This window comes from Podarcis pityusensis, assembly GCF_964106645.2.
Source record: "Podarcis pityusensis genome assembly, chromosome: 1".
Taxonomy (NCBI): Eukaryota; Metazoa; Chordata; class Lepidosauria; order Squamata; family Lacertidae; genus Podarcis; species Podarcis pityusensis.
Genome location: NC_138028.1, coordinates 42,846,017 through 42,972,347, shown reverse-complemented (window position 1 = coordinate 42,972,347; position 126,331 = coordinate 42,846,017). Strand labels below are relative to the sequence as shown.

Genomic DNA, 126,331 nt, shown 5'->3' with positions numbered 1-126,331 from the left:
CTTCTCATGAGGTGACCAAAGTATCAGCTTCACGATCTGTCCTTCCAGTGAGCACTCAGGGCTGATTTCCTTACACTATATAAAAAGCATTTGCTGAATTAAGAATAAGTCAAGCGCTATTCACAGTTCCCCCTTGAATTCATTTCACTACATTACATTTAAAAATGAAACAAAACCCACTGCCATTGTTTTACAAAGTGAATATAAGAACATGAGAGCATCCCTCCTGGGGCAAACCAAGGTCCATCTGCTTCAGCATTTTGTTCTTCCAGCGGTCAACCACATCCCTGTGGGGAGTCTACACACAGAAGATGAAACCACAACAGCAGTCTCCCCACTTCTGCTCCCCAGCCATGGGTATTCCAAGGCATACAGTGGTACCTCGGGTTACAGACGCTTCAGGTTACAGACACTTCAGGTTACAGACGCTTCAGGTTACAGACTCTGCTAACCCAGAACTAGTACCTCGGGTTAAGAACTTTGCTTCAGGATGAGAACAGAAGTCACGCAGCAGCAGCAGGGGTGTCTCAGGTTAAGAACAGTTTCAGGTTAAGAACGGACCTCCGGAACGAATTAAGTTCTTAACCCAAAGTACCACTATACTGCTTCCAGTGGTGGAGCGTCATGCTCCGGTACCGGGAGGCAGAGAGCAGGCGGGGGTGGGACATGCATCCCGGGGGCAGGGCACGCCACTTGCAGGGGCATGGCACCCAGCGCAGGCAGGGTGGCAGCCACGATGGCACCCCACTGGGATTGCGCTGCCGGGGGCGGTGCGCTCCCCCCGCACTCCTCTTCCTCCGCCAGAGACTGCTTCCAACCCTGAAGGTGGTAAGTACACAGCTGCCTTGGCTAGAAGCCACTGATAGCCTTCATAAATGCCTAACCCTTTTTTTTAAAGCCATCCAAGTTGGTGCCAACGCCCATTACTATAGCTAGCTATAGTGGATTCCATATTTTGGCTATGCAAAGTTTGAAGAAGTATTTTCTTCTTTGTGGCCTGAATCTCCCAACATTCAGCTTCATTGGGTTATCCTGGGTTCTCGTATTACGATGGGGAAGAAAAACAAAATTTCTCGCATAATTTTGTACATTTCGATCATGTTTCCCCTTGCTCATCTTTTTTTTCTTTAAAGAAGAAAGAACCCCAAATGTTCTGACCTTTCTGTTGCCCTTTTTTGACTCTTTTTCAGCTCCACAACATCCTTTTTGAAGTGTGGCAGGCAGAAGGGAACACAGTATTCCTGCCGTGATTAAGTGCAATTTCACTTAAGGAAAACAGCTATGTTAACTTTTCCAACAAGAATGTAAAGTCTCAAATGCAGCTCTCTCTACTTCCAGGGTTGCTCTCTCTTGGTGTAAAACCCTCAGAAACTCTTTCCCACTCCTTAGTTTTGCGTCTGCATGCCAAAGCATGCCACTCATTCTGGTGGTCTCAGCTTCATCAACCCTCCTTGTCTCCTTAAATTTCCAGCTCATCCCATTGGGCGTTTGTGCAATTGCCGTTAAGTTCAGCAAGATGCTTCCACACCTTAGATTTAATTCCAGAATAATGTTGCTGGCTGGGATTCCGTAGGAATGTTGTTTGTTGCTAGTTATGAGAGCAGGAAGGAGGGCACTTTCTAGCCTGCCACTGCTACTGTCTGCTTATCAAGTAAAGGGTTCAAATTAGAAACCCAACAACTCTTATACATATGAACACAAAGCATTGGATATTTTCAAAGCAGTGCAATTTATAAGCTGGCAAGCTACAAGAAAAGTTCCATCCCTTTCTCACCCAGTCCTTGATTCCTCTCTTCATCAAGACAGTCCACTTAACCCAAGTCCCACTGGCCCACCAGCTGTTCTGATCCTTTAATCCTCCCCATGTTCGAAGATTTAAACGCTACTCTTGAAAAGTGGGAGTAATGCTGCTGGGGTGGCTTCCAGATTCTTGCTATCTTCAAGTGGGATTCAATTGCATACTAGCAAATTCAGGTTGTGCCACTGAAGTTGATCTGGAGGTTTTGCACAACAAACCTGCTTACCCCATTCCAGCACCCCAAATCACACTTTCTGCAATAAAGGAAGTGACAGGAAAAGGCATTGTAAAGTGTGGGATAATGCTTGCTTGCCTTAACAGAGTTCAGCTTTCCTGCAAACACAATCAGGACAAATATTCAGCAAACAGGTTGGAGGGGAGTAAACTAATGAATGCTGTGTGAATAAAGGCCAGTGCAACTTCTGATTCACCAAACCAGATTCAGCCCATCAACCATGTACTGGTACCTGCTGGCAGCTGGATTACATACCAACACACCCTGCTGCTTTTGTAGCTCCAAGCAAGCAGCAAAATAGGTTTCTCTTGCTCCTTGTGGACTTCACTAAATGGCTGGTTTTTAAGGGAGGGGGCTGGGTTTTGCTCTCCTCCCCAGTGCCCCATTCGTCCAGTTTGGTCCTCCAACACAAAGATGAACAACGGGTGGCAACACCTAGTTGGCAACTCAAATGGAAACTGCTGCTCTAAGAGCAGCTACAAGCCCAAATTCATGCTGAGCCGACCCAAAGCCCTGAATCAACGCAGGAGTGGAGGACATTCCTGCTGGATCACTTGTGGTGCACTGTCTGAGTCCAGAATAGTGAAAGTGAAGGATGGAGAGGGATAAAGATAGCTTATAAGCAAGCTGTCAGGCTCAAGGCTCCGAAGTCCTGCAGTCTGTTGCCAAGTCTGTTGCTTCCCTCTGTTGCCAAGTGCGCAGTCTTTTAATAAGTTCCCTCAATCATCAACTTGTTCTCAAGAAGCCTTTGCATAAACAAACCTAACACTACTGTCCTCCAGTCACTGAAAGCAAGGAGGCTTGAGAAAGAAAAGAGAGCAGCTACTCACAGCTAGGGGTGCAAGCCAAGCTCAGCCATCCTAACGTGAGCCCCTCCAAGGGACCAGTCTGTTGAGCAATCATCCAGATTTGCTTGTGCAGAGATTAGATTATATCCAGTATTTAATGAGCATTTGTTCTGATTTGCATGTGGTGGTGTGTGTGTTATGGAACATTTACCCTGCATTCACCCTTATTTCTTGCAGTGTGTTTATACCTCTTCCCATTCATCAGCCATTCATCCCGCACTTTTCAATGCATTCCCCTATCATTTTCCAAACCAATGGCAGAAAACTCCAATTCATTTTTAAAATTGGATTTGCAACACAGCCTTTTAATTCACTTTCATGGACCTACATTGGCTCCCTCTACATTTCTGAGCTCAATTCAGTGTTGGTGCTGACCTTTAAAGCCCTAAACGGCTTTGGCTCTGAATATTGGAAGCATCTCCACCCCCATCATTCAGCCTGAAAACTGAGGTCCAGCTTCTAGGGCCTTCTGGTGATTCCCTCGCTGCAAAAGGTGAGGTTACAGGGAGCCAGGCAGAGGGCCTTATCGGTAGTGGCACCCACCCTGTGGAACACCCTCCCATCAGATGTCAAGGAAATAAACAACACAATGACTTTTAGAAGGCATCTGAAGGCAGCCCTGTACAGGGAAGATTTTAACGCAGGCTTCCTCAACCTCGGCCCTCCAGATGTTTTGAGACTACAATTCCCACCATCCCTGAGCACTAATCCTGCTAGCTAGGGATCATGGGAGTTGTAGGCCAAAAACATCTGGAGGGCCGAGGTTGAGGAAGCCTGTTTTAATGCTTGATGTCTCACTGTGTTGGAAGTCACCCAGAGTGGCTGGGGCAACACAGTCACATGGGTGGGGCACAAAAGTTGCTGTTGTTGCAAACCTTAAGTTCTGATGTGCCCTTGAATCCTTCCCACAAAACAGTGATAGTCTGGGGCACCTATAGCCTGCCCTCAACTTCTGAGCTATAAGCAGAGAGGAGAAAGAGCATCATAGGTTGGGTGGGAAAACCAGGGATCTAAGAGGGGCAGGGCTTGTCAGTCCAACCCCTGCACAGTCTCATCAGAAGAAGAAGAAGTGTTTGGATTTGATATCCCGCTTTATCACTACCTGAAGGAGTCTCAAAGCGGCTAACATTCTGCTTTCCCTTCCTCCCCCACAACAAACACTCTGTGAGGTGAGTGGGGCTGAGAGACTTCAGAGAAGTGTGACTAGCCCAAGGTCACCCAGCAGCTGCATGTGGAGGAGCGGAGACGCGAACCCGGTTCACCAGATTACGAGTCCACCGCTCTTAACCACTACACCACACTGGCTCTCAGGGATGGCCTTAAGGCAATTGGAGCAATTTGGCCAAATTGGGCCCCGTGGGCCACTCCTAAGGAGCCCCCTGCACCAGGGCTATCTAGATGGAGTTTATTTATATCCCTGAGATTCTGCAGACTGGCTGTGAACTTGGGCCCCACAAAGAAGTTCAAGTTGGGCCCCAGAGTTTCAAATTGGGCCCCACTGGCTGGCCCTGAGTCTTATAGTTGCTGGGCCCGAGTTGTCCTGCCCTCGCATGAAGTCTTGGGTTTGCAATTTTGGGAGAAGGGAGACTGCCCGCTGGGGGGTTGGGCGGGCTAGGGAGGCCCCCTAGATTTAGAGGCCCTAGGCTTCAGCCTACTTAAGGCAAAAGTAAAGGGACCCCTGACCATTAGGTCCAGTTGTGGCCGACTCTGGGGTTGCGGTGCTCATTTCGCTTTATTTGCTGAGGGAGCCGGCGTACAGCTTCCAGGTCATGTGGACAGCATGACTAAGCCGCTTCTGGCAAACCAGAGCAGCGCGCAGAAATGCCATTTACCTTCCCACCAGAGTGGTGCCTATTTATCTACTTGCACTTTGACATGCTTTCGAACTGCTAGGTTAGCAGGAGCAGGGACCGAGCAACGGGAGCTCACCCCGTCGCAAGGTTTCGAACTGCCGACCTTCTGATTGGCAAGCCCTAGGCTCTGTGGTTTAACCCACAGCGCCACCCGCGTCCCTTTCAGGCCTACTTAGCCTATACATAAATCCAGAACTGGAAAAGGCGCAGGTGCTGTTTTGCATCTGGTTGCTCATGGGGAATTACTGCTTCTGCCAAGGAAGGAAGGAAGTGGCTAAGGGCACCTACAAGCAAAGAATCAACATATTCAAAGCAAGCAGCATTTCTCTTGGTGGTGGTGGGGCTTACACTGGAACTACATGGCATCTTGGTAAACAGGCATTTGCTGCGCAACACTTATGTAGAGGGGGAGATGGCAGAGGAGAATCAGTGGATGAAAGGGGAAGGTACTTAACCCCTTCCCAAATCCATTGTTTTCCCTCTGCCTTTGCTCTCCAGAGCATTCTCCCCACTCCAAATCAGGGGGGTCTTGCAGCTTGGCTACAGATAAAAACCTTTTGAAAGTGGAATGCTAGGGAGGGGGCTGTGTGTGTTGTGGGGGAAGCAATGGGTAGGGAAAGGGCATTCCTCAGCTACTGATTATCTCCTGCAAATACCTCCCCCTCATATACCTACATTAGCATTACCAGTTTACCATTAGCATTACCATTACCTCGTGATTGTTTTCTTCACATAGTCCCAGTCCCAGTCTTAGAGACAAAATACTTCATTTACTCTCATCTTCAGCTTTGTTCTGGCGCTTTTGTAATGAAAGGCAGCATAGAATTCAGAGTGGGATTCAGCAACAATTCACTTGCCTCCAGAGTCAGTGCTAGAAGCAGGACCGAGGCTTGTGTGGGTGTTTATCCTGCGAACACCTGAGAATAGATATCTCCAGGGTTGTAAACCTGGGTGCTTCTCCAGTGCTGAGCTTTAAAACACAGTAATAATTATTCTCTCTTTTTTTAAAGAATATTTATTCCAGTTTTAAAGTTACAAAAAATATAGAAAAAACAAACCACACACATCTTACAAAAAACAGACAGTAAAAAAGAAATAAGAAAAGACAAAAAATCACAGTAAAAAATAACAAAAATCAAATTAGACCATTACAACCTTTTTCCCTTTTACTTGTTTCCATGACTTCCTCTCACCTCCCTGCTTTGTATTCTAGTTTAAATCGTATCTCCAGCAAATCCTTCTAACCTTCTTTTCTTTTACTTATTTTAACATTCGAAAGTATTTAATTCTCCTCTATCCTCATTTTACACTTCATATTTACTTATTCCATTATACCATGTCTGCCAATACGGTCTAATATTCTTCTCCAACCTTTTTCTAACATTCTTTTATATTACAGTGTTTCTGAAGATATATTTTAAATTTTTTTCAGTCTTCTTCCATCAACCCTTCTTCCTGATCTCGAATTCTGCCGGTCATCTCAGCCAGTTCCATATAGTCCATCACTTTCCTCTGCCATTCTTCTCGGGTAGGCAATTCTTGTGTCTTCCAATATTTCCCAATAAGTATTCTTGCCGCTGCTGTCGCATACATAAAAAAATTCCTATCTTCCCTTCGCACCAATTGGCCGACCATGCCCAAGAGGAAGGCCTCTGGTTTCTTCACAAAAGTGTATTTCAATACCTTTTTTAGTTCATTATATATCATTTCCCAGAAGGCCTTGATCTTTGGGCACGTCCACCAAAGGTGGAAAAAGGTTCCTTCATTTTCTTTGCATTTCCAACATTTATTATCGGGCAAATGATAAATTTTGGCTAGCTTGACTGGGGTTAAGTACCACCTATAAATCATTTTCATTATATTTTCTCTTAATACATTGCAAGCCGTAAACTTCATACCTGTGGTCCATAACCGTTCCCAGTCAGCAAACATAATATTATGCCCAACATCTTGTGCCCATTTAATCATAGCAGACTTAACCATTTCATCCTGTGTATTCCATTTCAACAGCAGGTTATACATTCTTGACAGATTTTTAGTTTTAGGTTCTAACAATTCCGTTTCCAGTTTAGATTTTTCCTCCTGGAAACCAATCTTTTTATCTAGGTTAAAAACCTCCCTTATTTGATAATAGTGAAGCCAATCTCGGACTTTAGTTTTTAATTTGTCAAAACTCTGCAGTTTTAGTTTATCTCCAACTTGTTCTAAAATTTCACAATATTTTGGCCAGTTTGTCTCCATATTAGTTTTTTTCAATGCCTTTGCCTCCATTGGTGACAGCCACCTTGGTGTTTTACTTTCCAACAAATCCTTATATCTCACCCAAACATTAAACAATGCTTTCCTGACAATATGATTCTTAAAGGCCTTATGCACTTTAACTTTGTCATACCATAAATATGCATGCCATCCAAACACGTTATCAAAACCTTCTAGATCCAAAATGTCCACATTTTCAAGAAGTAGCCAATCTTTCAGCCAGCAAAAAGCGGCTGATTCATAGTAAAGTTTAAGATCTGGCAGGGCAAATCCCCCTCTTTCCTTCGCATCTGTTAATATCTTAAATTTTATTCTAGGCTTTTTGCCCTGCCAGATAAATTTGGAAATATCTCTTTGCCACCTCTTGAAACAGTCCATTTTATCCACAATTTGCAATGTTTGAAACAAAAACAACATTCTAGGCAATACATTCATCTTTATCGCAGCAATTCGGCCCAACAATGATAACTTCAATTTTGACCATATTTCTAAATCCTTCTTCACTTCTGACCAACATTTTTCATAATTATCTTTAAACAAATTCACATTTTTAGCAGTCATATTCACCCCTAGATATTTCACTTTGTTAACTATTGTTAATCCTGTCTCTTTCTGAAACCTCTCTTTCTCAATGAAACACAGTAATAATTATTCTCAACTAAATCAATGCTAAATTTCTAAGCGCTGGGTCATGACCAGGGCCTGGAAAGAGGTATTCAAGATGCACTCTTTTCCAGCACAGATGGCTTTAATTTACTTGTGTAAGGCCTGCATTGTCTCACAAAACCCCCAGACAAGAGCCAGTTTCAAGAGAGCTAAAATGTTTTATAATGGCAGCAAAATTCTGGCCTGCGTTTATTTCCCTCATAGAAACTCTCACAGCTATTTCCTCAGAGACCTGCACAAATTCGGTTGCTTAGTGCATGTAAAAGGAAAAAGTCAGTTTGAGGTAATGCGTAACTGTGAGGGCAAGTGAGGTACTTGAAGCTCATGCTTCAGGAGACACCTGGCTCTCCTTATAGGCATTTCAGGAGAGGGGGAATCAAGGAATGTGGATGTGATCTCAAGTGCCTTTTTGCCCCTGCAACCTTAATTTATCAATTCATAAAGCCAAGTCAGCGTGGGGAACATTGTTAAATTTTCTTTTCATCTCAGGAAGAGATATTGAGTTGTTTCCAGCAAAGTTCATGAAGGACCTATGGAAAGTAACGGGCCTAAGTTGGTCATGCTGATTAATTTTAGTGGGTCTATCTTGTGTATGTTTCACACAGGATACAATTAACCCGTGGAAGACAGGAGTGCCTGGCGTGCTCTGGTTCATGGGGTCACGAAGAGTCGGACACGACTAAACAACAACAATTAACCCATATTATTTATTCTAAATGGGAACCTGCGCAATGGTGAACAATGTTACCACAGCAGCAATAAACTCATTTGCCCCAGATCTGCAACGATACAGAAGCAAAAAATTCATATGAACACAGCTAGCATGATGAATGGAAAAGAAACACAGATTTGCTATAAGCAATAAGACACATAAACAGACACATTCTTCTTCAAGGGGGGGGGGGAGAATACTTTTAGACATGTTCCCGTGTGTGCAAGTAATAAAACAATGTGGTTATAACTGGCTATGAATCTACATGTTGAATCAGCCAGGAACAAGCATATGGTGAGTAAACTGAAAGTACGCCAGACAGCATTTTCTCAGTTCTGAACGTATGGCTCCTATAATGCTCAATTATTAGAAGTCTTTTACAATAGCTCATGCCATGTGTAATATTAAATACACAACATGTGAGTTCGGCGCAGAAAGAACATACCATCCAGTACAAGTTATTGTGGCCAAATGGCGTCAGGTTGACATTCTCCACCATCCTGGTAAACTAAAGTTTGGGACTGAATAATTTGGGATAATAAAGAATTTTCTGCTGTGGTTCAAATATGGGTTGTTTCATTACATGTGTATAACTTAATTCAGTAAGCAGAATGCTGGTTGGGGCTGGATGGAGATCCCTAGCTTCCAAAATCCCGTTCAGGGATAAGCAACATGTTGCACAGCAACTGTTAACCCAGCAACTCTTTCTCCATTGTGAAGTGCCCACATGAAGGGTGTTTGGTATCAGAAAAGGGCTTCCTGTCAACCCCACATATGGTTGCACCTCATCGACCCATGTTTGTGAGGTAAATATTGGTCCACAACACTTGAGGGTTGAGGAGAAGCCCCTGGGTGACGGTAGGAGCAGTGTTTTGGGGGCAGGACTTTCCATGACACACACATGCATGCACACACACAACAGAATGAGGAGGGGGGCTCCCAAATGCAGCAAGGGCCAGCTCACCACATTTTGAAGTGAGTGAAGTAAAACACAAGGACGGTTCTCCCTTCCCCTCCATAATACCATTAAGTCCAGAGTCTAAGCTTGGCTAACTGCACCATCCAATGGGAGGGAGCTGGGGGGGGATGGCTGGCAGAAGAAGGGTTAAGCACTCCCTCCTCTTCTCTGCCTCAGTTTTACCATGAAGGCCCATTTTATATGTAAATGTGCCTAGTCCAAGGGATGCTTTTATGTTTTAAAGTGGGTCTGAGGGAGGAACCGTTTGACCCTTTTGCTATCTAACTGTCCTCCCTCCTCGAAGCTGCTATTTGTCAAACTGAGGGTGAGGGAATGTATAGAAGCACTATGCCAGGGGACTCCAACTCCCATCAGCCTCAGCCAGCATTGTCAATGGTCAGGGATGATGGGTGTTGTAGTCTGACAATATCTGGAGGATATTCCACCTTGGCTACCTCTGCACTACGAAGTGTCTGTGGTTTTCTTCAGCAAGAGCTAGTAGCCTTAACAGCTTTAAGGAGGACTAGTTTAGAGCACATAAACAAATCCTTCAGTGCATCTACTTCAATCAAAATCAGAGGCCCTGCAGTGCATCTGTTTTAAAGGTTTTTGTTTATAAAGGGTTGGGTAATCCAGCCCTGGAACTCCCACATCCCATCTATTTTGTTACATATAAATTACTCCAGAGTTAGGAGGATTGTCGCCTCTCTTCCATACACTGTATAGAAGATACACAGAAATACTTCATCGTTTTGCAAGTGCTGAGTGATTCGGGAATCTGTGGCTGAATCAGGACAGATGAAAACAAAAACATTTCAACAAGACTAGAAGGAAAAACAAAGTTAGCTGACAGTGTAAATATGTATTTGTGTCTGTTATATAAACTTAAGAGGCAATATTCAGTGCTTCCAGCACACAGGGGAAATGGAAGCTATATTTCACGCTTTCCAATTTTTCTTTAGACCTTGCCCAAACTGCAAACAAGAACCCATTAAAACTTTGGTGAAATTAATGTCATATGAGCCCTGCAGCAGAAACGAAAGCAGACAGAGGGTGTGATCTAGATCCAAGTTTGCTGTGAAATGCCTCTCAATACCAGTTGCTGGGAATCGCAGGTGGACAGAGTGCTCTCGAGCTCATGCCCAGCTTGCAGGCTTCCCACAGGCATGTGACCGGCCACTGTGAAAACAGGATGCTGGACTAGATGGGCCATTGGCCTGATCCAGAAGCCTCTTCTTATGTAAACGTGACTCTTTAAAGAGGAGCTAGTTTGACGTGGTAAAATTCAGAAACTGGAAATGCAAAGAAAGCAGACATAGAAAACGGCCCTATATTGAGAGTCAGGCCTTTTATTAATTGAGCCCAAGACTAGCTAACCCCACCAGCATAACCCCACCAGAGCACCAGGGAGAAGTATTTTTCTCCTCATCTGGCTGCGATTCTTTTAAATGGAAATAGCACTCCAGTGGGCAAAGCACAGAGGACCACATTGTGTAACTTTCACCCCATGGTCCTTTTTACACCTACAGCCACTTCAGCTGAAAGTGACTATGAACAAACAAGGAACAGTGTGCATGTGTGCGCACTTAACCCTTTCCCATCTGCTGTTTGCTGCGTCCAATCCCCTCCCCAAGCTATTTCATGCAACTCAGAAGTTTGCCTAATTAACAAACATCCCCAATGTTCTTTGTACCATATTGCTTCCAACCAGGCCATCTTTCATGTTTCTATGGAGCCAGACCACTGACAAAGATGCTCACTCAAATTTTGGCCAAAGTGGTCTTTGACATGATGTCACTGCATCTGAAAAGAGCTCTCTTCCTCTGGCCTCTTGACACAGGGCCCCTGGAAGCCACTGCACCAGCTTTGAGCCGCAGGTTGTTGAGCGCTGAAAACAGCTGGATTTCCCTTTACGAAACTGAATCCAAGAAGCTTCAGGAATCAGGACTTTGATGTTGGCCACCCTGTAGAGTATGTTTCCTGGGGTTTTAGAGAGAAGGACAGGAAGAGGGAATGCGGATGGGAGGGTTTCCTTTGAGAGCACAGGCAGTTTTAAATGAATTACTTTAAATGGGCCATTGTGGGGGACCCCCTGAGAATTCTTATTTATGCTCTTTTGCTGCCCTAGCTTAGCAGACACACACACACACACAGTGGGATCCTTTGGTAGTTGGGGACAGGATAATAAATACTCAAACAGCCTCACTTCTGTAGTGATCTTAAGAAGACTTAAGATGTTTTGTTAAGTATGCTTGACTCAAACTGTTATAAAAACTCTGTGTATATGTGCCTATGTATATTTACTTACATTTACTAACTACTATTTCTGCTAAAGTGTCAAGCTCCTTTTCAGCAGGAATAGCTGAGTGTGTGTTTCACTCTCGGCTTCTTGTTCTCTGTCCCAAACATGTCCCCTGTTGCACGCAGTTCTGTCATACAGCCAGGATCATAAATGAACTGTGTAATTGGATGGATACGATTTCATGATTATTTCATCCCCACCATGTACAGATTTTCCACTCCATCAACAACCCAAAGAGCAGCTGACATTTAACAACTAAAGAACACTCTAGGTTCAGGTAACATTTGGAGGAATTTCTTGACCTTTTTGCTGTCAATGCAGCAGGGTGAATGAGGCAGCAGTTCTCCTGGGTAAACTCTGGCCAGTGTGGAGAGATTCCTCTCTGCAGATGCTTCCAGTTATAATTTTTCCATTCTTGGTAGCTATATAGTGTCTCCAAGCCTTATGGGAGTTTCTAGGTTTTAGCCATAACTTACTTCACCTTTACTTTTTGTATTTTCAAAATAAGCTGAGCCAAAGTAATTTATTGCTAAAACTTTTCATACTGTTTAAAGTCCAGGTGACCTCAGTGGCCAGGAGTGCCTTCTATCAGCTTCTCTGGTAAAATTGCCACAACAGTTTCTGGACTGGAACAGCCTGACCACTGTTGTTCATCCTCTGGTGGCTTCCAGACTGGACTACTACAATGTGCTCTATGTAGGACCGCCCTTGATGTTGACCTGGGAGCTGCAGCTAATGCAAAATGCGGTGGTTTGACTGCTCAGTAGGGCAGAAAATTGCTATCATGTTATACCGCTGCTGAAATAATTGCACTGGCTGATAATTAACTGTTGGGTGAAGGTCTTGGTACTAGTATACAAAGCTTTATACAGCCAAGGACCACAATGCTTAAAATATAATTTTGTGCTTTGTATACTGAATTGAAAGTCTTTTCCATTCAATGTTTAAGTATGGCAGCACCTATGTTTTGGAAATCCCTTACATTACATATCTGAATTAAGTCCTGTTAATTTCTTATTATCCTGTCTGGCACTTTAGCCAGGCATTTAGTGCAAAATAAAGTCCCACTGAGTTCGGTGAAACTTAATTCCACACAAAATTGCCATGATTCGGTGACAATGGTTTCATTGTCTCCTGGTGTTTTCAGTAGAGTGAAAGGAGCAATTGGTGGATGTGTGTGAGTAGAATGGGTTGCACAGCAAGTTATGGTATGATTTGTGCAGATACAGGATGGATTTTGAGTGTGAGATGTATTGGGATGTGTGTGTTGCATATTGTGAGTCAGGATGTGCCTTAACTAGATTTGTTGTGGGGATTAAGTGAGGAGGAAGTTGGCTACCATGAGTTCCATGGAGAAAAAGGGGAGATGTAAATGTAAAATGCAAGCAGCTACCATTTTACAAGTCAGAAGGGAACTGAATGAATAACTGTACTCTGTGTTACCTTGCATTTTCCTGTAGCTGATTCAGTGCCTTTTCCATTCTCTAATTTTTCCTCTGGTGAACTGCTTCTGCTCTACTAACTAAACCTGAACTCCTTACCTGTCTTCCCCTACTCCCCCATCCTCACCACTGAACTTTTTCTTACCCATGACCTCAGCAGCTCGTAAAAGATCCATTAGCATGATGTGTATGGCTTTCTTGTTGCTTGGCACAGTGTGGGGCTCATCTCAAATTATGAAAGAGAAAACATAGAATTTTGTCCATCACAAACCTCTTTGTGCTCAAGGTTGTACCGAGTGCAATAATAAAGGATTAGGAATGCACCATATGAGAAGCTGGCAAGAAAAGAATTTTTTTGGGCGGGAGGGGGAATCAAAACAATCCAACTTTTTGAAATGTAAGATATCATCATTATCAACAAAAATCTGAATGGATACCTGCCCCTCACCCTAGTGTCCCAGGGTGGGTCACAAAAATTGAAAGCATAACATTGAACACAGTTTAAAACAAATCAGAGTCACAAAGTGAGTCCTGAAAATACGCATCTCAGGTCAAAGGGACTTAATGCATCTTCAGCATTCACCAAAAACTGTACAGTGAAGGTGTTAGAGATACTTCTGTGGGGAGGGAGTTCCACAACTTACTGGTCACCACAGAGTGCTCTCACCTGGGACCTTCCCCCCCCCCAAAAAAAAACTTCTGAGTGGGTTAGAAGTATCAAGAGGACCCAACTCCTGAGAAGATCTGTAGGGAAGGAGGCAGGTTTTTGGAGCCTAAGTCATTTAGGGTTTTAAAGACTAACATGAACCCAGAATTTGGGCCCAGAAACAAACTGGCAACCAATGCAGCTGTTTTAAATCAGAGCTTACATGAGATCTAAATGGAACCCCAGCCACTGCATTTTGGACCGATTTAAGTTTCCAAGTCATCCTCCAGGGCAGCCCCACACAGAACGTACTGGAATAATCCAACCTGGAAGTACAAGTCAATTCTGTCCAAAAGAGACTGTGGTTGGCAAAGTAGACAGAACTGGAAAAAGGGACTCCTAGCAATTCTAGCCACTGAGCCTCCAGTGACAATGTTGAATGCAGGAATACTCCCAAGTTGTGGGTCTGCTGCTTCAAGGGGAGTGCAGCCTCATCCAAGACAGATTGTCTCCCCACCTCCCAGACTTGAGAACTCAGGACACATAATGCCTCGGTTATTTCAGAATTCAGTTTATTGTCCCACATCCAGCCCTTCACTCCCTCTGAGCATCAGTCTATTGAAATTTAACCTCAATTTAAATTTAAAATATCAACAGCGGCGTAGCGTGAGTTGTCAGCACCCGGGGCAAGGCAAGTAATTTGCGCCCCCTAACCCGGGGCAAGGCAAGTAATTTGCGCCCCCCCCCAACCCCTAACCTGCCGATCTGAGTCGAGTTGCTGCTGGCGCTGCCGCCCAAACCACGCCGCTTGCCCGGAGGAGGAGGGGGGCAGAGAGGCGAGGAAAATGCAACATGGCCCAGCAGCTGCAGCAGCAGCAGCGGAGGCGGGGCTGTGAGGAGGGGCTGCCTGGCACGTCCTCCGCGGCCCTGACGCGCGGGGCTGAGAGCCGCTGCCTGCCGGACGCCTTCAGCCCGGGCGCGCGCACAGCTCGTCGGTTCCACGAGACATGGGGCTCTGCTACAGCCTGCGCCCGAGGCTCTTCGGCGACTCCGGAGGCAGCGAGCGCGCCCCCCCAGATGTTGCGCCCGGTGCGGCCGGCCCCCCTGGCACCCCCCACGCTACGCCACTGAATATCAAATACCAATGCTATCAACAGTAACTTACTGTTGGTTTTCTGCCAATAGTTGTCCAATAGCAAATATCACCATACATCAGAACTCTCTCACACAGTCAGACATTAAATACCATTGTGTATCATTATTGAATAATAAGCAATATGAAACCTCAAATATTGTTAGATGCCAAATATTCATATGATTTTAAATACACCATTCAAGCGGGAAACATGACATTCATGCCAGCAAGGGAATAAGCAACCAGGCCAATCCTTCTTAAAGTGAATGTCGTATTTGCACCGGGCTTCCACTGTAGTGTTTGCAGAGCCATATTCCAAACAGATCTTCCAAATCCACATGCAGTGTGGGAGACCTAGTAACATTTTGCAGCAAACCTACTCCAGCCAAGATTCAAGAAGAGTTCCTTCTGCCCCGTTACTTTCTGTCAAATATTTCAGAAGCACAAGTGCCTCTGTATACATTCCAGGTTAAACCAACAGGCAAAGGTTATCCAAGTGCTTTGCTCAAACACTGTTCTCCTCCCATTCTAGCTTACATTTAAAGTCCAAAGAATGGCAGAGAGTAGGTTTTTTGGGGGTTTTTTTCTGCCCGACCCTGAACACCTGCACCTAAGTCTGATGGAAGAAGGCTTCTGCCTGGAATATAATAATGGGCCTTCCGTTCCTCTAATGAATTCCCCTCAGTATGTTTGTGTGCTTAGTGGAGGGAGGGGGGCGGTGAGAGGGAGGGAGGGAGGGCTAGCTGTCAGGATATCTTGCCAATGAAAAGGAGGAATTGAAATGAAAAAGTTCCTTCTGGCGTGCAAAATCGAGACATAATCACCGCTCTCCCTAACTAGCTGTTATTTCAGGACGGGTGCGAGCCAGAGGAGTGGAGGCTTCTTGGCCGAAGAACAGACTCTCTCTCAACTCGGCCCCCCTCCCCGTCTCACCCTTGGGAGGGAAGTGTGTGTGAGGGGAAGATTAATCCACTGTCGGGGTGGATTAATGCTGACAGGAGGGCCTGGACCGTGACAAGATAGATGACAGGGTTACACGGCAATGCGTGAGAACCCTGCCCCCTTTGAGCAAGCGCTGTTTTCATTGCGTGACTGCCTCCCTTCTCCCTTCCAGCCGCTTTCACCTTGTGACAGCCTCCCCTTAACTCTTCATTTCCCATCCACAAGATTGTGGAGGGAGGGCGGAGGGTTGAAGGGAAAAGCTGCCTGCCGTCAGCCCCAGAAAGCCCACCAGGCCCCCCCTGATCATGGGCACGGAGCGACTCTCCTAGGAGGAAAGGTTGCAGCATTGGGGATTTTTCAGTTTAGAGGAAAGGCAAGTAAGACACGATGGGAGTTTATAAAATGAGGCACAAAAGCTGAAAATTAAGCTGAATGTTGGGAGACTCAGGGCAGATAAAAGCAAAAGTACTTTTTCCCCTAGCATATAAACTCGCTCCCACAAGAGGCAGAGGCGGCCGTCAACCTAGATGGCTTTAAAAGAGGATTAGACAAATTCATGGAGGATGAGGCTACCAAAGGCCACGATAACCATGTTCCACTTTCCCTCGCCAGAGGCCACATACCTCTGAATGCATTTCTGGGAATGGCAGGTGGGCAGAGGGCCATTACACTCAGGTTCTGCTTGTCTGCTTCCCACAAGCATCTGGCTGGCCACTGTGAGAATAGGATGCTGGATAAAATGGGCCATTGGCCTAATCCAGCAGACCCTCTGTATGTTCTTATGTAATATGGAACCTCCAAGGACCACAAACTCTTGAGAGAATGGGTGATAGTCAACTGAGTTGTACTCGAGTAGATCCACTGGAATGGGCCATGTTTATTGAATTCGACACATTTAATCTGAGTAAAACTTAGCTGAATACCACCCTAAGTATTTGCAGTGTAGAACTCTCTCAGAGCATAACTCCCACCCTATGCTAGGTGCAGATCATATGCTGTGCAAATAATATGTGCATGCATGGATAACTATATGTTTTCCTTTGTACAGGTATGATATCCATATGTGCATTTATAGATACTGACTATACTGGAAGATTACAGTTAACTTTACAATGTGAAACCAACTCACTTTTCCTGAGACACAAGATAGGTGCTACATAACACTTGTTCAGCATTTGTAAGATGTCAACTCCCTACTTAATGACATCCGGCAGGCACCTTCACTACTCATTTTGGTACCTGCCAAAAACATTTTTGTTTTTTTTTTTAAAGCAATTTATTAAGTTTTACAATAAAAATAAACATAATAAGCAATGTAACATTGATCTTGACATATTTTCACATTTTCTTTAGACTTCCTCACATCTCCCGCTCCCATTTTCATCGTTATAACGTTTTGTCAGCAATTTATCATCTTATTTAAAATTCTTATATCCCTTATATTTCATAATCTTATAGTTCTCAAAAGGAGCTAAGTTTCACAATCTTACTTATTTTCTTAAAAACTTCTAAATTTAGTGGTGCTCAGTTATTTTGATCTAGCGTCTTGTTTAGCATTCACTCAAATTACAATACTTTTGTAAATAGTTCTTAAATTTCTTCCAGTCCTCCTCAATCCTCTCTTCTCCCAGGTCACGGATTCTGCCGGTCATTTCAGCCAGTTCCATGTAGTCTATCAGTTGTATCTGCCATTCTTCCAGTGTGGGTAGATCTTGAGTTTTCCAATGTTTTGCGAGAAGTATCCTTGCTGCTGTTGTTGCATACATAAAAAATGTCTGGTCCTTCTTTGCCACCCCTTGGCCGACAATACCCAAAAGGAAGGCCTCTGGTTTCTTAGTGAAGGTATATTTAAATACCTTTTTCAGTTCATTATAGATCATTTCCCAGAACGCCTTCACTTTAGGGCAAGTCCACCAGAGGTGGAAGAACGTTCCCTCACACTCTTTGCATTTCCAACACTTATTATCAGACAGGTGGTAAATTTTGGCAAGTTTGACTGGGGTCATATACCATCTATAAATCATTTTCATTACATTTTCTTTCAGAGCGTTACATGCAGTAAATTTCAATCCATTGTTCCACAACCTCTCCCAGTCCTCAAACATGATATTATGCCCAATGTCCTGTGCCCACCTTATCATAGCCGATTTAACCGTTTCATCTTGTGTATTCCATTTCAACAGCAAGTTATACATCCTTGAAAGTACCTTAATCTTTGGTTCTAACAATTCTGTTTCTAATTTCGATTTCTCCACCTGGAACCCTAGTTTTTTATCATTTTTAAAAACTTCTTTAATCTGAGCGTAATGTAACCAATCTCGCACTTTGTCTTTCATTTTCTCCAAACTCTGCAATTTCCAATTGTCTCCATCCTTTTCTAGTATTTCCCAATATTTTGGCCATTTAGCCTCCATATTGGGTCTTTTTCGGGCCTTGGCTTCCAAAGGTGAAAGCCACCTTGGTGTCTTATTTTCCAGCAAGTCTTTATATTTTATCCAGACATTAAACAATGATTTTCTGACAATATGGTTCTTAAAGGCCTTATTTGCTTTAACCTTGTCATACCATAAATATGCATGCCATCCAAAAGCATTGTTAAACCCTTCCAGATCCAGCACATCAGTGTCCTCAAGAAGTAGCCAGTCTTTTAGCCAGCAGAACGCTGCGGCTTCATAATACAACTTTAAGTCTGGCAGGGCAAAGCCCCCTCTTTGTTTTGCGTCAGTTAATATCTTAAACTTAATTCTGGGCTTTTTGCCCTGCCAGACAAACTTAGAAATGTCTCTCTGCCACTTCTGAAAGCACCCCGTTTTGTCCAAGACCTGAAGTCTTTGAAATAAAAACAACATCCTTGGCAATACATTCATCTTGATAGCAGCAATTCGGCCTAACAAAGAAAGTTTCAATTTTGACCAACTATCTAAGTCTCTCTTAATTTCTGTCCAGCATTTTTCATAATTGTCCTTAAATAGACTTAGATTTTTTGCTGTTATGTTTACCCCTAGGTATTTTACTTTTTTAACCACATTAAGTTCCGTCTCATTCTGAAACCGTTCTGACTCTGTATCAGTCAAGTTTTTCCCCAAAACCTTAGTTTTCTGTTTATTTAGTTTAAATCCAGCCACCCGACCAAAGTCATTAATCAGTTGTAATACTCTTTTCGTACTGGGCTCTGGCTTCTGCAAGGTCAAAACCAGGTCATCTGCAAAAGCTTTTAATTTATATTGTTTCTGACCGACCTGAATTCCTTCCACCAACCGATCCTCTCTAATCATGTTCAATAGCACTTCCAGAACCGAAATAAATAACAAAGGGGAAATGGGGCAACCTTGTCGTGTCCCTTTTTCAATTTTAAACTCTTCTGTAACCACATTATTAACTATCAGTTTAGCTTTCTGTTCTGAGTATATCGCCCCGATCCCATTCTCAAAACCCCGTCCCACTCCCATCTCTTTTAAATTTCCCATCATAAATTTCCAGGAGATATTGTCAAAGGCCTTCTCCGCGTCTATAAAGATTAAAACTGCTTTTGTATTTATGTCTGTTTGCAAAAGTTCCAGAATGTCAATAATGTTCCTTGTATTGCCAAAAACATTTTTGTTTAGGCAAACCTAACCAGACATGTAGAATGTTAACATGTGTTTCAGTCTGGTTTTTAGCTTATTGCTGATTTTTAACTTGTTTTTATTGATAATTTTGTAGTTTTATTCTTTTCACAAACCACTTTGAAGTTTTCTTACAATCAAGTGGTGTATAAATCTTGTGAAATAAATAAAGACACATTTCCATTAAAAAGCGAATGAAATCTATAGTTCTTGGACAATGATCCTTCCAGAGCAACTGTTGTATTTTATTTAGTACTACAAAGCAGTTGTGGGGGCATGGGGTGTTAGGGGAGGGGTAGTACCTCTGCTGGGGAACATGTCATGCTCCTTCTGGGTAGTTTGTCCACCCCTCCCCGTACCCAGCTCTCACCTGTGGCCCCCAGAAGCTGTCAGCATCCAACAGCAGCCACACCCCTGGAAACAGCTTCAGCTGGCTAGCTAAACCAGGTGAGGGTAACCAATGGGTCTCAACCCTCAGTAAGTTAAGGACTTCTTCTGCATGTGAATACAGGCAGATTGAATGGATGAGACCAATAGTGAGTCCAATGGCAGGTAGGGTTCGTCAACCTGAGAAGGTAGCCCATCTAGGAAAAGGAAAACTGATCCTAAGGCTCTGCTGCCTTGTGGGATATATTTGGGAGAAGGAGTAAACTACACAGAGTGGAGTCCCTAAGATGGTTGGATGGCACCTTGTAAGCCTCCTTCCAGCAACTCCTGCAGCCACGCCAGTGCCGAATGTATTGCTCTGCTTTCCTTTGGACCACATCAGTGAGGCTGAGAGTGGGAGTCTTGTCGACTGGGCAGCCCAGGACCTCCATACACACTGCCCAGGCTTGTGTCCTGGGAGGTTACTTTGGAGCTGCACTCCATTGTCTCTCGAGACAGACGAATGCCAACAACAAAGCAGGTTCAGTTATGACAAGGAAGACAATAGAGAAAGGATTGTCCTGTTAGTGACAGCTGAACCCAACAGCACAATATTGAAGTTCTCAGTTTGTCCACAGGAAAGAAAAGTTTTGCAAACTATCATAATATAGACTACTGCACAAAGCTATTTCATTTAGCAGGACCCCTGCCAACATCAAGTTGTATAAATTCTTACCATGCCAGAGGCTGTTCACCTTGGAGACTTGCTGTGGCTATGGGTATGAGATTTAGACCCTCTCCCTCAGATTTTCAAGGGCCACTGAGATCTTGCCGGACATTGCTGTAACCAGAACGCTTTCCAAGGCTCGGGCCTCTCTCTCAGGGCGAACCCATTCCAGGGCAACCCTGACCTTCACAAAGAAAACTCTCCCAGGGGCTCCTGCTGGCTTCTCTGGGATTGGTTGTTACTGAAATGGAATTTCTCAGCACCTACCTCCATCACTTCAGACACTGAGATTTGAACCCAACTCCCTTTCAATCAACTGAGGGTTGTGGAAAGGGTTGCTTCAGGTAGGCACCAATCGTACTTTCACAGGGAGAAACATGTGCAGACTATAGAAGGAAAGGATGCAGGATTATCCCCTTCAGCCTGCATTTCCCCCCACGTAGATTAACAGAAGTTGCCACCACTTCCCTTGTGTTATTTAACAGGATACTTCTATCACCCACACTACATTTCAAAGATACATCTGTGCCCTGAAAATCAATATTCATAGTGGGTGTAGCATGCAACTACTGTATAATGCATGGGTGATATCTCACATGGTAAGTCACACTCAGGACTAGACCAATTGAAGTCAATGAGCTTAAGTAACTAAGCCCATTGATTTCATTGGGTCTTCTCTGAGTATGCCTAATACTGGGTACTGCTTATATTAAAATGTTTGCAAAAATTAAGAGATTTCTAATTCATGCCATCAATCTCCCTATTTTTAGGCCAATTAAGCCAACATATGGAAAAAATTATCATATGCTTCTGAAAAGCTGGGCAAAGAACTAGACTTCTCTGACCACACACAGTGTCAAATTCAGCCAGCTCTCTGCCCGCAAACTTGTTACAAGATGTGGATTTTCTTTCCAGAAATTATAGAACAGATTTCTCAACGCTAACTCCCTATTTCTTCATCCAACTGAGATGCTGGCTCAGTTCCTCTGGCTCTGTGGTTCCTCGACATCTCACATATATTAGGCAGCAGTTTAATTTGTGTACAACATGCTAATTGTATACCCCATGGTGTTGCCAGTTTTCTTGGATATGTAGAGCAGATGTGTTAGACCTCCAAAGAGTGGCAGCAGGATGTTCGTGACTGGTAACTAAACCAGTGTACTCAAACAATTTGGGTCAGTTTAGGCAGCAGGATGCCTAGCCTCTTCTCCAGCTGTCAAACCATCCTCGGGAGAAAAACACAAAACCAGAAACTCATGTTCAACACATGGAGTTTTGATTAGTCAAATTTCTTTAAAACCCGTGCAGTCCTTAAGAACTGGTACAATACATTTAGGGTCTCAGACTATTTGTATATCGGCTAATTTCTGATTTTTAAAGTAAGTTACATCTAAACATCCGTTTAGGTTCTAGTGAAATATTTGAGTTGCCATTAAAAAGCAAAACCTGCACATTGTGTAGCCTTTGCCCATAATCAGGCACAGGGGGCAGAAAAATAGTGAGCAATTCAACTGCTGATCACCTTGCCATGTGATAGGAGACTTGGCACTAAACTGGAAGCATAGGAAATAAGTTTTCCAAAAGACAAAAACAATGTGGTGCAGAGGAACATAATGTAAGAAGAGGATTAAGACCAAAGACCCATCTAGTTTAGCTTCCGGTTCTCACTGAATAGTGAACCGGATGCCTCTAGGAGGCACACAAGGGAAGCTTCTGTTGTCTTTGTGATTGCCTTCATCTACAGTGCAGGCACATGGCTGTACAACCCAGTGATAAGCAGAGATAAAATGCACATTATGTAGTATTTAGATAGCTGGCATCAGACGAACTGCAAACATATTTGATGCCTGAAAACATGGCCCACTGAAATATATGAAACTTGAATGTAACTTAAAACTTAAATATTCAAAACAGGCCCCATTTTAGGAAATAAAAAATGTCATTCCCTTTCCATTCTACATGCTTTCTGTACCTGAAAATTCCAGCAAAGCTTTAATTTACTGCTGCATTTATCATTTGTTTACATTGCCACAGTATTTCAGCTAGACCTTATAAGACTGCAGATAGTGTTGTACGAATTGTGTAAACCTTTGAATTCAGTTTTTTAAAAGAAAGTCAGTTGTTTCAACAAACTCTTTACTGCTGCAATTAGTTATGATAGGGTTAGTGTTCACTAGGTGTAGTAATGCAGTTCACATGAGATTCTAAAAGTTAGTGTTATGAATGAGTCATAGTCTCTCTTTTACACTACTCTGTGAATGCCTGCATGCTTAAAACAGGTGTAGGGTATTGGCTGGAACAATTAGATGTGTAGTTGTTATTGCACAGATAGTAGAGAAGCTCAGGAAGAACTTTGTGTGCTGTTTTACTAAGGCTCTCATTAACACCTGTGGTTGTTCTCCTCTGTTTTTAATATGAAAGTAAGGGGGGGAAACCAATGTGAGAAGCAATCACAAAAATGCAAGTCTTATGTGCTATGCATATTGCAGTATTGACATTTTGCTTACCCATTATGTAACAGCATTTTTAATGATACAAGCACCTCAGCAAAAGTGTCATTCTTGTAGGGAGGAGGTCTGAATCTTAAGTGCTTGTTTAAAGCTCTGGTAAGTAATGCTAAATGGGCTTTTGTTTGTCCTCTGGGCAGCTCATGTCTACCTTGCTTGCTTTTCACCCACTAGACCTTTGTGAAAATCCACTGAATTTGTAGAAGTTAAAACAATGCAACTCAGTGCTCCAGGGAAAGATGAGAGCTCTGGAGCAGAGCATTTGTTTTGCATGCAGATGCGCCTGGGTTCAACCCCTGCCATCTAAGAGAGACTCTATGTCCAAAGCTCTAGCTCAGTATTGTGCAGACATTACTGAGCTAGAGGGATCAATGGTTTGACTCAGTATAAAGTAGCTTCCAACATTTCTAATCCAAAGCATACAAATGAAATGTCTGCATTAGAATCATTTTGATTTTTCTGTTGCAAAGCATAACAAACTCTGCCTAGATTATTCTTTCATTGGGATCCACATGTAATCTATGTCTGAGGTTGCCAACATGGTGCTCTCCAGATACTTATTGTTAGGTCTTATTATCTGGGGCTTACAGGAGTTTAAATATGATTTCCTGTACATTTGTGTTTGCCACAGAGCAATGAATAAGAGTAAGAACACAACAGGCACCCATTGCTAAAGCCAAACTGCTAGATGTGTATGATTAACTTTAATTAAATCAAATTGTCTAGAAAGTATTTACAGGCAGAAGATAAAGATGCAGAGCACATCTCAGCAACGCTGTTACATAGAAAGATGCCAAGCTTCTCTGGGTTGATGCAAATAACATCTCAATTTACAGCAGTGCAAACAGAGTAATAAAAAAAGTTAATTTCAGTTTCTGTTCTAAAGATGTAGAGCTATCAGTTCAAACAGGTTCTCTGCTAATGCCTTTATTAAAAAGCCTCTAATCTGAACTGGCAGCTGCCTGAATTTTAGGATAAGCAAATCTCCTTTACTGAACATACTTGTTCCATTCTGCTTTGGCATCAGTCACTATAACCAGGAAATGTTCAGTATTTCATACTTTCTGTATCCATAAGCTTTGCACACATTTTGTAAATGTTTAAGTTGTTTCTCACCACATTACTGTATTAAACAATGGAAGGATCCACCACGCCGACAAACATCAGATGTGGGTCAGCAGGACAAACAGTCCTTGAGGTTTGTTTTGCAACTAGTTGCAGCAACACCAGCAGGAGTAGTCAGTCCAAGTATAGTGTATGGAAGCTTTCTCTGGCAGTCTGAAGCCTAAAGCTATGGTGGAAGAATCATCTTGAAGGATCATATGGAAAGGAGAGCCTTTTTTGACCACTCTCTTCTTGCAAATTGAAATATGGTATTCTTCAGTCTTTAGCATCTCCTATTCCATCAGGATTAATAGCAAACATGGCTTCTGCTTCAGGGAGGCAAGGCGAATCATAGATTTTGCATATTCTAGTTTCACCCCGACCTTTTCTCAAGTACAGCCTGACAGGAAGAAATTAATGCATTTATTCAATTGCAACTGTTTATCTATTTAAAGTAAAAATACTTAGCAGCCATGCGACTCCAGATCAATTATCTACAAGTTAATTCTCCCCACCTGTGATAAATTATTGTGAATTAAGGGGGTGAGAATGGGTAAGTGAGGCAAAGAGCTTATTCTCACAGCAGGTTGAAAATGGTTGCAGCATTCCTTTCTGAGTGGGAAGGCAGGCAGGCAGGCAGGCAGGCAGGCAGGCAGGCAGGCAGGCAGGCAAACAAACAGGTACGACTATTAATATAACAACTCACCTGCTGAGTTGTGAGGATTCCTTGTTCTCTACTTCCTTCCTCCTCTCCCCCCCCGCCCCCCCCAACTGAGCAGAGGAACAACAGGAATTGAGGTCTATAGACTCAGGTCTATTTATTTCCTCTTTGAGGGGGTGAAGCAACCTGATGTCTTCTAGAACTTAAGGCTAGAAAAGAGAACGGGGGACAATTCTTTCTTTCTACAGGCAGTTAGGTGAGGGGCAATTTGCAGGCATGTACAAATGCTGAGTTACATTCAACATGCAAATTTTATCTTTCAAGTAGAGATTGATATATGACGCAACATCCAACTGTGCAGTCCTATCATATTCAATAATCCACAGCAGTTTGTGTCTCACTGCTCCCTGGTCAGCCAGCCTGCTTCATAATAACTTAATCAGAAGTTATTTTGGAACAGGACAGTTAAGGAGACCATGAAAGGTAGCTCCTCCCAACCCCAGACAAGCAAATGGGGATTCACAGTAGAATGTCACAGCACATCTCCAGCCACTTACAGGAGAACTCCTTCAGCCTGGAACCTCATAGTGCTTTAGGGTAGTGGGTTGGGGGCTTTCATGATGTGTAAAAGGAAAAAGGACACTTTTTTTTCTCCTCCACTTTTCTGAAACCTTCTCTTGTTGCGCTATAATGTGCTGAAGAACACTAGTTCAAGGCTAGCAGCCAGCATGAAACCAGTGTTTTATTGCTGAGGGGTTCTGGGGAATGAGATTGGTGGGGTGGGGTGTAGATGCTCTTTTGCCTTGCTTCCCTTTTTAGTGCAAGAATGACATGACATACATTCTCCTCCTGCAGTCCTAAGGGCTGAAGCAGCCCAATTCCTTCCCTCCATTTTTCTTTTACTTGTATCTATTTCAATGGTCACTTTCAGAATTCAATTGCCCTTAACATTCTATAGGCCCTGAAAACTGTTCATTGGTTTATGTTTACAAATATTTCTTTTAGTTGGCAAACTAATATACTTCTGCATACCTAGGGAGTTGCCTCAAGAATGCAAAAACCACTACCTTCATTTTGGGTGGCCCTGTTTGCTTCCAAATCATAGGACCACCCTAGCTTGCATCAGGTGGCATGGTGGAGCAACTTCCTAGTGATAATTGCATTTATGTTTATATTAATTTCTCATAAACGCCTTCATCAATACCACCTGGCAAGTCAACTGTGAGGCCTTTCTATCACATTCACACTCAGCAACTGCTTTTCTGTCTTCATAACGTTGAGGCTATATCTGCAAAGTGCTCTCTGAAAGCTGTTTTAGAGACATAGTGAGAAAAGACTAACACAGGCCACCTACTGATGAGAAAGGGTTACTGGAAGCACACGACTCCCAGTGCTTCTAGTTTGCACTGCATCTCTACTACTATTCACAATCCCTACCATCAAGTTTCACCATAAATCAATTTAACAGACCCAACACTGTTTGAAGAGTGTGCCCCTCCCTTATTTTCCTATCATAACTGTCCATCAACCAGTTCTCAGCTGATGTCCTCTATAAACCTATTGAGATGGCTGGTTGGCACAAAGTCACTCAATTCTGGCTATCCTTGAGCTCGGGAATTTTTTTTTTTTTGTTCTTTTAAGGTACACTTGATACAAATCTGGCCATTTTTAGGAATAAGTTTGTGGCTTTATACCTTTAAGCCATCATGTTTCAATGTATCTTACGTTTTGTTAAAGCTGTCAGCTGCTTTGAGCTAGGGCACAAACTGAAAATGATGATGATATCAACCTTCGAATTCTGTCTGAAGAACAAAATCTGTTCTTGCTCCAAGAATGAAACTACTAAGCTCCACATATAGACCTCCAACCATATAAACATTTCACACTTGGTCAAAGGATAACCTGAAAAAGTAATGCAGACAAGAGACTAATAATTTGACATTTTACCTAGTTGTTGAAGCATGTGCAATGATATTTCCTCCAATAGGTTTCTTGGGATCTGCAGCAAACATTGCAGCTCCATCTACTTGTGCTACCACCTGGTTCGTGATGACTACTGCCACACCAAACTGCCATAGGAAAAAAACATGTGATCATTTTTAATTTCTTTGATGTAAAAATATTTTCCAGTCGTCTGTTCCTATTCACCAGTATAAGCGAGTCCAGAAACACTTGCCCTGAACTTTGCAACTGGAACAAAAATGACATGTAGGTCAGATTATTAATTTACCTCATCTGCAATTCGAAGCAACATACGTAGAAATCTGGCCAAATGCATCTGTCTGGCTGACAGTTCACCACGGCCAGAGTAATCTGTCCGGTAAAGGGCTGTAGCACTGTCCACTATCAGCAAAGCATACCTGAAAGAATGCAACAGATGGGCATTACTATGAATAGATTTCCACTCCTGGCTTGAAGAGATTAATCTTACTTTTGTGTGCAGCTTGGCCTGTCCTTAAGCAAATTCAATGGAACAACTAATTATCTGTCAGAGAAAAGATGTATCTGTAACCAACCAATCTTTACCTAAAATCATATTTGGTTGAAACAAACTCAAGCTCAAATGCCATCCTGTTTTCTCTCTTTGTATTCACTAAATTCTAAAACCTTACTGTTTAGCAGAAATTCTTACTGATGATAATCCATCATCTTCCCTTATGGTAATACTACTTTAAAACTATAAAAGATGAAACAAGTTCTTGTAATTGGCTAAGCAATATCAGGATCAATACCTGTAGTTTTCTTTCTGTAAAACAGGTATCATTGTTCCATGAAATATTTGGGAGAGAAGGAAACGGCCAACTTGGAATTCATCTTGTCAGTGGTAGTAAGGGGTGTTATCTATTTTGCTGCTTAGAACGTGGCTTACTGACAAATCAGCTGGCAACGTTCTAAAGAACTATTTTAACTAAATACAGTAAGTTCTGTGAGATCCAGTGCCACACTAATGGATGTTTTGGGACTTCCTCTTCCTCCCCCAGCAATTTGCTTCTGAGTCCCCCAACCCTCTGGAAAAGGTGAGGTGGTGATTGGGGGGTGGGTAAGGGGAATCGCATTTGCATGAGAAGAGGTTTTTTGCGCAAGTGAGCCATTTAGTTAAAATAGTTATTTAGAAAGCAAATGTAAGTGTTATTAAATATTCCCCCCATAAAAACAGCTTTCTAACTTTGTATTTACCCTTATTTGATGCAAACTCAGCTCTTCTATTTATAACTAAAGCATCTTACAACAAAAATACAATAAAACCAGAGTAAAAATCATTTAGTTAAAAACGGAAACAATAATAATAAATCAGAGCAATAAAAATAGAACAAATACACTAAGTTTAAGAAGAACTGCAGATCAGATCTTAAAAGCCAGCTTAAAAAATAGATGCAGTTATATATGTCAAAGAAAAATGGGGGCAGAGCAGGAGAACACCGGTGAAACTCCATTTTAGGGAGAGGGAGTTCAATAACCGTGTGTCTCCACCAAGGTATACCTTCAATAATCTTATTTACTAGAAACTGCTTTGGTTCTTAAAGGTAAAGGGACCCCTGACCATTACGTCCAGTCATGGCCGACTCTGGGGTTGCGGCGTTCATCTCGCTTTATTGCCCGAGGGAGCCGGCATACAGCTTCTGGGTCATGTGGCCAGCATGACTGAGCTGCTTCTGGCGAACCAGAGCAGTGCACGGAAACACCGTTTACCTTCCCGCCGGAGCGGTACCTATTTATCTACTTGCACTTTGACGTGTTCTCGAACTGCTAGGTTGGCAGGAGCAGGGACCAAGCAACGGGAGCTCACCCCATTGCGGGGATTCGAACTGCCGACCTTCTGATTGGCAAGTCCTAGGCTCTGTGGTTTAACCCACAGCGCCACCCGCGTCCCATGCTTTGATTCTTAGTTATTCTAAAAGTTTTGTTTGCCAGTTAACCTTGTTTTTGGATAATACACATTCTTTCATTTGTGAAGAAAATTGGTTATCCACCTGGATTTTGCCAATTCTCCCCCTTTCCTCATGCAGCCCCCAGTACTACTTTCTATGCTGTTCCAGAGTGTCCTCAACTGATTTCTTAGACCAGTGGTTTTCAACCAGTGTGCCACTGCACCTTGGGATGCCTTGAATGATGGTCAGGGGTGCTGTGGGTAACAATGGCCTCAGTCCCTCTTTCCTTCCCTCTGATGCCCTATCGCGTCTCTGCCTCCCAAAGGCTTGCACAACTGTTTGTTGAAGCAGCCCTGGCTACAAGCTCCCCAGGTGAATGGTGCCTCTGGGGCTGGTCGGGGTGCTGGTTGCCAGGAGCTGAGTTGGCCTCGGAGTAAGCAAGCAAGCAAGCAGACTAGGGAGCCCAGCCAGCCAGTCCGCCAGCCCTTGCTGTTGGGAATGGACAGACAAGTCCCAAGCCTCTGTGGGGCAGTGATGAGGAAGCACCTCTCTTTGGGGTGGGGGGGGGCAGCAGTGACTGCCCGGAGGACTCCCAAGGAGAGGGGACAAGAGAGGAGGCTGAGGCAACACTCCACAAGAGAGGGTGTTTGAAAAGCGGTGAGGGTCTGCTAGCTCTGCAGGCAAGGGTTGATATAAGTGGGCTCCTGAGCCCCACAGGGGTGACACAGAACAAATGTAGTTGGTCAAGGGAGCCATGGACTCAAAAAGGTTGAAAACCTCTGCCTTAGACCCATTCTAATCCGGACCCTACCCTGTTTTAAAATAGAAACACAACCTTGAGTGCCTCTGGTACATGACTAAGGTCTGCATCTGGAGGGTGAGAGTGCAATTCTATTAGTTCTACTCAACACTATTAGTTCAGCCCCAATCAGCAGCTTCTGATACTACAGGCAATGGTGAATTTGAATGGGGGTTACATTCCTGAGCCCTGTGTGTGTTGGCAGGTCACATAAGCCCACCCCACCCCCTCTTCTGCCCATATCCAGGTTGCCACGATGTGTGCAGTTGCAAGTCAATTGGTCATTGCCTTTACCATGGTATTCGTCTGCTCTGTCAGTTGGAGTTGGGCTTAGTAGATACACTTTCTTAAAGAATAAAGTCCCCTCTATTAAGGTTACCTTGATTCAGTCATCATAGCAGATGCTTGGTAAAGAAGCTGGGTCTGATGGTCTGTGTTAAATCCTCGTGCATATGCCACATTATCAAGCACATCACTGCCGGATAAGCCATACCTAGAAAATAAACCAAACAAAAGAGAATGTGATTCTGTCTAACAAAGTGGGAGGCATTATAAGACACCTTTAAATAAATCTAATCAAAGCTTGCTTGACAATGGGTATCTATTGCTACTTCTCCCCCACACCATTTCCACCATATTGTACTTTGGATAAAAAGAACTCTTAATAAAGCAAACTTTGCTTTTAAAAAAGGTACTTCCATGTTATATGTTGCATTTACAGTGGTACCTCAGGTTAAGTACTTAATTTGTTCCGGAGGTCCATTCTTAACCTGAAACTGTTCTTAACCTGAAGCACCACTTTAGCTAATGGGGCCTCCTGCTGCTGCTGCGTCGCCAGAGCCCAATTTCTGTTCTCATCCTGAAGCAAAGTTCTTAACCTGAAGCACTATTTCTGGGTTAGCCGAGTCTGTAACCTGAAGCATATGTAACCTGAGGTACCACTGTATATTGAACAGCTTTTCTTTATTACCCTTCCTGCTGCTCTCTGCAAGTGACGTACCAGAGATAATTTTGTCAGATTTCTCTGCTTTGTTGCATTCAAGCTTACAAATGTGCACTTTTATTCAATCCCCTTTAAAGAAAACTCAAGCTTTTCAAGTTTGCCCAGGAAGCAATGTAACTATCATGTTAATTAATATAACTATCACTTCTCCAAGTCCATTTTTGTAGAAGCATGTAGCCAAATCTGTGTGACTTTTCAAATAGTTTTCTTTTTCAAATAGCATATTCTCACATTTAATCTAATTAATTCTGTTTCTATGACTGTGCTGGGTAGACTGTGGTTTTAATGTAGTGGCTATTTGTAATGTTCTGAGGTGTTATAAAAGTTTTAAATTGTGCTTTTGTATTGTTAGTGTTATGCTTGTCCCTTTGTGAGGAGATTCATCTAAAAAATGGAATAAAAATCTATTAAACAGGTTTGACCCGAGCAAATGATATGTCACTTTCAGTGGGAAATGTTTAACAATAAATCAAGATCACTATGGACTTGATACTGAGTACCATGCATTTATTTCATCAACTGTCAGTAGATGGCAGTATTGTTATACAATCTTCTACAGAACTCTGGATGCAACACCAATTATTCCAACAACAGACCTCTCAGCCACAGCAAGCAATCGCTCTGGACGAAATGTGCCCTCTGTGTCAATGTACATGGCCTTCCCTTCAGCACCGCCTCGATCAACAGGGAGCTAACAAAAAAAGGGTGGGAATCCAATTAGTCACAAAAACGTTTTGATCTCTGGGAAACTTAAACCTAAGAGCATCTTTCTATAATGTGCATACAGCTTCATATGTTTAATTAAAGTATTATCTCAGGATCATGCAGGAACAGGGAAAAAACATGTTTGCAATTCTAGAACATCTGGGAGACAAAAGTAAACACTGGTGATTTTGCCAGCAATGCTCAGATTTTTTTATTTTTTTTATTTTTTTACAAGGTCAGTGAGAAAGATAGTGAGGAAAAAGGTATATTAGAAGATGAACGCATATGAGAGGCAAGTCTAAGGGAAACATTAGAGGACGGCAAAGCTGCAAATAAAAAATATACCCAACATATGAACAGTCAATTTTCAACCTTAAATAAGTTATTTAACAAATCTTATGGGACAGACTTAACCAGGTAAACTCACACATTGATTAAAATTGGTTAAGAAGCCCTGCTCCACAACCCTTATTTGAGAAGTATCATCTCCAGGGGATAGGAATAGTGTTAGGGTGTGCTTATCCTGGAAGTTGAAAGCTGAACTATCCATTTGAAGAAAGATCAAGACCTGGAAGTTTCTGTGATTAGGAAACACTGCAAGGAAGTGAGGGAAGGGTATGTTTTGCACCCTGGAACCCCCCCCCCTATAATCCTCATTCCTATTAGCTACTTTATCTAAAAGTGTGCTGGATGCATTTGCCACATCACAGTGAACAGACGTTTTAAGAAGAGTTAATCAAGCATTCTCTTTCTGCAGACTGCACTTCCTCCCATCTCTTTGCAGGGGTGCCTTAGCTCAGGGGTGCCTAAAGTTTCAAATCTAGGTCTGCTAAATGTCCAGCTCAGCCTTCAGTATCACAAGAGCTCATGCATTCTAATCGTGCAAATTATACTTCAATTCCTTAAAAAATGCATGAAACAAGGGGGGATAGTTTAATTTTTTTGTCCAGTACTTATGTAAGCCACTTACCTGGCAGGTTACTGCCAGTGTGAGACACAACTGAGTCTTTCCCGTGCGGAATTCCCCAAACATCTCTGTAATAGACCCAGTTTCTATTCCTCCTTTACAAGAAAGAAATGCAACATACTTCAGATTCTTATCAATAATCATATAAACAGCAGATATCAGAGTATCACAGAACTCTTGAGGACAGAATTTAGATTAAAGTTCTTAAATGACAAGTAAATTATATAACAGCCACTTTTTAATAATAAAATGGGAAGAAAAAGTATTTAGTACTATTCAACAACTAGATGTAGATTTCTTTGTGAAGTTACTGTTGAAATTATTTTTGAACTGGTTTCCCAGCTATGGAATGTGATGTATGATGAACAAATTAAAAATGTTTTGTGAAGCAGGGATACAGATAGCCCTAGTATTTAAGGAGGCATGTTTACTCAGAAGCTCAATTGATTTCAACAGGACATACTCTCAGGTGAAGTGTCTATAAGGATCCAGCCTACATAGCACTTTGAAGCTATGTAAGTGAGCTATGTGCATATCTTACTTTATAAGCTGCTGCCTGAGTGTTTGTTATGATCTTTATAATGTACCTTTATATATATTAGCTAGCTCTCTACACCAACTTATGAAGGCTGTGCCCTGAAAGGCAGCCCATGAACACTTAAATATGCATTTTATATGTATGCCTATAGCAACTAATCCACATTTGGTTTTGTATTTATAATGTGTGATAAAATTATGTTAAAAAAATCAAGATATATACCTTGAAGCAGCTTATCAAGTTCTTTGGACCCAGTTGTGATTTGAATGATCTCTGACCTCTGCTGGTGAAACTCTGTAGCTGTGGTGAATCCCATTGGTACCAATTTTGCTGCTTCTGCCTGAGAAACACGATAAGATCAAAAGACTGAGTAATAAACACCTGCATCCCTATGTTAAAACTCCCACTCTTTTTGTTGCTAAGACTGTTTACTCCAAACTATACTATAATATAACATAGAAAAAGTATCATTCATCTCTTACTTGAAAAACTTTCAAAGAGCATTGTATTCCCATAGCCTCTTGAAAACAATATATATATATATATATAATAACAGCATTAAGTATAATTACCAGGATTTTATCTGCTTTAGCTTCACTTATGCCTTTAATATTGAGCAATTCCTTCTTTGGTGCATAGGCGACAGCTTCAACTGTGTGAAATCCAGCTTCTTCTAACTTCTTCACATCATTTGCATTAATACCACATTGCTATACAAGACAATATATATTATTCAGTATGAAACATTAGATTCTTGAATAAATCACTTCAGTTGCAGCTTATCACATTTTAACATAATTTTGTACTTCTCTGGCAGTAAGTAGCATTGAACTCAATAGGTGCGGTAGACACACATGGGGTTCTGCTTTAAGTGTTAACGATCTCACTTCATGCAAATATTGCTTCTAAAAACATTACATTTTAGAGTTGGATACAATTGATTTTAAAATTGCTATATTTTCATTCCTTCATAGACTGATCAGATAAACAACTTTCAGTAAAGTTTTAATAAAGCTGTCACTGGCAAAAAGCAGGTCTCTGAGGTACATATTGCTGTGTATATCTGTGCCTGTGTATATTTTATTAAAAATGATATGAGCAATTGCAATGAATATTATACTTTAACATTTTAAAGATTCAGTTACAGAAAGTTTGGGCCACTTTAGACATTTAATCACAAGCGTGCATTTTATAACCTTAAGTTCCCCATTGGTCACATACCTCTAGCCGCGAAATGGGCTGAGGACCAAAGCGTCCCTCCTCTGTTGATGTTTCCAGACTTTCATCTTCCTCACGTTGCAATTGCATGGCCATGGCGCACATCAGTCAATGCTCCTATCAAAACAGGAAGTACCTAATGCAGGAGTTATGCAACTTCAGTGATGTAATTTTTTTGTAAACAACGATTTCATCTTACTGCTACAACCTTACGGTCACACAGGACGCTACCACCACTACTGTAACACCAGAGAGGTTCGCCCACTCGCTTTGGAGTGGGCTTGCGCTTAACCCACCTCCCCCCATTTTGTATTCACATTTTATTGGCGAACTGCCACGTAACAGTTTTCAACTGTATCTGCTTTCGCGTGTTTGTTTTTAACCCTGCCTCTGTTTTTAGAGCGCCTAAATCGTTTCAGCGTGTTTTTGCTTTGTTAACTGCGCTTTCCCTGGGCTGCTCGGGGAAGAAAGGCGGCGTATAAACCGCAATAAGCAAACAGCAGAGGCAAAAGCATACGGAGGCCGCCAGAACAGGAGGCCTCGCGAGCAGCTCCTTATTCCTTAGTCTCTCCCTCTCTCTCAGGTAGGCCGGGAAGCCCCAGCCCAACTCTCAACCCGCTCCCTGGGCCTTTCAGTGACCCAACAACGACGGACGCCATTCGGAGGGGGGATGGCGGAGAAAGGCCGTTTCCACGTCCCGCGAGGGCGAACGGGATGAGGACGAGAGGAGCGGCCCACGGACTGACCTCCGCTCGCACACTCCGGTCCCTCCGTCCCCGTTCCGGATTCAGACGAGCCCGCCACTGCGTGACGCAACCGACGCGCACGCGCGCAGCGACGTCTCGGAAGGGCGGAGGCCTCCAGCGCGCATGCTCCCTTTCCCTTTCCGTCGGCTGAGGCTCGTTAGCGGATTGTAGCGGGGCGGGGCCTACGCGTGCCTTCCTCTTAAGCCACGCCCCGCTCCCTTCAAAAGTTCTGAGGCAGCCTTTCTCAACCTGTGGGTCGCCAGATGTTCTTGAACTACTACTGCCATCACCCCTAGCTAGCAAGGCCAGAGCTCAGGGATGATGGGAGTTGTAGTCCAACAACCTCTGGGGCGTTGGTAGATTTCGAGGGACGGGGCTGCGGTCCACTCAGGGTAGTAGTTTAGACCTTGTATTCACAGCAGGCTGAAGAGGTTTGGACTCGGTGGCAGCATCTGCGGAACACATATTGGGGAAGAGAGGAACTTGAAACCCAAATGCTACCCCTGGTCGTTTCTCCTCACACAATTCACTCTTGGAATGTTGACGCACAGGCGCATGCGCGCACATGTGGCTTTAAAATATAGTATATGGGGTGTTCTGGGGTAATTTGTCCAGGAGTGCCAACTTGAACAAAATATGGGGGGTGGGAGGTAAGCCCTGCCCTACATAATAACACGATGCTGTGCATGCACACCATTTGAATCATAGCTGTCAACTTTTCCCCTTTCTTGCGAGGAATCCTATTCGGAATAAGGGAATTTCCCTTTAAAAAAGGGAAACGTTAACAGCTATGATTTGAATGGCAATGCCCGTCAACGTTGGGAGGCCCAGCTCCCTCTGATATTTTTTATTGTGGGGCAAAGACCCCTCGGCCCCTAGGAGTTGGCTCCTATGAGTCTGTCCACCTTTGGTCCCCACCCTGCATTCATCTAGATGCAGATGTGTGTCCTAAATGCTGTCAGCATGGGATAGATAGCACCCACACCTCAGAATGGCTTCGGCTGGCCAGCTAAACCAGGTGAGAGTAGCCAATGGGTATCAAAACCTCAGTTAGACTTCCCTGCATGTCAAGACAGGCTGAGAATGGGGGTCTTGCATGAGCAGCCCAGGACCTCCATATGCACTGCCCAGGCTTGCACCCTGGGGAAGTCACTTTGGTGCTGCTAATACAGCAGCTTGACTTCACCCCCAGAGGCACACTCCATTGTCTTTCCAGACAGATGGATGCCAGCATTCATCTTGATCGCCTCTTGCCAGCTGAACACAACAATGGTGGCTGGATTGCTGTGAGATCCAAATTTTGCTGTGAGGGTATATATAGAGAGATATTAATGGGAAACTTGGTTTACATTGGATTTTTTTAAACTGCCAATTTAAAACCAATCCACCCTGCTATTATCTGGAACAGATGGCCAAGCACATGCAATGGGCTACTCTAATAAACAAATATACACTACAGTTCCAACCAGCAACTTTCCATTTTAATTAGCCAGTAAAACAAATGGGGATCTGAAAGCTGTCAAAAACTTGCAGCAGGAGTGCCCTCTGACGGTGAAGCACAGCCATAACATCAAAACAGTAGGTTTCCTAGTCCCATGTAACCCCCATAAGGTAAAGGTACCCCTGCCCGTATGGGCCAGTCATGTCCGACTCTGGGGTTGCGCACCCATCTCGCTTAAAAGGCCGGGGGCCAGCGCTGTCCGAAGACACTTCCGGGTCACGTGGCCAGAGTGACAAGCTGCATCTGGCAAGCCAGCGCAGCACACGGAAACGCCGTTTACCTTCCCGCTAGTAAGCGGTCCCTATTTATCTACTTGCACCCGGGGGTGCTTTCGAACTGCTAGGTTGGCAGGCGCTGGGACCGAGCAACGGGAGCGCACCCCGCCGCGGGGATTTGAACCACCGACCTGACGATCGGCAAGTCCTAGGTGCTGAGGTTTTACCCACAGTGCCACCCGCGTCCCATGTAACCCCCATAGGAACCCTTTATGTCTTACCCGGGTGCACAAGAAGCCTCTAAGGCCCTCCCAATGACATTTGCTTTCCTAAGGGATCTGTGCAAAAGTGTGTGCATGTACTCTCTACCTTCCGAGTAGGGGGCTGATCCATGGGAGTGACACAAGGAACCAGAGGAGGTGGTACCAAGAGCACTCACTCAAAAATCCCAGTGAACCCATGGGCCTAAGGTGGTTGGTGTTTGCTTTATTCAATTCTACATGGCTCTTCTACCAATAGTAATTGTTTCGTCAGAAAATGCTAACTATGTAGAACAGCCACTACAGCACTGAAAAAGCAGCTACAGGTTGGGGAACTTTTAAAACAGCATAGTGCTAACTTGAGGCAATTATTAATCAACTGCAAACTTCTTTAAAAATGAACTGAAGCAATGAGATAACTGTTCTACTTTCATTAATCAACGTTATCAAGTGATTACTGATTGGTACTGATAAGAGTAAATTTGATAGATGGAGAAATTAATGAGGCGGACCCAGGAACCCTTCATTTGCTCAGCCCAGTGCAACCCCAGCAAGGCTCAGTAGTCAAGAAAGCAGAGGACCAGAAGGTGCAGTTGCTCTGGCTTGTCTCTGGGAGGCAAGCAGTGTAATATTCCACTGATCCCTAGCTGGTTACAGAGGCTGGTCTGCTTCTCTTTGGTTTTGCAGCCTCAGTTGATTGTCAGCTGGAACAGTCATGACTTGGACTCCACAATTAATGCCTTTGTGCTAGTAGAGGTGTACAGAGCAACAACAGGGCAACTTTCAGTTGCTGAGGACCAAGGATGTGGACAAGGTGCTTGGCAAACACCAGCTGACTGTTGGTTTCTGCTTCCTCACTGAGCAGCGAATGCATGTCACAAGACATTGTTTTGCATTCCACAGTCCAAGTTACTGCTGGGTTCCCACGGGAATGGGAGACTGGATGTGACGTACACTGGTTTCCTGCTTTTCAGTGTTCTGTTGTTTCTTTGTTAGAGATGGGAGTTGCTTCTCTGCTCTCAGAGGCAAGATGTATGTTTGTATGCTCTCAGCATAGCTTGTAAATAGACTTCAGCATGTAGCACATTTACCTGCTTATCCTTTCGTAGCGGGACTACGCTCTGCTTGGGCTCAAGATAAGACGAGCCTGTACCAGCTCCAGATGGGCCGGAGCTGGTCAAATCTCACACTGACCACCTGTCAAAAACCAGCCCTTTGCAGCTTATTTCATCTAATAAGAAGGGGATGTCTGGCCAAGAGTTGTAGGCACCTCCTTCAGAGAAGTGGTGTTAACCTCCTTAAACAAAATGGTAATTAAGCACTCCTAAAAAAACCTAAGCTGGACCCAGAAAATATAAATGATAGCTGGTTGCTAACATCTCCTTTCTGAGCAAGGAGCTTGAGCAAGTGGTTGCTAGTCTGGTTTATGGTGTTCAGATACCTAATTGTTAATGGGCAGTATAAAATGGTGTATGCTGTTCTTTTAAGCATACACTTTGGGCCTCATCTTGTCTGTGAATAACGTTTATTTATCTTCTTATTTTGTGAGGTTATTAAATTGAAAGGAAGAGTAGAATGTATCCTTTCATCCAAAATATTCAGAATTTTTCTGAAACAGTTCTAGAAAGTTAAACAAGGAATAGGTTGTCAAAAGAAGTTATTTTACCACAACCACTACATTATAGAAAGGAAAAGCAGGGAGAAATGAGCACAATACCATGATTAATATAACTTACAATCTTCTTAGAACTGAATGTGTAATATTTTGCATTTATTCCATTGATGTTTTCTAATGAGTAATTTGTTTTTTCAGTCTTTTGATATGAAACCATTTTTGAAGGAAAGACAAACAGCAAAAACAAAATCGTCCAAACAGTTTAAAGGATTTAAAACAAACAAACAAACAAACAAACAAACAAACACACACACACACCAAAGTAAATAGTGGATTTAGAGGAAGTGTTGGCAGCATTGAAGGAATGGGTTTCTGTGCAGTCAGTTTAAAACTGACTCAAAAACCCCCCTTTTCTTCTTAGCATGCATAAACTTGAGCTGTTGAGCAAATGCATAACAAGAACACAGCTGTATAAACACACTCTCTCCTTTATCAGTCACGGCAAGGGATGACCTTGGCTGTTCCAGTGGAGTAGGGATGACATGTCTAGGTCTTATCTTACGTCCTGACACACAGACCTAGTCCAGGAACAGCGCCAGTGTGTGTTCTTTGAGTTGGTGACCTCTTGCTCCAAGATAAGAGTAGGAACAGGAATACCCTTTTATGGTCAGAAGTACAGGAAGGAATACCCTTTTATGGTCAGAAGTACAGGAAGGAATACCCTTTTATGGTTAAGAATACCGGAGCAGGAATATACGTGATGTCAACCTGCGTGTATAGGCTGACGTGGTTGGATTCCTGGGGAAGGAGGGAGAGGGTGCCTGGATATATATATACTGCATGAAATTTCTCATTTCTTTGGACTTGCTGTGGACTGACCACGCAGGTGCCTTTCTGCTGTTCCGGAGAGCAGAAATAAAGAACTCTTTCTCTGAACCAACCCTCGGTGTCATTTGACTTCCTTCCTCCTGTCCGGGAGCAACGCAGACCCAATCGGTGAACTCCAATAAGGCTACAGCATTACTTTAACTTACAAATCAACACTAAGACAATTTTTTTTAGTGTAGGTGGGTTTATTATACTTCCCTCATTAACAAAAAGTAACAAAATTTAAAAAACCTAAACAATTCAAAAAGCATTAAAAATGCTATACTTTACACATATACATACATTGTCCAGCAACTAGAGATCACACTGGAGAAAATATGGATGCCTTATTATAATAATATAAGCTTTGTAGATATGAGATGCAACCACATCTATCTGAATAATTTAAAAGTCTTAACAGTCAGACTGGATTAGTGACCAGTGACGATGGCAGACATCTCTAAAGCCAAATAATTCAGTCAACAGAAGCATGAATGCACCAATACTCACTTCATTACAAGTCCAAAACATTGGATGGCACACCTACTTTTCTATGTGCAGTGTTTTAATTTTTATAGTTGTAATTAATCAATCTTGGGGCAACTTTCTAAAAATAGAACTTCTTTATTTTTGTAGGGGTCAAAAGCTACTGCTAGCCATTAATACACATGTAGGCCTTGGAAGATACACATCACTGCAGTACTTGACCTATGAAATTGCACTAACGACTGCAGCAGAATTGCAACATCAGTTTTGCAGTAAAATTAATTTATCAGAAATTAAGAGTAGCCTTAAGAAGTGCTAGAAAACAACAGAACTATGCAATATCCCTTAGCTATATACTTTTCAGTAGGCAGAAAGGACTAAGTGGTGATCCTTACTAAGAAAATAAGCAAAGATTCGACTACTGAATGATTGCTCATGCCCCCCCCGCCCACTGCTCTGCTATCTTTGGATTGAAGGACCCTGGAGCAGATTACGATGAATCTGATTGACCATTCTCTTCAAGTAGTTGGCTCCCACTGGAACACTGGATAAAACAACAGAAATTTCCTCTTGGCTGTGAAGAGAAAATGCACACATATGAGGATCAAATAAATGAAAACCTTCCCACAAAACTATAGTAAAAATTATTGCTCTCACACTGTTTTATTTTACTTACTTAAGGTTGCCGGTGCATTTTGGAATGGTGAAAGCTATTGGGGACGCAGGATAGCTGGCAGATAAAGACAGTTCAACTTCAAACTTTGCAAATGATACAGAACTGGAGAATAAGAGCTTCACTCTATGTAGAAAACAAAATATAGATACAGTCATACCTCATGTTGCATCCGCTTCAGGTTACGTGTTTTTGTGTTGCGTCCTGCAGCAACCCAGAAGTACCGGAACGGGTTACTTCCAGGTTTTGCCACTCGCGCATGCGCGGAAGCACTAAATCGCACTGTGCACGTGCGCCGACGTGGCACTTCGGCTTGCGTCAGTTCCGTGTTACGGACGGGCCTCCAGAATGGATTCCGTCCGTAACACGAGGTTCCACTGTCCAAAGAATTATTTGTGTTGTGCCTCAGTAACTGTTGAATGTTAAAATAAATAAATAAATTGTCCAGTAGAACCTTAGAGACCAACTAAGTTTGTTCTGGGTATAAGCTTTCGTGTGCATGCACACTTAAGTATTCTACATGGAACAGTTGGGAGAGGTAATCAGTTTGCATGATATTCATGATCTATTTTTCCCTTTCATCAAATCTAGGTGATGCACTGATATTTAAACAGTTATCTAAAAGGCACAGTGAGCTAATAAACTGACACTGAAAGCAGACAGGTTTGAGGTACTGTGGGTAGATGGAATGGACCATGGTGGAGGCATTCAGCTTGTACTGGACGAATTGCACCCCCCTTAATGATCAGGTTGGCAACTCAGGGATACACAGTACAGTGGTGCCCCGCAAGACGAATGCCTCGCAAGACGGAAAACCCGCTAGACGAAAGGGTTTTCCGTTTTGGAGGTGCTTCGCAAAACGAATTTCCTATGGGCTTGCTTCGCAAGACGAAAATGTCTTGCGAGTTCCTGCGGGGTTTCCCCCCCCCCTTTTCCCCAAGCCGCTAAGCCGCTTATCAGCTGATCCGCTAAACAGCTGATCGCTAAGCCGCTTATCAGCTGATCCGCTAAGCCCGCTAATCCGCTAATGGGCTTGCTTCGCAAGACGAAAAAACCGCAAGATGAAGAGACTTGCGGAACGGATTCTTTTCGTCTTGCGAGGCACCACTGTATTTTAGTCCAGCTTTGCTGTTGGGATCACAATGTGATAGTTTTGCCTTTGACTTCCTTTTTCCAATTCCAGATTATGACTGTGCCTCCTCCAGGAATAAAATGGCCTTACTATCTACCTATGCTTCAATAAAAATCCAGTCTTGATTAGTAACAATTCAGGCTGACTTTGAAAAGTCTTCAGAACTTTAAGTGGTCCAGAATACAGCGGCTAGATTGTTAACAGGGACCTTCCATTGCAAACATTACATCAGCTCTTAAAGACCATCATAGAGCCCCTGCTTGCTGCCAAGGACAACTGAAGCAGCTGGGTTTTAACTTATAAAGGCCTAAAACACCTAGTCCAAGCCACCTGGATGACTGTTTGCTCCCTCAGTGAATCTACCTTCATTAAAGGCCATTTTCTGGGTACCCTTGCCCTCTGATATTAGGTGGCTAGCTACTACAAAGAGGATCCTTTTATGATTGCAGCCAGCCTGCAGGAGCCCCTGTCAGGGAGATCCACTCAGTGCTCTTTCTTGTTATCTTTTAGATGCCAGACAGTCCGTCTTGTTTTGACAAGGCTCTTTTTTGTTTAGAAGTTGCTTTAACTTGGTTTTGTTTCATCTTTCGCTCTGAAAGTACAATGCTTTAATTTGGTTCTGCTCTTTTATTTATCATGTTTTAGCTGAACTGCTGTTCATGCATTTTTAATAGTCATACCTTACGTTTGCTTCATGATACGTTTTTTCAGGTTGCGTCTCACGGCGACCCGGAGGTACTGGAAAGGGGTACTTCCGGGTTTTGCCGCTCGCACATACGCAGCGAATTGAAACCTGCGCGTGCGCAGATGTGCCGCTGCCGGTTGCGTTCTGCTCATGTTGCGAACAGGCCTCCGAAACAGATCCCGTTCACAACCAGAGGTACCACTGTACTGTATATTTTAAGATATTTCATTCCTTGCTTGCTATCTAGAGTACTATATAGGGGGAAACGTCTTTTAAAAATCCTGCTGAGGTGAAACACACCAGAATTTTGTGCTATAAATATTAAATTCTGGCCAGAAAGATTTAGGAAGGATTGTAACACACCCTCTACCAATCCTAACTTTTACCCCAATCCTAACTTGCACACCAAACAAATACATTTAGAGGACTAGAATAGACTTTGTTAAGCATTTACTTTGTATCGTTCACATCTGTCTTCAGCAGATTGAATTTTCCACCCCATCTGTTTAGATACTCGATCTCTTCTCCTAGAAGTTCACAACGACTCACCACAAGAGAAATGTCACGCAGCACCTGATTCGAGAATTAAAGCAAGTAATGATGACAACTTAGGTCCCAGATTTCCTGAGATAGGATGGGAAGAAAGGTACGCCACACCTCTTCTACATTTTCTTCACAGCAAGTAGGAGGATGTGTGCAAACCTTCTCCGGACACAAAGCAACATTAACTAGACCAGGGGTCAGCAACCTTTTCCAGCCGTGGGCCAGTCCACCGTCCCTCAGACCATGTGGTGGGCCAGACTATTTTTTTTGGGGGGGGGGGAATGAACAAATTCCTATGCCCCACAAATAACCCAGAGATGCATTTTAAATAAAAGGACACATTCTACTCATGTAAAAACACACTGATTCCTGGACCATACGCAGGCCGGATTGAGAAGGTGATTGGGCTGCATATGGCCCCCAGGCCTTAGGTTGCCTACCCCTGAACTAGACCATTGACTTTTACCTATTCTATAATTTTGTCATTTATTTGCATTCCTATACTTTTAAAGTTACACTCAATGTAATCACTTTATAAATTGCTTTTCTACCATAGAAAAGGGCCATCAAATGCAGAAAAACAATAATGCAAATCACAGCACAAATTCTTTGGGCGGGATTCACCTAATCAGCCTTATCAGTGGAAACTCTGCAAGGACTTCTGCTTACACAACAGGGCTTCCCCCTTCTTCCTTCGCAATTGGCTTGTGGGGAGGGGCTGGGAGAACTCCCAGAACTGCGCACAGGGTGAGGAGTGGGCGGGGGGGGGGGGATTGTTCCATCTGGCAAGCTGCAATGATTGGAAGAGTGTGATGCTGAATTCCATTCATTCTTCATAGCCTCCATTAAGTGTCACTACAGTGTCACTAAAGCAGGTGAAAAAGTTCTGCTGGGAAGCTACTTCCACCTAGAATTGCTCCAAAATGTATAGACTTTCCTGTACTTCTGGATCTTCTTTGTTGACTCTTCCAAGCAATAAAAGCAGCATAGAACAAATTATAGCAACATTTAAAAAAAACCCTTTTTGCTTTTCATTGTTAAGTTACCTGATAAAGATGATGCACTGTTGAACATTTTTCCTTCAATGAACTCTGACTATTTATAAACTGGAAGATGAGTCGATGCACTAGTTTTGAAGATGGCAAAGCCTTTGCTTCTGTATAGATAGGACAACAAAGAAACAACAAACTCTGTTTTAGGTTTAAGTTATATTCAAGTCATTTCATTCTATTCAACTCATGGATGATTTTGAATGCCTTCAAAATCTTGAAGGCATTTGATAATTAGTTTGATTTAATTGCTTTGCTTTTTGCTTCACACTGGGAATTTCATTGTTAGTTGAAAATTTTATCTAAGAAGAAGGAAGGTTCTTCACAGAAGACTGCTTTTCATGTTTTCATGAAGTTTAGCAATACTTTTCACAAGAGAAGCTGGAAAATGCAGATCTCCTTCCAGAAAAAAATATCACAGAAGCAAAATGCTTCAAAGCCTTACCATCCAACAGTGATTCAAGGTTCACACCAACAATATTCACGCAGAACCTGTTGCTGAAAACAGCACCATCTGTGAGAAAGCAGACATACTATAAGTTCTATGATTCTATTTCAGAATGAGGCCTAGTTTTCACTGAGATGGTCAACCTATGTCTGGGTTGTCCTTCTTCATATAGGTCAGAATTCAAATAAATAATTCATTCTGCACAAAAAACCTGCATGTCAGGGTCCAGCCTTTGCCATGATGTGCAGGATGCAGTGTGGGGAGGTGTGCATATATAGGAATACTTTTTTTGTATAGTGGAATATTCAACCATGCAAGTACCTCCCTGCTGCTTACAATACTATTGTACCAAAGACACAATTCTGCAGACTTTTGTGCAAAGATCCACGCTCCATTTCTCACTGATCTGCTTGATGATCTGATTTTGCAGACATCAAGAGTGGAAACTGCTAGGATGAGACCTAGCCATCCCTGGTCATATGTATGAGGTCCTACTCCCATCCCAGCTCTACCCCTGCAAACTCCTGAAACATTGAGGAAAGTTTCCTACACATTGACATGGCAAAGTTACTGACCCAAATTTGGAGCAGTGAATGGTAACACAATTTTGTAAGGTGATTACACTACCAGCAGCTCTGGATGGAGGATTTCAGACAAGGGACAGAAGCTAGCAAAGAGATCACTGTCTGTCTGTTCCTTCTACACTATACTCCCTACTGTGCTTCACATGGTCATCTACCACCAACTGTGGGAAGGAATCAGATTTATTTTAATATTTTAATTTTGTTATGTTGTAAACTGGCTTGGAAGAATTTGGATCCTGAATAGTTGTAGGAATAATTGTAATAAATATTAAATACCTGTAATATAGATAGCCCAAACACTGGTTTACCACTTTAGAGAGCTAAATTTATGTCACTCAATAAAATTGAAGACCAAATGCCTTTTCAGTCTGCATGCAATTTTTTTTACAGCTCAGTTCTTATCAAATTAATCAGTTTTGCCTGTAGTCTGCTTTAGTGCTTTTCTAGCTTTTAAAAAAATCACGTTATGATGTTTGTGAGCAGACCTGAGTTCTTTTGGGACCTCTTGGCAGGAGTAAAATATCAAAAAACACATCTAGAGTAGATAGTGGTGCTTTTATAGTGCTTCATATAGCAGATAGAGTTTTTAGTATTTTTGCAACTCACCTACAGGGCACCCAAGGCTGAGAGTGAGCTCAACAGAATCATAAAGGAAGGTGAAAACAGCCTGGTGATCATTCCACTCTTTTATTGCCCACTCAGAGAAGCTACAAACAGAAAAAGTTATCAAAAATGAATTCACCAAAAGACAACGGGAAGGATAGTGCATGTACAGTTTATTGGGCACTTGGTAAGAATACTACCTTAATTTTTTAAAAAAATTGCGGTTCAGTAGTCATGAACTACTTTATCTAAAACATCTGTCCCCTTTGCAAGTTGAAAAACCTATATATTTCTCCCTCACACACTAAGTTGACTAGAGTAGGTACCTTCAACCTTTTCAGACCTAGGACCCACTTTTAAACAAAACATGTATTTGGGGACCCATTTCTTAATCTTTTTGAGCCACATGGACCATACGGAACAAAACATTACAGAAGATAAAAACTGCTTGTGTGTGTGCTCACTTGTTCTTTTTACTTAGAATATAGATGTTAAATGTAATTACTTGTAAATTTCCCCCCAAGCAGTAAACCTCATTCCTATAAGGACCATGCCATCCTCTGTTTGAAGGTGAAGAGGAATGTTGAAACAATTTGGTTATACTCTAGAGCAAGGATAGGAAACCTGCGGCCCTCGAGATTTTCTGGGACTACAATTCTCATCAGCCCCAACCAACATGGCCAGCATCTGGAAACCATGGTTTTCCCATCCCTACTGTGATTGCCAGCTCATGGGGACAAAATTAGAAGATACCACTGATGTCACGTAAACATAGACAATATATTACTTGAATTGGATTCCCTTCACAGCAAGATATTAATTGACTGAATTTACTTACTTGTATTTTTTCATAAGTTCCTGACATCTGTTTGCATACTCCTTGAGATGGCTTATTTCAGACGCTCTCTGTTTCTTTTTATCTCTGATATTCGATTGCTCTCTGAAGGAGTACAACAAAAGTGCAACGCATTTGCCAAATACCCTGAATAGTATTAAAGCCAAGAGTTTTTCAAAACACATAAATACATGTCAAACACTAATGCTTAATTCTACCTTTGAAGTGCCTCCTCTTTGGCTCTGTAGTTTTCCAGCTCTAAGAAATGAGAAAATACACAGTAAGAGTCAGAATGTTGATGAAAAGCTTTAACTGTTTATTCTATCTGATTAAGCAGGTCTAGTTCTCAACACGCTATTAGGTTTATTCTCCAAGGCCAAATGGTGTTCAATGAAATTCCTACACAGATGTAATTTGTATAGGATTGAGTGAATCCTACATACAGGATATTGTATATGAAGAACCTATAGGTGTTCCGTTCACAGCATGTACAGTACATGCACTGAAAAGATGCAGCCAATCATAGCTTTCCAGAGCTCATACATGTAGTAACCTCCATGTAGATCAGCCCCAAGTACAGGAAAATATCCGTCAGCAATGGCAGGACAGAAAGATGCATTCTACAACTCAGGTTAGTAAAAAAGATCTGGAGACTATATAATAAACACAGCCACAGCAATTTCAGTGTCCTAACAGCCTTCTGTATCATGCAGCTCAAAACAGCTCCAGTACCTTTCTCAGTGTCTCTCATCTTAGACTTGTATTCTGCCATGGCATCATTGACATCTGGCTCAGACTCTTCCAATGCAGAAGTTTCTAAAATTAAGCAGTGTTTTATAAGAACATTCACTTCAAAAATGCTATACATATACTCCAGTCAACTTAGCAGGAAATACAACCTTTGAAATTATGCTCCCAACTTTGAGTTTCAGGTGTATTCCTAAAAAATAATATATTTGTAGTTTGAGATTGGCTTTGCTCTACACTTTTGGTACACAGTTGAGGAGAACATTCAAAGACTTCTTGTTTCAAGTCATGCTCACTGATTTGACAGGATTGTGAGAAAGAGAAAACTCTATATTAGTTATCTTTCTACAGACATCCTACAACAAGGGCCAGTGGAAATTGTAAATCACCACAGCAGAACATTTTACTTCCTGTGAGGCTCAATTTTCTAAAAAAGCAGTTCATCCATTTACATATAGACTAATAACATGCTGACTGTATCCACAAAAGCTTCAGAAGCCAAATAATTTTCATTGTCTAAGAGGACTTATTCTACGTAGCCTGTTTCTCTGCATGGCGCTTAGCTTATTAGTCCTATGATCCTAATGCGTAAAAGAATGTTGATTTCTTTTTGACACCAAAGTATGCCCAAATTATGTCAACAGGGGTGTTGTTTTTTTATTTTTTGCTTTCTTTAGTCTGCAAAGGTATTAATTTAAATTGGCTTTACTGGAAAAGTAATTTTTGAGACTCTACCTGTTTCCAGAGCAAGAAGACAGCTGTCCATTTCCTTTATAAGTTCTTCTACTTTAGCCAGTCTTGACTGTAGTTTTTCCCACTGAAGCTTAAATGTCAAAATGTGGTTAATTGTTTATTTTTAGTAGTAATATAATGGCTAGATTCTATCTTAGCAAGCAAATATTATTAAAGGACATTTCTGGCTACTAAATAAAACCAGTTTTTTAAAAACATTTATCTATTACATATATTTCCTAATGGTCTTTCCACCAAAGGATGGGCTCTGGCCCACAGAAGCTGTTTCAGCAACATGAAAACAGTAGGCATCCCAGACTTTTTATTGGGCCCCAAATGAAATCAGTTTACAGTATCAGATTAAAATACGCAGGAGAGAACACCAGAGTGACTATGCCTTTTTACTGATTTCTAGGGGAGAAGGACTAGAATAGAGACAGTTTAGTACACTAGATGAACTGCTATATTTTGATGCAGCGTCTTGTTCAAATAGGGAATCCGCTCAGTATGTAGCCATTATCTCAAAGTCTAAACCTATACCACATTAGTAAACAAAAATAAGAATTATAAAGAATACTACAAACAAGCAGATCCACCGAACAGGATTATATGTTTTAGCCATAGAGCTAAAAGTTACATTGAAACTATCTTTTCCCGCTGCCCCACTTTCCAAACTAAGATACACAACTCCTCTAGCACCCATGCTATTTCCCCATTTTATTCCATAATATAAATGTGAAGCTAAATCCAGGAACCAAACTGTGTTTAAGGACATGAGGAAATAAGACAACCTCTCTCATATGCAGCAGTTACAGTGTTGGACTTTTAACCAGAGACACTTTGGTTCAAATCCTTGTTTAGGCATGAAGCTCACCTTGGGCGAGCCCTCATCTCTCAGCCTAACATATCTCATAGTTGTTGTGAGGAAAAAATCAGGACAGTCCTTTGTAGAATGCCCAGAACTCATTGGAAGGAGGGCAGGATGCAAAAAGGAAGACATCTCTATACATGGAAAGGTAGCCAAGTATTACCTCACTGGTTACCTCAAAAATTTACCTGTCCATTTTGCACCAGCTTTCTATATAATGTTGCTTTTCCTTTGTGAGCAAGAACTTTACTCTTTTTGAGGAAACTGGATTTCATTTCGCGTAGCCCTTCTCCAAAGCGTTTCAGCTGCAGTGAAATGGAATACATTAGCGGAATAAGGGAACTGGAAGTCAACATGATAGTTTTATTTTATTTTTTAATGACAGAACCTCTCAAGCGCACCTTGGTTGGCAGTGGGAAGCACCTCAAAGGCAAGTTGTCCCAGGAAACACCTTCTTTCCCCACTCCCATGTGTTGCTTGTCTGCTCACCGGCTGCAAATTTAAGTTCTTTATGGAGGTGTCCCTAGAGTAAGTTGCTTCACCCTTCATTTGCAATGTGTAGTTTGGCCCTTGGTGCATGTCTGCAACAGATATCTCTCTGTGTGTGCTCATTATTTGTATAAGAATATACCACAAAACTAGTTTATGCAGACAACACCCCATTTGATTAAAAGTACCCTTCAATGCCACAGATCTAGATTTTATTGCATTATTCCTCCCTCCACCAACTAAACAGCCATTTTTTCAGTGTTTTATTATACTGATTTAGAAACATCACTGAGAAACCATCTCCTCTTACATTGGCCTGACCACTTTGTACAATATATTGCAGAGGCCTATACTGTGTCCCACTTGTGACCACGGTATGGTTGATGAGACAAAAGAGGAACTTCCAATGCCCAAATTATGGTATACCCTTCCTGTGAGATCCAATTGGCTCCTTCTCTTACAGTTTTCCACTAACTGACAAAGTTTACTTTTTTGGCAATCACTGGTCTTTCATTTTTTTATGTTTTGATCTGCCAAGCCTGCTTCTGCCTTTAAATTGTTTTATTTCTATTACAGTGGTACCTCAGTTTTCGAGCGTCTCAGAAGCCGAACATTTCAGTTTTCGAACGCCAAAAACCCGGAAGTAATTGCTTTTGTTTTCAAATTAACCTCAGAAGTTGAACGGCTTCCGCTGCGTATTTTCCAATTGAACTTGAAGCCAGCCCTTTGTGCCTCAGTTTTTGAATTTGAACGGACTTCCTAAACAGATTATGTTTGAGAACCGAAGTACCACTGTATGGGATTGTTGTTTTTAATTGTTGCAGACTGCCATGAGAGATGCAAATGCATTAGAAGTCTGTAGCTTTCTAAACAAACAAACAAACAAACAAACAAACAAACAAACAAACAAACAAACATTTAATTATTCAGAATGAGTCAGCTGCCCATACCTCCTCATCCGAACAGGTTCTCATTACTCCCCATAGACTTTTGTTCACATTCACCAGAAGTTTATGCTGGTATTCGGCATACAATTTTAATCTGAAATATTAATTATAAATAATGATTGTAATAATTATATTGTGCAATTTTTCTAGAAAAATAGGTGCCAGAACTCACCATGAATGCCTCCCTTGTTCTCTTAGAATGGCAATGGTGCCCACCTAAGAGGTGCCAGAACTGAGTTCGAGTGAGTTCCAGCTTGAAAAAAAGCCCTGGTTATATATAACATTTTAATATATTATATTAGCATTCTGATGTGCTTCTATCTTAAGAGAATAAGCAGCGCCTTCAAATGACCTGTGATTCTGGCCTGGAATATATTCTGCTCTTCACAGATTTTAATGTTGAAACTATTCTAAGCTAGCATTTCTGAGAACATAATTTCATTGGGCCAACTCCACTTGTGGCCACCACTTGTGGCCAACTCCTAGGCACTGTAGGAACAGAATGCTGGACTAGATAGTCCTTTGGTCTCATCCAGCAGGATTTGTCCTGTTTAGAGATTATGTGTACTGGACTACAGTATGCTGTTGACAGCATCCAAGCCAATGCAGGAACACATTGGCTAGGATCCAAAAAGCCCCATCTGTGTCACTTAGATATCCTCTGTTTCTTTTTCTGACTCCAGCTAATTCTGCTGTATCAGAGGTCACTGCAGGGTTTTCAGGCGCCTCTGAAAAAGGGGCCTGAGGTGCCCTAATGCAGACGTAGCAGCACCTCATATGGGCCTTTCGCTCTCACTGCTTAAGGGTTTTTGAGGTATCTGTATGAAACCTTCCAAGCTCTTACAGGAAAATATACCTCAATGAGGTTTAGCTGCTGTAGAACATGATGATCTACTACCTAGCCACATATTTCACCTACATTTAATTCAGCTCACTTTGACCTTCAATCATATTTAACTGCTGGGCTCCCTTCATCATGATCAAAGGCACCTTATATTTAGAGATGGAAGTAATGTACTTTATCACAACCGTTTCTGTTCTGCACATGTTCACCATTAAGCCCCATTTGTGTGAATTTAAAACAACCTTAATTTTTTTCACAACTAAAAACAACATTTTAGTAAATAAACAAATGTTAGGTTTGTAATATGGTGAACTGAAGGATGCTTCTTAGTTCTTTTCTTGTTCAGTTTTATTCTAATTAGAACAGCTAGAAAATACAGCTCCTTCTACACAGGTTGAAAATATTTGTGAAAATGCTCCAGGAAGCAGCCATATATTATTATGTGTATAATTATTCCTAAATAATTGTAGTGGTGTGTGTGTGTAAGTGTAACGGCGGTGCCAATGTTGACAGCCTCCTTTTTTCTGTACAATTACCCTGGAAGAGGCAACATGTAATGAATGACATCCAGTTGCTTCTTAGAGCATTTCTTGAAGTATAGTGAATCAGCCAAGTTTGTTCTAAAAGGTAGAGTAAATTAAATCCTCCAGCATCTCTACCTAGGCCACATCTTTCTTCATTCACTTCTTTTCTGTATACATACGTAAACAATAAAACAATTGTGGAAGCGTTTCTACTGGGGGGCGGGGGGGGGGCGGGGAGATAACCATTTATAGTTGCCTGATTTTTTTATCACCAATTTCAACCTCTTCTAGTTAATAAGAGGGTTCAGATAATGGATATGGCCACTGTATCCCAGAAAATTGGGAGCAAAGGGTGGGAGGGAGGAAAAGCTAAATATGGAAGAGATAAGTGCCTGCATTCTCCAGCACACTTGTAAGGCGCACAGACAACTTCAATACCTGCATTTAAAAGAGCTTGTGAAACTCCCAGCAAAAATGTCATGCAAACCCTATTGAAGAGATCAACTTATATCAATAATAACACACATCTGACAGAAGTTGCAGTAATCAAAAATATACTCTATGAAGAAGAAGAAGAAGAAGAGTTTGGTTTTGATATCCCGCCTTTCACTCCCTTTAAGGAGTCTCAAAGCGGCTAACATTCTCCTTTCCCTTCCTCCCCCACAACAAACACTCTGTGAGGTGAGTGGGGCTGAGAGACTTCAAGGAAGTGTGACTGGCCCAAGGTCACCCAGCAGCTGCATGTGGAGGAGCGGAGACGCGAACCCGGTTCCCCAGATTACGGGACTACCGCTCTTAACCACTACACCACACTGAACAAAATTTGCAAGTATCTTACTCTTCTATTATCTGGTAGAGAGCTTGGCAATCTTCTTTGTAAATTTGGAACTTGGGACAGTAAACGTACTCGTTCAAAAACTCATCTTCCGGGGTAAGAGCTGTGTTAACTGCATGCTGTAGAGAGAAAAATAAAAGTCAACAGGGTTTCATATATTTAAGAGTCCAAAAGACATGATGTATATTCAAATAGAAGAATTATAGCCAGATGTTAAGTGTGTCTTTATTGCTGCAGGAGTTCTGAATAGAGGCTTTTTAAATTGCCTAAGAGCAAGAAAGACAAAAGCAAACTTTGGCCAAGCTCATGGTTAATGAAGCTGTCGCTGACTGTAATAGTTGCATGAAGAGTTACAAACGCACGTACAGTACTAATGGATCTCAGTTAACATATGGTACAAGTCATCACCAAGCTCATTCTGAATTTGAAGCAAAAAGTCAAAAAGAGTTGATGAGTATATATAGTGTGGGTCTTGTAACAATTTCCAAACACATATTTTACATATGTTATTAAATGTAGATCTGTATGTTTGTATGCTTACTTTGGGTGAGACCAAACTCTGGTGAGGAGAATGTATCACATCAACTTGGAGGAGTGTGAAAAATTCACCAACTGTGATAGTACCATCCTGCAGTTTCTGAAAATGAAGTGTTCACACATAGCTACTTAAAATAGGCTTAGTATTACCTGAGGTTCTAGATCAAAAACAAACACAAATCATAATACTAAGATTAAAATGATAAATTAATAAAAAGCAGCCTCAGCAGAAACAACACAAACACAACAAATCAACAGCAGTAACATTCAGAGGCATCTGGTAATGGAGAGAAGACTATCTGAATGTCTTAAATTACACATCTAAAATGGAAGCCTGCTGAATATCACTAAGGGTGTTATTCTATAACTGCAGCAATAAATACACTGTTCACAGAAAAGAGAATTAAAGGGCTTTAAGCTTCTTACATACCTCCTTCAAATTTTGGTCACAAATAATGTTCGTGAGAAGCGGAATCTCCATTTCACTATTTTGTTGAACTAGGGGAAAAAACAGACGAGCTAAACAAGAAATTGTGTCCCAATTATATACAGAATACCCACAATATATCAATGTTATGTGAAGGCCACTTCAGTCTAGACTAGTGGTCTGAAGTGATTTTTATTATATGTGATTTAGGATTGTGATCTTTGTTAGATCAAGTCCTGGTGGTCTTTGAGATCTTAACAATGAAGTGCCTGTAACCGAGTAGATCTGCACCCCCAATTCATAATACGGAGGTTTATTTTTTTTAAAAAATACAAATAGCGTAGTTAATAACAAAATGCTGCTCTCAAAATACTAGAAGCATAAAAAATGTTATATAAAATCTTTAGATGATTCAAATGCTATTCAAGGCAGATTACACGCAGCAGCTCCTGATGCTCTGACCAGTGCAGGACATGTGCATTTTCCTTTGCTTCTAAATCTCAGGGCAATTGGCAGTTGGAACAGTTTTTTCCGGGGGGGGGGGGGGAGAGAAGAGCAGCTCTCTGCAGTTGCTCATTTCTGACCAATGGCAGGAGCCAGGCTAGTTTTCCCCTTGCCCTTATGTTCCTCCTGGCAGAGGGAGGAGGCACCATCCAATAGCCTTCGGTAGACAATTTAATACATGGGTATCTTCTAGAATTTACCAAAACAATATGCAACAATGCCAGAGAGTTTTCAACTGCATCAGACAAGTTTAGGGTGGATCAACCACCAATAGCTATTAAGGATCAATCTATCAATAGCAATTAGCCCTAAAAGCTAAGAACATAAGCTTCTTATTAGTGTCAATAGATTTCCATAAATACTGGGGCAAATAGCCTATCTATATTCATCATACCCTGTGTGTGGGCTTGCTGGCTCTTTTTTGAAAACAGAACACTGAAGGAGATGGACTTCTAGTCTTAGCCAGCAAGGCAGCTGCGTTCTTAGCAGTGCCAAAGGAAGAAAGGGTGAATTGTGGTAAGAGTATGACTGAAAACTGTAAGAGAACAGAGGACCTGGCACTTTTTTCCATTATAGCTTCCCACTTTGAAGAAGCATCTCAGAGGAGACTCTAATCAGAGGTGATGGTTTGGATTCCAGGTAGGTTAAGTAAGTTTACAGGATATTTTTTTACTGGCTTAACTCACCACTATAGCTATCTGCACCCACTCAAAAGTTTCACCAGAGGGTTGGAGTGGGTGGGGCAGGGATACAGGGCTGTTGAGAAAGGAAAATTGCCCCAAACTAAGTAGACCTCAATTCACTGTCCTCTCCTCCAGCAGCTTCTTGCTCTAAGATATTGTTGAAATGCAAAGGGGGCAGGGGTGGGTCTACTTGGACTTGCAAAAGTAGAACAGTAACCTGACGAAGCAAGACTATGCATATGGGCACAAATCAGGTATAATCTTTCAACAAGTTATTTTGAGAAATTCCATTGGAACCCTTAGATGACACTAAATACAAGAGTGTCTCATTTAGAAGCTTGTCTATCCTATTTGCATAGGTGTGCTTGTGAAGCCATTCATTCCTGAATACCTCTATCATATACAAGATACTGCAGTGTTCTTTACTGATGGAATTAGTTGAAATCAATATAATCAGATAAGAAGGAATTCTTACTAGAGAAGTCTGTATCAGCCTTAACCGAATCCAAAGAGCTGCTGTTGCTGCTTTGCTTCTTTTCCATATTTGTAGCTAATAGGTCGGTAACATTTTCACCTTCCTGTGTTTCATGAGCTAACATTGTGCTGGAGAGGGGCTAAAATAAAAAATAAATAAATATTATTATAAAAATTAGCAAGATTATTTTGTTGATACAGCAACTCAACTATTTCTTTGTTTGCTGTGGATCACCAAATATTTGAAAGACCAGCTGATTTTTAAAAAATGTTATTTCTTACCCACACTTCAGGAGCACAGCACAACTGAAAGAATAATCAGTTGCCCCAAACCACTTAATGAATTTATAGCTACTATACCATTTCAGCTTCCTTTAGGATAAAACCCACTGTTAAATATGTACTTTGTTCATTAATTCATAGGTGATTTTACAGACTCGAGAAAATGTGACCAAGTGCCAAACAATCATCTTAAACCCACCTGCTTGAACTCTACTGCATCATTCCAGCCCTCGTCTGTCTTGAGCTTCTTTTCCTGCTGAAGTTTCTCATCATCTTGATTCCAAGATCTTCTCTTCCTGTTACTTGTTTCAAACACTCCAAGCAGTTTCAAACACTCCGTATCAGCAAGCTCCTTTTCATTCATCAGCTTTTCTGGCACTTCACAACCTAAAGACTCATCAAAATCCATTTCACCTACACATGCAGGAAGCAGCTCTTCATCTATATAATGAGATGGACTCAAGTTGGGGGTAACTTTGTCCAGGGATCTCCTGAGAAACTGAGTGATTTTTGAACCTTGAGTTTCTACCTTCTCTTCTGATCTGGCACCAATATATTCTACATTAGAAACAGCAGGCTTCCTTTTATTTGGCAGTTTAGGTGGGAAGATACCCAGGGCTGATTTTTTCATCTTACAGCTATCGTTCCACATGGCATTTAAGGGCACAGAGAGAGGAGCAACATCTGTAAAATCATTGTTTGTCCACTCATTAGAAGCAGTAGGAATATTAGATACTTTTTTTACATCTTCTCTCAACTCCAAATGATCAGCTGGCTTCACTGCCATTTGGGGCAATTCTTTCCCAATGTCTTGAGAGGGTAGGAAAAGTTCAGACTTCTTCCCATTATCATTAAGCTTTGAACAATCACTGACAACATCAGACAGTTTAGACAGAAGGATTGGTTCCTCCTCTGAAGTAACGTTATTGATGGGAGGAGGGTCCATGTTATTATCTTTTACAGTGCTACTCCAGTCACACAACACAGTACCACATTTTTTAGTTATTTTATCAACTGGAAAAGCCTCTGTTTCTCCAGCAAACCTACCAACCTGTCTTGACTGAGACAACTTTCTTGGATCATCATTCAGGCTCTTGAATTCAGCAGTTGATATGCACATTCTCTCTGTGTTTGATTCAACAGCAGTTTCCTCATGTAACTTTGTATATGACGCAGACATTTTAACTGGAAATGTAAAATCATTTTTTTCACAATATCCATCATTCAATGTAGACTCTTTTGCAAAATTAGCGTTAAATGTGCAGGATTCCAGCTGTTTCTCTTGGGTTTTCAAAAAGTTCTGCTGTTCTGGGACAATTTCCAGAGCTATAGGTAACGTCACACTGGCAGGTGAATTGCATTTTTGAGAGATATCATTGTCAATTTGGGCATCGTGTTTTCCCCCATAACTGAAATGGGGAAATTCAGAGCTAGATTTTGTCCGAGAATGAAAACATTGATTTTTAACACCATTCACCTCCATGTTCTCACTGCCTAAAAATCCAAAAGCCTTTTCTTCTGACCTTGTGGAGGACTTTGGTCTTTGTTTCTCAGCATCACATGGATAGTTAGGGTCGTAAGTGATAACTGCTTGATTTCTAGTAGCTTCTATATCTTGCAATGTCCCCCTACATGTAGGGAAAGGTACATTACCTAAATTCTGTCTTAAGTTTTTAGTTAGCATTTCTTGTTTCTCAGGTGCCTCCAGGCTCCCATTAACAACAGCACTAGGTGGCAGGATTGTGACTTCTGTGCCATCCTGGTAAAATGCAAATGCATCAGTCTTATTGGGGTGGCCTAAGAACTTAGCTTGGCTATCAGGCTGGCAGTACATGGATGTTCTGCTGTCAAATGGCACTGTCTGCCTTTTAACCATTTCTGTGCCAGCCACACCTAATGTTGCAATTTGATCTGACGAGGGTTCCCATCCAGCATCCATTTCCAGCTTCATCACATTCCAAGGCAAGTTTCCCTTAGGGTTTTTAGTAATGGCATAAGATCCTGCAATGTTCATATCATCCTGATGAAATTGTATATGGGGGGAGTTTTCTGACTGGGAGATGTTATCAACATTTACAGTTATTGTATGGCACTTTGTCATCTCCATTTCATTATCATGTAGGGCAAGAACATTATTATCTGTAACTGAACCTGGTATTGTGGTATTGCTCATCTCTTGCTGCGGCAAAGACTTGAAACATCTGTTTAAAAATGCACTCGATATGGGTTTTGTTATTTCCATTGAGTTATTACACATTATCGTTTTATTTGCAGGAACAAAAGTAGTGGATTTCGTTATTGCTGCATCACTGCTGTGTGTGGACATACTGTTTTTATCTACCGGAGCTGAGGACAGTACTTGAGTAGCTACCTTGGCCCATGGGATAATAATATCACTGTTTACTGACACTGTATGGCTCCTCATAAACATCTCATTGTCTTTATCCAAGCAACACATGGTCTCTTCCTTGGCTGAACTTGATCGAATCATCTTGTCCATCTCTTTTTTCTTCAGCTGCAAAGGCTTGAAACCAGTATCTTCTTGAGATGTATTGATTATGTGACTTATAGGCTTAGTTACTTCCATACAGTCATTGTGCATATACATAATTGTTTTACCTTCTGGAAAAGCTGTGGACTTGCTTATTGCCATGTTACTGCTAAATACAGACATGTTGGTACTCCCTGCAGGTATCCATGATTGTGCTAGAGGAGCTTCCTCTACTGCCATTGTAAGGCTCTTGGTAAACTCCATTTCATTGTCTTCACTCTGGGGAAATACAAGAGTTTTGTCACAAGCTGGTCCGGTTACATTAGTTGACCCCGACTCACTTTGTTTTTGCATAGCTTGGGCACCAGCAGCTTTTATAGGATGATCTATTATGGTTGTTATGGCTTTAGTCTCATCCATGTTGTTATGATAAACAGTTTTATCCAAAGGTTGTAAGGAGGGCACTTGAGATGTTCTTTCACACTGCTGTATATCATACTGCGCTGCTACTGTACAGCTCTTGGTAAACTCCATTTCATTGTCTTCACTCAGGGAAAACAAAACTGTCTTATCTAATAGAGTTATACCTTTCTTACCAATTCCCATTTCTTGAGATGGCATATCTTGGAATCCAGCAGCATTTATAGGATTATCTATTAAGTATGTGGGTTTAGTTATTTCCATGTCCTCACCAAATCCAAATATAGAAGTTTTATCTGCAGAATTTAAGGATGCTGCATTGTTTAAAACCCCACTTTTTCTATTAGTGTTACCATGTAGAACAGGCATAGAAGTAACAGATCCAAAGGGCATAGAAAATGGAATAGTTCCCTGATAACAAGACACTGAGGCATCACTGCTAGCATTTTTTATGCTAACAGCTCCTTCATAAATGTTTGCATAGTTTTGCCTGTTAGCGGGTCTTCCAAAATCTGTGTTCTTGCTATTTCCGCCTTCTAAGTAGGTATATGCATTCTCCTTTGAAGGACACACATTTCTTTCTGAAGCCTCTGAAGCAATGGGTGAAGGAAATAGTTTAGTGGACTTCAAGCTTTTCAAGAAATCATCAAAATTTATTTTGTTTGTGTTTTCAGTGTTTGTCTTCTGTTGAGACAAACAGGACTCATTCCCCTTTGTAGCGCAGCTATTAAAACTGAGATCATTCATTTGTATAACTTCTTGTTTCAATTCAGTGGCGTGCTTAATTATTATAGTGTGACCAGACGTCATATCCATTTCATTTTCATCTGAGAAGAGGAGCGTCCTATCCATTTTGCTCCATTCTTGCTTGTTGTTTACGTTATCCTATTAAAAAAAAGAAAAAGAAACAAACTGTTTACTGAAACTTATGTACAGGCAGTGACCACTTTAGGCACGTCCAACTGACATGTGACTGCCAAAACGCACGTCCTTTTGGAGGGGAGGAATGGGGGTGGAACGGGCTTATGCATGTTCCACTGATGGGTGTGGGGGCCAGGAATGGAGCCCCCATGCAAAATGGTTGCTGCCTATACAGTGGTACCTCAGGTTAAGTACTCAATTCGTTCCGGAGGTCCGTTCTTAACCTGAAGCACCACTTTAGCTAATGAGGCCTCCTGCTGCTGCTCCGCCGGAGCACAATTTCTGTTCTCATCCTGAAGCAAAGTTCTTAACCTGAAGCACTACTTCTGGGTTAGCGGAGTCTGTAACCTGAAGCGTATGTAACCCGAGGTACCACTGTATTTAACTTCTAAGCACATTTAACCTAACTTTCAGATACCAAAATGGTAAGGCCAGCTTACACTACTGACTAGTTAAGCAAACAATGCAAAGATTGGGGGCAGGGAGGAACCAGGTCTTCTAAAGTAAGTAAGTACAGTCATACCTCAGGTTGAAGTAGCTTCGGGATAAGTATTTTCAGGTTGCGCTCCGCGGCAACCCGAAGTAACGGAGTGCGTTACTTCCTGGTTTTGCCGCTCATGCAGATGCTGAAAATGACATCACGCGCATGCGCGGAAGCAGCGAATCGCGACCCACGGGCTGCGTTCGCTTCAGGATGCAAACGGGGCTCTGGAACAGACCCCGTTCGCATCCAGAGGTACCACTGTATTCTTCAGTGTGTTGCTCTTCATTTTGTTGACAGCAGTCTTTGCCAACCTGGTGTCCTCCAGATGTTAGACCAGAAGGCCCATCAACCTCAGCCACCATGACATCATTGAAGTTGTAGTTGAACAACATGGGGGGTGGGCAGGCCCAAGAACATCTGATTGATGAAAGCTAGCATACAGAATTTTATACTTGAGTGAGGCGGGCGGCGGCATGACAGGCCCGAAAGGAGCCCTTTCTCGCTGCTGGTCCCGCTGCCACCGCCCGCTTCTCACAAGGGCACTGCGCTGCTCCCAACCGCGGCTCCTATGCCTGCCCTTGCGAGCGGCAGAGGTGGTGGAGAAACGAGCAGCCTGAAAGCAGCACCTTTGGGCTGCTTGTTCTTCCCCCGCCACTGCTGCCGCCACCACCAGGTTTGTGGTGTGGTGAACCAGCTTATACTCGAGTCATTAAGTTTTCCCAGTTTTTTGTGCTAAAATTAGGTGCCTCAGCTTATATTCGGATCAGCTTATACTCGAGTATATATGGTATTATGTTAGAGGAACAAATGTTTTTTTTTTTTACCTCCAATTGTTGCAAAGGTGTCCTGATGGGAGCATGAAGTAAGGTGTTCATCCCTTTTGAGAAGGAAAAAAAAATCAAAAAATTGTTTATTTACGCAACAGACATTCTGAAGCCAAAGTATTGGCTGGTTAGTTCAAATTAATGCATGAATTTCAGACCTACCATGCTTCCTGGCTTTTCTTGCCACCTGGGGGTTGCTAGGTCATAGGAGCCATAACTGCCACAATTATTCTATCAGACTCCAGACTGGGATGGCTGACCAAGAGATCTTGTGTGTGCCTCCATCAAGGTTTGTCCATTTTTAAAAAAAGAACCAATTATTCCCATGCTGTGAATCCCAACTTTTTTGGCCTAACTCTAACTCAGAGCCCCCTAAATCCGTCCATTTTTTTTTTTAATGTTTATTTTACTGATGAAAAAGATCACAAAAACTTTGTGATAAGTAAAAACTGGCCATTTTCACTTTGGCCCTTGGAGAATTGACCATGATCTGGAAAAGGTTAGCCCTAGTAGCCCTAACACGCCCCTCCGAGCTACTTCACGTCTGCCTAGGCCTGGGCGATGTAGCAGGACTTGTATGAGGAGCAGACTGTGATGGCTTTTTACTGCTTTACCCAGCAGTATATTGCGGGTGAAACCAACACCACTCCTGAGTCCCTCTGCTACCAGCGCCACTTTCAACATTCAGCCGCTGGTAGCAGAGGGACTCAGAAGCAGCAGCAGTTTCACCTGTGATATACTGCCGGGTGAAGCTGCCATCGCTCTGCCCCTCACACTGCAGAGAGAGGAGTATCACTGGGCCAATACAGCTTGTTCCTTTCTCGGCTTCTTTGGGCTGCTATCGCACCCCCCCCCCCCAGCTGAGTGAGCCCCAGTGCTTCATGTGCGAGCTGGAGAGGCGTGGAGCTCACTCAGCTGGAGGGCCCTGCCACCCCCCAGCTAAGCCTCGCAAAGAAGCCCTGAGGTCCCTCCTGCTCGCAAGCAGCAGGGACATCGGGACTTGCTCAGCTGCGGGGCAGGAGCAGAACAGGGGAATCCCCACTTATGTGTTTAGGGGATGTGAACAGTGGTCCAGAATGGAACCCCCACATAAATGAGGACTCACTTGTATCACACACAGGAGAGCTGCAGAAAGAAGGTGGTCAAGGGAGCTGTGGACTCAAAAAGGTTGAAAACCACTGCTTCAGGGTGCAAACCAACTTCCCACTGGTGTGGTTTTAGAGAGAAGTAGAGTCACTGCTGCATCCACACCCACCCAGTCTGCTCTCAGTGGCCACAGTGGAAGGTAGGGCAGGATCAGGTCTGATCCCTGTGTCAGCTCCAGGCTTGTGCATCAGTCAGTTCTGATCAGGCCCAATGCCATCACATGATGGCAGCAAAACCAGCTCAGGAACCATTGGAACCTGGGCCAGCTCAAACCCACCTTCTCTCGCAGAATATCCGGTTTTGAGACTTTCTGCTGGCCCCCACCAACAGGGATACTGCCAGTAGCGAAGGTACACTTCCACCCAATCCAAATCTTTCACAGTTTGGTGTAAGGGGCACTGGTGTTGGATTGCTGTTCTAATCCAAAATCGACAATGTCTTCATCCTTCACAGCAGCTGGACTGTTGAGTTCTCCCAGCAATCAAACTTTCTATGTCACCACATGGTATGTGAGGCTTTATTGCCACAAATTAAGTACAATCTATGTCACTTCCAAGTAGCAAATATATTTACAAAACCATATCATACAAAATTTTAACACATTATCAAAAAGCAGTGTATATTTAAAGGTAATTGCTGTTTTCATACGTACCAGTGATATTACACAGGTCGGCCTCCAGTTCTGCATTCCTTAAAAAGGCAGTAACAATAAATCATAACTTGATTTAATTTATATCAAAGATTATCTCAACAGGAAAACTAGCAATTAACAGAACTATAACTGCTGGAATTATACCACTACTTCTATTATACTATGACCCTGTTACATGCACTTTAATTGAAATCCAACCCACCATTAAGATCAATTACAAATGTAGTTATCAGTTAAATCACTCTTCCAGCTCTAAAGGCATGTAATAAAGTTTCCTATGCAGTAGATCCCTTCATCAAGTCAATCATTCTCACATTGTCTATTGGAATATACCAGCATGCCTTGAGAAAGCAATAGACTGAGTAGCCCAATCACTCCAGAGTTAGAATTTATGCCCTCAGAGGAGGCTGACTATTGCCATCTTGCACACTCTAGGAACAAACCCTATCAGGTGGAATTTCAGTCCATGAAAAATGATTTCCCATTTACCAGAAGTTTAGGAAACACTGCATTAAGCAGTCAACACTGGTAGAAGTATTATATGACTGGAAATCATGTCTCAGACTACAGTGGTACCTTGGTCTACGAACTTAATCCGTTCCGGAAGTCCGTTCTTAAACCAAAGTGTTCTTAAACCAAGGCGTGCTTTCCCATACCAGTAGGGGACTCAATTTACAAATGGAACACACTCAACAGGAAGCGAAACATTCTTATTCCAAGGCAAAGTTCACAAACCAAAACACCTACTTCCGGGTTTGCGGTGTTCTTAATCCAAGTTGTTCATAAACTAAGCTGTTCTTAAACCAAGGTACCACTGTACTTTAAAACTGAGAAATCTGTTCAATTAGGCAATTCATTTCAGGCTTACTGATTAAACGTGTCTTGGTTCTTTGCTGCTGCTGTTCCTAAAATTAAACAAAAAACATCATGAAAGAAACATCAGCATTGATGTTGGTGAATGTAATAAGGCTCTCGTTATCATCCAAAAACATAAAAATGAACAAAAGTTCTCACCGGTATGGTCTGATACCTCAGTGGCTGGAGGATCTGATGGGAAGATGCTAAAACACACAGACAAAAGGAATTACAATTTTACTAACTTGGAAATATTTGCTGTAAAGAAAACAAACATTCATATTTATTTATTTATTTATTTAATTTCTATACCGTCCTATACCCGAAGGTCTCAGGGCGGTTCAAATACATAAAATCAAAATACAACAACCCAATAAAAAACCCCTAAATAAAACCCTGTATGTGCACCGACTTTGATTTTGTCACAGCTCAGGATACAAGGAGTCCCTTGCATTCATGCAAAGTTGGAACTAAAGTATGCTATTGGGAGAGTGCACAAGTTAATAGTGGATAGAGCAGTTAGCCTTTATAACATAAAAGTTTTAAAACTTGATTTAACCTTTTATAATTGACAGGCTGAGTTTTTGGCCCTTTGTTAAAACTTATCCATTCATTTGCTTTTAATTCCTAGCTTGGTTGTAATGTTTTGTTGGATTCAGTCATTTGTATCTTGGTATGTTTTCTTACACTACAATCTACATATTAAAATGCATTATATTCATATATTGTGAACTGGTCTGTTATGATTTAAATGAAGAGCAGTACATAAATGTTTTAAATAATTAAAAACAGTTCTCTCCCCTTGCTTCTCACAACCCTGGGAGATGGATCATGCTAAAAGTGAGAATGAATGGCACAATATGAACCTGGGTCTCCCAGTCCTAGGCTGACCCTAATCACTAAGCCATGCTAGCATAAAATAATAAAATTGCGTTTCTATTGTTTGTGCTTAGAAACTGTCTCCATTCCACAAATAGCACTATTTAGTATATTCTGACAAAAGCAAAAAAATCTGCAATGAGACCAAATGGGATGTCAGTACACACCACAAGGAATGATCCATCTTCCAAACTTGTTTCCAAATGTGTTAAAAAGTGGTAATATTAGTCTGTAGCATAACAGTGCATATTGTTTAGGACCGTCAGAACAGTATGCTTTTTAAATACCCCATACCCCATTTTCATTAAGTAAAGAGCAGCTAAATTGATATTTTTAAATCTTGCCTTAACAAGCATTTCACTCATCAATCTAAGAGAGAATGTAGACAGCTGATAAGGATCTATAGCTTTTTAAAGTGGAGTTTGGGGCTGTTTGCATTCAAGACCAGTTTTATAGATATGCTACTTTAAGAATAAGCTTACCTGATAGTAGCTGCAAAACTGACACGCCTGGAGTTTCTCTGACGTTTTTCAACATTGCAGTCCTGAATATGCAACACAGAAATTAAATGCATCGGCAGCAACTTTTATATGAAAGCTTTCAACCAGGATACCTGATATTAAGTGTTATTGAAAATTAACCTTTAGGAACAGACTTATATATCTATGGTACCTGAACACATTTAAATTGCAAACATGCTAAATATCCAGTGCTCATGGAGCTGGTTTTCAAGTCACCCAGTGGCATAGACAGTTTGGATTGAACCCATACATGCAAATTAACCCCTGTTGGGTGAAATCCAATGCTTTTGATCCAGCACAGCAATCTGCAAATGTAAAATGAAGGGAGGCAATTTTCTCTGATTCCTTGGTCCCTCTGCAACACATCCACACATTTTTCATGCTGCTTTGAAAGGTTCCCCAAGCAGATTTAAGGAGCTGTAGCAGGAATGGGGAAGTGGAAGAAACCTCCTCCAACCCCTGTGAGCAATTTTGATTCAATCACATGCCATTTTCTTTTGTCCACTGGAAATGAAATCAAACTTTATGGGCAAAGGAACTGGGCTTCTTAACTGAAGCCAATCAACTGATAGATGGCTCTTGCACAGGCGTATAATAATAATAATAATAATAATAATAATAATAATTTATTTGCACCCCACCCATCTGGCTGGGTTTCCCCAGCCACTCTGGGCGGCTTCCAACAAAGATTAAAAATACATTAAAATGTCACACATTAAAAACTTCCCTAAACAGGGCTGCCTTCAGATGTCTTCTAAATTTCAGGTAGTTTTTTATCTCTTTGACACCTGATGGGAGGGCGTTCTACAGGGCGGGCGCCACTACCGAGAAGGTAGTATATGATGTCAGATGTAGCACTGGTAGGCTGAGCCTTATTGGCCAAATTAGATCCCCTAACAGGCTTAATTAGGGATGCAGACCAGAGGTTCCCCAACATTACATTACCAGGCTACTCCACTGCATTGAAAGCTGCTCCGCAAGTGGGATGGCAGCAGTGAATTTCACCCACTAACTTGAGACAAGGCTACTTCAAAATAAATATGTCAAGAAGTTATACACTTTTTAAAATATAGACATCTTTTTTAAAAAAATTAACCAGTGGTAGGTTACAGACACTGACTTACATTTGGAGATGACCTCACTCCATGTAATGTAATGCCTACCTGAGTTAATTCATTTCCACTCCCTAAGTCACGGAGAGGGGTCTGGGGAGCTTTTAAAATCTACAAAGGAAATAGGCATCATTGAGAAAACAATTTCTGAAGCAGCTACAAAACTACCATATTTTTCACTCTATAGGACGCACTTTTTCCCTCCTAAAAAGCAAGGGAAAATGTGTGTGCGTCCTATGGAGCAAATGCAAGGGGGAGGCAGGCAGGAAAAGCCCCCAAGAACCGCACACAAGCTTCGTGCGCTCTTGCGGGCTTTTCCCCAGGAGGGAGAAGGGACTGACTGGCTGCATCAGTCCCTTCTCCCACCTCCCAGAAAAGCCAGGAGAAGCCGCACAGCCCCTTTAAAGAGCTGGCGGCTTCTGCCGGTTTTGCGGGAGGTGGGGGAAGCTGCAGCGGATTCCCTCCTCCCCAGCTCCCTTTGAAGCAGCAAAGTGGGAGGGGAGCAGCTTACACTCGTGTAAGCAGCTCCTCTCCCACTTTGCTGCTTCAAAGCAACCAAGGAGGAGGGAAGGAAGGGGGTCCATGCAGCGGATTCCCTCCTCCCGGGCTCCCTTTGAAGCAGCAAAGTGGAAGGGGAGCAGCTTACACTCCTGTAAGCAGCTCCTCTCCCACTTTCCTGCTTCAAAGCAACTACGGAGGAGGGAAGGAAGGGGACCATGGATCCTCTGCTAGCGAAGGCAGTGGATTCCCTCCTCCCAGGCTCCCTTTGAAACAGCAAAGTGGGAGGGGAGCAGCTTACACTCGTGTAAGCAGCTCCTCTCCCACTTTCCTGCTTCAAAGTGGATGGAATCCACTGCAGTTGCGAGCAGAGGATCCATGGCTCCGCTTCCTTCCCTCGAAGCAGGGTGTGGGGGTGCAGGGGAGAAAGAGGGCAGGAAATAGATGCCGGGCAGGAAGACACAACCACACTTTGACCACTGGAATGTCCACCCTAGCCTCCCCAGATTTCCACTGAGACGGCCAGGCTAATCTCAATGGCCATAAGTCAGGTTCAGCATTATTAACTGGACTTAGATAAGCCATGGTTCCCCTTCCTACCCTCCTCTGAGGCTCGATTTAAAGCAGCAAAGCGGACAGGAGCCACCCGCTTTGCTGCTTTAAATAGTTTAGTGCAACATTTGATTCAGAATATTTTTTTGTGTGTTTTCCTCCTCTAAAAACTAGGTGCGCCCTATGGTCAGGTGCGCCCTATGGTGCGAAAAATACGGCATTTATTAAAGCAACATTGCATACTACACAGTAAACAGATTTCTGGTTTGTGGAACAACTTCTGCTATTCAAAATAGTAGTACTGTATGCATATATCTCCAAGATAAAGCCTTTCAGAATGCACTAATGCACTTAAAGCAGATTTTTGAATTGTCACTCAGGATAGTAATTCATTCCTTACTATCCTTGTAATTTTTAATAACCAAGACTGGCAGTCTGAATATTTCAAGTCAAAGGCAGATGAACACACTCCAACTGAAAAGAATGGAACTGTCCTAAAGAAAATTACCAAATGTATTTACTATGTCTGCAATCCAAATAAACATTTTCATGTATGGAAATGAACTTCATACACTGTTGTAGCATTATTTCCATAGATAACACTGCAAGACACTTGGAACTAAACAGTTGCTTGCATTTTTGTCTGCAGAGCTGCAGTAGCAAGAATTTCTATAAAATCTGGCTGAGGCTTTCCCCCTTCCCTACGCACAAATGGCTTAAGATTCAGTCTACAAATTGTTCTAGAAGTTTCACTTTGCACGATAACTCAGAAAGCAGGAAACTTGGCATATGTATTAAATATAGGTTCACATGACAGCTTAAACTATTGTTAAAAAAATAAGTTTTAGCCAATTATTGACAGAATTGTCACAAAATGCAGAGTTTTAGATCATGAAGCTCTATAAGAGCAGAGTACATTTGGTATCAGAAAATTAGCTCTCTCTTTTTTGCCACCATTACAGAAAGAGGCACATATATATGTAATGTTTAGAGTCTTGATTGCAGAACAGAATATTCAGAATTTCATTATGATACGTTCTTTGAGTTTGGGAAGTCCGGCTCACTGCCTTGCAGGCCTTTTTCTACCTGGCCTAGGAGAGTGCGGACCTGATTGACTCCAGCTGCTACGTTAGTTGGGGGCGGGGACACCATTTTGGAAGCAGGGGTGTTGCTGTTACTAATTTTTTGTATCTTTATGTTGGATGTTATGATTTATGCGGAAATTGTTTCAATTTGGTTGTATACCTTTTGATGTTTTATTGTTTATGACTACTTTTGTTATATTTGTAATTATTTTTCATGTTGTAAGCCACCTTGAGCATGGTTTTAACTGCGGAAAGGTGGCACACAAATAAAATTATGTATGTATGTAGCTGCAGGTCAGGAATAAAGTTATCCCTAGGACAGGAATAAAGTGGATAATACATAGATAATTGCAAAGGTTTTGCATTGCATTTGTTTTCATTTTATTTATTTATTTCCCACTGTTCATCAGGTGGGTTACACAATAAAATGACAAAATGTAGGATGTAATCAGGCCAACTATAATCGTTAGCACAACAAATACAAAATCACTAACAGGAGGATAAGACCAATGAACTAATTTCTCTCTGTACAAGCGAGTGAAGTCAGGATTACTACTATCTACTGTGGCAACGTGCTCAGGGAAGCCATTTTGAGAGTTAAAATGTTAAGCAAGGAAGCCATTCTGTTGATCTGGCCAGGCCCCCATATCCAGTAACTACACTCAGACACCCACTACCCAGAGACACACAGAGATAGGCTGATAAAGATTACCACATAAGGACATGGAAGACATGAATGTCCAACTCCTCATGCCTTAACTCTAGGCAGAACCTAATGTATCCATCTGGAACACAATCTCTAGGCAAAGCAGTTCTTGTCTCCAGGCGGAACCTAATGTATCTATCTGAGTACAGTATGTGTAATGCTGTAACTTTTGATTGGATAAAGACCTGATTTAAGAATGTACTGTATAAAGGGAAGCCTCCACTGTTTGGAGGGGCCGGACTTTGGAACTTATTCCTCTGCGCCATTGCTTGCTGCTGGCAAATAATTAAAACTTTCTTGCTTTATTTCTCTGACTGCTGCGTGGTCATTTGACTGGCCTAACCAATTGCTACATTTCTTCTAAAATAAAATCTATATATATAGATCTTATTCAAAGTTACACTTACTGAGGAAATCCTTCTTTTCTTTCTGCCCTCTGTGAAGTCACTAAAAAAGAAAAAGTAAAACTCTGTGAAAGTTAAACCTCAATCCTCCTCAACACACCTTATGCAAAATTGTTTACAGTGAAAAGCAAGAAACTTTCTGAAAAGTAAAATCAGGTTTAAAATTTCAGAACTTTTATGAAAGTAAACAGCCATTACTCAAATACAAAGCACACACATTGTAATCTCACAGGCCACCAGCTAATAGACATAACAATCAGCAAATAAAAAACAACAAATTGTCATCATAGAAAAGGCATGCACTGAAAGCACAACTTACTTTTCATCACTCATTTCGGAATAAATCTTGTCCATTTTGGGAGACTGGTTTCCTACAACAAGTGCAAAATTAGTCTTAAAACTGTGAGAAAGCACAGTACAACAAGCTACCACAGGTGTTTTTTGAGACAAAATTAAATGAAAAATGATGGACACTACAGTATTTGGCTACCATCAATAAAACTCTAGACAGCTTATAAAGCAAAACCACACATTATAAAATATTAAACCTAAAAAATACAGTAATTTTAAAGAAGAACCCAATAAAAACAATAAGATGTTCCTTCTACTACAGAATAACACAATTTGCAGGCCAGAATAAAAATCATAATGAAAGAGCAAAAGTGTATAGTTTAGTTATAACCACATTTAAATACTGAAAGACTAGGATTGGTTTTAAAACACAAATTCATAAGTGTGAGTGAATAAAATGATCTTCAATGGGTGGGAAGACCATAAAGAAGATGCCAGGCGAGCCTCTCTGGAGAAGCTATTCCATAACTTCCAATGTAGCCACCCACTTAACTTCACAGGACCGCAGAAATGCTCCCCCCCGTCTTTTTTATTATTTATTTATTGAATTTGTATTTAAAGAAACAACTATCTGACTTTTAGAAGACATCTGAAGGCTGCCCTGTTTAGGGAAGTTTTTAATGTTTGATGTTTTATTGTATTTTTAATAGTTTGTTGGAAGCCGCCCAGAGTGGCTAGGGAAACCCAGCCAGATGGGTGGGGTATAAATAATAAAAAATATTAGTAGTAGTAGTATATACCATGGTTCATATGGGACGCGGGTGGCGCTGTGGGTAAAAGCCTCAGTGCCTAGGACTTGCTTTCGGTTCGAATCCCCGCGGCGGGGTGCGCTCCCGTCGCTCGGTCCCAGCACCTGCCAACCTAGCAGTTCGAAAGCACCCCTGGGTGCAAGTAGATAAATAGGGACCGCTTACTAGCGGGAAGGTAAACGGCGTCCCGTGTGCTGCGCTGGCTCGCCAGATGCAGCTTGTCACGCTGGCCACGTGACCCGGAAGTGTCTGCGGACAGCGCTGGCTCCTGGCCTATAGAGTGAGATGAGCGCACAACCCTAGAGTCTGGCAAGACTGGCCCGAACGGGCAGGAGTACCTTTACCTTTATATCATGGTTCACAACATAAAATCTTAAGCCAGCTGTCATCTTTCTGGTAAACTTCTCCAGTTTCTGCTGTCATTTAGTTTTTTCTACCCCCCCCCCCCATGATCAGGTGAGTTAGTTTGAAAGTATTCCTTCCTCAAAGAGCATCTGGGGGGGGGGACCACCATGATGTAATTCAATTATCACAAATGACTCTTTAAACTGGGCCTTTAGCAGCACACTCCTATAAACGTCTACTCAAAAGCAAGGGAGCTTACTCCCAGGAAAGTGGGCCTCCAACCTAAATCTAGCAAGCCAGAGGCAGGAACTTCTGGCAGTACTATATAAAATATTACCTCGCTTGCCTTTTCCTTACTTCCAACAAAGGCGCCAGCAGAAATGCGCTAACTCGAGGTTGCCCCGCAGTGCACGGTTTACTCGGAAGTAAGCCCCACTTAAGTCAATGTCGCGCGCTAGAAATGGGTCAAGGCGGGAAAGAAATTAGGGGAAAGCTGCTCAGATGTTGTTAGCCCAGAGATTGAAAGAAGACACAATTCCTACCAGAGAGGAGAGTGGCAGATTAAACGGATGGATTATGCCGAAATAGCAAAAATGACCGGAAGAATTAGAAACCAGGAAGACCAAATTTTTTAATAAGGAATAGGGAAAAATATATAATTTACCTTAAGAATCATTGCAAACAATGAAAAATATTAGTAGGATTGGAATGAGACTTGTAGTTTAACGGTTGTCATGGAGATTTAATAGAGAAGATACAGGAGGAAAAAAGTTAACATACACAAAGGGGAGGAGAGAAAGTTCAGGGGAATGCATGGAAATCTCTTTTTATTTTGGTTGGTTGTAAATTTCAAAAGGTGAAAATTAAATAATTTTTAAAAAGAAAAAGAAACCAGGGTTAAAGCAACTCGGCGGGGGTGGAGAGCAGGAGGGCGAGGGAGGGAGCAGCACTCCCGGCCGGAGCCGCTTCAGGATCGCCAGCGCCGAGCCCAGAGCCACGCGAGGAAGGAGATTTGGGGAGGCCGCGAAGCGCCCCCCGCCCCACCCGCTCCCTTCCCCTCACGCCGACGCTTCTGGCGCGACGCCCTCGCTCCCCGCTCACCTTCCCGGGTCCGGTCTTCAGCCGCACACCCGTCTCCTTTGAGGCCTCCCCGCGACTGAAGGCCCAGCGCCCGACTAGGCTCCGGCGGGATTCAAAATAACCGCCAGACCGCGCGCATGCGCCTCCAACCGCCAACCTCGCTTCAAGGCCTAAATGGCGGTTTCGGATTGGCGTCGCGGCAGCGCCCTCGTTCCGTACAACATGGCGGCCTCCGTGCGGTGAGGCCTACGGAGCCACCGCCGGGAAAGGGATAGGCAGAAACCCACGAAACGTTCTGTGGCTTCTCGGGAGAATTGTTGTTATTCTTCAGGACATTCGTTGTACCGCACACGGCATAGCGTTTGCTCAGGGGCGACGGTATATTCATCTAAGCGGGCGGGGGGCGAGAGAAAGGTTTGCGGTTGGAACAGTTCCTTATAGGCTTGGAGAGAGTGGAGGTTTCTGTGACGAGGTGGCCGAGTGGTTAAGGCGATGGACTGCTAATCCATTGTGCTCTGCACGCGTGGGTTCGAATCCCATCCTCGTCGGAAGTTTTTTGTTTAACGTAAAACAATTCGGCGTGGCGGCTTCTGATCTTTATTTACTAAGCGGGCAAATTCTTTAATATGTGTAGGACACGCTGTAATGCAAAGCCAAGTGTGTCTTTGGGGGTGAGAATCTGAATCCCGACTTATTCATCCACTAGTGCGGTTTACTTGATGAAACTCTTTATTTGGGGTGGGGAAACTTCAGTTCAGAAGCAAAATGGAAAACCCTTTCACTGCCGCCGTGCAATAGAAACAATAGTAATACATTTGGAAAACCTTTAAAATGATATGCATTGAAATTCAAGAGGGGGATACGAGGAAGTCACTTAACAATGTTAAGAAGATTAGTTTTAATAAGGTTGTGATTTATGTTTGTTTATTTGTTAGTGTGTTTTTAATTTTGTGAAAATCAATTAAAAAAAATTGGGGGAAAAGAAACAACAGTAATGCAATTATGATCATTATCATTGTACTGTGCTTGGGAGGATGGCCACTGCTTTCCCCGGAGCTTCTGAATGCGAAGGAAGGCAATTTTCTCTCTTCCTAGGAAGCGTTACCCCGAAATCGTAAAAGTCAGGATGACAACTGTGCTGAATGAGCTTTATTCTACCCCCCCCGAAAGAGCTCACGCCCCCCACCCAAAGAAGACAAGGTGACATCCAGTGTTAGTCCCATATTGAACTTAAGGGTCCACATAATTTGCCAACTGATTTCAATAGATTTGCACTGCATATGACCAGCGTTGGATAAGTCAGCCTTAAGTATTTAGGTGGCACAAATCTCTTAGCTGTTTATGTTGCAACAGGCTAACTACCCTTTGCAGAGAAAGGATAGCAACTGCTGATTTTTAAAAAAATATTTTCATTTATTTATTTTTTAAATTTCTATACCGCTTTGTATTTTTAAGATAAATCTCAAAGCGGTTTACAGTACAGCATGTTAAATCAATAAAACATAAAACAATCTGAAGAAAGTCAAATATAGAGTATACAGTCAAAGCAACGTAACACAAAACTAAACTATTATCTTAAAGATTGTATTTAAAGATTATCTTAAAGATTTAATATTTTATTAAGTAGCTAAGGAGCACTTTGGATGCCTTATTTGAGTCCGATGCCTCATTGTGAGTCTGAGACTGCAGCTCTCCTCACGGGAGCTCTAATAATAAGCAGCTATCTTATTTTTAAAAGGCATCTGAAGGCAGCCCTCTTTAGGGAAGTTTTTAATATTTAATGCTGTATTGTTTTTAACACTCGATTGGGAGCCGCCCAGAGTGGCTGGGGAAACTCAGCCAGATGGGCAAGGTATAAATTGTTATTATTAATAATCCCACCATAGGAACCAGCTAGCGGCTGAGGTCCCTTCTGCCCCACAATAAAATATTTGAGGGGGCTGGACTCCCCCCCAAGTTGAGGGAAGTTCCCAAATGGTGGGCAGAGCTCCCCCCCCTCAATATTTTATTCAAGTTGGCACCCCTGAATCCCAGCAAACCTGGAATGCACTGTGTTGGATGTCCCAGATTTAATCCCTCAGCATTCCCTAATATAGTTCCTGCCCCTGCTATGCCCATAAACTTTCTCTCAAACCTTGTAAAGGGGTGATGGTGCGTTTCTCCAATAGGTAGGTAGTCCAGTCTACTCTAACTTCCTCATCACCATGCACCAATGACCACACTGTGCACTTTGATGGATGAGAGTGTCTTGCACAGAATTCAGGAAAATACAGAAGGTAGGGTTGGGGGCAGTGGAAATTGTAGAAGCACATCCAAGCAGAACGCTTCTGTAGTCCTATACAGTGGTACCTCTGGTTGCAAACGGGATCCGTTCCGGAGCCCCGTTCACATGAGCAGAACACAATCTGCATCTGCGCATCGCTATTCGCCGCTTCTGTGCATGACGTCTTTTTGTGCATCTGCAAAAAGTACCCTTTCCAGTACTTCTGGGTCGCCACGGGACGCAACCTGAAAACGCACAACCTGAAGCAAACATAACAAGAGGTATGACTGTGATCTGAATTTAAGGGCAGAGCACATGCTTTGTTTGCAAAAGGTCTCAAGGTTCAGCCCCTGGCATTTCAATTAGGGCTGGGAAAGACTTCCCTGAAACAGTGGTGTCACTCAGAGTCAGATATAAATCTAAAAAATCAAGATAGTTAATTTACCTTTTACCTACCTAGTTCTAAAATACACGGGCCAATTTTTGCCTCAAATAAAGGCAGCTTCCTAGGTTCCTGCTGTAGAATGCTTAAACATGCAATCACCTTGGGCCAAATCCTCCTGCTGAGGAAAGATTTCCTATTGTAGAAATTCACGCCCATTTTTCTTCAGCCATGTTTGTCCTCGTGTTCACATCATTATGTTTGCTTTCACTCTTAAACTAGGGTTTTGGGATTGTGTCTAGACCCTTGAACTCTCTCCTAAGGAAGGCTCAATTCAACCTCTTTTGTTAATGGTCTTCCAGAAATTAATCTAAACTTTCCTGCTTTTAAGATTTCCACATTGTAGCCTGTGGTTTTACTGTATTTAATTTGCCAAATTGCTGGTGTGGGTGAACTAGTGCTTTTTAAAAAGTGTTGGAATATTTCTGCAATAGCAGGTCTATTAAATTGCTAAATTCTGTTAACCGTTGAGCCTTTTCTTTTTTTTTTAAGGTGGGGCAAAATAAAGGTTTTAAATTAAAAAAAACCCTACCTAACATTATAGCCTCTATGATCTTTGACAGTACCATAGGACTCAACTCTTAGGGGCTGAGGTCTCTTCAGCCCCCCAAATAAATATTTGAGGGGTCCCCCCCAACTTGATGGGCATTGCCATTCAAATGGTGTGTGTGCTGCATGTTGTGATTGATTATGTGGCTTACCTGCTCCCCCAAAATACTTTTTTCAAGTTGGCACCTCTGGACACTGCTGTTTCTTCAGGTGAGAAAATCCAAATTCATCAAGTATAGGCAGGGACTATAATGCAGGCACTTTCAAGCATACTGACCTTGTCCCAAAAATTACAAAGAGAAGTTTAATGTGTGTATTTTATTAGAAATGGTTCACTTCCTCTTGATTTTATAACCACAGATGAATGCTTTGAAGAGGCCAGAATGAGCTCTATTCATTACAGAGATTTTTTCAAGCAATGAAGTAGGTGGTGAAGGGCTCCCTCAAGGCAATTCTGCTCCTCAGGTTAACTATCTTTGTAACTGTTTAACGAGCCTCCTTGTACAGTTAATGGTTAACACAGAACCATTAAGGAACAGATTAGCTGAATGGCAGCCAGCCACAGTAAAACTGAGCATGGAGTATAGAAACATGCATCGTGGAAAAACCTGCCAAACCGTGACAGCCAGATCTTGCAATCTGTACTTACCTCAATGGTGCAAGTCCACTGCATGCTTGAATGAATCAATTTTAAAGCCTACCATGGGCAAATAAAATGTGGCTTATTACAATATATAGTGGCTGCCTTAAGTACAGGGTTGGGCTCGTCAATATTTAAATGAGTTGCTCTGCAGTAATAGCAATTTTAAACTTTTTTTAAAAAAAAAAATGGATAAGCAAAATTTACAAAGAATTGTGTTTACTTGCAGTCACTGCACTCCCAGTGAGCTCCAAATTATAACATCTTTACTATTTATAGTGTTTCACATTCCAGACCCCGCAGGATGGTAACAGGGCTGACACCTGGACCTTAGAGGTGTACCATAGCAGGTGCAAAACTCCTGCTCAACCCAGCAATAAGCTAGAAAAACTGATGACAGGATCACCAAAGGGAAGGGGATGGGTGGGCAGAGTTGTGAGTGCACTGGAAGCTCTGACTGTACACATGCAGTTCAATAGTAAAACTGTTTTCTTGTAATCTCTACAATTAAGCTTTGTATAGGAAGGAAGCCACCTAGATAGGACTTTCCTTTATTTTTGTCATATTGGTTGCTCCGAAATCTTAAAATAGGGCCACTAGATATTAAAATATATTACTACTGTCTTAGGTAGATAATCATGACTGCAGTTCATGAGCAAGAACCAGACAGTGTTTAGGAAAATGCGAGTAAAAGCCCTCTATTCTCAGAGAGGGAGGGGAAAACTTGGTCCTAGACAAGGCGAAGCATTCCCACCTCCCACGCAATGAAGACATTTCCATTGCCTCTCAAGCCCAAGGGTAAGAAGGCTCAAAAGTTTCGTAGACAGGAATATAATAAACTGTTCTCTCATATAAACACCCTGCTTCAACCCTACATAGATGTACATCTGATTATTAGTTGCGACCATCTGAAAGGCTCTGTCATCACATTCCTTCTTATAAAACAGAGCTGAACCTTTTTTTCTGCAGAAGGATGCATTCCATCAGGGGCAAGATTTACAGAGGTGTATGCCAGGGGCTACTGTTGCTCAATTCACCCCATTCACACACACCCCTCACCAGCATCCATTTAGAAACCCAAAACCAAGCTGCTGCTTTTCACAGACCTAATGATGCTTGATAAGGTTTCAGCAATTATAAGGTCCAGCTGTGTCTGCAAGAAAGCTGAAGTGCTAGTTGCTGATACAGACCTAAGCACTACACAGCCCAACTGACTACACACAGAGAGATAGACACTCTGAGCTATTCCTCCTTAGACAACCTACATGGCTTCTGTGCTGGGCAAGGAGAACATGGAAATGTGGCAGAGGCAGCCATGGACTGAATACACTATGGGCCAGATTTGGCCCAGTGTCTAGTCATTACCCACCTCTTGATATAAAGGCAGTTGCTTCAAGCACTGAAGTGTACCCACATACAAACCCATTGGCCCATCTTTGGAGTGCTCATTCATGGAAAATGAACCAGGTTAGCAATGAAGTGACTGGCCACAGAGAAGAGATCTTAAAAAGGAAGGCTATTTAAAAGCATCTTCACACATTCCCCCCCCCCCCCAAAAAAAACTGTATACTTAGGACAGGATGGATCAACATGGACACAGCTTTTTCTTTTCTTTTTTAAGTGGCACTGTTCTGTCCTCTTCCAATACTGTTTGGCACTTTGAGCATGGTTTCTTACAGTTGCCCGTTATAGCTGAAGCAGAAAACATGTTCAAGGTTGGTTTACTAACCATGATTTCAGGTCCTGGGTAGTAAACCCAGTGTTTCCTACTTCAGGTGTAATGGGAAACTGTGGTTTAAAGAAACCACAAGGGATCAGGGAGCATGCAGGTCTGACCCTTGTTCCCAGCATAATAAATCATCTACTAAGCCAGGATCATTACATATGAACTGACCAATTCAGTGTGCACCTAAACATGTAAAATGTTTCCATTTCTTTCTCACACACACTAACACACAGTCTTTACAGAGTATTTTAAAAGTCTCAGGTCTCTTCCCAGTCATCCTGTGCCCAGGCTGGCATTTTAGAGCAATATTCAAATTCTGCTCCCTTGTAGCGCAAAGCATGGAGATACATCACTAGATCTTTGGGTGATGGGTCTGGCCTCACTATCTTGCATTCGCCACAGAGAGGGTCCTTTTCGCCCCAGGATTCATTTGAGCAAGTTTCTCCACTTTCCGTCTTGTGCAGCTCTGCCTGAGGAACAGAATTCTGAGAACATGCCGATATCCTGCTCTTTTCTCCACCTGCAGATTCCTCACGAGTGCCAGAACTGACATTTACAGCGGTGTCCAACACAGCCTCCTGCACTCTGTCTCCTACGATGGGTTTCAAATCTTCCTCAGCAACGTCCAGGATACCCAGGCTCTGTTTCGAAAGATGCTCCTCCACCAAAGCCCGAAGCAGCTCATCATCCGTCTTATTAATATGGCCACCTTTGCCCTTTTTGGGACCCCAGGCATCGGTGTTGTAGATGGGGTCATTAACAATAGGGTGTCCCAAAAACTGGAGATGGACACGGATCTGATGGGTGCGGCCAGTGTAAGGAAAACACTTCACCACACTAGTCTTGCCATTGTAGCTGAGCCTCCGGAAGACCGTTTTACAGACTTTACCCTTGGGGTCCACTCGACACACCCCAACTTTGTAAGAGACAACCAGGATGGGTTCTTCACACGTCACCTCATTTTCTGGGAATTCTCCAAGTACACGGCACACATACTCCTTCTCCAGCTATTGAGGGGTATGGGGAAGTGGGGTGAAGGAAACAAAAATAAGAATCTGTTTAGGTTCTAGAATGCAGAAGCCCCACAAAGATCACTGCATGGTATCTGGCAAGGGTCTGAACCAGTACCTATGCCTATCTGAGTGCTTTATGCAAGGGTAATGTCCACCAAATCCCTTCATTTCACTGTGAATTTTTCTATAGACAACAATAATGTGTCATAGTGGTTGGAGTGTTGGGCCTGTCTGAATCCCTGCTTCTACCATGAAGCCAGTGTTAGAAACTCAAATATATAAGCTAGGTGCCAAATGACTCCTTAAACCAGGGCTACAGTTGCCAAGTAGAATGCCTAGTTGTCATTTTGAGGCCAGATGGCTTGAAAGGCAATATAACTTTTGGGTTCCTGAAATTCATTCTAATTGTGCTGATAAAATATAACAGATAGAATTCTACAGGATGTGTGAAAACAGTTAAAATCCAAGGATCCCCAGGCATGCACCTCTAGATGGAGGAGAGATATCAGGTGCCATCCTGGCACCCGGGCATCTTCATTTGGTTGCAAGTGGCCGATAGCCAGGTGCAAAATGCGACTGGTGAATTTTGAACGCTGCATGAACTCTATGGGTGTCACTCTAGCTTACTTTACAGGGTGGCTGTGAGGACAACAGGAGAGTATAACAGGAGAGTATAACCTTTGTATGTCTCCCTAAGTTATTAGGAGGAAGCGTGGGTTATAAATGTGAACAAAAACCTTCAGGGCTTCACCTGTCGCTGTCGCACTTGCTCATCGATCCTCTTGGACACTTCTGCAGACTTTGCGAACATGAGGACGCCTGACGTCAGGCGATCCAACCGATGAATAGTGTGCAACTCCTTCAGGTTGTGCTCTTTACCCAAAATAAAAATGACAGTGTTGTGCCGAAATCTGCCACATGGATGGACAGGCAAGGATGAAGGTTTGTCTACAACCACAACCTCATCATTTTCTTCCAGGAACTCAATAGCCTGTGCTGTGACTGGAGGTTCATGGCGGTGTACGGTGTTCCGGATGAAGTCATTATTCTGAAAGCAAAACAATTACTGTACGTTAGCAGGAGCAGGAAACTTCCTAGAATAGCCTGTTTGTGAAGAATTATGGTTATTAGCTCCATTTACTAAAAAAAATGGCTTGCCAGAGCAGCTTCGTCACGCTGGCCACGTGACCCAGAAGTGTCTCTGGACAGCGCTGGCTCCCGGCCTCTTAAGTGAGATGAGCACACAACCCTAGAGTCGGACACGACTGGCCCGTACGGGCAGGGGTACCTTTACCTTTTACTAAAAAACAAACAAACAGGAAAAATAATAAAAGGGAATATTATTATCTATTGGTTATATATCCACCAAGGATGCGCAAGGTGGGTAACATTATATATAGCAGTGTAATTTATATATAATAATTAATATGACAGTCATAAAACTCTAGCACTTAGCTAAGACTGCAATTCTAGCCTCACTTCCTGGGAATAGGTGACTATGAATGCAATATGATTTACTTCTTAGTAGAGATAGTTAGGATTGAATCCTAACTAAAACATTGAAAAAAATTTGTTGTATCCAAAATACGTTATCCTATGTCAGGTAAAGGCCTTCATATTATGTCAATTTCTATGATGTCTTGTTCCAACAACAAAAGGGGGCAAAGTGAATTCTAATTTACATCTTTACAAACTAAAACAAAAATGCTTTCTGCCGTTAATGTACATAATTACATGCTCCCATAAAATAGTAAGAATATTAGCAAAAACAATGAAGAATCTTAGGGCACCTTACAGACTAACACATTTATTATGGTATAAGCTTTTGCACGTAGGCTACAGTCCACTTTGTCAGATGCAGGAAATGATGGTCCAGACTTGCAGGAAAATATATTAATGACTTTGAAGTGTGTGTGTTTGGGGGTGGGGGGAGAGAATTGAATACAGTGAGATCAGATGGAAATGATAAGCAGGTAAGTACAGAGAGTGGTAATTAGCTTATTAACAGTGACGATTCACAGATATGTTTCCATTACTTTAAATAGGAAAATTTTCACTGTCTACTTACATGCCATTTCCTTCTGACCATACTATTTATAACTCCCCTCCCTCCGGCCATCAACCATGTATGTAGGTTTCTGCAACTTGCTCGACAGGCAAGGTGGCAAACTGTTCCTGGATGGGGAAACCCAGACAGGTGGGCAGGATATAAATAATAAAATTATTATTACCACTTAGGTGTGCAAGTCAACTCCAAAACAGAAAGCAAGGTAACTGATCCACCTATACTACTTTCCTGTGGGTGGTTCCCCACTTCCCCATCGCCTGTTTTGGGAGCATACGAACATGCCATCTCCCCGCCTGCAAACTGCCAAGCAGGAGGGTCGCGCCGCCGTTTCCCCGAATCGCCCGCCACTCGGACCCCGGCGCCCCATCCTCCCTCCGTTCCGGCCTCACCTTGAGGATGACGCCCAGGTCCCGCACGGGCTGCTCGTTGAGCCGGAGGCGGCCCGCTTGAGCCGCGGCCCGGTAGTACTCGAGGGGCTGGGCGCGGAACTCGGTGCCGAAGACGTGCAGGAGGCTCTCGCCCACCCAGCGGCCCTTGCAGTAGGTCTGGAAGTCGAAGTAGTAGGGCCGCACTTTGCGGAGGCCGCCCTCGAAGTAGTAGCTGGTCTCGGCGAAGTGGCTCTGGCCGAAGCTGACGCCGGGGTTGCGCTTCTTGGGAGGCGGCACGTAGCGCTTCTCGCCTTCCTCGGCCGGCCCGGCCCGCTTCCCTTTCGCCTTCCCCTTCCCGGTCCACAGCCGGAGCCTCTTCACGGGCGGAGGGGAGCTCCCCTGCTCGCCGCCCGCCTGGCTCTCCTCCATGCTTCTGCCGGGCAAGAGCGAGGCCGCGGCGGCTGCCAACCCGCACCGGGCGCCCGGCTCGGCCAAGAGTGATCGCGAGCACAGCTCCGAGCTCAGAACAGTCAGCCGCATGATCCGCGCGTCGCGGCGACACGGCTCCTCGGCGCTGCCCGGTGACGCCTCGCCACTTAAACCAATCGAGCTCGCTCCCGGTGACGGGTAAGTCGCGCGACAAGACAGACCTGACAAGAGACTGCTCAGCCTGCCAGAAGTTCGCTTATATGTAAAGCAAGCCTTTCAGGGGAAACGGCTCCGATAAGCTTACGCGGACATTATAGCCAGCTAGCTCCATTTTTAAAAAATTAAATTTTATTAAATACAAAATAAAGAATATCAAATAAATAAAAAAACAAATTTCATACATATACACATGAACATAATTATTTATACATCTGTAAAGCAATATTCAAAAAGAAGAAGGGGAAAAAAGAGAATAAAAGAAGAAAGAAAAGTTAAAAATAAATAGAAAAGTGTTCACCATAAACAACAATTTCAGATCTATACTTGCATACAATTTTATGCTCCATTTTATTTTGCGCATCCACACTGGGACATTTGCAGGGAAACCAAAATGCTGGTTTGCAAAGCTATTGTACTACCATCTTTATTGTATGCTTGTGAAACATGGACCACTTAAAAACGCCATCAGAATCACTGGGGACTACAATTTTTTTTACACATCACGTGGGAAGACAGGCAAACTAATGCCAGTGTACTGGAAGAAGCAAAGATCACCAGTATCGAAGCAATGATTTTAACACATCAACTTCGTTGGACTGGTCATGTTGTGCAGATGCCCGATTATTGTCTTCCAAAGCAACTACTCTATTCTGAACTTTAAAATGAAAAATGTAATGCTGGTAGTCAACAAGAGAGGTTTAAAGACTCTCTCAAGGCAAAGCTAAAAAGATGTAGTATAAACACTGACAACAGGGAAACACTTGCCTGCGAGTGCTCCAGTTGGAGAACAGCCTTTATGAAAGGTGTCATGGAATTTGAAGACGCTTGAACTCAGGATGAAAGGGAGAAACGTGCCAAGAGGAAGGCATGTTTGGCAAACTCTCACCGTGATCAACTCCCACCTGGAAACCTATGTCTGACACTGTGGAAGGACTTGTGGATCCAGAATTGGTCTCCAAAGTCATTTATGGACTCACTGTTAAGACCGTGTTCATGGAAGACAATCTTACTCGGCTAAGAGTGATTGCCAAAGAAGAAGAAGAAATACACACACACACCATTCTGTATTGAGTCATACATTTCTGGCACAGCACAAGATGCCAAAACGCTGCCCACTGCTATCCAGTATTAAATAGCAAGAAGATCCAACCTTACAGATGACAATATGTACAAGCTGCAGGGCGACGGTATTAGCTTGGTGGGTAGCAGTATTCCCTCCTCCATGAGTAGAGACAGTACACCTTCAAATACCAAATGGTAAGAACAAACAGGTATCCTGACTTACATGTGAGATTTTAAACAGATGGGTGGCTACTGATGAAAACAGATGCTTGAGGAGAGTCCTCATCCAGCAGGACAAATTGTATTATAAGTGTAATAGTAAAAAAAGAGAAGAAAAGCAAGATCCAAGTTCATTAGTTTATTAGATTGAGATGTTACAATTGCGGGCTATTTTCAGTTATGTCCTTTTTCAGAAGTAGAAGACCAATTAAATTATTCTCCCAACAGCAGACGGCCACATAAGCATTGCTTCCTTGCATAATAAAAAGGCATATTGTGCACAAACACCCACCTCAACTTTTTCTTTTGCTTCTGCATGCAGGATTTTTTTTGTATCCTATGAAACAGCTGGACTGATGCTAGTTATCAGTCTTGAACCTATCACTCTGCTTTGCCTTCCAATTCCAAGAGTTCTTGGAGTTAACAGAAAATGAATCTGTTAGCCTGGTGGAAGGACTGATCCTAGCTTCCCTTACATTACAAGAGTTGTTATCTTTAATAGTATTAAAGAAGTCCATTTAAGAAGCAGAGCCTTATGCATTTATCTGCACAGCATAAGAATGCCTATTCTTTCCAAACATAGTTCGCAGGTTTTCCAAAGATCCTTTAAAGGTGATTTAAGATCTTTAAAGTTCACCCCTAAAGAAAGAGAGACAATTGACAATTAATATAAACATACATGAATATATTTTCGCAAAAATCAAGTGTTCGCACTTAGCTGGAGAGATGAAAATATTGCCCAAAGTGAAATGGTATTCCTTGCCTTGAGCTTTCTCAAAGTTAATATATACAGCTAAGTGGTAGAGACCGTAATATAAGCAGTTAATGAAATCACAGATAAAAAGGGAAATGCCATTTGGTTAACAAGCAAATATCTATGATGACTTGATCACTCCAGGAAAATGATGGCTCTGCAATTCATTTGATTCAGGAGTTTTACTCTTCATTTAGAAAAATAAGACCTTAATGTTGGGAAGTGACATGAATGTAGATTTTCTAAACTTCAGATATAAAAACATTTTTTTACATATGGAAGCAGGAATAAATAGCCATTTGTGGGTGTTGTCTGCATGCAAGCAAAGCATCCACACAGGGAAGGATCATGCCAATAGCATCATTTGTATTAAATGCCCCCAGCAGATGCTGGATCTTCTTGGGCCAAATATTATAGACCTGTTTCAAGGTTTTGACCTTCAAACTTGATGTTTGTGGGCCTTTTAAATATACATTCTGACTGGTTTTTTAACATAGATTCTACCTATTCACCTGTGTTTACAAGAGGCAATGGAGTTTTCCTTATCCCATGTATCACGAGGCACAGTACAATCACTACTTGGTATTATATTTTCCCTGTGAACAAGGGCTAATGGAAACACTGGCTTTCTCTTGCCCAATAACAGTATAGCTATAATAACCTGGTTTGGAAACTCAGCTCTTGGCTTGCCATAGTTCAGTGTCCTGTCCTCCCCACTTCATTAGCATTTACATCCTGCTTTAATTAAACCACAGTTAGCCATTATGTCCAACTGCAGTTGAAGGTGGGTGGTAAATACAATAAATAAATAAACAAACAAATCCACATAAAAAGAGCCTGCTGGATCAGGTCAGTGGCCCATCTAGTCTGGAATCATGTTCTCACAACTGAATGCCCGTGAGAAGCCTACAAACTTACTGAAAAATAAGCTTAGCTTTGTTCAATTGGGCTTTCTTGCAAAAGTGCCTGGAATCACAGCGTTACATAGCCTTAAAAAGAACATTAAGTTACCTCTGTATTGGGGTGGGGAAACTTTTTGGTTTGACCGGTGGGTGTGATCTGGAAAAAAATGGACTTAAGGGACAAATGGACCCAGGCCAGGCCACATTTGGTCCATGGGACAAAGGTTCCCACTCCCTGTATGTTTCCCAAGACATTTACTCTCTGTTTTGAGAGAATGCACAGTTTTTTAAAAATGGTTTCACTACAAAGTTGCTCACAGCATGTTAAGTATCTTTGCCTAATAAAACACACCCTGTGATAGGGATTCTCTTTTTAGTAGTGCTGTAACTGTGGGGAAAGTGAACTTTTATCCAGCAATGCGTTGGAACACAAGAGGGTAGGATCTTATTAATAATTTACCGAGGCCACTGTTTCTCTTTGTCTGTCAGAGGGACATATATCACACCCATCAGCTGCTTTTCCACAATCTGCCCGTCTTTGGTTTTGTCATACTGCATCAAAACCTGGTTTCCACCCTCTGGCCCTATGGGCAGAATTAGTCGTCCTCCAGGTTTCAGCTCATTCAGCAACTAGTAGTAAGAATCAATAAGAGCAATAAGGCAAAACAGAAACAAAATGGAGAAATTCAGTTTCCACGTACACACAAAAGGGAAGAAAGACAAACTGAACACTGTTCTCTAGCTCTTGAAGTAGTCCATGAAAAGCAGCCATTTCCAAAATAAAAATTAAAAATGGCAACAAATCTGCTACTCACTTATACCTAAACACTCTCTTTGTGATGTGCTGAGAAATGCCAAGAGTGAACCATTTTTCTTACACCTCATGTCAATAGAAACGTGGTCAAATCTCCAGGCCATCAGAGTTTTCAGTATATTAAACATTGTCTCTGTTCTATTTTAGTTCTCTTTCCTTATGATAACAGCTGAAACATATTGTTACACTTTTTTCACAACAGTCTTCTAGACTTAGTAAATTAACCGCTTCAAAAAGGTTCCAAGCCAGAGCTGAGAGGAAAGAGACAGGCAACTTTCTCTCTTACCTCCTTTGGCACTGTGGGTGCAGCTGCTCCAACATGGATGGCATCGTAAGGGGCTTCTTCGGGGTACCCCTTTCTGCCATCCCCAACTGTGGAGAGAGAAAGAGAATGTGCAGTGAAGGTTCTTGTTCAGATGGCAGCTTCTCCTATACACTTCTCCTTTGCCTTTCCTTTCACTTGGCATCTGCGTGCAAGGAAGACTTGTATGCAGATTATGTTGGCACTGGGGGTATCAAAATGAAGTATAATAACCATAGTGAAAGACCTAAAAAAGAGAACTGTGCTCTTTGATATTACCAAGGTTAGGTGGAATTGGGAAAGCAGAGCTAAAGAGATGTGGGTGGCACTGTGGTCTAAACCACTGAGCCTCTTGGGCTTGCCAATCAGAAGGTTGGTGGTTCGAATCCATGTGATGTTGGTGAGGTTCCACTGCTCTGTCCCAGCTTCTGCCAACCTAGCAGTTCAAAAGCACACCAGTGCAAGTAGATAAATAGGTACCACTAAGGCAAGAAGGTAAATGGCATTTCCATGCACTCTGGCACCCGTCACGGTTTCTCATTGTGCCAGAAGTGGTTTAGTCATGCTGACCACGACCTGGAAAAGCTAGCTATGGACAAATACTGGCTCCTGCACCGCAACCCCATAGTAGCCTTTGACTGGACTTAACTGTCCAGGGGTCCTTTACCATTACTTTTTAGATGCTCAGAAATCATTACTCTCGCTTCCCCCAACCTGTTGCTCTCCAGATGTTTCAGACCATAATCCTCGTTATCCCTGACCAATGGTCGTGTGACCGGGACCAATGGGAGTTGTAGTCTGGAGGGCTTCAGGCTGGGAAGACTGCATTACAAAAATATACTTCTACATTGCAATCCTGTGTGTGGTTACTTGGAAGTAAGAATTGCGCTCAATAGTGCTTATTCCCATGTAAGTGTGCTTAAGACTGCAGGCTCGGAAAACTAGCTCTAAATGTGCAATCCTCTGCAGTAGCTTGTTCATTTATTTTCATGAAACTAATCTTAGGGTTATTGCTAGGCTTAAACCGTTCCTGCTAAGTAAAGTTTTCACAAGTGTGAAGGGGTTCTAGCTTTGTTGTTGTTGTTGTTTAGTCGTTTCCGACTCTTCGTGACCCCATGGACCAGAGCACGCCAGGCACTTCTGTCTTCCACTGCCTCCTGCAGTTTGATCAAACTCATGCTGGTAGCTTCGAGAACACTATCCAACCATCTCGTCCTCTGTTGTCCTCTTCTCCTTGTGCCCTCCATCTTTCCCAACATCAGGGTCTTTTCCAGGGAGTCTTCTCTTCTCATGAGGTGGCCAAAGTATTGGAGCCTCAGCTTCACGATCTGTCCTTCCAGTGAGCACTCAGGGCTGATTTCCTTCAGAATGGATAGGTTTGTTCTTCTTGCAGCCCATGGGACTCTCAAGAGTCTCCTCCAGCACCATAATTCAAAAGCATCAAATTTGCAAAGGATACCGATGCTCACCTAGAAGTTTCACTCGGCCAGAACTCAACAAAGAGGGATCATCTTCTCTGAGGTTTTTGATGGACTCATGAACCAGCTGTTCAATGTGTTCGATTCCCACTGCCTTCCCTGTGGGACCCACCTGTCAAGAGATGCCACATGTGCTTCAAATCTGTGTTACTACTACAAACAAAATTATCTGAGAGAGCAGAGAGGTTCCCTTTTTTGCAATGCCTGATAATTTTTATCCAATTATTTCTCCATCCAGTTTTAGAATGACAGAAGGATAATTCCAATGACTGGTTACCTTGAAAATGAACAGTCCCTTTGCAGTTATTCCTACAATTTTACCTGTCCCGCGTTCCACATGATCATTAAATATACTAATTGGCCAATTCCAATGGAGGAAAATCTTATAGTACAATTCTATGCATGCCTGCTCAGAACTACCGTAAGTCATGTTGAATTAATGAGACATACTCCCAAGTAGCTGTGTATAGGACTGCAGCCTCATTCTATCTCTCCCCCCCCCCCCCAGTGCTAGGCAATTTACTTGGCAGGACAGTGGAGGAATAGTTTCAGAATTCTATATGTAGAGAGGCATTTCTTGTTGCTTTTGTTAAAATTGTGTTAAAACTAAAATTCACTTTAGCAGACCCCTTGCAATTTATCCAAATTCAATCATTTTCAGCAGTCAAATCCTGCTCTACAGAGAAGCAACACCAAACATATGCATAAGATCATCTGTTCTTTAAGAAGGTAAGCTTTACAAGTAGACGTTTTTAGCCAAACAGAAAAAAAAAGGATTTCCTCTCAATTTCCATTCTGCTTACCATCCTTGCAAAGCAAGCTGTGAGGTATCCACTTCCTGATCCGACATCTAACGCCTTTGCTCCTTCCACTAGCTGGTCCTTCAGTAACTCAAGGGCATGAGCATGCTGTGGGAGAAAGCAACTATATTTCACTCTTCCCACACCGGCATCTTTCACGATCCCCTTGCCAAAAGGCAACAAGAAGCAGGATGGTTAAGATACACAGTCTTACTAAAGATTTAGAGGTTGCTTCTGCTAAGTTGACGCCCACAGATATTTCAGCTGAGGAATTTCTCCGAGGCATGTTAAAGTTTGCAATAGAGGCACACACAAGGTGTGGAGAAGAAACGACTAGACTGCCTGCTCCCAAGGAGCCTCGATGATATGCAAGGGGTGGGGTGAGACTGAGAGGACCTGCAAGTTTTCCAGCTCCTCCTGGTGGCTTCAAAGCCTCAGTAGCAATGGAAAGGGAGGGGAAGGGCCTGAGACTGAAGAAGGCAGATGCTGTCTCTTGAGAAAGGATAAAGGAGGCGATGTCAAGCAGTAGGCCAAGATATCTACTTCTGCCCCATGGTGAGCAAGACATCTCTGACCTGATAGCCAGCCAGCAGCGAGTGCAACCTGTATTCCTGAATGAAGCAAGGAACAGCTGTCCTAAGTTCTGTGGGGTTTGGGACCACCCAAAAACCGGTGGGCTTGTTTACGCGCATCTGCAGCACACAGGATTGTTCAGCCAATGCCTAGCAGAAAGAATTTGCCGTCGTCACCAATTCAGGGGATCTCAGGCAACAGGACCACAGAAGATTGCCTAAAGCCAGCACCATCGCTAGCCAGAGAAAGGAGCGCTCGGCCAGATGAACCAATGAACTGACTCGGCATTAGGCAGCTGCGATGGTTCATGGCCTTTGTGCTTCCTCAACCACCGAATGCTATCAATGCATATACTGTATATTATTGGATGTAAAAGTATGTCTTACCATGTGAGGAGCACTGATGGTTGCCTTGTACCCTGAAAGAAAGCTGTGGATAAGTTTGCTTTTCATGTTATAACTACAACAATTGGAGCATTTTCTAGCGATTTGTATGTTTCTCACCACAAATCCGCCCTTTCGGTTTTCCTAGACAACTCAAAAACCTAAGGATTTCCAGCTTTCAGTTTGACATACTATCTGTAGAATATTTTGTCCACTTTGCTAGTTTTCAGAGCTTACTTTTGCAGCCCATAAACAAAGGACAACTCTCAGTCTTACAGAATTAAGACTTCAAATGATCTTGGGCTGCTAGAACGCTGGGCTGAAACTAACACGATGGAATTTGACAGAGATAAAGGCGAAGTCCTGCATTTAGGTGCAAAACACACAAATGAAGGTGCAAGGATAGAGTGGAGGAGACCTGGCTTGGCACAAGCTGAATGAGTTAGTAGTGTGATGCAGCTGCTAAAAAGCCAATGCCTGAACAGTAGCCATAGTGTCCTGATGAGAAGAAATAATGGTTTCACTTGCTTTCTAGACTGGCCAGGCTGCATCTGAGGTAGAGTCCTGTTCTGGATGCCACATTTTAAGGAAGACATTGAGAAACTAGGGGGGTGTCCAGAGCAGGGTGACCAAGATCATTAAGAGATCTGGAAACTATGCCCTATGAAGAATGCTTGAAAGAGCCGAGTACGTTTAGCCTAGAGAAGATTAAGTGGAGACCTGACAGCCACCTTCAGATATCTGAAGGGCCGTCATGTAGAAGGAGTAGATTTGTTCACAGGGATTTGCTCCAGAGAACAGGACTAGAATCAGCAAGTGGAAGTGGCAGGGAAGCAGATGCTGGGAAAGGGTTAGGAAAGCTTCTTAATGGCTCAAGGGTAGAACAGTCCTGCCTTGGGAGGTGGTGAGCTGGAGATATCTAAGCAGAAGCTGGGCTAGATGACTTCTGAGATCCCTCCCAACTTTAGATTCTGGGATTTGGAGAGTTCCCAAAAGACAATGCTATGGACAATACGGTCCCTAAAATATGCAGTATTTCCTTTAACTGACATTGCAATCTACAGCAACATTTCTTACCAATTGACTGAGGAGAGTCCATATATGGAAAATACTTGATATAGTGGGATCTGTCTGTTGCCAACAACACTTTAAGGACTTGCTGAGACTTAATCACACCATTTTCTACAGAAAAACACGAGAGAGGATAATAAGGCTGACAGCAGCATACTTTTTATTACTATTTATATTTAGTATCACTTTTATGTTGTTTGATACTGAATTTTACTGCACTGTGGTCCAAAGACAGGTATACATTTACACTGCTTTTTTAAAAAAAATATATTTATTTATTGCATTTCTATCCCACTTTTTTCTCCAAGGAGCTCAAGGTGGCATACATGGGTCTCCCTCTCCTCATTTAATCCCCACAACAGCACTGAGAGGTAGGTTAGGCTGAGACAGTGACTAGCCTAAGGTCACCCAGTGAGCTTCATGGCCAAGTGGGGATTTGAACCCTGGTCTCCCAGGTCCAAGGGACGCAGGTGGCGCTGTGGGTTAAACCACAGAGCCTAGGACTTGCCGATCAGAAGGTCGGCAGTTCGAATCCCTGTGACGGCGTGAGCTCCCGTTGTTCAGTCCCTGCTCCTGCCAACCTAGCAGTTCAAAAGCACGTCAAAGTGCAAGTAGATAAATAGGAACCGCTCCGGCGGGAAGGTAAACGCGTTTCCATGCGCTGCTCTGGTTCGCCAGAAGCGGCTTAGTCATGCTGGCCACATGACCCGGAAGTTGTACGCCAGCTCCCTCAGCCAATAAAGTGAGATGAGCGCCGCAAACCCAGAGTCGGTCATGACTGGACCTAATGGTCAGGGGTCCCTTTACCTTTACTCCCAGGTCCTAGTCCAACACTCTAACCACCACACCACATAGGCTCTCATTGTATCCACTATCTATCCATACACATGCATGCAACACACCAGGGAGAGGGAAAGGGGGTTATTGCTCTAGACTCCAAATTCAGCAAATAAACCTTTGATGCTGAAACCCAGCCACATTGCTCAGCCCCAGTTCATGCAAATAAGTCCACATATGCAGACCACCCTGCTACTGCCTGTGAAAAGCTGGTACAGGTTTGCAATCCTAACCCTCTGGTGTTAAGAGGTGGGCAGTTTAGGATGCATCACGTCTTTGCTTGCGGTGTGGCTCCATTACATAACAAGCCCAAGTTCCACCCGAGATGGTGGGACACTACTGCCAGTGGGTCTCCTGGCAGAGGCAGCCAGTAGAAACGCCCCCCCCCCCCAAATAAGGGCATTATAGGAGTAAGGCAACAGAGGTTTCAGACCCAAAGCCCACAAATTCCCCAAGGGGCCCAAGGAACTGGCGCAGCACCAATGGACCACCCTCCCTACCTGCCATCCTAAGCAGCAATAGCAAGCTGGGATTTGGTTGCAGGGGAGGTTCTGCTCGTCCTTGGCCCCGATTATAATTGGTCCCTCTGTTCCCATGAGCCGCAAAATAGAAATCAGCTCATCTAGACAATTTGGGAACAGGCTCACATTCAGGTCTCTGGCTACACCTCACGTAAAATAAGAGAAAAAGTAATTGCTCTCAATAGCTTTGTGTAAAAGTAAACCCTGATCAGTCCTGTTCCACATGAGAGATTTACAGAAAAATACCAAACACAAAGAGATTGGTTCTCAGAGACAGTGCTTTAAGCTGGGTTTGACGTTCAATAAAACAGCTTGGGAAAGTGTGACTGGGGAAATGAACTTGACTTAAGATTTCACCTCTAGAACTGGACAGATTATGCTGTGCTCTCTTAGGATGTCATTTACACATTATCATCCATTCCACAGAAAAGATCCACACAATTGGCCTAACATTGCAGCTGTGCCCTGGGTGAGCCCAAGGAAAAACAGGTGCAATGGCAGGGTTGTAACTTGCAAAATATACTCATTTTCTTTAAAAAAAAAACCAAAACAATCGTTGGATGGACAAATACAGAAAGGTTCCCAGTTAATTGTTTTGCTTTTTTATGGCCATCATAGCCACTGGCAGATTGACTCTCCTGGTTTCTGTACTGTCTGAGTAAGCTCCCATCTAAGACAGGCAGCCTGAGGATGATAACAATTATGGATTATTGCATTCCCAAAGAAACTCATTAGAAGAAATGGCTACCTGCCTCAGCTGTAGGGGAGCTGAGCCTCTGCATGCTCTGAATAACCTTTCTTAAATTAGATGCTTAGGATGGATTTCTCTATTGCATCATTTGTGGCTGCTTGTATAGCTGAATACATAGGCGGAGCAGACAGACACGAGCCCAGAATCTTAAAGCTCATATGCAGGTAGAATTTTAAAACAGGTTTTCACACTGACATCCACTCCATGAAATAGGTGTCAAGTCAACAATGCTAAAAATAAGTGAGGATTTTGGACAGTATCCAAACATTTCATCAGCTGTTTTAGAGGTGAGCCCTGAACGTCAGGCTGCTGCTGGTCGTTGGTTCTGTTTGCTCTGTATTGTACTTACTGTAAAGATTGTTGATCAGTTCCGCATGTGTCTTTCCAGTCGAGGTCCAGGCCATGGTTCTTGTCAGCAGGAGTCCCATGAGCAAGGTAGCAAAAGGCAGCGTACAGCTCATCCCATAAAAATGTGCAGGGGATTCCCAAGCCTGACCAGCCAGTCACAATGAACCAAAGAGAGAAAGTTTTTTTATATTTAGAGCAAGATCATGTAACGCCTCATAGAAACCAAATCCTCCACACGCAGGAGCCGCCTAGATTAGGAACAGATGCATAGATGCAATACAGGGAAATCTGGAGAACACATTTGCCGTCTAAGTCAAATACTAACTGTTTGATGTCAATAAAAGTACTGCTAATAAGTTTAAAAAAACAAAAACAAAAAAAAAACACCAGTCCAAGAAGTTAGAAGAGAGATATTAGAGCATTGGACTAGGTTCTGGGAAAGTCAGGTTAAAATCCCCACTGTGTTATGAAACTCACTGAGTATGTAGATAAAGGGTCTACACCACCTTGAGCTCCTTGGAAAGAAAGGTGGAATGCAAATGTATTAATAAATAAATAAATTTTGTTATCACAGTGACAAAAATAAATACAAACTAAGGACATTGATAAACGTAAGGAGTTGGCCAAGATATTTTACTGTCCGTGGCCAAGCGGCACATAGCAGTGCACAGCATGTACTCCTCACTACAATCAGGGTGTATTGCAGCCAATGGCAATCAAAGCTATTTTGGCACGTGAGGCAGAAAACCCTACAAACACCTCCTTCCTGGCAGCAAGACTACAATAATAATTGTAACATTATAAAATAAAATTATAAAATAGAACAACAGACACTTTGCTGCCTATTAATGGGACTCAAGATGTGTTGTCCAAGGCAGCCGCCCCACACGGCCAAGGCTGTAGGTGTGGGCAGGGAGGGCCAGTAAAGGGGAGTGGGCAGGTTAAGCTAACAAGTGAAATAATTTGCAATAGTGCTCATCTATTCTTTTTTGTAGAGACTGGGCTGTGACTGTAATTGTCTGCAAAGCTATATCACTGACTTACAGTACACCAACTTGTAGAACGAATGGGAAAATGGATTTTTAAAATACTACATGTATAAAATATTACATGCATTACCAACCCATTTGTATGGGTTGCTAACTTACTTGTGAGTGGTCACACAAATAACATAAATAACAATTATCTCACTTGGCGTTTTTTGTTTTTTGCATTGCATCTCCTTCTGACCACAGATTGCAATTTCCACCCACATAAATATCTACCTGTAACTTAGGACAACACTTCATGTATATGAGGTAAATGGACTACTGCCCACAAAACCCGATGCCATAATAAATGGGCTAGCCTTTAATGGTACCAGTGTTGTTACCATCGACAAACATACATATTTGTTCCTCAAAGCATGTGCCTCAAAGCAAAAACAAGGCATTGGATGAAGGGCAGTATACGAATTTGATAAATCGTAATAAAAGGAAAGGTCCGCCCCACTAAAAGATGAGCATAGAAAGAGGCACTTCAACTCAAGAGTCAACCCCCTCCCCTCTTGGTGTCTTATGATGGGGAATGTGGGGGAAGGGAAGAGCCTATATGCAAGGCTCCTTAGTGGTAAGAGGAGGTGGGCTGGGCTGGGCTGGGTTCCGACTCCTCTTCTGAGGGTTTTCTGAGGATCCCCTCTGACGCCTCCCTCCCAAGCGCCAGGAGAAGAGAGAGCAGACTGCTGTCCCCCAAAAGGCAGCTCAGTCTCGAGCAGCCCTCCCGCTTCCCAGAGAGAACCAAGACCCAGGACCCCGTCCCCAGGATCCCACCCCTCCCACAAAAAGGCGGACTCACCTGCGCAGCCGCACTAAGTCCTCCGCACTCGCATTCTCGCCCTCCTAGCTCCTCCTCTTTCAGCAGCTGCTTATTACGGCATTTGAGAGTAACTGGGGGAATTGAGGCCTGCTGTTGTTTACGCTGTTGCGTAAGCGGGAGAGAGAAGCCGCCGATCAGTAACTTCCGCCCGGCTTTAAGATGTCGCGCGGGACGGTTCCTAAAGAGATCGTATAAAATGAAGATATTCTCACTTCCGGTTCTGCTTAGGCACTTCCATGCTCAGGGGTCTGAGGGGTGGGGCACATGTCCGTGCAAAATTGCCAATGACGTAGCGATAAAGCTGACAGGACTTTCTGGTTCCTCTGCTCTGAAATAATCACGCCCGCCGCGCCCTGCCTCCAGAGGTTATTTCTTCTTGATTTCTCCACCGTTCTTACCCCGCACCTCCTAAGTTTGTCAAGGGGAACCGGAAGTCTTGTTTGCGAACCATTCAGCCTTCTCCTTTGCTACCTGCCAAGCTTCGGTGGTGATTGGTATCCCTCCGCAGCCTATGGGAGCGGGAAAGCTGTGCTCTGTTCACTGATTGGCCAGTTTGGGACAACAGTCGGTTCCTTGCTCCCCGCCCCGCCCTTCCTGGCTCCCGAGACTTCTGCCCTTTGTGGACTCTGAAAGCGACGGAGGGGGCAGAGCAGCCTCAGCCGCTCCAGGTAGGCGAACAGGAGGGGCGCAGGAGGGGACGCCGGCGGGGGGGGGGGGATGCGGGTGCATGGGAGCCCATAGGCCCCGGGGGAGGCAGGGGACCACCTGGAAAAGCCACCATGAGAGGCCTCTCCCGCCAGGCGCGTTTGCTCTCCTGACCTTAACGCCAAGAGCTACTCTCAGGATTGCTCCGAATGTCATCGCCGCCACAAACACACATAATAAATAATAATAAAATTTTATTTATATCCCGCCCTCCCCAGCCTAAGCCGGGCTCAGAGCGGCTAACAACAGTAAAAAAATAACACCGTTTACATAAAATCATAACCATTTAATTGAAATACTGTACATTCTAAAATCAGTTCATTCTAGAATCAATTCAGAGTCAGGAGGTGTGTCCAGTTTATGATTGCAAAAGCGCCCACTTTTTCTTGGTGGTGGGGGAAATACGATTTTATCCCCTTGCCTTATTGTCCCTGGTGTCCTATTGCTTTTATCTCGTGCGCAGCGGGATCCCAGGTCAGTGGACTTGGAGGGTCGTGTGCCCGAAATCCAGTGGCAGAAGCCTGGCCTGGTCACAGCGACCAGGGGAGGTGGCTGCTGTAGCTTTTCTCCGCCCCCCCCCCAGCCCCCCTGAGGCCTTACTCCCAACCTGCTGCTTCACACCATTGGAAAGAGCCGGTCGCTTAACAGTTGACTGTTTTGACGGTAGCTGTAAGATGTACGTGCAAAACGCAGGTCATGAAAACATTCACACACACGAAGGATACACCACACGTAGACAGGCTCGATCGTCCTTTAGAAATACCGGTAGCAGATGTCCTGTTCTGCGTTTAATTCTGGTTTCCCGGTACACGCTGCGATACAAGAGCAAAACTCTTAACACTGCAGCAGTGTGTGGAATACTGATCAGGGTGCTTGCCACCCCACCCCCCCTTTCAGGATAATCCATTCTGCTAGTTTTCTATTTGTCCTTCCCACTCCTATGGTATTAAGTGTGCCTACTGAGCATGATCAGTCTTTGTTGGGCTTTCTTTGGGTTCCTTGTTGCAAGAAGTACAAGCAGCGACTTAAAGACATTTCTGCTTTGCACATACCTAGTTTGCCCCTTCTGCATATGTGTAGACTTATCACTTCTGCTAACTCTGCCCAGAATGTGGCAATTACACTTGCTGAGGTCTGTGCTTGAAATATACTCTGAGTCGAGAGTGGATTTCATGCTCTTTATTCAGCTCATTGTGTTGAGGAGGAATGGAAGTTCCCCCAGAATGTCTGCTTTATATACATTATTTACACAATGGGCCCCGCATGATTGGCTAATTCCAGGATTCTCCTGTAGGCCAATCAGGTTGCGGATTCACTTCCACCTGGAGCTGGATTGGGTGGCTCCTGTGGACCAATCAGACTGCTGCATTTTGGATCCTATTCAACTCAGTACATAACAATGCTGAATAAAGCCTCTTCTGTTATTCCCACCCTTTAGATTTTTTTCCCTAAATATTTTTTGTATGGCTGCACACCTTGAAGTTTCCTCCAAGCCTGCTGATACCTTCCTTCTTTTGCCTACCTAAATATTCGTACTTGGAGAGTGATTTCTCTATTGGTACATAGGATGGATTGGTTTGCCAAATCTGATGGCCTGCCTATGGAATACCCCCTATTTCCTATACATGCTTATGTGAACTGGCCCTGAACCTTGTGGTTGGTTGGTTGGCCAGACATTTAAACCATGTTGTTAATTTAGAACGGTCAGTTTTTATGCTCCCCTGTTGTAGTCCTTTTTCTAGCAGTCATGGGCTCTAATGATAGAATTGTCCTGGGTATTTTTTACATGCCCGTGCCAGTTTTATGTTTCTGTATGGTGAAACAGACACTGGCAATTTTCTCAGTGACTTCCCACCTTGCTGAGGTAGGACACTTCACTGACACCCCCACCCCAATCCTGTGCATTCGCCACCATCACTATTGCTGTAACTTCCTACATTAAAGAACAAACAGCTTCCTGTCATCTTGTTGGTAGGTATCTATAAGACAATAAAGGTTGGTAGCTGGTTTTCTTCACAACCCCTACTACACAATATTAAAATACAAATCACTAATAAAATTTATCACAGCAACATGAACCGTGGGATTCAAACGCATAAAAATACATGGTGAAATACATGTACTTTTCTCTGTCCAAACTATTCCTCTGTCTAAATGTTGGGAGAGTTTGAATGATTGCATCTTGGCTTGTTAACCAATATATGAACAAGCCTTATGCCCTTCCACTCAGCTCTTCCATTCCTTCCTTTGTTCCTTCATCGTATGAAGTTGGTTTAATATCCTGGCTTGACAACCATCTAGGCTGTTACATTAAGTGTTCTTTAGCATAACCCCATTTTTTTCCTATACCCCAGCTTTAATCTTGTTTCTTACTTGTTATGCCTTTCAACACCCCTCCCTCCCCTACAAACTGATGCTTCTCAACTGATACCCAAACCTACCCCAAGTCTCTAAACGCTTTTATTTATTTAAACCATTTATATGCCTCTTAAGACATTTCCAACACTGTGTGCAAGACTGGTGCTTTTGAGATTCAGGTGAAAGATTCTAAGTTATTTCCCAATCACTTAACTTACAGCCTTAACTGAGAGAATTAGAATCATAAGAACTGTTGAGTTGGAAGGGACCCCAATCTAGCCAACCCCCTGCAGTACATTAGAATATTCATTATATCTCAACAATTTAAGCAACCACAGCAGTTCATTAATACATATTTTAAACCATCCCACAGTTTATTTTGTTTCGGTCTGTGACACATCCGCTATGTCTGCTCAGATCCACCCTCCCTAGACATGGTATATTTGGAACTGATGAAGATTGGACCTGAAGAGGCTATTACCTGGGACATAGGTCTTGTTTTAGATTTTTAAAAGTTTTAGAGATTTTAAAAGGGAAGGTGAACAGGGACAACCTCTGTGCAGGACATTGCGGCGTAGCATCAGTAATTTTACTAAACCAAGGCAAGTTCACTTATAGTGCAATCCTACACATGTCTACCCATAGCTATGTATCATTGACTTTCTTGAGCCTAACTCCCAAGTAAGTGGGTATGGGATTGCAAATTCAGAAAAGTACTTCAAGCTGTAACTTTAAGCGTGAGATTTAAAACATAAGCATGATGCCTTAACTGTACCAAAAATAAATAAATAAATCCACTCTGTACAGCCTAATCCTTTGCATGGAAACAGGAATGCGTAAAATCTGCAAAAAATTAGGCACTAGCTGGGCATTCTAGGAGCTAGTGAGATGAAGCTGACCTCTGTAGAGGGTGCCACTGGTTAGGCCAAAATGTTTAGGTGCCTGGATTTTTACAAGCACTTAGTAGTCTTTGAGCAGTTTGACTTCTGGTTTTTGTTTTTGTTAGTTTTGTTTTAAATGAGAACTGAAAATCCCATGGCTTCTCATCTTTATAGGATAGAAGAGGGAGGAAATATATAGATGTATACATTGTATTACGCAGTTCATAAACTTCATATCCCCCCCCCCCCAGGATTTCTCCATCATGATAATGATTGAAAGTATTGACTCCATAGTCACGATTTCCAGCCAGGACCTCTGGGCTGAAATCTGTTCATCCCTGCCACATCCGGACAAGAATGATGAGTCAAGCAATGCATTTGCAGATTCGTTCACAGATGCTCACGTTCATGTGGAAAGTCAGAACGAAGTCATGAACACCACTTTCCAAGAAAGCATGAAGCCCTGGGCACCACTGAAGGATTCAGATGCCTATTTGGCATCTTTAGGTCAGTATATTGGGAGCTGCTGAGTTGGAGAATTTGTTGCAGTCAATACCTAACCTTTGAGGGTAGTAATTATTAATTGTAATTATTATTACTGTAACATGGCGGGGTGGGGGTGGGAATTGTTCATCTGTATGCATTTAATCTCAAACAGCAAGTATTAGTGTTTTGATCAGCTGAAAATCAAGGCTTTTAGTCTAAAAATCCATTCAGTCCAAAATTATATGTTAAAGACCCAGGCATAGGCAACCTCGGCCCTCCAGATGTTTTGGGACTACAACTCCCATGATCCCTAGCTAACAGGACCAGTGGTCAGGGTTGGTGGGAACTGTACAACATTTGTACAATTCATACAAAACATTTGGAGGACCAAGTTTGCCTATGCCTCTTAAAGACAATGGATCTGTTCCAAAATAGGTGGACATGGCCTGAAAATCTGTGACCATAGCTACGTTTTGTGTAAATCATTGATCTCAGTTTCTCCTGTACATTTTTTGATCTTCTCGGGACTTCAGAAAGGTTCTACAATTTATTTTTAAGAGCACTGGAATGACAAGATAATTGTCACTACAGAAGTAGGCAATGTATGAGAGAAAACCTTTGCCCAATTTTGTCTAATTTATTCCTGCATAAATCTCTGAAGAGTATACTGTATTAGATTGTTCTTTCCAATAACTTTTGTGCAGCGAGAGAGGAATATAATCCATCTAGTGTTCTGCTGGGAGAAGAAAAGAATTTGCTGCAGCTAAATTTCCAGAACAAGAACTTGAAGACTTCCATTAAACTTCTTGCTTGTGTGCTCTGCACACAATAATTTCAATTGAGTCTCTCCTTTCAAATATTTCTAGGCAGATGGGTGAGCAGTGATCCTTAACCTAGAATGAAATGTACTTCCATTGTTTATTTTAGTGTAGATACAGATTTAATGCAGAACCATTTCGGATTTCCATTTTTATTATGGGTTTGGGAATGAGAACATGAGTGGGCAGTGGAGGGAAAAGTAGTTTAGTGAGGCATTGCATGCTAGTTCTTTTTTACTGATTCTCTGACAAAATTAAAATGAGCAAAAGTCAGGACATGGAAGAGAAATATCTAATATAGCGCTGCGGTAAAATGGATACTTTCAATCAGAGGTGCCCAACCTAGGGCTGGGCAATACCTGGTTTTCAACATTGTGCTATGTCACCAGCTAAACATCGCAATATACCAATATATCACGATGTCTGAAATAAAGATGGAAGTATGTAGAGGCAATGGCTGGCTTCTTCCCTCATTGTGCTTTTTGCATAGCACATGCGCACGCACACACACACACCATGATTTGCGATATATATTGCCAGGTTAAAAATTATGAAACCGATAATAGGGTTGCCATATCTTGAAGAGCAAAAAAGAGAACAGCCTGAGCCTTAGAATGAGGCATGCAGCCATTCTCTCATGCCTGAGCCTGGGCTGCCCAAGCTGAAGCCCAGAAAAACAAAAAAATCTGGACATTTCCTTTAAAATGTAAAAATCTGCCCAGATGGGCCTGTTGGCCCCCAAAAGAGGACATGTCCAGGTTTTCCTGGACATATGGCAACTCTAGATATCACGATATGGACTTCAAACCAGTTTTGGACGATATATCACCCAGCCCTAGCTCAACCTGTGCTCATCCACCCCAGATGTTGTTGGATTCCAACTCCCATTAGTCCCACACAACGCAGCTAATAGTCAGGGATGATGGGAGCTGGTGGTCCAGCAACAACAGACAGCCACAGGTTAGTCACCCCGCCTTAAATGGTGGTTTACAATTCATATGAAAACCCATGAAATGGTTTGGATTGAAAATTCCTGACTATACCTTGGCCACACTTGTGTGATTTCCCCTCCCCGCCTCTAGAGAGAAGATTGATGAGGATAAAGGGTTTGTCACAGGAGGTGACCTCCAAAGACATGCTGCATACTCTTGCTCAGGCAAAGAAAGAATGCTGGGACAGGTTTCTGCAGGAGAAGTCTGAGTCTGAATTTTACACGGAGGGAACTGAATCGGACGAGAGGTAATTCAATGAGGCTTTTATTCATGCAGCGGCTTTTGAAGTGTGCATCTTATCGAAGTGCCCACCACTTATGGAGTAAGGGCTGTTCTTAATTCAAGCCACGGTTTGCCCTCAGCCCTGTTTTCAGTGCCAGGGCTCAGATCAAAACACACTAGGGTGTTTTTCTGATCATGTGCAGACTGCATCATGCGCAGAGTGGAAAAACCCCTTTGTGCTGTGGGGAAGCAGGGCTGGATTAGGCAGAGTCATCCCTCTGCTCAGCACCCCCCTAGACCTCCCCCACAAGGTGATACCAGCATCACTCTGCTGGCCTGGAACTCCATTCCACTCACCAAATGTGCAGGTGTGGTGCATTTACTGCCTGCAGTAAGCCCCCAAAGTAGCCCCCAAAGCCCCCAAATGGGGCACCCCAGAAGATGGCCTGATCTGAACCAAGATCCACTGGATCCTGAGCCAGCCCCGTTGCCATCCCTTGTTGGCCAATGGCCTGGTGCAGCAATTTGCCTGCCCCCCGCACTGGCTCCTGCCCCAACTGATGTGAGTGACAGGGCTGCAGATCTAGTGGTGTCTCTACCACTCTTACCACGCCCTGTTACTGCCTGGTCTGGGTTTGGATTACCCTGTTTGTCTGACCCTAGAGAAGACTTCCCCCCAATTCCTATTATCTGTGTATTCTTCTGTTTCTGCTCTAGGTCGAAAACTCATTTCTTGTAGAAAGCTAGTCCATTGGAGAACTGTTCTAGCTGAGCCATTTCTCTCTGTGCTAGTTTTCTGTGTGCTTCTTCATAGGGGAACAAGGGACTCGCCTATCTGCAGTGTGCCCTCTCTGGAGAGGACCTGTGCTGAACTGATAGGTGCTCCTCAATAGCTGCTTGTCACAGGATTCCGTAAACCGTTGGAGTTTAGCCCAAACCTGAACCTTTTCTAAGATGTGGGGTAGCTTGGACTGAGAGAGTGAATGGCCCAGGGTCACCCAACTTGAGGGCTGAGTGGGATTTGAATTTGGGCCTCTCTAATCTGACAGTCAAAAGTTCCTTCCATTACATTTAGGTAGAAAATAGTTGAAATGATTAGTGGGGATGGGGTGGGGGCTGGTCCTGCTCTTTTGCCTTCTTTCTTTACTGTTCCCTGCCCTTTCTCCTTTCTCTCAGCACTCTGGAACACTTGAAGCGTTGGCTACAGCCTGAGAAAGTGGCCGTCAGCACCGAGGAAGTGCAGTATTTGATTCCGCTTGAGGCTCGTATAGAGAAGCAAGAGACAGAAGAAGAACTGATGATGGCTGTAGAACAGTGAAATGTTGACCTTTGCCTCCAGTCCGGGGACTGGTGCAGTTTCTTTTAAAGCAGCAAGAGGAGGGAAGGGCCAGTGCTTGGTGATAGTAGACCACACTTTCCACTGTACTTCTTAAATTTCAGTGGCTTTGAAGTTGCAGATTTAAAACTAGTCATATGTAAGAATCTACTAAGATGACTGAACATAAAAGGCAGTGGATATAATCTTTGGGTAATGAGATGGACTGGAGTCAGGCATGGGAGTGAAGAGTTCATCCATTTGCTTCGCTCTTCTCCTTTATGGTATCTTTTCTTTGGGTCTGCATCATTCCCAGAGGTTTTTGTTGTGTTCTTTTTTGGAGGACTTGCATGCACATGGATCCTGTAAACAGCATTATTTCAGACAATTCGTCACCTCGCACTGCAATGGACTGTGCAGAAACATTGCACTCTCAAATTTCAGGACGTGGAAACATTCCTTTCCTCACAGCATATAATCCCCAAATGTATGACTTCTAAGACTGAAACTCGTGTGTATCTCTTTTCCCAACTTTTTTTTTTTTAAGCCCAAGCATGCCTGTATCTTTTCCTCTGTGAAGTGAAAAGCAACTGTGGGTGCAGTTTTGAGTGATCTTGGCAACCTTTGCTTTTGGTTTTAGGAAGGAAAAAAAATTGGGGGGATAAAATACACACCACTACATTTTACATGCAGTTTCAGTCTTAAAGAGATGAAGCGTCTTCTACTGGAAAAAACCCACACAGCCCTGTTTTTGTTAAAATTGTTCTCTTAGTCCTTGCAAGCAAGCAGGTCTTGAATTGAAAAGTGTAGCACTTCATGTAGTTATTTTCTTAAAACTCTGGATTTAAAACTGTTCTGGAATGGAGCTACTTTGCTTTGCCATTTATGAGATCTGATTTCCCCAAGCATCTTTTCCAGCTAATAGAATATCCATGCTTTCTTCTTCACTCTCAGTTTCCCTTGCTGCAAGAAGAAAAGAAAAATGTATTCCGAAACAATATGGAATTAAAACTGTAGGAATTTAGTTGGCATAAATAAGACCAAGTATGAAATCAGTGGTGAGCTGGAAAACGAGGATGTATTTCATTAACCTTTTTACTCCCTGTGGCATATTCACTTATGTGTGTGTGTGTTTTGTGTGTGTCAGTGCATGCAAAAGGAGGTGAAAATGTTTGCGCTGCAGCCACATGTCATTCCCTGACTTCATTACGCTCCCTCACTCCGTGGCCATCCATAGCCCTTCACTGCTCCCTTCCCTAACACCTTTCAACATATGTAGCAGCCCAGGCCAGCTGCTACTTTTGTGCCATTTTCCTCTCACTGACTTTCTGCTTCTTGCAGACAGTGGAGTTGCAATAATGCAAACAACCGGATCTGATTGCATGGTGATATCATTGAATGCAAACTCGGTTTGAATACTTTTGTTTGCCATTGGTGATGTTGTTATGTCTGAATGGCCATATAGTGACTTCACTGGTCTCAGAGTGCTTTTTTTAAAAAAGGTAACAAAGCAATAGCTGAATTGGGTTTGGCAATGCTGGCAAGCTAAGATGGCAAAATAGGAAATACTGAACCTGAAAAAAATTTAGCATAGCACGGTTAAAGTATGCTAGTAGGTGTATGTGTTTCTGAAGTATTTGGAAATGTGTGCTGTGGTTGCCTCCTCTCCAGAACTGCAGTTTTGCTGAAACAATCCGGAAATTTGTTAGACAAAACATCTCAGAATTGGGGAAGTTTACATTTTATTATTTCCCATCATTTTATGTTTCACTTCCCTCTGAGTTTTTCTGCTCTGATAATATGTTATGGATGATGAACTGCATATATTGCTGTCACATTGGTGGGATAGTCTCTAGGTTGTCTATTTGCGTAGTTAATATGCCTTTTCAAAATTGAGTTTCACTGACTTCTGTCTTGATCCATCAAAACATATCTGCCTGTTGTATAAGTGATGTACCTTTGTGGCTCTTCACATTGTTTTGTGTTGTGATAGAAGAACATGCGATTTCAGAACTGAGGCTTTTAAAGTTTGCTGTCTTTATTTAGTGTCGTCAGTGCATTAGGCTCTATACAGAGTGTAGAGGAGTTAGGAACACACGCACACCCGTTCCCAGTGAATTGAAAGGATAGGGCTCTCCTTCCTTGGAGGTTGGAATTCTGCCTGGGTCAGAGGAATGTGCCACAAGTAGTAGGCACCGGCAGATATTCCTGTCGACCTCCCCGCGTCTCCCAACCTCTGCTGATAAGCAGGCGAGGTCCGGCGATTCTTCTCAGATGTATGAGAGGAACACACCGTTCTTCCTCTCTCCCCTTTGGTGTCCCCAGGGAGGGGAAAGAAGCAGACAGAAAACTATTTACATCATTTATTTCTGCCTCTTACATCAGTACAGAGAATCATGTCTGCACTCAACAACAGCAAGGAGAAAACTCCTCCCAAGTACATCCAGTACGGGTCATATGACACACTGAGCTAACATCCGGTGCTCAGTACAGAGAATAGGCTCCACCTTTTCTCCAACAGTACATCTGCACTGTTTTGCATTCCAGCCATCTGGAGCTGGCTTTTGCCTTGGTGCTTTTTCCTGACATCCTCCCCCAAAAGCATCAATTGGCAAAACATTATCCAGAGAAGAGAACAAACAGTTGTTATACATATAACAGTCCCCTGTTGTTTCAGTTCCACCCTTGGAACTCCCCACCACTGGTTTCACCAGTGTACCTCTCTGGTTGTCTGGCTTCCAAGGAATGAGTGCTTCTGCATTACCTTGGCTAGCTACCCTCTGTTGTGTCTTTGTCTCTGACTTAGACACTGCTTCAACCTGTTTTGAGTTGTTAACAATAGCAACACATGCAACAGCTAAGTTAGCAAACTCTTTTGAGTACCTCTTTGGTGGTACACCCTTCGTTGCTCTCTCAGACCTACGTATGAGGTTCTGATCCTCTGTGCTCACTGGTTCAACCTTTGGACTCTGTCGAGAACCAGTAGCAATCAGTGGTTCTTCCTCCTCTTCTGAGGGTCTAGTCATTATGTGAGATTTCCTCTCAATGACTGTGACAACTGAGCTGTCTGAGCTATCGCTGTCATCATCAGTACCACTGTAATCTGTGACATCAGAAAAATCATCATCATCATCTGAATTGCCACCTGTGGGAAATGTTTGTACTATCCGCTCTTGCTTTGGAGCACTCTCTAGGAACTTTGTGAGAATCACCTGACCAGATTCAGACAAAATTACTCTGTAGAGACCCTTTTCATAACCCACAAAAATGCCTCTGGCATTCTTTACTCCACCTGGAGCTTCTGTTCTCACATGAGACCCGAAAACCTTAAAGTAGGCAACAGAAGGTTTTCTATTGAACAGCTTCTCAAAAGGAGAACATCCCAACTCTGTTGAGACTTTTCTCAGCCACACATGAAGATAGGACGCTAGCGATTCGGCCCAATATTCATGTGGCAAATGTGAACTCAGCAATTGCGCATTCATCCCCTTTTGCAATTCTTTGTTCACTTTTACACAGACCCCTCTGTTCCACGCTTCTTGCGAAACTGCCACTTTGTGGTCTATCCCTTTTCCATCCAGGAACTTCTGAAACTTCTGTAACAGAAAAATTTGCTTCTCATCTGTGAAAAGACAATCAATGTTAGCATCATGCATACTTTTAACCTTGTCACAAAACTCCTGAAACTTTTCTAAAGTTTCTTGCGGTTTCTCCATCATATAAACCCAAGAATAATTAGTGAAACAATCCACACACACAAGGTAAAACTTTGCACCGCCTCTAGATGGTTCTAGAGGACCAATCACATCAGCATACACCCGCTGAAATGCTCTGTCGACCTTCTTGGTCTTGGTGCTCACACTGGTCATACCTGCAAGAGAGATTTCGTTAGAAACAGAAGAATTACATTTCATGTAATCACTTTGATCAAAAGTCAACAAATACAGTCCATCTTTCTCTTTGGCAGTAAGAAACAGTTCTCCATCTTTGTAGATCTTGCAGCTTTTAGCATCATAGGACAGTTTCAGTCCTTTCTTTGCAATCTGCGACACGCTCAGCAGATTAAATCTCAGTTCTGGAACCAGGTAAACATCATTTATAGTCAAGTTCAGACTCTCAAGATACACAGTCCCAATTCCAGTCGCTTCCAACTCTTGACCGTTGGGCTGTTTCACAGTGAAGCTTTGCTTCCTCAACGTCGAAAATAGTCCTCTGTGCGGGCACAAATGTTTTGTACAGCCCGTGTCGATTATGAATGAGTTCCCAACATCTGGCGTGGTTCCTTTCGCCATCATAGCCTTTGCAGGTTTCACCTGGCACTTGGTACGGCTTTTGCCTGACGCCTGAGGCTTCGTAGAGCTGCTCTTTGCTCCTCTTGACTGGCGCGGCTTCTTACAGTTTCGCTGTAGATGCCCAGTCTGTCCACAATTGTAGCATCGGACAGCACTCAATGCTACACCATGCTCTCCAGTAGCATCAGCAGTGGGGGAATTAGAACTCTGTTCTTCCCTCCCCCTGTCTTTTTCTTCCAGTGCAGCAAGTCTGTCGTGTTCATTCAGGACCACAGCACAAACTCTCTCCGCGGTCAGCTGCGCGGCCGGTAGGGAACCAAGCTGACTGGCAACAACCTTGTAGGTGCGGCTAAGGCTGTTTATCATCATGAAGCAAAACACTTCCTCCTGAAGACGGAAATTGCGTTCCACCATCTGTTGACGCAGAAACTTCATTTCTGTCAGGTGCGCTTGAACATCTCCATCAGGCGCAAGTCTCAGATTGGTCAATTTCTCAAAATACAGCAACGCTGAAGAACCAGCATCTCTCTGATGCGTTGTACGCAGCGTGTCCCATACCTCTTTCGCATTTTCTAAATGCTGAACATGCACCAACTGATCATCTGAGACACACAGAATTATAGCAGTCCTGGCCCTTACATTCTGTGATTCCCAACCTCTGGTTGGTGCTGCAGGGATGGGGTTTTCAATTACATCAAAAAGCCTCTGATTCTGCAGCAGGGCCTTCATCTTTACAGACCAAGATGAATAATTGTCATTGGATAAGGGAGGAGGGCAAGGCAAACCTTTCTTGGCATCCATCTTGAAGCCAAGCCTCCAGCTCACACTTTCAAACAAGCTATAAAATCCAACAGCTGTTTTTTCCTTTCTCACGCAGCAAAACTGCAAGTTGTTTATGCCCTTTGCACCTGGCAGCTAAACTCAGGCTGCTATTGAAAAGTCCCTTCCAAGAGCTCGTAAACTTGTAGCCAAAACATTCTCTGATTTTGTTTCGCTTTCCCAGGCTTACTGTCCAGCCCCTCTGCCAGTAACTTTCCGTTACCTAGCAACAATGCATTTCAATAGGACTTCTTATCTACCACAAAAATTTGTGGAATGCAGGCTGAGCTTCCAAGCTGCAGGCCTCTTCCTCCGGAGCTTTTGTTTTCTTTGAAACGCAGCTCCGTGAACCAGGGAATTAATCTTCCTGCGTTCACACTTTTAGCCCGAAATGCAGCATACCTTGAGCTCCGTTGCTCTGGAAAACACCTCTTCTTTCCACCAGCTGTCTGTGGAGCCTCTGGCTTCTTTCAGACGCTACTCTTCCTCCTTGGAGCAGAGGAGGACAATCCACCAGCCTCTCATGCAGATGTCCGATGAATCGCAACCATCCTCTGCTACCACTGTTGGAATTCTGCCTGGGTCAGAGGAATGTGCCACAAGTAGTAGGCACCGGCAGATATTCCTGTCGACCTCCCCGCGTCTCCCAACCTCTGCTGATAAGCAGGCGAGGTCCGGCGATTCTTCTCAGATGTATGAGAGGAACACACCGTTCTTCCTCTCTCCCCTTTGGTGTCCCCAGGGAGGGGAAAGAAGCAGACAGAAAACTATTTACATCATTTATTTCTGCCTCTTACATCAGTACAGAGAATCATGTCTGCACTCAACAACAGCAAGGAGAAAACTCCTCCCAAGTACATCCAGTACGGGTCATATGACACACTGAGCTAACATCCGGTGCTCAGTACAGAGAATAGGCTCCACCTTTTCTCCAACAGTACATCTGCACTGTTTTGCATTCCAGCCATCTGGAGCTGGCTTTTGCCTTGGTGCTTTTTCCTGACAGGATTTCCATCTGTCATGGATGCTTTAGTTGAAATTCCTGCATTGCAAAGAGTCAGACTAGATAATCCTCGGGTCCCTTGCAACTCTACAGTCCTATAATTCTATGAAAAGGAGACATCGGGACCTGAGAAAGAAGTAGCAAGAGGGAATGGTTAAGTGGGAACAGTTAGGAACAGACAAATTTAAACTAGGAACAGCAAGAACCAGTGGAGGCTGGTCCATTAGGGAAAATGTGGTACTGCCCCACCAACCTCAGATTCCTCCAAGTCTACCTGCCTGCCTGCCTTCTTAGGACTTGCCGATCAGAAGGTCGGTGGTTCGAATTCCCGCAGCAGGTTGAGCTCCCGTTGCTTGGTCCCTGCTCCTGCCAACCTAGCAGTTCGAAAGCACATCAAAGTGCAAGTAGATAAATAGGTACCGCTCCGGCAGGAAGGTAAACGGCGTTTCCGTGTGCTGCTCTGGTTCACCAGAAGCGACTTAGTCATGCTGGCCGCATGACCCAGAAGCTGTACGCTGGTTCCCTCGGCCAATAAAGCGAGATGAGCACCGCAACCCCAGAGTCTGTTACAAATGGACCTAACAGTCAGAGGTCCCTTTACCTTTATGCTCCTGGTTAGAAGGGAGAACTTAACTGGGAGTCCTGCTTAGGATAGCATGCTAAGCCAAACTTCAGCTAAGCTCAGCAAGAAGAATTGGGGCAGAGCACCTGCAAGTCCATCTCTGGAAGCCTGGACAATTGTATGGTCTCCATAAGCCACCATTTGGTTGACCATGTCATGTGAACCAGGCCTGTGTTCCCTGTTTAGCAGGAGACAAGAGAAGCAGGACTAGGTCCCTGCGCATGATGCAGTGCATGGGCACAAACCCTGGGTTCATTACACAGTTAATATTATTTCCTGCTAAATGACAAATCCATGGAGCAATTGCTATCCTGGCAGGTCAAACTACTCCTGGGTATGTGGGTGTGACATCATATTGTTTCTATCTTAAAATGTACTGTTAGTGCTAATCACAGCAATTGCCCTAGACTCTGAAGAACCATCAATTAAAACACTTTTCCATTTCCTCTGTGGCCTCTGTGCTGATTTTGCCAATTTTTAAATTGATTTTCCATAATTTTTAACAAATTGCCACCAAATTAATACAAATTCAATACAAATTTAAAAGCTGACTTCCCACCCACCCACAGATGTCCCCTCTTTGTTGCTCCCAATAAAATAACTTTTCCAACTATCATTTCGAAATACGTTCTTCCCTTCTCCCTACACATCGCCTGTTCAATTACCAATTTCTGCTATGGCTTTTATACATTGTTATAACCTGTCCTCAAAATAGTTGAGTGGAGTAAATCCTCTTTAATCTATAATAGTCGTTCATCAATTTTCAAACATTTCCTTCTGATACCTCTTGAGGAACACTTTGCCTGAGAAAAGCAGATCTTGCTTCCTCCCAGACAACATACACATATTCCTCCCTAACATGGCCTTGAACATTGTTGTCTGACATCTGGCCCCAGTAACCAATAACTCAGCCTCACTGGTGCAGCATGCAGAGGGTGAAAATGAAATCCCTATATATATTTTTGCATAAATATATAATATACATGATTTTGTACCTTTTAATGTCACCTGGATTCAGCCAGATGTTTCAAGGAGGACCAGAAGCAGAACACAAAGGCAGAGCACGCCTCCTTGTATCTCATTATGCCTGCCCAATTTCAAAAGCATGTGATCAGCTTAGATATCTTCCATGAGCGATCTGTCCGTCCCACAGCAGGCCAGTGGGCAGGGAGGAAGAGATTGGTGGGATATTAAAAGAAAAGTCTGCAAGTAAGAGCTGCTTGACAATGGAGCCAGGATTTTCCCCATGCTGGAGGAGGTCTTCGAGGCTGGACAGACACATACTGAGGATGCTCTGATTTCCTGCCCACACACCCCTCAGTGGAGGAAGTCAAGAGCTACAGGAACATCCTTAACATCTGGCCATCTAAATGTCTGCTTGAAGTGGAGATGGGATCTGTTGTTGGCAACATGCTACTCCAATGATATTTTGTTGCTTTGTTTTTGTTTCTTAATATTCCTGTACACGTGTGTGTGTGTGTGTGTGTGTGTGCGTGCGTGCGTGCGTGTGCGCCTCCCCCCATAATGTTATTACTGGTTATAATTTACCATTAGATCTCGTCAGAATTTCCTTATTGTGGCTTGAAAGGTAAAGTGCACACATGATTTAGAATCTATCATATTTTATTTATTATATGTACAGTGGTACCTTGATTCTCAATGCCTTGGTACTCAAACGCCTTGGTTCCCAAACACTGAAAACCCAGAAGTAATTGTTCCAGCTTTCGAAAGTTTTTCAGGTGGTTGTCGGCTATTGTTTTCTGGGGCACCTGCACCAATCAGAAGCCGCACCTTGGTTTTCGAACATTTCAGAAGTCAAACGGACTTCCAGAACGGATTAAGTTCGAGAACCAAGGTATTTCTATGGTAGTTTTTGTTATGTAAATGGGGCCACGTACCCCCTGGTTATGTGGACCCGGGGGGTCAACGGACCACCAATTGGGAACCACTGTTCTAGGTTATGAAGACCCTATCCAATCCTATAATTTGAATACTAGAACAAAATAGAATGAGGAATTTTTACTGAAATCTAATGGCAAATTATATCCATTAATAACCGTGTGTGTGTGTGTATGTATGCACACACATGCATAGATACAAAAACACAGCCACACAGTATTATTGGAGACTCCAGCAATGGATTCCTTCAGGTTCCCATCTTGGAGGCACTGGAGAATGAGGGAGATGGGCCTTTCCCTTCCTTGTTATGGCCTGCTCCATATTTCATACTGCAGCGACATAGCAAACTACTGGATATACTGAGACTTGGAACTGAAGGCTTCTGGATCTGTGTGTTGTACCTAGTGGTAAGCTACTCAGGGCTGCACAGCAGAGAAACGCCAACATTGTAATGCCTACTCAGAAGTAAATTCCATCACTTCCGGAGGCGGCGCGAAACAGCAATGGCGGTCCTCTTCGGTCTCTGAAGAGGGGCTCCGCAGAAAAGGGTCGTCCGCTGCGGCACAGCGGTGACCCATCAAGAAAAACCACGGGCAGAGTGAGCCCGTGGCCGTGGGACTTGGCGGGCACCAGGAGCGACCCCAAAAGCGAAGAAGGAACCCCGTAAGGGGCTCCGGAAACGTGGAAGGGGGAGCGGTGCTGTGAGTTCATCGCTCTTTCTGCGGGAGCGAAGCCGCGCGGCTGCTGCTGATGAGCGCCGACCTTTCTTCTTGAAACATCAGGCTCTAAACTACCTACTCGTGAGTAAGGATCGATCATTTTGGGACTAAAAACTTTAAATTTGGCTGAAAGCGGGAGACGATAAACAGGAAGTCCGTCTTCCGGCAGTGCTTTAAAGATCAAAGACAAAGAGTTTAACAAGCGGGAAGCAGTTTTAAAAGATTATAAATTTGGGACTTTCGTGTGCTGACAGAATTGGCTTACAAAAGGAAAGAGAAAAGACTTTTATTTCAAAGTGCATTGGATTTTAAATGGGACTTTCCTCCCCTTTATGGATTATAAAGAATTAAGAACCAAACCTCGGACTGACAGGAGAAAAAGAGAGCTGTCATTGCGGAAACTGTATTTAAAATAGAAACTGTTACAGTTGAGTGTTACTGGCAAGATACAATTAAAGAAACTGTTATTGGCACCTTTTTTCTGAGACTTTGTGGCAGCTTGGGAAGTGCTCTGTAAGTTAAAAAAGTTTATGAAGGACTTTTGGTAAATTAAATTGTTTGGGGCTGCAGGGACTTTAATGGCGGATAAATTTCTTTCCTTTCTATGAACTACAGTAATACTCCCCCTAGTGGAGTTCTGGATTTACAAGTGCCTGGGAACAAATTTTATTTTGACTATCTGCTGCTTTGTTATTTACGCTTTGGAACTGTCCTTCCCATGGGACAATATACAATTTGACCTTGACTCATAGACAGGTGTGGAATGAGTGGCCAACCGAAAACAAGATCTGCTAAAACGAAAGCAAGACAAGCCCAACTTGTGCAAACAACTTTGACTACTCAGTCACGTAGATCATCTGTCCCAGCTGTTTTGGGAGTACAAGAAAAGGAAACTGCACAGCCTGCATCAGAGGATATGGCGGAAGGAGGATCGGATACCTTCTTAAAACAAATGCTAGAACAATTCGCAATATTGAACAAGAAGGTGGATGACCAATCGGCAAAAATAGACCAAGCCACATCCTCTATTACTAAATTGTCTGACCAAGTTGCACAACATACACAAGTTATTGGGAATCTTAAGGAAGCAACTGTGGAAAATCGGAGACTGGCTGAAGCAGCCAACGAAAAAGCAGAACAAGCAAATCAGAAAGTTGAGGCTATAAAAGGGGAGGTAAGGCCACTACACAAGCACATTAGTGACCAGCAGGCCTACCTGTCTATGGTGGAATTGAGAAACCGGGAAAATAATCTGAGATTAAGAGCTATCCCAGAGCTTGAACAGGAAGATTTAATTGGTTATCTGACAGCAGAATTTTCTAAGTTCTGGGGTATAGAAGAGGACAAAGACTTCAAGATTACAACTGCGTTTAGATTGGGAAGAGTCGTGAGGAGGGACAGGCCCAGAGACTGTTTGATTATTTTGAGATCCAAGCAGGAGAGAGATAAAATACTAGGCCTTCATTTTAAGAAATCACTTGATATTCAAGGCAAAAGAGCAGAATTTTATAGAGATATTCCTAAACAACTTTTGGACCTCAGAGCCACATATACAGACCTAGCAAGACTACTGAGAGGAAACGCGATTCCGTATAGGTGGGAGTTCCCCCAAGGCTTATCTTTTAATTTTAAAGGAAAGAAAGTTAAAATTAAAACAACAGAAGATAACCAGAAGTTCCTGCACGACCACGGAGAAGACCTTCAGAAGGGAGCAGTAGCCTCTTGGCCACCGCCACTGCCTGGAATAGCACCGACACCTACACCCTCGGGTTCAGAAGAAAAGGAAGACACCCCACTATAGGAACAACAGATTGATTCAGAATGTCCCTGCAGCTGTACAGTTGGAATATAAATGGCGGGAATTCCCCGGAAAAAAGACGAAGGATTTTCCATATTTTGAAAAAAGAACAATTGGATATTATTTGCTTGCAGGAAACGCATGTGACTAGACTCCACAGGAAAGTGCTAATCAACAAAAGACTAGGCCAAGAATTTATTTCATCAGATAGAGTTAAAAAAAGAGGCGTGGTAATCTACGCAAAGGAGAACTTGTCACCGAAATTTTTATTTAAAGATGAGCAAGGAAGAATTTTGGCAATTGAAATACAAACACAGGGAGAAAAATTTTTGATTTTAGGAATTTATGCACCAAATGAGGGGAAATTAGAATTTTACAAGAAGCTGCATGAGATAATGCTGGACTATCTGGACTATACCAACATCATAATGATGGGCGATATGAATGGGGTGGTTTCTACTCACATGGATAAGTCACAAAATCAAAATTTAACCAAAGACGGCAGACTACCTAAAACCTTTTTTGAACTAACTGACAACATGGACTTGATTGACATTTGGAGGACAAGGAACCCCTTAGGTAAAGAAGGAACATTCTTTTCTGAGGCCCACCTGTCATGGACAAGAATCGACCAAATATGGACAACTAGAGGGCTGGCACCCAAGATTAGAAAAGTGGAAATCTGCCCAAAGACTTGCTCCGACCATAACGCGTTGAAAATGGAATTGAGACTTACTCCAACCGGTTCTTTCAGATGGAAAATGAATGACACCCTATTAAGAGATCAGGAGATTGTGAAGAAGGCCCAAAAAACTTTAAAGGATTATTTTGAAATCAATTTGAACACCTCGGTGGAAAAGAGAACAATCTGGGACGCAAGTAAAGCAGTAATGAGAGGGTTTCTGATACAACAGAACACAATTAAGAAAAAACTTTGGAATGGAAAAAAGGACAGGATATTAGAGAAGATAAGAGAAGGAGAGAAAAAACTGAGACTAAAACCAAAATCAAAAGAGGTTTTAAGAGAAATCAAATTCCACCAAGCTCAATATGCGAAATTGATAAACCAAGAAGTGGAATGGAAAATTAAACAAATGAAACAAAGATCATTTGAATCGGCGAATAAATGTGGAAAACTGCTAGCATGGCAGTTGAAAAAGAGACAAAAATTGAACTTTGTTACTAATCTAGAGGTGGAAGGGAGAAATATTCAGAAACCAGAAGAAATTAGAAAGTGTTTCCAGAAATACTTCAAAAAACTTTATACACAAGGGCCTCAGGAAGTGTCTGAGATAGACCAATTTTTAAAAGTTAATGGTCTACCAAAACTATCTCAGGAGAAGAGGACAATCTTGAATTATAGAATAACACAACAGGAAATAGAGGGTGCCATTCAGAATATGCAACTAGGCAAATCTCCAGGCCCAGATGGACTTACCTCCAAGTACTATAAAACACTAAAAGACTACTTGATACAACCACTAATGGAGGTTTGTAACCAGATTATGGAGGGAAGGAGGGCACCGGAAACGTGGAAAGAAGCCTTCATCACATTGATACCTAAACTGGAATCTGAAAAGACTCAGCTTAAGAACTACCGTCCCATTTCACTCCTAAATGTGGATTACAAAATTTTTGCTGATATTTTGGCAAGTAGACTTAAAAAAATACTTAATGAAGTAATTCACAAGGACCAGGCAGGCTTTCTCCCAGGGAGACATCTGTTTGATAATACCAGGAACATTATTGATATTTTGGAACTTTTACAAACTAATATCAATACGAAAGCTGTGTTAATTTTTATCGACGCGGAGAAGGCCTTTGATAACATTTCTTGGATGTTTATGAAGAGAAACTTGGAAGGGATGGGAGTGGGACGGGGGTTTGAAAATGGAATAGAAGCAATTTATTCTGAGCAAAAAGCTAAGCTGATAGTGAACAATGTGGTGACAGATGAGTTCAAAATTGAAAAAGGGACACGACAAGGGTGCCCCCTATCCCCTCTTTTATTTATTTCAGTCCTGGAGGTGCTATTGAACATGATTAGGGAGGACCGGTCGATACAAGGAATACAGGTCGGAGTGAAACAATATAAACTGAAAGCTTTTGCAGACGATTTGGTTTTAACATTACAGGAGCCAGAATCTAGTACAAAAAGAGCATTAGAACTGATTCATGAGTTTGGTCGGGTGGCGGGATTTAAGTTGAATAAGCAAAAAACCAAGGTTTTGGGAAAAAACTTGACATCTTCAGAAATAGATGGGTTTCAGAAGGAGACAGAACTAAGTGTGGTAAAAAAAGTGAAATACCTAGGGGTTCACTTGTCTGCTAAAAATTTGAATTTATTTAAAGACAATTATGAAAAATGTTGGTCGGAAATCAAAAAAGATTTGGAAATTTGGTCAAGATTGAAACTTTCCTTGTTGGGTCGAATTGCAGCTATAAAAATGAATGTATTGCCGAAAATGTTATTTCTGTTTCAAACCCTACAGATTGTGGACAGAGTGGAATGTTTTGGAAAGTGGCAGAAGGATATATCCAAGTTTGTTTGGCAGGGCAAAAAGCCCCGGATAAAGTTTAAAATACTAACTGATTCGAAAGAAAGAGGGGGGTTTGCCCTGCCGGACCTGAGATTATATTATGAAGCTGCGGCCTTCTGCTGGATGAAGGATTGGTTACTTCTTGAGAACACTGATGTCCTAGATCTGGAAGGGTTTGATAATGCTTTTGGTTGGCATGCATATTTGTGGTACGACAAGGCAAAGGTTCATAAAATGTTCAAAAATCATATTGTCAGAAAATCAATATTTATGGTCTGGACAAAATACAAGGACTTATTAGAAGGTAAGACTCCGAGGTGGCTATCACCAGCAGAGGCCAAGGCCTGGAAAAAACCCAATATGGAGGTTGGTTGGCCGAAATATGGGGAAATTATAGAAAAAGTAGGAGAAACTTGGAGGCTGCAGAGTTATGAAAAATTAAAGAATAAGGTGCAAAATTGGTTTCACTATGCTCAAATTCAAGAGGTTTTTAAGTTGGACAAAAAAACAGGTTTCCAGGTGGAAAAATCGAAACTAGAGACAGAATTGTTGGAACCAAAGACCAAGGTACTTTCGAGAATGTATAACTTGCTGCTTAAATGGAACACTCAGGATGAGACAGTCAAATCAGCAATGATAAAATGGGCTCAGGACATTGGGTACAACATTATGTTTGAAGACTGGGAAAGGTTATGGACCACTGGCGTGAAATTCACGGCATGTAATGCCTTGAAAGAGAATATTATGAAAATGATATACAGGTGGTACATGACCCCAGTCAAGTTGGCTAAGATATATCATTTGTCTGATAATAAATGTTGGAAATGTAAGGAGGCTGAAGGGACATTCTTTCACCTCTGGTGGACTTGCCCAGAAGTGAAGGCCTTCTGGGAAAGGATCTATAATGAGTTAAAAAAGGTGTTTAAGTACACCTTTCCCAAGAAACCAGAGGCCTTCCTCCTGGGCATTGTCGGCCAGAAGGTGTTAAAGAAGGATAGAACTTTTTTTATGTATGCAACTACAGCAGCAAGAATTCTCATCGCAAAATACTGGAAGACTCAAGATTTACCCACACTGGAAGAGTGGCAGACGCAATTGATGGACTACATGGAACTGGCCGAAATGACTGCCAGGATCCGAGATTTGGGAGAAGAAGCAATGGAGGAGGATTGGAAAAAATTTAAAGATTATTTACAAAAATTTTATAAGTTATATGAATGTTAAGAATTCGCATGATTAGGGAAATTCAGCTCCAGCAATAAGATTAAGGTATGGTAAATTAAGTTATATTAATGAAAGGACTAATGTTTAAAAGAATATTATATATGTTATTAGTGTAAATTGACAATAAGTATTTTAAACGTAAATTACAAGTATTTGAAAGAACAAAAGAATACACGAAATAAGGTTATAATTTGCTGGAAAATTTTATTGTAAAGAACGCACGGTGAGGGAGACGTGGGGAAGTCCGGTTGGTTATGGAAAAATGCTTTGAAAAGATGATTTTCTTTTTCTTTCTTTTTTCTCTTCTGTTATTTCTTTGTATATCTGATTTTGTATTTCTATCTGGAAAAAATGTAATAAAAAATATTTTAAAAAAAAAACAACAGAAGTAAATTCCATTAAGTTTAATGGGGCCAACTCCCAGATAAAGTAGGAATAGGTCTTTTCAGCCTTGCCATGTCTTCACCATCCTGGCAGACCTATTTCTTTGTTTAGAGCAGGTATTCATCTATGTCCCAGATGTTTGTCTGAAACTGTATTCATTTGGTGGGTGAACCTGGGTAAATGCTTAAAGATGGAGGTGAGTAGGCTACCTCAAGATGAATGTCCAAATTCAATATCCTAACAAGAGGTTCTACACTGGGTCAAACATATTGTTACTCAGTTCCCCCCTGCACCTCCTCAAGGAAAAGTATGCATCAGTGAGAAAGAGAAATTTAGATGGGATTTTCTAAAAATGGGTAAGAATGTAATTACAGCATTGCCTGGCACTGGTAATGTAGAATGCTGTATTTGAATATTATCTCCTGTCTGATCATATTGGCACTCCCGCTTGTAGATTTAAGAATTTCCACTGAGGTTAATGAGCATAAATGTCACTTTATGGTATCCTATGTTTATGTATGTAAAGTAGGAAAAACCACTGGGCCAGTAAGATACAACCTAAGTCAAATCCCTTATGAATACACATCAAAATCCAAAAAACAAAAGTAAACCACAAACAATTAAAAACAGATCCAATATTCCCAAATCCTTAACTGTCATTGCCTTATTTCATCGACCTCCTCAAACCTCCCTTTTTTGTATTCCAGTTATTAATTATAACAGCAAATCCTTCCCATTTTTCATAATATTCTGTCATTAAATTACCTTAATCTATTTTAAGCTTAAAAACTTAAAACTTAACCCTGAAACTTAAACTTTAAAAACTTAAAACTTAACCCTAAAACTTATAACTTAAATCTTATTTATACCAATTTCTCATAACCATAACATATTCTTGCATAGTTCTTTTTAACATTTCTGCTAAAGCCAAATAGTTTCGTTCCAACATTTTTCTAATACTCATTAATTTTACAAAACAATCCTAAATAGAATTTTTTTTAAAAACTTTCTTCCAATCTTCCTCCAACGTCTCTTCCTCCTGGTCCCGGGTTTTGTCAGTCCTTTCTGTCTCATCCATTTAGCTCATTAACCTGGTAATCTTATGTCCGAGGCCCTTAAGTCTCTTCCATGTCCCTTCCGCAGATCTTCTTCATATTTATACCTGTACTTTACTTTGTCTCCTGGTCCTTTCACTCATGGAAACTCCAACTTGACAGTATTTTTGTCCCTTCTCAACAGATCAGCCCCATTTCCATAATCCACACTGAACTCCGTGTGGTATTTAAAAGCATGTTTCAAAGTCCCTCCAAAGTTGAGGACCCCCACAACCCCAAACTCCTCACGGCCCATTGCCAGACTTGGAAAGTCAAGACATCCCTGCATAGGGGGGTCTATCCAGCCCCCCATCTCCAAGCCCAACAAAACTCTATCTCTCCAAATCTGGCTTTTTCCAAGTTCATTTGTCAAATCCAACAACTCATGTTCCTGCTGGGCCACAGCTCCCTCCATCTCTGCCACCCGAGGTCCAACAACGATCTCCTCCCTCATCTGATCTGTCAGAGCACACTCCTGAGTTGATTCCTGGGTGGGTTCTATATAGGTACCCACTACCTGTCCAAAATTTCTGATCGCAACAGTCATCAAATCCGTCTTCTCATGTAACTGTTCAAATAAAGCACTTGTCTTACAGAAAGCACGCACCAGAGCCTCTGAATACATTGTTATGCAAGGTCAGAAGTCTGTTCCCACGATCTTAATCTGTTTGCAGCTGCGAAGCTCCCCAGTTCAAGTTTAATAACAGTTTCACAAGCTCCCTCTAGGGGAAGAACTTCTATTTGTATCAATCTCTTTTCTTTTTTCTTTTTTTAACAGCAGATCTAACAACAAAGTTTCCTTTTTCAGATATTTTGTCAGTATTTGTTCCTTTAAAATGCGAAAGAGAACAATGGAATCACTATGTTTCTCTTCTTTTAACTATCTGTCAAAAACATTTGTCTATAGTCAATGAACTTCCTAAAAACGTCTGTCCTGACATCCCGCTCCCAGGTTCAAGACGGTGGAAAATTACTTTTCTTTACACTCTCTCCTGCAAGTTTATTTTATTTTTATTTTTTTAAATGATATTTATTAAAATTTTCAAAAATACAGAAAGTAAAGATTAAAGTACATTCAAAGCCTTATTTTCATACATCCACTTTCCGGGACTCCCCCCTTCCCCCACCCCTACCATATTCCCCTTTCATATTGTTGGCTCCACAAGCTCTAAGTTCTAATTGAAACTTAATTTGTTTAGACCGTTATTCGAATTTAAAATTTATACACTCCTCATCAATACCCTTAATAAAAGACAAAAGTTCTCTCCCCAGAGCCCACCCCATTTTCATTCCACAATTTCCCTTTTTTTAATGATAAGGACACCCCACTCAATAGAAATATAAGAAATAAGAAATAAAAAGTATAATAGATGAAAAAGAGCCAATTCAGAAAAAAAAGTTGACAAGCCTTTGGATTTTAGTTCTCCCCCCCCCTGTCCCCGGTTTAATTTCCCCCTGACCACCAAACCATGTTATCTGCCTGGAATTCTTAAAGTCCATAAATCACCTATTTCCCCCAACTCCTTGCTGGCTTTTTCTTTTTATAGTTATTTTTTAAGACATTTAACTTCAAATCTTTAATAAAACTCCCCCCATTGTTCTTTCCAAGTTGTAGTCCAATTTCCTCTTGTTCCGCTGCTGAAACGTTCTAATTCAGAAGTTTAGTAACTCTGCAGGGATTATTGTTATTCAGGAACAAAAACTTGCGTTCAGTCCCTTCCTTTCTTCAATAGAAAATTCTATTGTCTCCTTTAGCTAAACACCCTGTAGACAAAATATTATTTCCGTTTTGCAGCTTTCCCAGAAGATAACCAGTCCTGTAAAATTCCAATGGTATTTTTCCACTTACGACCATCTTTGTAATGTCCCGAAACTCCTCTAGGGGGATTGTTGTAACTTTGTTTTCTCTAGTCCAAAAGTCCGATTGTTATCCATGTTTTCGCCATTTTGTATCCAAGTTTTAACGGGTTATAGCAAATTGTAACAAATTTAACCAGCAAAGTTCTCATAATAAAATCCTCTCTGCTTTCCGACTTTGACAGCTACTTTGACAGCTGTCAAAATCTCCGACTCTTTTCACCAGGCTCTCTCTTCAATCACCCCGGTTCCCAGGGGGGGGGGGTTACGTTTCCCTTCTCCCTCAATTCTTCCTCCAGCACAGTTCTTGTAGTTCCCCATCGTGGAATTCTTAGTTTTTATCAGCAATACAAATCTTTTTGGACCTTGGTTTCCCCATCCTTGTTTTGGAAGGTTTACAGTAGGGAGGGGGACTGACTTCCTTTTTGGATCCCCCCCCCGCTCGTGTCCAATCCGGAAAAAAATTCTTTTTTTCTCCTTTTGAACCCGGTTTCCAAATTACTCACGGGTTGTTGTTAAGAAGTCCGAATTTTCAATGGAAGAAGTCAGCGCTCTCCGCCGGATGGCATGCGGCTGCGCTCGGCAGGGATAGCAGAGGACTCAAAGCACCACGCTTCTCCCCGGCACCCGATCCGTAGCCTTTAAAAAGGCTCCTTCACGAGTCGGGAGGGCGCTAGCGGTGCCAGCCGAGTCTCCATGTCCACGGCCTCCGTGGCCGTGGTTTTTAAGGGTCCCCGCATCGCCGGTGCGGTAGGACCCAGCCCCTGCCGAGCAGGCTCCCTCCGGAGCTCGGAGGGAGTCCGCCATTCGGCGATGGCGCCAACCCGGAAGTCCTCTCTCCTGCAAGTTTAAACCATCCGGAAAAAATCCCCCCTCTTCTCCTGCTTCTGAAGGGGGTTCAGTAGTTTTAGATGATGAAAGTTGATCCTTTACAAACGATTTTCTGAACTCTAGTTTGCCATGTCTTTGCTTTAATCTATCTACAAGAAACGGAAGGCTGACTTCCTGTTTAGACCTTCCCGCTTCAGTGCCAAATTAAGAAGAATTTCTAATCCAATTTTCCCTTCTACTCACAGATCGTTGTTTAAAGTCCAATTGTCCAAATTTGATCTGCTCACGGGTAGTTGTTTTCGTAACCGAATTGTCCCAGGAAAAAGGTAGCGCTCTCCGGCAACGGCTGTGCGGCTTCGCTCCACGGAAGAAGCAGTTGACTCTCAGCACCGCGCCACTAACCCCTCTTCGCTCCGGAGCCCTTAGTTGGGTTCCTTTACGGATTGGGGGGGCGCGCAAAAGGTGCCCGCCGAGTCCCATGGTCACAGGCTTCCTCCGCCTGTGATTTTTTGAAGGGTCCCCACTTTGCCGTAGCGGAACAGACCCGTTTTCCGTGGAGCCAGTCTCTCCGGATCAGAGGGAGTCCGCCATTACCGATGGCGCCACCCTGGAAGTTCTAAAAGACGCCTGCTCCTTGGGAGAAAGGCGATGGCAAACCTAGACAGCATCTTAAAAAGCAGAGACATCACCTTGCCAACAAAGGTCCGTGTAGTTAAAGCCATGGTTTTCCCAGTAGTGATGTATGGAAGTGAGAGCTGGACCATAAAGAAGGCTGATCGCCAAAGAATTGATGCTTTTGAATTATGGTGCTGGAGGAGACTCTTGAGAGTCCCATGGACTGCAAGAAGATCAAACGCATCCATTCTTAAGGAAATCAGCCCTGAGTGGTCACTGGAAGGACAGATCCTGAAGCTGAGGCTCCAATACTTTGGCCACCTCATGAGAAGAGAAGACTCCCTGGAAAAGACCCTGATGTTGGGAAAGATTGAGGGCACAAGGAGAAGAGGACGACACAGGATGAGATGGTTGGACAGTGTTCTCAAAGCCACAAACATGAGTCTGACCAAACTGCGGGAGGCAGTGGAAGACAGGAGTGCCTGGCGTGCTCTGGTCCATGGGGTCACGAAGTGTCGGACACGACTAAATAACAACAACATGTTTATGTATCAGAAACCTGTTTCTTCCATTGCATTTTTCATAAAGTGTTCCTGTGAATCTTTCCTGAATGCAAAGGGGCCATGTGATGAATTTATCTGTTTATTTGCATTTTCTGCCAGCTTCCCCCCTGAAGGCTCAGGAGGTGAATTATGTGTAGCAACCAGAAATATATAACTAAAAAACTTAGAGCAGATTGTTGCTAAACTCTAGTACATTTAGTTCTCATTTTTTTTCAATGACAGAGATGTAATAGCACACATGTCTACTGAGACGTAAGGCACAATGAGTTCAATGGAGCTTACTCACAGGTAAGTGGGTACAGGACTGTAATCTAAAGCCTTTGTCTAAGAGCTTTCCTGGTATCCATTCAGTAGTTATCTGGGTCCCCCCCCCTTTTGAAGATGGGGACAACATTTACCTGTCTCCAGGGACCTCATATTTCTATTTAATACCTATTGTCACCTCATTGGTGATGATGGAGACATGCTTTGCCTACAAATGAAATCTGCAGAAAAACAGAATCTGTTCCTTTTCTTTTCCATATTCATTGAAATTATAGCTGCTTTGTGAAATAACAGTGTTTATCTTTTGCATTTTCTTTCACTACTATAAAAATTGGCATTTCCAAAGCAGTGTAGACTTATAAAGCCTCGGTTTCCTTCCACAACATTACTGTATGACGGAGGAGATTTGCAGTGCTGAGTGCTTTTAAAGGATATGGATTGCCATGGTAACCACTGACTTCTAAAGACCACACAAATTACATATTTAATTGAAAGGCATGTTTTGATTTTGACTCTGTTTTATTTTTGTATAGTTTATCTGCCATCTCTTTGTATGTTAATTTGGTGTGGAGGTAGGGAGATGAAAGAACATTGAGAATGTTCCTGGAATAATTTGAGGAATCTGTTATATTATTTTTAGAAAAGATTGTTCAACTTCCTCTTTTTGGTCTTCTGTTTTGGACATTAATGTATTGTACTCAAGGAACATGACTGAAAAAGATTAATTCAAATGCAGATTGGACACTATTAGACTCCACCAAATTCTCTCTCTCTACATATACATATATAAATATAATTTTACTTAAATTTTCTATTTTACAATTTAGAGTATTCATTTATACACCCTTAACATACCAATGACTTCCTTTCTTCTCTTTCAATGGTTCATTTTACATAGCATAAATCCCAGCATATTTTATATCAACTAAACCATTCAGTATTTGATTATTACTTCCATCAAAACTTATTTACACTGTTGAATTTATCTTAATGCTGCCAACATTTTCAAGTGTACACAACCCCCCCCCATATATTCAATAAACATTTTCCAATCTTCTTTAAAGGAATGTTCTTCTTGTTCTCTTATTCTATATGTTAGATCCACAAGCTGCGCATACTCCACCAAATTCAACTGGAGAGTTCGGATGCAATTCTAGACATACTGTCCTGGGAGTTGGTCCCATTGAACTCAATGTGACTTACTTCTGAGTACACATGTTAAAAAAGTTGGGCGCCATCCTCACTTTCTGCCCAGTGATAGCAAGATTCCAGGGGTTTCAAGGGGCTCATCCAGGGTTTGTGCTCCTTTAGAGAGTTGAAGGCGTGACAGTGACTGTTGGAGCTTTAAGAAGTATGATTTATTCACATATTGACACCATAGAGGGAGTCCGAATCTTACAGCATGGTCATTTTAAGCAGGGCTTGGAAAGGATGATCCTGGAGGAGGACATGGCTCTCTTATTAGAACAATGAACACAGGCAGCCCATGCTGCAACATTTTGTTGCAGGACCCACTTGTTTTTCTCCAAAGGCAACAAAGGAAGTTAGCACACAAGATGTATCTGACAGTGAAATTCAGACTGCAAGACTTAATCCTGATTCACCATGAATAGCCAATTACACGAATATGGAATAATTATGTTGGAGAACACACTTGGAGTCTCCAGACATAATGGTAATTTAAATTATGGTTTTAGGAGAGACTGTTTTGTGTTGTGCTGAGTATGTCTGAACATGAGCACTCAAAATTAAGCACTGATTGCCTTAGAAGGAAAACACCACATGTAAGGTAAAGGTAAAGGACTCCAGGATGGGTAACTCCAGTGAAAGGCGACAATGGGGTTGTGGCGCTCATCTCGCTTTTCAGGCCAAGGGAGCCGGTGTTTGTCCATAGACAGCTTTCTGGGTCATGTGACTAAACCGCTTCTGGCACAACAAAACACTGTGACCAAAGCCAGAGTGCATGGAAACGCCGTTTACCTTCCCACCGCAACGGTACCTATTTATCTGCTTGCACTGGCATGCTTTCAAACTGCTGGGTTGGCAGGAGCTGGGACAGAGCAACAGGTGCTCACTCCATCACGGGGATTTGAACCACCCACCTTCTGATCAGCAAGCCCAAGAGGCGTAGTGGTTTAGACCACAGGGCCACCTTCATCTGATGTCTTAGAAGGAAAACATCACATGTGCACCTTAATGTCACAGTATTAATACAAGTATTCAGTTGCAACCCCCAAATGACTCATGTTTATATTATGCCATGGAAAACTGCTTTAGAAATGGAATTTCCATTGGTACATGCAAGAAGCAAAGCAGAAGGGGATTGGTGCTTTGGTTAGAAGGTGCTAATGGACTATCTGTTGTACCACAGGTATGGAGATAAGCCCGAATTCAGGCATAGGCAAACTTGGCCCTCCATGTGTTTTGGGACTACAACTCCAATCATCCCTGACCACTGGTCCTGTTAGCTAGGGATCATGGGAGTTGTAGTCCCAAAACATCTGGAGGGCGAGTTTGCCTATGCCTGCCCTAACTCTTTGTGCCTTTGAATTGTACAAACTTCACAAATAATTACAGAATCTTTTGAATAGCACACTGCAATTCTAATGGAAGCTGTAGAATCTTGCTACCAGTCAGCAGAGATTGGCTGGTGTCCAACCTTTGTAACGTATGTTTATAGTAGGAAAGACAAAGAGGGAGAGAGAAGCCAGTGTAGTGGTTAAAAATGAAAAAAAGCAAAATGAATAAAAAAGCACACAAAATAGAAATGTATTTTAAAGCTGCATTCTTGAGCACACCTATTAGGGTGTAAGCCCAAGTGAAGACAGTGGGACTTCTCAGTGGACATACATAGCATTGTGCAGAAAGAGAGACACATAGGTAAAGGAATATATATATAAAATTTAAAAAATTGTCCAGTAGCACCTTAAAGACCAAGTAAGTTTGTTCTTGGTATGAGCTTTCGTGTGCATGCACACTTCTTCAGATACACTGAAACAGAAGTCACCAGACCTTTATATATACTGAGAGAGTGGGGAGGGGTATTACTGAGAAGGGTGGTGGGAATGGGTGATTGGCTGATAGGTGTGGTAAACCTGTTGACGATAAGTAAAGGGACATTCTTTATCTCAGTGAGGCCTTCCCCTCTGGCATGCAGCTGCCCCTGGCACTGATTGATTGATTGATTGATTGATTGATTGATTTGCAAGAGTTGAAGATGTACATGGGTTTGATTTAGCCCAGCCAGCTCTAAATTAATACTAACATTGCTGTTCTGTTAACAAGTGAGATGCATGTATATTCATGTTTTAGCTCTGGGGCGCCAACCTTCTTCAGGTCTATGCGTCATTTGGATGTTTGAGTAGGCAGAGAGAAAACATCCACACCCATTCACTTTTCCAGAGACCTGTGTAAAACTCAGAGCCTCTAGAATTATCTGAACTTTGAAAAGCACCTAGCACTGAAAGAAGAATTGGGAAAGTGGGCTATTCTTCCAACTTCTTCCTTCAGCTCTGCATAGTTTTCCAGGGAGAAAAAGGTTATCATCCTCACTACCCCTAGATCATGAACTGATGAAGGGAAGGATAGGAGTGAGACAAACAAAGGAAAAGTTACAAATTTTCCTAATACTGTTGTGCATTTTAAAAGGGATGTACCCGGACAGCCTCAAGGGGGTGAGGCTGTAACGGTGGTTTGCTTTCTGTTGACAATCTTGATATTCTTGCTTGCCTGCAATTAACATAGCTAAGCTCAGAGATGGCCTGGGATGTGATTTGCCACAACAGAGCTCCCACTTCCTAGTGTGAAGCTCCAGGTTCAAAACACTGTGTGTTCATTTGAATCTGAGCCACTATAAGAAGCCTACCTGCTTTCAGCTGCCATTTCCAAAATGAAGACATCCCAACACTTCAGGGTGTCTTTAAATTCTAATTCTACATGCACATACCTAGTTTTAATGTTTGGCTGTTTGGTTGTTAACTTTGAAGCTCTCCTTTCCACCAAATGGTGCTCAAAATTACCTAGCAGCAATAAAACACAAATTAACAATCCAAACTGTACAAATGAGGCAGGTAACATACATAAATAAAATCAATAACACTGATCACCAGAGGGTAGGAAATGTGGTATATTAGTAGCACCAGGAAAAGCTTGGTCCATAGCAATTTTTAAAGCGTGAGGATAGCAACTTGCCTGCTTGCTATCATCCTGGAGTACAGTTTATTGGGTGAAAGCTATTCAGTATTCCACAGAAACAATATTATCTGTTATCAATCCACATGCACAAAATACAAAATCCAGGGCTTCTCAAATAAGTACATGGCAGCTGAAACAGTAGGCTTTTGCTCAAGTTCTCAGTATTGTTGCCATTGCATAATCTGTGTACCAACTCACTGCAGAGTCTAACCTCAGGAAATAAAACATCTCAGCATGGTGCATTGAAAGCATATTGATCTTTCTGGGAAATTTTTTTCCTCTGACAGCTTCAGGCTGCCTTGATTCTTATTATTTTTTAAGAGAGCCCCCACACCACATTAAGAATCGAATAGTTGCAATTCCCCTCATTTGGCTC

General features: G+C 42.6%; 5 protein-coding genes and 1 long non-coding RNA gene across 11 annotated transcripts; 1 reads left to right on the top strand and 5 right to left on the bottom strand.

Annotated features, from left to right (window-relative positions):
- Nucleotides 1–23,686: 23,686 nt before the first annotated feature.
- Nucleotides 23,687–34,758, bottom strand: RAD51 (RAD51 recombinase). Of its 2 annotated transcripts, none has more exons than XM_080976085.1 (10): nt 34,612–34,758; nt 33,869–33,982; nt 33,220–33,357; nt 32,870–32,987; nt 32,113–32,204; nt 31,034–31,128; nt 29,814–29,927; nt 26,997–27,126; nt 26,714–26,835; nt 23,687–24,505 (listed from the first exon to the last, which is right to left on the bottom strand). In XM_080976085.1, exons 2-10 carry the CDS (start codon nt 33,968–33,970, stop codon nt 24,382–24,384), a joined length of 1,035 nt encoding a protein of 344 aa, XP_080832211.1. In that variant the 5' UTR covers nt 33,971–33,982; nt 34,612–34,758; the 3' UTR covers nt 23,687–24,381. The 2 variants fall into 2 exon arrangements, with proteins under 2 accessions (XP_080832211.1, XP_080832210.1); XM_080976084.1 differs by having other exon boundaries at nt 33,869–34,001; nt 34,612–34,756.
- A 4,484-nt stretch (nt 34,759–39,242) lies between these two features.
- Nucleotides 39,243–71,735, bottom strand: KNL1 (kinetochore scaffold 1). The gene is made up of 26 exons (XM_080996334.1): nt 71,097–71,735; nt 68,870–68,921; nt 68,554–68,593; nt 65,357–65,416; nt 64,155–64,216; nt 62,953–62,999; nt 62,807–62,843; nt 61,939–61,976; nt 60,141–60,193; nt 55,200–58,796; nt 54,720–54,858; nt 53,061–53,128; nt 52,635–52,730; nt 52,097–52,212; nt 49,894–49,984; nt 48,643–48,759; nt 47,590–47,677; nt 46,840–46,923; nt 46,326–46,365; nt 46,111–46,212; nt 45,276–45,376; nt 44,083–44,151; nt 43,635–43,744; nt 42,500–42,618; nt 40,232–40,354; nt 39,243–40,129 (listed from the first exon to the last, which is right to left on the bottom strand). Exons 2-26 carry the CDS (start codon nt 68,902–68,904, stop codon nt 40,015–40,017), a joined length of 5,547 nt encoding a protein of 1,848 aa, XP_080852460.1. The 5' UTR covers nt 68,905–68,921; nt 71,097–71,735; the 3' UTR covers nt 39,243–40,014.
- Nucleotides 71,736–74,632: 2,897 nt separating this feature from the next.
- Nucleotides 74,633–80,713, bottom strand: RPUSD2 (RNA pseudouridine synthase domain containing 2). The gene is made up of 3 exons (XM_080997246.1): nt 80,166–80,713; nt 78,460–78,756; nt 74,633–77,702 (listed from the first exon to the last, which is right to left on the bottom strand). The coding sequence occupies exons 1-3, from the start codon at nt 80,682–80,684 to the stop codon at nt 76,953–76,955; spliced, it is 1,566 nt and encodes a 521-aa protein (XP_080853372.1). The 5' UTR covers nt 80,685–80,713; the 3' UTR covers nt 74,633–76,952.
- Nucleotides 80,714–82,197: 1,484 nt separating this feature from the next.
- LOC308472499 (protein-L-isoaspartate(D-aspartate) O-methyltransferase-like) lies at nt 82,198–93,619 on the bottom strand. 5 transcript variants are annotated; one of them, XM_080997493.1, is made up of 9 exons: nt 93,440–93,619; nt 91,608–91,749; nt 89,156–89,260; nt 88,082–88,113; nt 87,126–87,230; nt 86,314–86,434; nt 84,830–84,915; nt 84,190–84,359; nt 82,198–82,712 (listed from the first exon to the last, which is right to left on the bottom strand). In XM_080997493.1, the coding sequence occupies exons 2-9, from the start codon at nt 91,717–91,719 to the stop codon at nt 82,700–82,702; spliced, it is 744 nt and encodes a 247-aa protein (XP_080853619.1). In that variant the 5' UTR covers nt 91,720–91,749; nt 93,440–93,619; the 3' UTR covers nt 82,198–82,699. The 5 variants fall into 5 exon arrangements, with proteins under 5 accessions (XP_080853619.1, XP_080853616.1, XP_080853618.1 ...); XM_080997490.1 differs by lacking the exon at nt 93,440–93,619 and adding an exon at nt 92,979–93,053; XM_080997492.1 differs by lacking the exon at nt 93,440–93,619 and adding an exon at nt 92,994–93,053.
- A 365-nt stretch (nt 93,620–93,984) lies between these two features.
- On the top strand, nt 93,985–103,255 carry CCDC32 (coiled-coil domain containing 32). Its single transcript, XM_080997745.1, has 4 exons — nt 93,985–94,128; nt 97,656–97,911; nt 99,791–99,947; nt 101,099–103,255. Exons 2-4 carry the CDS (start codon nt 97,668–97,670, stop codon nt 101,238–101,240), a joined length of 543 nt encoding a protein of 180 aa, XP_080853871.1. The 5' UTR covers nt 93,985–94,128; nt 97,656–97,667; the 3' UTR covers nt 101,241–103,255.
- A 6,640-nt stretch (nt 103,256–109,895) lies between these two features.
- LOC308472757 lies at nt 109,896–117,256 on the bottom strand. Its single transcript, XR_013983712.1, has 2 exons — nt 116,535–117,256; nt 109,896–110,330 (listed from the first exon to the last, which is right to left on the bottom strand). It is a non-coding gene; the product is annotated as an uncharacterized lncRNA (long non-coding RNA).
- Between the last annotated feature and the right edge of the window lie 9,075 nt (nt 117,257–126,331).

Coding starts and splice junctions, on each gene's coding strand:
- RAD51 (XM_080976085.1), bottom strand. CDS start 33,970: ATGTGCGCCATGGCCATGCAATTGCAACGTGAGGAAGATGAAAGTCTG. Junction 32,205..32,869: donor ACTTGATAAGCTGCTTCAAG/GTATATATCTTG, acceptor TTTCTTGTAAAG/GAGGAATAGAAACTGGGTCT. Junction 27,127..29,813: donor GCTATGATGACTGAATCAAG/GTAACCTTAATA, acceptor GCATTCTTTCAG/GTATGCTTTGCTGATAGTGG.
- KNL1 (XM_080996334.1), bottom strand. CDS start 68,904: ATGGACAAGATTTATTCCGAAATGAGTGATGAAAA. Junction 54,859..55,199: donor ATGCAGTAGAGTTCAAGCAG/GTGGGTTTAAGA, acceptor TTTTTATTTTAG/CCCCTCTCCAGCACAATGTT. Junction 52,213..52,634: donor AGAGTTTGGTCTCACCCAAA/GTAAGCATACAA, acceptor TTCTCTCTACAG/CATGCAGTTAACACAGCTCT.
- RPUSD2 (XM_080997246.1), bottom strand. CDS start 80,684: ATGCGGCTGACTGTTCTGAGCTCGGAGCTGTGCTCGCGATCACTCTTG. Junction 78,757..80,165: donor ACCTGGGCGTCATCCTCAAG/GTGAGGCCGGAA, acceptor TTTTGCTTTCAG/AATAATGACTTCATCCGGAA. Junction 77,703..78,459: donor AGCAAGTGCGACAGCGACAG/GTGAAGCCCTGA, acceptor ACCCCTCAATAG/CTGGAGAAGGAGTATGTGTG.
- LOC308472499 (XM_080997490.1), bottom strand. CDS start 93,038: ATGCCTTGTTTTTGCTTTGAGGCACATGCTTTGAGGAACAAATATGTA. Junction 87,231..88,081: donor CCATCAGTGCTCCTCACATG/GTAAGACATACT, acceptor TTTCTCCCACAG/CATGCTCATGCCCTTGAGTT. Junction 84,360..84,829: donor CACCCACAGTGCCAAAGGAG/GTAAGAGAGAAA, acceptor TCTTACTACTAG/TTGCTGAATGAGCTGAAACC.
- CCDC32 (XM_080997745.1), top strand. CDS start 97,668: ATGATAATGATTGAAAGTATTGACTCCATAGTCACGATTTCCAGCCAG. Junction 97,912..99,790: donor TGCCTATTTGGCATCTTTAG/GTCAGTATATTG, acceptor CCCCGCCTCTAG/AGAGAAGATTGATGAGGATA. Junction 99,948..101,098: donor GGAACTGAATCGGACGAGAG/GTAATTCAATGA, acceptor CCTTTCTCTCAG/CACTCTGGAACACTTGAAGC.